Source organism: Nomascus leucogenys, chromosome 6, assembly GCF_006542625.1.
Source record: "Nomascus leucogenys isolate Asia chromosome 6, Asia_NLE_v1, whole genome shotgun sequence".
Classification (NCBI taxonomy): Eukaryota; Metazoa; Chordata; class Mammalia; order Primates; family Hylobatidae; genus Nomascus; species Nomascus leucogenys.
The window spans coordinates 23,600,248-23,744,426 of record NC_044386.1 but is presented as its reverse complement, the minus strand read 5'-3'; positions in this window follow the sequence as shown (position 1 = coordinate 23,744,426).

Here is a 144,179-nt window from a genome sequence, read left to right as displayed (position 1 = left end):
AACAAGAGTCAATTATACTGTGGCTTCCAACAAGTTTCTCATCTCCATCTGAGACCACCTCAGTTTGGAATTCATTGTCTACATCATGATCAGCATTTTAGTCAAAGCCATTCAACAAGTCTCTAGGAAGTTCCTAACTTTCCCACATTTTCCTGTCTTCTTTGAAGCCCTCCAGCCTATTCCAGCCTCTTTCTGTTAATCCGTTCCAAAGTTGCTTCCACATTTTTTGTTATCTTTACAGCAGTGCCCCACTCCCGGGACCAATTTACTGTATTTGTCCATTTTCATGCTGCTAATAAAAATATGCCCAAGTCTGGGTCATTAAAAAAGAAAAAGAGCTTTAATGGACTCACAGATCCATGTGGCTGAGGAGGCCTCACAATCATGACAGAAGGCAAGGAGAAGCAAGTCACATCTTACATGGCAGCAGGAAAGAGAGAGAATGAGAGCCAAGTGAAAGGGGTTACCCCTTATAAAAACACCAGATCTTGTGAGACTTATTCACTACCATGAGAACCATATGGAAGAAATTGCCCCCATGGTCCAATTATCCCCCACTGGGTCACTCCCACAATGCACAGGAATTATGAGGGCTACAATTCAAGATGAGATTTGGGTGGGGACACAGCCAAGCCATATGAAATACCCTTTATGAAATACATTCTGTGAAATATGGTCTAAGATTCTATATTAAAGCATTACAAAAATTAGAGAAATTCAAGGACATATAAATAAATTGAGAGATAGCCTATGTTCATGAATTGATGGACTCAGTATTGTTAAGACATCCATTTTAAATTTTATCAACAAATTGAATAAAATCCAAATCAAATTCCAACTGAGATTCTGTTTGTTGACTTTTAGAAATAAAAAGCTAATTCTAAAATTTATTTGGAAAAGCAAAGAACCCAGAATAGCCTAAACTATTTTGAAAATGACAAACTTGAAGAAATTATACCCAGTTGTAGTAATACTTACTACAAAGCTACTGTTATGAGCTCAGTGTGGCATTTATATAAATACAGACAAACGTATGGAATAAAAAAAGTCCAAAATAGAGGTATATCTGGTCAGCTGATGTATGGCAAAGATGCAATGTACTTCAATAGAAAATGACTAATTTGTTAAACAAATGGCCCTAGCCCAACTCATTATATATAATGAAAACATAGAATACCAATCCCAACTTTGACACCATATAAACAAATGAATTTTAATGGATCATAGGCCCAAAGGTAACATCTGTACAATTTCTAAAGAATAACACAAAAATTTTATTAATAGAATCTTGAGTAGAAACAGATTCCTTGAAAGAACACACAAAATCACTAATTATAACATTTAAAAATATGACATACTTGTTGGGCACAGTGTCTCATGCCTGTAATCCCAGACTTTGGGAGGCCAAGGCAAGGGGATGACTTGAGCCCAGGAGTTAGAGACCAGCCTGGGCAACATAGTAAGACCTGGTCTCTACAAAAAAGAAAAAATAAACAAAATTAGCCAGGGTTGGTGGTGAGCACCTGCCGTCCCAGCTACTCTAGTGGGAGGACCATTAGAGCCTGGAGGGTTGCAGTTGCAATGAGCAGAGATCACATCACTGCAGTCACTCTAGCCTGGGAAGCACAATGAGATCCTGCCTGAAAAAAGTGACAGTAAAAATCATATGTTAAACTTTACCAAATTAAAATTACTCTTAAAAATCTATTAACATACTCAAACCGCAAGCCACAGGCTGAAAAATAATATTTGCAATGCTTACATAGTATTACAAGTCATAGCAGTTGTTACCAGGGACAGATTTGTAGGGAACTGATTGACAAGGGGAACTAAGAATTTTCTAGGGTGATATAAATGTCCTATTTCTTAATAAATGTTTTGGTTCAAGGTAATAGTATTCATTTGTCACAATTCATTAAACTGTATCCTTAAAATGTACATTCCTTTTACCTAAATTATACTGCAAAAATCTTGTTAAATATGTGACTTGATATCTGTAGAACAAGTCATCCCATATATACTCTTTTATTCAAGATATCCTTTGCTCTTCTTAACACTTCTATTTCTATATAAGTTTTATTATGAAAAAATATCAGAAATGAACATATAACTTTGCTGGTGAGACACAGATTTTACATTTATGGTAAGTTTGTTGTCAACAAATTGATCTGGAAATTATAAACTACCTTTTGATTTCTTCCTTGTTTTAAGGAAGTTAAAATTATACTCTCCAGATGCATATTTTTCAGTCACCATTAACATTTTCCCATGACTTATTAGATCATGTCTAAATTTTAAAAATATTAGTCTCTTCCCCAGAGATTGGTGGGCTCATATATACTCATACAGAACTATAAAATTCAATTCTTAAATAGTTTGAATTTTGTGCACTAGTTGACATAACTTTGGTATCTGAAAATTTACAGTAGCAGAAGTATTTACCCAAGGAAATTGTCACATGTACAAAACAGGGGCCGGCCGGCCTGCCTGCCTGCCTGTCTTCCTTCCTTCCTTCCTTCTTTCCTTCCTTCCTTCTTTCCCTGCTCCCTCCTTCCACTCTCTCCCCCACTCCCTCTTCCCCTCTTCCTTCCTCCCTCCCTCTTTCCCTCTCTTCTTTCCTTCTTTCCTTCCTGCCTTTGCTTTCTTCCTTCTTTCCCTGCTCCCTCCCTCCACTCTCTCCACTCTCTCCTCCCCTCCCCTCTTCCTCTCTCCCCTCCTCCTTCCCTCTCTTCCGTCCTTCCTTCCTTCTTTTTTTCCTTCTCTCCTTTCTTCCTTTCTCTCTCTCTTTTTCTTTCTTTCTTGGTTTTTCTCACATGTCTGGTTGTTCAACCTTTACCACACATCACTGCCTTTAGGGTAACACAAAGATATTAGATCCATGATGCTTTGTCTCCTATTTCAATTCCTCCTCTTTCGGTCTATTTCTCAATAAATAAGAAAAGTGATTTTCTTAAAATGTATATTAGGCTATTTCATTTACTGTATAAAAAATACTCCAAATCGTTGCAAATGCTCACATAATGAAATCTAAAGCTAGTAAAATGATTTACAACTCCTCAAATAATTTTTATTACTGTCTACTTTTATTAATCTCACTATTTTTCAGGGATCAGCATTGTCTGTCTGACTTCCTATGATTTCTTTTCCCCCACACCTTTATTAAGGTATAATGGTATAAAAAATTCACATAATTAATGCATACAATTTGATGAGTTTGAACGTATGTATAAACTCATGTTACTAGCATCACAATCCAGATAGTAAATATGTCTATCACCTCCAAAAGCTTTTGTATATCCCTTTGGCTTTGTTTTTGTGGTGAGAACACCTAAAATGAGATCTGCCCTCTGAAAAAGTACTTAAGTAAAGAGTACATTATTATTTACTATAGGAATCGTGTTGCATAGTACAACTTACTCACCTTGTATAACTGTAGCTTTATATCAATTAAACAATTTCCAATAGCCCTCTCTCCCATTCCCTGGTAATCAACCCTCTACAGTCTACTTCCATACCTTTGGCTATTTGATATGCCTCCTATAAATCATGTGCTCTATGTCCTTCTGTGACTGATTTCTTTCACTGAGCACAACTTCTTTCAGGTTTATCTATGTTATTGCAAATAATGGTAGGATTTCCTTTTTTAGGACCGAATAATATTTTATTGTATGTGTATACCACAGCTTTTTATTCATTCATCTGTTGATGGAATTTGGGTTGTTTCTATATCTTGGCTATTATAAATAATTCTTCAATGAACATGGAAGTACAGATAACTCTTTGAAAACCTGATTTCAATCATTTTAGAGGTATACCCAGAAGTGAGATTGCTAGATCTTTTGGGAGAACTATTTTTTATTGTTTTGAGGACCTTCCATATTGTTTTCCATAATTTTATTTCATTGAGGTAGAATTTTATGGTAAAATTAACTACTTTAAATATATTTAATAAATCTGACAATTTTGAAACTGTGTCTGATTTTAAAAATGAATAAGAAAAATTGAACAGAAAATAACAGAAACCATGGTGGGTGGAGAAAGACATTATATTTATTTGAATGATGTACTTTGAGATTTCTGGGGAAGAATGTACATTGGTCATTTGCTTTCCTTGCAGGATACACAAAGAACAGTGGTTAACATTGAGAGAGTGCCCTCATGATTCTGAGAGCAGGACTACCTAGTAAGAAGGGATACCTTCCAGATCTTAAGCTAAGAGGCTGAGAAAGGTAGTGGGAAAACGAGGAGAAGGAGAGAAGAATAAATAATTATTTGAATGTACAAAATTTTCAAAAAGTATTCATGGACACAGTATATGATATCTCAAGCATTAAATTTACTTGAAAGCAGACCAATTTTAAGATTGCTATTTCCAGTCCTTTTGTTAATAGAAGATAGTTTTAGTTAAAACCCAATGAAAAAGTTTCAGTGAAAGCCAGATTCATAAACACTACACACTTAATTAGGTTATGAAGTATTAAAATAGCAGTTATTACATTATAACTCTATGAACCTAATAAAAGCATAAACTTTTTCAAATTTTAAAACAATTAGTTTTATGATATCTACTTGTGTTGCAGATTCATAAAATAGACTATTCAAGTTAAAAGATTATTTTTTCAAATTTACATATGTCAATTTAAGTTAAGCTCTTAATTTTGCATAATATTGTACATTTTTTAACTTAGATAATAGTTATTTTAACTTTGGCTTAACTGATATATTTTCTTTGTTAAAAAATGTAAAGAAGTTTCAAAGACATTATGATGCACAAATGGAATTTCAGATAACAATAATAATTAATTATTGTTGAATAATTTGTCTGTAACTAAAGTATAAAGCCATTAATATGGGGCACAATTTGAAGTCATTTTCTTAAATGTAATGATACAATATAAAGAAAATAGGCTGGAAGTCAAAATATTCTCTCACTTGCCCTAAAACTGGCTTGAGCTAGTTATTTAACTTTTATCTGCCTTAGGTTCATAATTTACGAAGTTCTCTTCCAGCTACAAATTCTCATGTCTATGAAATTAGACCTAACTGGCCTCATCAATTCCATACCCTAACAGTTGTTTTATAACACACAATTCATTCACAGAGTTTTTAAAATCTAAATTATTTCTCTGTATCAATGTTGAATTCTGTATTCTTTTATATTTATTCACCAAGTGTCACAACAGGAATCTGTACACATATATTAAAGTGAAGAATACTTTCAGTAACTTTTGAGCAAAAATATGACAAACTTTGCTTTCTTGTACTATCTACAAATTTTGAAAATATTTTTAAGCCTAAGCATCTACAAAGAGTATCAAAAATTTACAGTTGCTATGTAACATGAATTAATCCAGAAAGTAATATTTTCTTGGAAATAAACATCTTAGATTTTATAATATGTAGATTGCATACAATTTATTTTCAAAAGTCATGAAGTTAAGATATTCAATCATAATGTTATAGAGACAGGAATGATGTTAGAAAAAGATTGTGAAAATTTGTAGATACATGTAATAGATAACTTTTTATACCTTATTTGAACATGTAAAAATCAGGCTTTTTAAAAGTAATATACATGAGGCTATCTGGGAAAAGTTGAAAGTCAGCAACAAGCACACATCAATAAAAAATTAATAATAAAAATTAATTGGTTACATTAGACTTCTGGTATTATAATCTATTTAATTTATCTGTTACTTATTACCCATACTTTAGAATAAACTGAATGATTACAGGCCATGTAGATAGTCAAGAGTTTAAAAAATATATAGTACACATTTTTATTTGTTCTTTTCTTTTTGTTTTGCTGGAGGGATGTATCTTGGTGAACAGGGAACTATCTTAATCTGCTCGTTCACATGTGGACTGAATTTTAAACCAACTAGTTGAAAAAGCAAAAAATGTTATTTATAACTTTATAAAATATTACGAGATCTATGGTAACATTAATTCATTGCTAATTCAGCATCAAAAATATTTTCCTGAATTCGTAAAGTATGTGAATTACTGATGACTAGCAGCACAATGTTGATAACTTTGGGAAAAAAATAGCCACTGAAAATTAAGCAGCTAAAAAGACTTTAATTTGTATACTAATAACTTCTTTATATACTTGGAGAAATATAACCATTGATACTGTATTGAGTTTAATGATTGTCCCCTCAAAGACATGCACACCTACAACTAGAAATGTTATTTAGAAAATGTTATTTAGAAAAACAATCATTCCAGATATATTTAAAATAAGCAACTCAAGAGAAAATCATCCTAGTATAATTTAGGTGGACTGTAAGTTCAGTGACAAGTATCCTTACAAGAGACAAAGTGATGTATCTACAAGCCAAAGTTTGTAGTAATTTGTTATGAAATCCCTTAGGAAACGAATACTGATACTTTAGCAACAAAGAAAAATTTGAAAAGCAGGAATAATATTTTCTAAATTTATTGTTATTAATCGGTTGTCACAGCATTGATCACCATTTTATTATTCTATTCCACAATGTGGTCTCACAACTACTTAGTCTTAAAGTTGATGGATATCCTTAAATGTAGCCTACAATTATTATACTTTTTTCCTGTTAAATAAAGCACATTCAAGGATAAAATGGTTAACTCTCATGCCTGCTATATATATAAACTATATGAATAGCTAAAGAGATAAAACATAGTTTTATATTTTCTCTAATCTGTATAAGAAATGTGTGATGCTGATGATTTTTCTGGTATACACCCATATTATCTATTTCAATTATTTTAATGTAAAAATATATGATTATTATTTAAAATGTGTCACAAAGAAAAGAATAAAAATTAAAACATAAATAAGTACCCCTAGACCAACATCTCTAAGATTACATTTGATTTTTCAATATTGAGGCGGATTGTTTTCCAAAAGTTCCCACAGCAATATCTCTATTTCCATATACATTTCCAAACCTATCCATTTTTATCAAATGTTAGAATCAATTTTGTTTCCTTGGATTTGAAGGAAGGAGGATTTTGACTGTTCTGTACAATATGTATGACAGAAGTGATATTTTTCAGAGATCTGAAACATTCTGAGGCTATAAGATCATAACATTCTGAGGCTATGCCATTAAAAAGAGATTCTCTCTCTCTCTCACCCTCAACCAAGGAACCTAGCTTCCATGTACTGAAGAAGTCCTAGTCACATGGTTAGGCTCCTTGTAGGTGTTCCAGCGACCATCCTAGCTAAGGTCTTAGCCAAGGTCTAGGATCAACTCCTAGCCAAGTGAGTATGTGAGTTTTCAAATTCTCTAGTCTTCTAGGCTTTCAGGTGAGGTACTATCCCTTGCAGAAGTAAAATAAGCTGAGCACTATGTGAATTCCTGGTCGACAGACTCCATGAGCATTGTAAAGGGTTATTTTATGCCACTAAGTTTTGGAGTAATTAGTTATGTAACCACAGCTACTGGAACAATTATATTTCTGTATAATTTTCAGTGAATATCATTATATCGACTGACTCATATTCGGTATAAAGAACAAAAGCATAGTGGCCATATGTTGATTAAACACCTTTGATGAAAATAACCACAAATCAGCACAGTAAGGGAAAAGCCAGTATAATGTTTCATTCTGAAAGAAGGCTCAGTAATTCTTGTAAATATTTTTTTTAAAAAAGAAAAAGCAAAGTTTTAAGCATATGTTAGTTCAATGACATGAGAACTGTTGAAGATTTGGTTGAGAAAATTCTTATCTCCATGTCTCTGGTAGAAGTGCATATACTATACATGGAGGTTTTTTTGAAGTGAGAGAAAATGTAAGCATATATTGGCATTGTATCACTGTTTTGTTTTTTTTTTAATTAATTTTTTTTGCACACAAAAACAATAAACATTTTCTAAAAATACATACAAACAAAAAGATGCGTCTCAAACATATTAGGAAGGTTGCACATGGGAAGACAGGGAATAGAAATGGGGAGTGGGAATCAAAATAAATGAGAGAGGGACTTTATATGGATCAGTGATAATAACTCAATCCTCTATTTGACGAAGAAGGAGAAGGAAGAGGAAGAAAAAGAAAGTGGGATAAAGGATCAGAAAGGGAGGAATATAGAAAAAATTAGAGTATGACTCCAGGATAGACCTGTTTTGTTGTCACTGAGTTGGTTGGTTGGTTTGTCTGTTGTATTTTTCATATGTTTCGCCATGTTGGCCAGACTGGTCTCGAACTCCTAGCCCGAAGTGATCAACCCGCCTCATATCAGTGTTTTTAAAGCTTTTGCTTAGTATGTGTTATTCTCTCTTATTGACTATAAAGCAAACATGTGCAACAATACTTTTGAGATACTCTCTGGATGACTAAATTACGTGCATCCAGCAAATATTTAGAGATCCTAAAATATATACATTTGTTTTTCACAATAGGTATCTCTTATCTCAATTATTTTCTGTATAGTCTAAATTTAAAATAATATTTTTTATCAAGATTTATGTTTGTGTTCCAAAATTGCTAATGGGAAATTATCCCTACTTTCCTTGCTTGTGACTAAAGGCAGTGTGATTACAACAAGCTGTCATGTCCATACACACACACATATTTGGCATTAATATAATTATCTATTTCTCAGGATTTAAAATCAATGATAGACAAAGTTCACCAATTCCTAGTAATGACATTATATCCTTAAAAATGTGAGCTTGGAAACAGAACACACGAGAAGAAATAAACAGTTCAATAAATAAGTTACAGGTTTTATATAAAACTAATTAATCTTAAAATAAACCTAAGCAAAGAACAAAACAAGAACACATTGTTTATAAATTATTCTTATGCATCAGATGTTTTTAAATATATCAGATGTTTCTAAAGTTATAAAAAGCAACAATACTGAAGCATTGTCTGGAAAACAATTATATTTGGAGTGAAGTATAGAAAGTTTTACATTAGAAATATGTTACTTTGGTTTATTTTTATCTGTAGAAATATGAGGTCAGTGATTATAATCAGCATGTGGGGCATTTCTTTATGAAGTCTGAAACCACTAAACATCTTATGGAAGCTATTGATCTCTAATTTAATCTTTTAAAATATTAAAATTATTGTTTTTTTCTGGTCATAAGCATAAACTAAGGGATCGAATTATGTTTTCAAAAGCACTCCAATCATCCTAGGCTATCAAGAAAATTAATATTAATTAATTTAATTAATTTAATAATAATTTAATTAAATTAATAAATAATCTATTTTTAATTACCTCAGGCTGGTAAAACCTTCTGAATTTTGCTATTTATTTAAAATCGGAAACTATAAAGCACTATTAACTTCATTGCCTAGGTCATTAATGAACTGCTAGTTGTCACATCTAAGAGATAAGTGTCAGTCTTCATCACCCTCTTATTCTCATCTTTAATTGATACTTTTCCCCTCTCTTCTTGAGCTCCCTCTTCTCTTCCACTCTGTTCTGTGGTGTCTCTCTATCTGGCCTGTCCTCTTTAGTCTCTGTGATCTTCCCTTATTCCATCTACCATTTACATGTTGGAGCTCTTGAAATGGCTCTTTTCACTGTACACAATCTGTAAGGACGAATCATAAATTTATCTGGGTTGAATTTACAAATTGTACCATTCAGCTGGTGAGTGAGTTAGAAGAATTAACAGTGGAGAAAATATTAATACTTTCTCTCATGGGATTTTCAGACTTAGCTTTAAAGAAACATGTTTAAATAATTTTCAATAAAGTTTACTTCCTATTTATTTGCTTGTTCACACACATGCAAAAACTAAGGTTATTATAGAATACATTATGGCCAATCCTTTATTTCTGATAATAGAAGTATATCTATCTATTATCTATCATCTCTCTCTCTCTCTGTCCATATACATCTCCATATGCTTTTCCATGTGACTTTTCCAATGCCAGAAACAGATGATAGAATATATTTCCCTGCCACCTTGATGTTTGGCTTAGCTCAGTGAGTTATTTTGTCACATGATATGATGAGAGCAGATATTGTACATGTTACAGTAAGCTTTGGTTTGCTTTTTTGTGTTTTTCTCTAATCCACCATGAGAGAAACAGAGCCATTGGTTGCAGAATGAGGAAAATTGAGGAATAAATTTGAACCCAAACTTCAGCATGGAAGCAAGCTTTGGCAAGCCAGCAGAAACAGAGCTGACTCATAGATACGTGTGCAAGAATGTTTTTTAATTTAAATATTAAAAATTTGAAGGTTTGGTATTCATCACTTTGCAATAAAAAACTAATATGGTAACAATGGATACTAATCCCAAGATACCAGTAAATCATCTGTGTAAGCAAAATGCACACCATAATAGTCTTACCCAGGATGATATTTTAATTTTCTAACAGTGTTATCCTCCTTCTTTACTCCATTACCCCCAGTATTGTTTAGACAAAAGCAGTGCATTATTTTTTATTACATAGAGTAAGAAATAGTGAACTAATGTTTATTTATTGCCTAGTGAGGCAAATTTTAGTAACACATTAAAAAAATACCTCTTCGTTTATCCCTTCTTACCAGCACAATTACGACGTGAAATTATTACAAGATAAATTTAAGAAAGTCTGATTCACAACTATAAGAGAAACTTCTAAATCACGAATCCAATTGTTGCCTAAGCATTACTATCTGCCAGTACCATAGCTTTATAAAACCCTATTTTTTTCCAAACAAAAATTCTTTTAACGTTCTTCTTAAAAATCTGTCACTCTTGTGTTTATTGTGTGAAATTGTATCACACCAGTCAACAGAACTAGATACCTGAGAAACAAATTTGACTTGCAACAATTACCATCTTATACTAATTTGACATCTTTGTGTTTTGTTCTATTTTATTTTATTTTGTTTTATTTATTTATTTATTTATTTATTTATTTATTTTTGAGTTGGAGTTTTGCTCTTGTTGCCCAGGCTGGAGTGCAATGGTGCCATCTTGGTTCACCGCAACCTTCGCCTCCCAGGTTCAAGTGATTCTCCTGCCTCAGCCTCCTGAGTAGTTGGGATTACAGGCATGTGCCACCATGCCTGGCTAATTTTGTATTTTTAGTAGAGACGGGGTTTCTCTATGTTGCTCAGGCTGGTCTCCAACTCCAGACCTCAGGTGATCTGCCCGCTTCGGCCTCCCAAAGTGTTGGGATTACAGGAGTGAGCCACCATGCTCGGCCAACATCCTTATGCTTTTAAGCTCATCTTTTTTTCTCTAACCAAATGATCAATCTCAGAGATTCAACAATATGTTTCTTAAAAAAATACCATATTCTAATATATGCTCTCTGCATTCCTTATTATTACACCTTCTAGCAACAACACTGAGACTAGTTTTAACTAGTATTATTTTTCAAGCATTTCAGATGTAAAAGAAAAAAGTATTTGAAGCAGCTCTCAATCAAATTAGAGGTTTATTTTTCCAATGTTGAGGACACACCCACGTAAAGGAGACATGTGCCACAGTATGATCTGTGGCCTGAACTCTTCTCCAAAGAGGGTTTTGAGGGCTTCAGTATTTAAAAGGGAAAAAGTTGGCAGGAGGGGGAAAAAAATGAAGAAAAAGGCAGAGTAGACAAATAGGGCAAGTAGTTACATTCGAGGCCTTGGTTAGTACTCACTGAATCTACATGTTGTGGTGAAAAGATGGGGCAGACGAATAGTCAATTATGTATTCATCTCACGCTCAGTAAATCTGCACTTTACTTAACATAATGTTAACATAGAGTTGAGGAAGAAGTCAAATACGCATTCGTCTCAGGGTCAGCAGAGGGGTGATTTTTAGTCTCCTCTTGTCCCATACCTATGAAGATAAACAATTCATCTACATTGTCAGGGTGAGGGAGATCACCTAGCAAGATATATGCATAGGAACAAAAGGAAAGGCAGGTTTTCTGTGACTCTGTTTCCAAGCATAACTTTTCCTTTTGGCATATCGAGTTTGGGGTCCCAAGATTTTATTGTCCTTTCACAAACATTGTTCTAAGCACTCTATATTAACCAAATTTAATTCACATAGCAATTCTGTATTTGTTTATTTTTGTTGTTGTTGTTTATTTTATCATTCCCCTACCCAATCCTGTGTTAGAGATGAAGAAATTGAGGCACAGAGATACTTAGTTTCCCAGGTACATATAGCTCATATGTGTCAGGGCAGAGACTTGAAAATAGGCAACCCATTTCAAGAGTCTGGAAGTAGTTAATTTAGTCATTATCCATCCTATATTGCTCCTCTATACTGTGTAATAATAAATAGATTATATCGCTCTTCTTATAAACCTTCTGTGAAGCTTCTTATCACCTTTAAAATAACATGATGTAGGTCTTATAATATGACAAGATCCTCTATGATTTACTCCTTCCTCTCTCTCTCTCTCACTTCACATCCGTCCTAAAATTGTGCTTAGTAGACAAATGGAGCAAACTTCTTACACTACATCGTTACTGGCCCCATGTTCTCTCCCTTGTGAGATATGAGAAATTTGCCCCTTATCTTGTTTACTTTGAAAACTTTCATTCTTTCTTTAGGATTTATCCCTAAAGCTGAGGCACGTACTAAGAGATTCTAAATCAGGCAGCCAAACTGGAATAGAAATCTCTCCTGCAGACTCTCCTAAGTCTGTGTGTTATGAGAATTTCTTATAGATACTTGGTCTTCTCTCTGTCTCACCCATTAGGGTTGGAGCTATTTTGAGTCAGAAATTTTGACTTCATCTTTGTTTCCCTAGAGCCTAGAAAAATATTAATTTTAAATCATTTTAATAATTTTGTGGCAGTGTATAAACATAGTAAGACAATATAAAATACTGCATGTGTATGAACTATTATGATAATTAAATATCTCAATTTGTTGCATCACATTTTTTTTTCATTAAGACTTTTAGTGTCTGGTGTTCTGATACAGTCCTAGGGAGATTGGGGAATATCACAGGAGTGTGACTATCAACAACACAAAAGCCTCACTTACTCTCAAAAATCCTTTTGTTAGAATAATATGAAACAGCCAGTGGAAATTGAAAAGTTGAGTATGATTTTAAAAAGAAAAGAAGGACATAATGAACAGGATTGGAAAATATAGTAATACATGGTGAGAATTTTGATATATTGAAATGAAATCCCCACCACCTTTGGTCTCTATCTATTGCAGGGCTTTTGAAAAGGATGAAATGATACGAATTAGTGTATTCAAGCTCTTTCAAAGAGATTTCAACAATATGTCTCAGCAAGAAATAAATAACTGAGGTGTATTTTTCCCGCAGATTCCTCTCTTCTTTGAAGGGAAGATAAATTAACTGTAACACCTCTCTTTCCTTGTGGTTCCGAACTCACCAAAGCTGTAAGAGCAGTTTTTGTCCACATGCTGTTTCTGTTTCTTTTTTTTAAGCCAAGTCAACGACTGACCTTGCCACCTTTTCCATTCCTCACAGGTGATTAGAATGAGAATCTCATGACGTTTCAAGTTGACCAATTAACAAGTGACCCAGGACTATTTTGAATCATATCTATAGTTTTCCAGAAACAGTAAATCACACATGCACACGCACAGAAAATATATGGGAGTCGCTAATGTTAAGGATGATACATCTATATGTTTACTCATTGAGGAGTACTTGTTTGGAATTTTTATTTTCTACATTTCAGAGGGCAGATGTTGTATGACCTCAATGATGCAATGGATATAAAAAACAAGTGTGACGGGAGGACCCTCAGAGCCCATTGAACCCACAAATTGACACAATAGTTTTCTACCTCTCATGTGTTTACCATATCTCTTGAAACCGAAGTAGACTCAAATTTAGATGCTGGGATTCACATGTAGATAAAAATAAATTTTCATTATTTTCTGCACACAAACTCACATTTTAATTTATTTTCTCAATTTGCCTAAGCAAAAATTTTATTTTATTTCAATTCAGTATACTCAGTCAGATCTAGTGATTTGATTAATATTGTCATTATTATCCAATTTATAGTTTAATCACTTTGGGGGATGCAGGCAGCCTTTCACTGTTTCTTCCCACTTCATCTGTCCCTTCTTTTCACTCAAGGGGATATGCTGGTCACCCAAGCACTGGTGTAGTAAACAGTGTCTTCATAAATCTCCAACTGTTGAGTCATCTCTTGATTAGTTTAATTTATCTTGGCGTCCTGGCTAGCAGATGTTCTGCTTTGCTGGTCTGTGCTGGTGCTGCCTGCTTTGCCCCTCTGTTCTGCTGTGTATAATCCTGGCCTTTACTGCTGCCTACTGCTGCCAATTGTGCACAGCAAAATTCTACCTTCCCTCGAAAGGAAGCTCTTTTTCATTCCCTCATGAAACCTTTGGCTTATTAATCATTCAGTGTTCTACAAGAAAGGCTCCCAAGTGTTTCTCTCCACCACATCAGTGCATGTTTTGTTTGTAAAGCTGTCCTCAGGATAATCCCACAGGATAATCCCCCCATTTCTTGACTACTGTTCCAAAGCTTGTTCCAATCTTAGTGTGAATCTTAGTGACATCTTATACTGGATGTTAAGTTTTATGAAAGCTTTTAAAATGAACAAAAAATGTATTTTTGATTTGAATTGTGATAGAAAGAGTTCTAAAATGCTACCCTTATGTTTTCCTATCAAAATCCATGTAACACTGTTTATAGGTCAAGTCCCCAGTCCCCAAGCCACAGCCCAGTACCAGTCTGTGGCCTGTTAAGAACTAAGCAGCCCAACAGGAGATGAGTGGTAGGAGAGCCAGTGAAGCTTCATCTGTGTTTACAGCCACTCCCCATTGTTTACAGTACTACCTGAGCTCCACCTCCTGTCAGATCAGCGGCGTATTAGATTCTCATAGGAGCCCAAACCCTGTTGTGAACTCTGCACTCAAGGGATCTAGGTTATATGCTCCTTATGAGAATCTAACTAATGCCTGATGATCTGAGGTGGAACAGTTTCATCCAGAAACCATCCCCAGCCCCAGCACCACCTTCTGCGGAAAAATTTTCTTTCAGGAAACCTTCCTGGTGCCAAAAAAGTTCTGGGCCACTTGTTTATATGATGAAATATGAAACCCGTGATTGTTACATTACATGACAAAGGGATGTGGCGTATATAATTAAGGCTACCAATCAGTTGATTTTGACTTAGTCAAAAAGAGAGAATATCCAGGTGGGCCCAATCTAACCAAATGAACCATTTAAAAGGTGAGTTTTCTCTAATTCATGATAGAAAGGGACATACGATAGATTTGAAGCATTAGAAGGATTCCTAAGTACTAGTGCTGGCTTGAAGATGGAAGGGAGCCTGCAGCAGGGAATAACGGAGCCTGGAAGCTGAGAGCAAGCCCCAGCCAATAGCCAGGAAGGAAATGGTGGCTTCAGTTCTACAACTGTATGTTGCAGAATTCTAATTAACAACCTGAGTGAGCTTGGAGGCATAGTCTTTGCCAAAGTCTCTAGACAAAAGTCCCACCTGGACAGCACTTTGATTTCAGCCTTGCAATACTTTAAAACATGAGCATTCAAGCCAGGCCAGACTTCTGGCCTATGAAACTGTAAGACAACAAACCAATCATCTATCTCCAATTCTGAGTTGTGTGATTAGTGATTTTTTTTTTTTTTGAGTAGTTAACTTTGTGTTATTAGATAGCAATAATATCTATATTATTGCTAAAAATTATAACTAATATGTGTAGTTTCTATATAAGAGTTTCTTGAAATAGTAAAGCCATGTTGACGCAGACAACCAAACAGAAAGGTCATGCTAATATAGACAGTAAGATGAGCAAATATCTCAGGTTTCAGTTCTCACTGGAATTGTTTTTTATACTGCATTGCTGCAAAGAAGAAGCCCACAGATAACAATGTTTAGTTTCAAAAATGCGTGGAAAGAAGATGACATTTCATGCCACTAAAATGTCCTTAAAAAGTGAGATTATTTTAAATATTATATTTTCCCTGCTAGTAAATATATGAAACTTACTCAGGTGGGTTAAGCTTCTTTTTTTTTTTCCCAAAGAGGTAATTTACAAAAATAAGATTATCATAAAATGTTTCCTCCACAGTGTGACAATATGTTAGTTTGTACAAATCAAATTCTCTTCTATTAAATTGTCTTTCTTTCTTAATTTATATCTGAACAAAATTTAGCTATGACAGTATTGTAAATGTCATTTGTTTCACCCTTGATATAGAAGTCAGACAAGATAATGTCTATAGAAGAAAAAAACATTTTCTTTCAAATTGGTAATCTTGTCTATGTTAAATTTATATATACATGTAATTTAAAAAAGTTAAACAGTTTTTTAAAAATATACACTTTTTTAAACATTATACTGAGCACCAAAATTGAGAATTAAATAATAGTCAAAATTATAAATAAGATCTAATTTTGAGGTTGACAATTTAGGGCTTAATGATTTTATTCTTTTTATTTTAATTTTATTTTTTTGAGATGGAGCTTTGCTCTGTCACCCAGGCTGGAGTGCAATGGCACCATCTCGGCTCACTGTAACCTCCACCTCTTGGGTTCAAGAGATTCTCCTGCCTCAGCCTATCGAGTAGCTGAGACTACAGGCATGCACCACCACACCTGGCCAAATGTTTTTGTATTTTTAATAGACATGGGGTTTCCCACGTTGGCCAGGCTGCTCTTGAACTCCTGGCCTCAAGTGATCTACCTGCCTCAGCCTTCCAAGGTGCTGGGATATATGTGTGAGCCACCACCCCAGCTGCTTACTGAGTTTAATGTTGGAATTTGATTAATTATTAATATTTAATTTTTATTTTATAAACAATTCATGGTTATTATTAAAGTATGGCTAATGTTAGAAAATTATAAAGAAACAAAATATTTGTGAAACTACCATCCCAAATAATCATGATAGTTTACCAGGATACATGTTGGGGAACTTATTTATTTCAATACAATAGGCTGTTTTTTTTTAACTATGAGATATTTATGATGAATTTTCTATCTTGTTTTATTTGATGTATTTTCATATTGCTATAACTCTAAAATTTTTAATACATATTTCTGTGTATTTACATATATCAGACTATATACCTAGCCATTTCTCTTTTCAGGAAATTGGTTAAACATTTTGAATTACAGTAAATTATACAGCGATATATGCCTTTGATATATATCTGTCTTTTGTGTTTGATATTGTGCTGTTAATCGCTAGGGCTTTGAATGTGACAAACCACTACATATAAGCTAGATATTTAAAACAAGTTATATTTTGAGGATTTTCACACCGGATCCAATAGCACATCAAAATGCTTATCCACCATGATCAAGTTGGCTTCATCCTTGGGATGCAAGGCTGGTTCAACATACGCAAATCAATAAATGTAATCCATCACATAAACAGAACCAATGACAAAAGCCACATGAATTTTTTTTTTTTTTTTTTGAGACAGAGTCTCGCTCTGTCGCCCAGGCTGGAGTGCAGCGAAAAGGCCTTCAATAAAATTCAACACCCCTTCATGCTAAAACTCTCAATAAACTAGGTATTGCTGGAACATATCACAAAATAATAAGAGCTATTTATGACAAACCCACATCCAATATCATACTGAATGGGCAAAAACTGGAAGCATTCCCTTTGAAAACTGGCACAAGACAATGATGCCCTCTCACACCACTCCTGCGCAATAGAGTATTGGAAGTTCTGGCCAAGGCAATCAGACAAGAGAAAGAAATAAAGTGTATTCAAATAGGAAGAGAGGAAGTCAAATAGTCTCTGTTTACAGATGACATGATTGTGTATTTAGAAAACCCCACCATCTCAGCCCAAAACCTCCTTAAGCTGATAAGCAACTTCAGCAAAGTCTCAGGATAGAAAATCAATGTGCAAAAATCACAAGCATTCCTATACACCAATAATAGACAGAGAGCCAAATCATGAATGAACTCCCATTCACAATTTCTACAAAGAGAATAAAATGCCTAGGAATCCAACTTACAAGGGATGTGGAGGACCTCTTCAAGGAGAACTGCAAACCACTGCTCAAGGAAATAAAAGAGGACACAAACAAATGGAAAAACATTCCATGCTCATGGATAGGAAGAATCAATATCGTGAAAATGGCCATACTGTCCAAAGTAATTTATAGATTCAATGCTATCCCCATCAAACTACCATTGACATTCTTCACAGAATTAGAAAACACTATGTTAAATTTCATGTGGAACCAAAAAAGAGTCTGTATAGCCAAGGCAACCCTAAGCAAAAAGAACAAAGCTGGAGGCATCATGCTACCTAACTTCAAACTGTACTACAAGGCTACAGTAACCAAAACAGCATGTTACTGGTACCAACATGGATATACATACCAATGGAATAGAACAGAGGCCTTAGAAATAATGCCACACATCTACAACCATCTGATTTTTGATAAACCTGATAAAAACAAGCAATGGGGAAAGGATTTCTTATTTAATAAATGGTGTTGCGAAAACTGGCTAGCCATATGCAGAAAACTGAAACTGGACCCCTTCCTTACGCTTTATACAAAAATTAACTCAAGATGAATTAAAGACTTAAATGTAAGACCTAAAACCATAAAAACCCTAGAAGAAAAACCTAGGCAGTATCATTCAGGACATAGTTGTGGGCAAAGACTTCATGACTAAAACACCAAAAGGAACAGCAACAAAAGCGAAACATGACAAATGGGGTCTAATTAAACTAAAGAGCTTCTGCACAGCAAAAGAAACTATCATCAGAGTAAACAGGCAACCTACTGAATGGGAGAAAATTTCTGCAATCTATCCATCGGACAAAGGGCTAATATCTAGAATCTACAAGGAACTTAAACAAATTTACAAGAAAAAAAAAACAAGTCCAAACAACTCCATCAAAAAGTTGGTGAAGGATATGAACAGGCACTTCTAAAAAAAAGACATTTATGCGGCCAATGGACATGAAAAAAAGCTCATCATCATCACTGGTCATTAGAGAAATGCAAATCAAAACCACAGTGAGATACCATCTCACACCAGTTAGAATGGTGATCACTAAAAAGTCAGGAAACAACAGATGCTGTAGAGGATGTGGAGAAACAGGAATGCTTTTACACTGTTGGTGGGAGTGTAAATTAGTTCAATCATTGTGGAAGACAATGTGGTGATTCCTCAAGGATGTAAAACCAGAAATACCATTTGACTCAGCCATCTCATTACTGGGTATATACCCAAAGGTTATAAATCATTCTACTATAAAGACACATGAACATATTTGTTTATAAATCATTCTACTATAAAGACACATAAGCACTATTCACAATAGCAAAGACTTGGAACCAATCCAAATGCCCATCAATGAAAGACTGGATAAAGAAAATGTGGCACATATACACCATGGAATACTATGCAGCCATAAAAAAGGATGAGCTTATGTCCCTTACAGGGACACGGATGAAGCTGGAAACCATCATTTTCGGCAAACTAACACATGAACAGAAAACCAATCACCGCATGTTCTCACTCAGTGGGAAGTGGGAGTTGAACAATGAGAACATATGGACACAGGGAGGGGAACATCACACAGTGGGGCCTGTCAGGAGGTGGGGGGCGAGGGGAGGGATAGCACTGGGAGAAATACCTAATGTAGATGACGGGTTGATGGGTGCAGCAAACCACCATGGCACATGTATGCCTATGTAACAAATCTGCACATTCTGCATGTATATCACAGAACTTAAAGTATAATAATAATAAAAAAGTTATATTTTACATTTTTTTAAAATTTTTGAATGCTAATATGGTTCATTTTTTGATTTGATAATTATTACTGTATTTTATAGCCTCTTTTGCCCATTTCATGTTTAATATTTATCTAAGTTTGATTTGTATAAAATAGATTAAATTTCATTTACAATAATGATCTATCATTTCAAGTTGATTATGTAAAATTTTAAAATGTTCAAACAGAATAGCTTTTCAATCAAAATATGTTAATTGTATTTAACATTTTAAGAATAGCTGCATTATTTTAATTAGTTAATTCTCATTACTTTTTACTCTCAATAGTGTTCTGACAATTTCTAGCTATTTTTAGCATGATGAAAATTTCGAGAAATATTAAAATGTGTTTTCATATTGCTATTTGTTCTGACCCTCTCAAAAACTTTAATACATTTTTACTAACCATTATGGTGGCATTAATATTCAATCAGAATCATCCAATACATATGTATTATTGCATAAATTTATACAATACATTTATGCATAAATTATAAGTGCTTTTGAGCTGTTTCTAACATTTTCTGCACCTGACATCAAGACAACTCTTTTAATATTATTACTATTGCTACTACTTCTAGTAACTACTTAGAGTTATATTAATGATAATTCATACACTATGTTCTAAGCACCAGCTTAAATATTCACATGAATGAAACAGATTTTTTGTTTTCTGTATTATTATTGGGAGAATAGGCTTTAGCCTCCACAAAATTTTTAGGTTGTAGTTAAATTTTTCATAACTCTTCTTAGGTAGCCTAAAAACTTCTCATAGAATTGGTAGACATTTGAAGCCTATATATGTAGGCAAAAAAAGCTCCAAAAACAAAAAGGAAAGACAGCAAGAAAGATCATCTTTCTGTTAATGATTCCAATGAAACCAGTGCCTTTCATATTTTTGTTTGAAAATTTTAAAATAATAATAATTGTATATAGGAAATTCTGAGTATGACACACACAAAAGCACACAAGCAACCTTAATCTCCAACCACATGTAATGATGCCTCACAATTAGAGGCAATGGTATAGCTTGCATCTGGTGATTAATTAGCACCTCTCTTCTTTTTCTAATTCATGTGGCAATCAGAGAGCTGAGAAATCAAATTCCTGAAGATAGTCCATACCAGAAAGAAACTGTCAGGAAATTGTGCTCCCAGCTGTGCCTCTGGAAATGTCTTATTAGTGTTGAAAACTTCACTAGCCTGACTATCTAGGTGATACTTTTTAAAAAATTTTAAAATAAAAATTACATGAAACTATTCTTAGAAACTTTCATATCTATCTCATACAGACTATCTACTAATAAAAAGACAATTGTTTTTTTCAAACAGAGAAAACGAAGCCATTCTACATTTGTGATAAGCAGTATGATATTTCTGTTTTAGTGACTCCATAAGCGCCCTATATCTTACCAAATTGATCACTCCCTTGCCCTAAGCATGGCAAAAGTTCAGCCAATTTCATTTGGCATTAAAAAAAATATTTCTGCTTCATACTAATGTGCAGTTTGGTGGCATATATTTATCATTCTCTGGGTTTATTTGATTTTGGCCACCAGATACAACTTTATGTGTTTTTACTATGTTTCTTGCAAGTTTGTTAGTAATGTCTTGATCACTTGTCTGTTATTTTAGAGATCTGTATTTTTAAATAATATGTTAAATTAAAAATGCAAATTTTAGAGTGGTCTAAAATGTTTATTCTATCAGTCATTCATTCGCTTCTCCATTTATTCGTGTGTATGAGGCAATTTATTACAGACCATGTGCCAGCACCAAAAACACTGCAATCATCTTGCAAACATGATCCTGGTCCTAAGAGAGAGTTTGTTCAGGGAAAATCATGTTAATGAGACTACTATATAGTATCATGAAAGTTATGGTAAATTCAAATATAAGCTGCTGTAAGACCAAGAGGGAAAGGGTAGTTAAAATATCAAAATCATTCTGGAAACATTTATCTAAAAGAAGAAGTATCTTTGCCCAGAGTTGTTAATTCAGCTAATGTTTGAATAAAAACAAACTCTGATTAGTCATTTTATTTTTGTGGTTTTAAACAGTATGTATGTGTATTCTTTTGATAAAGAATTTCCTGATTTTCTGATAATTTTTGTTTCTAGCTGACATACTTGACTCCCAGAGGTAGATCATTTGTATTTGCTGACATATATTAAATGTTATTCAAAGGTTTTTTACCCACAAAAATACTTAGTTTTGACTTATTTCTAACCCAACATCTGCAACCCTGGCTTCCTAAGTTTCATTAATGACAGGAGTAGCTTTGCTTAGTGTTTTCTCACATTATGAATCAATTATTATTATGTTTCTTTCCATGTTCAAATATACTTATTCTATGTCTTCAAAGGTAGATTATTTTCAGTCGAATGGCAGTTTTCAGCTGGCAATTTGTCAGTCATACTAGTAATATTTTAAAAAATAACACACATATTTATAATAAGTACGTGTGAGCTCAAAAATAATTTCTACTGTCAAATGTCATTTTGTAAAGAAAATTCTATATTTTCATATACAAATAATGATACACTTAAAATATATACATCTTAATTGAGATATTGTTAAAATATCAAGAAATAGATACTTTCTTATAAGGAAAACCCTGTGCTGATTCCATTGGGTTCTTTATCATATAGCTTGATATCTATATAAATTGAAAAATAAAAGCACCACTATTTCTTTAAAATGTGTAATATTGACGTGTAGGATAAATATTGGTTTTACTGTGATTATATAAAAGTGTATATGATTATATAAAAGTGTGCATGATGTACACTTTTATATAATCACAGTAAAAATATAATATGATTACTTTCCTTAAGATAATTTTTGTAGTGTGTTGTAAAGTGTGTTTTAGTACATGAAATCTTTCCTGTAACAATCACAGCCTCCTGGGGTTCCAAAATAATCTAGAAAAGACTAATAATGAAGAAATTTTGTGGATCTTGGGGGAATATGTTATCCTGATAAAAAGAGAAAATTCTCTGGAGAGAAAAATTTGAGCTCTTAAACATTTCCCATATGAGTACAAATCACATAAAACACGTATTTCCAAGGTACCCGATTACAAAATTTTTAATACTTGTGTCTTTTGAATTCTAATAATTTATATGACATTCATAGCAAATAGAATGTATTTCTTGAAGATTACAGTTTAATCTAACATTTATATACCACGATATTCCCTTTTCTTTAGCGTCAGAGAGGCTATGTGCAAGGGGAATATTAGGAATTAGCTTGAATCTCTTAAAATAGTTATCTAGGCCATCATCGCAAAATTGAAGGCATGCAACCCATGGGATTTATAGGATAATTCATTGTGATTGTGGTACAGGAACTATACATTATAAATTTGCATATGTGTGTCTGTGTGGTGAGTATGTACAGAAACTCATATAGACTCATATTTTTTAATGTCTATCTTATCTGTACATTAAAATATAAAAAGTCTATATGGGTTTGGTATTATACCTACAGTTTTTCAACATCATAAATAAATATAGAGATAGTGGAAGTTAATGTTCCAATTTTTAATTTACTAATAGGAGTGTATGGATAAAAAAGTTTTTGAGATCATTGATCTAATCAAAAAGAAATACAAAATTAAACATTTATATGCAGTTAATTAGATGATCAATCAATCTGTCATGAAGATAACTGCTAAATTGTTAATATTGGATTAGAATATGGGGAGGCAGACATAATTTGCCAGCATAATTTACATGATTTAAAATATAAGCCTCGGACTTCCAGCTTCTGGTCTGGCATGTAAGAAGCTTGGAAGTCATTAATCCATCCTAACAACTAGTAAAGACTGAAAAAACTGAGAAATCAATAATTCTTCTTAGATCTGTCAGAGAAGAGAGGTCATAGGACAAACTGCAGCCCTCAAAACTGGAAATATAGACAGGCAGATTCAGAATATCACAACTTACTGGAGCCAAAACCTATAAGCAGAAACTTCTGCAGGAACCAGTGTGGGGAAGAAAAATCTAAACTGTAATCTATAGATTACTAGGCCTCAGTGTGGCAAGTTTTAGTTAAAATCTGTAGAGGGACCCAGACTAAGGGGATACCCACACTTTTCTGACTTTTATTTCCAGGTGCTCAACCAGACTCCCACAGTGAGCATTGGAGAAAAAATTCTCTCATTCTTTTAGTCAGGAGAGAGGGGAGTAGCCATTTTGAAATACACCAGAACATTCTGTTCTCCTAAACAAGACCTGCTCTCAAGAGAAACTGTTTTACCCAGGTTTCAGCTATGAGCTATTTTTTAATTTTCAGAGCCTAGCCTACCTGGGAGATAGGAAATAACTAATTCCAGTCTACTCTAGCCTATCACGTGAGAGATGGAAAATACCTACTATAGTTTGTCTGTGTTGCCCCCCAAATCTCATCTTGAATTCCCACCTGTTGTGGGAAGGACCTGGTGGGAGGTAATTGAATCATGGGGTCAGGTCTTTCCTTGCTGTTCTTTTGATAGTGAGTAAGTCTCACTGGATCTGATGGTTTTAAAAAGGGGAGTTTCCCTGCACAAGCTCTCTCTTTACCTGCCACAATCCATGTCAAACATGACTTGTTCCTCCTTTCCTTCTGCCATGATTGTGAGGTCTCCCCAGCTATGTGGAACTGTAAGTCCACTAAAACTCTTTCTTTTGTAAATTGCCAAGTCTCGGGTATGTCTTTATCTGCAGTGAGAAAATGGGCTAATACAACATCCAACTCCAGCACTCTCAAGCCTAATGGGCTTCCTGTCCCACCTAAAAGATGTGTGTGTGTGTGTGTGTGTGTGTGGAAGAGGAATGAGAACCTGTGAAGTTCACAGTCCAGAGACACAGGCTCACTAAGAGACTGAGACCTAGTTATAGATCTACAGAATTCCTCTACCACCACACTTTTCCACATTACAATACTAAAGACCTAATTTATCACAGTTCTTTTTACCCAATACACTATGTCCAGCTATCAATAAAAACTTATAAGAAATACTAAATGTAAAAAACAGTTTGAAGAGACATAATGAGCATCAGAAGCAGACATAGATGTGGTGGGGGTGATAGAATTATGAGATATGAATTTAAAATAACTATGATTAATACAGTAAGAACTCTAATGGATAAAGTTGACAGAATCCAAGAACAGTAAGGCAATGTAAACAGAGAGGTTTACATATGTTGTTTGCACACACACTTTAAATATGAAAATCCATGTAAAGTCAAACTAAATACCTGTAGAAAGATTTACCACACTAACTCTAGTCAACATAAAGGTGGAATAACTATATTAATTTCATACAGAGCAGACTTCAGAGTAATAAAATTATCAGAGATTAAATTGGGGAATTACATAAAGATAAAATGGTCAATTCTCCAAGAAGACATAACAATCTTTAATGTGCATATGCCTAACAACAGAATGTCAAAATACATGAGGCAAAAACTAATAGAACTGCAGGGAAAAATTGATAAATCTATTATGATGATTTGAGACTTTAATATCCCTCCGTAAGAAACGAATAGATCCAGAAGCCAAAAAAATTGTAAGAATATAGCTGAATTCAACAACAACATCAATTAACTGAACATAAGTGACATCTATCAACTACTTCATTCAAAAATGGCAGATTACACATTCTCAAAACTCACATGGAACGTTCAGTAAGACGAACCACACATTCTGGGCCATAAATTCACCTTATCAATTCACTGTTTTTTTAAAGTAGAAATTATGCAATGTTTTCCTCCGACCACAATGATATTAAACTGATATTATCAGCAACAGAATGAAAGCTGAAAAATGCACATCTGAATAACACATGAATCCAAAAAGAAATCTCAAAAGAAATTAAAAGAACATTTAAACAAAATAAAAATGTGAATGCAACCTATCAAAAGCTATGGTATAGAAAAAGCAGCACTTAGAGGAAAATGGATAGCATAAATGTCTATATTAGAAGAGAAGAAAAATATGAAATGAATAATCTTTCACATTAAAACTATAAAAAGAACAAATTAAATTCAAAGTAGAAATCATTAAAACTCAAAACAGGGAATAAATATAGAAATACAATGAAGACCAAATATGGTTCTTTGAGAAAAAAATTAGAAAATTAATAAGTCTCTAAACAGACTATGAAATAAAGGAAACATAGTCAACTGATTTTTAGCAAAGGAGCTAACTCAGTCAGTAACAATGGAGAAAATGTAGTTTCTTTTTTTTTTTTTTTTGAGATGGAGTCTCATTCTGTTGCTCAGGCTGGAGTGCAGTGGAGCGATCTTGGCTCACCACAACCTCCGTCTCCCAGGTTCAAGCGATTCTCCTGCCTTAGCTTCCCAAGTAGCTGGGACTACAGGCTGTGCACCACCATGCCCAGCTAATTTTTGTATTTTTAGTAGAGATGGGGTTTCACTATGTTGGCCAGGCTGGTCTTGAACTCCTGACGTCATGATCTGCCCGCCTCAGCCTCCCAAAGTGCTGGGATTACAGGTGTGAGCCACTGCTCCCAGACCTTTTTTTTTGAGACACAGTTTCGCTCTTGTCATCCAGGCTAGAGTGCAAGGCGCAATCTCAGCTCACTGCAACCTCCGCCGCCTGGGTTCAAGCGATTCTCCTGCCTCAGCTTCCCGAGTAGCTAAGATTACAGGTGCCTGCCACCATGTCCAGCTGATTTTTTTTGTATTTTTAGTAGAGACAGAGTTTCACCATGTTGGCCAGGATGGTCTCAAACCCCTGACCTCAGGTGATCCACCTGCCTCGGCCTCCCAAAGGGCTGGGATTATAAGCATGAGCCACCTGTGCCTGGCCCATCCAAAATATTTTTAAAAGCCACTTAAAATTTAACAATAACAAAGTAACACTGACTGAAAAGTGGGCAAAAATACCTTACTGAGTAAGATATAAATATGGCCAGTAGGCAAATGGTAAAATGCTCAACGTAATGTGTTGTTAGAGAATTACAAACTATAGCAACAATGGGATATCACTACACACCTATTAAAGAGGCCAAAATCCACCACAATGACAACACCAAACCCTGAGAAGGAAATGGAGCATCAGGAACTCTCATTTACTGCTGATGGGAATGCAAAGTAATACGGCCACTTTGGAAGACAGCTTGGGAGATGATTCTTACAAATTAAACATATAATCTAGCAACTAGTTTCTTTGCTATTTACCCAAATGAGTTGAAATTTATGTCTATTCAAAAAACTACACATAATTGTTTACAGAAGATTTATTCATAATTGCCAGAACTTGGAAGCAACCAGATGTCCTGCAGTAGGTAAATGGATAAATAAACGGTGATATTTATAGACAATGGAATTTTATTCAGCATTGCCTTAGTCTATCTTTGCTATTCTAATACAATACCACAAACTGGGTAAGGGAACAGAAATTTATTTCTCACAGTTCCAAAGGCTATAAGTCCAAGATCAAAGTGCCAGCATTTGGTATCTGGTGATGGCCTTCTTGCTGAATATTCATATGGCAGAAGGAAGAAGAGAGGTTGAATGATGTGTCTTCACATAACAAAAGATCAAAGGAACAAGCTGACAAGCCAGCCATATCCTGTGTGAAGCTTCTTTTATAAAGACCTAATCCTGCCAATGAGGAAGGAGTCCTCAGAGCTTAATCACCTCTTAAAACCCACATCTTAATACTATCATATTAACAACACCTAAATTTTGAAGGGGAGACATGCAGACTATAGCAAACATTAAAAGGAAGTTAGCTATTTAGGCATGAAAATACATGGGGGATCCTTAAATGCATACTGCTAAATTTCAAAAGTCAATCTGCAAAGGCTACAACTGTGTTAGTCTAATCATAAGCTATTTTAGAAAAGGCAAAATTGCAGAGACAGTAAAGGCTCAATTGTTGCCAGCAGTTAGAGGGGAGAGAGGGAAGAAGGTATAAACAGGTGGAACACAGAGAAATTTTAGGCAGTGAAAATAATCTGTATAATTCTATAATGGTAGATACATGTCATTATACATATGTCCCAACCCATTGAATGTACAACACCAACAGTAAACCTCAATGCAAACGGAGGACTTTTGGTGAGAATGATGTGGCAATATAGGTTCATTGACTGTAATAAATGTATCACTTTTGTGCAGGAATTGGATAGTGGAGGAAGCTGTGCATATGTGGGTCAGGGAGTACATGAGACATCTCTCTACTTTTCTACTCATATTTGTGTGGATGTAAAATTGCCGTAAAAAATAAATTCCATCCATATACATATAAATTATATACATATTAAATTCAAGAGTCACGTGTGTGTATAAGGAATGAGTCTGGTGTGGGACAATGTCTGAAGAAACCTAAGGGAAAAGACTACTGGAATAGAATTTCTAGGTGGCAGATAAAGAGGGTAGCAATGGGCACACACACACACACACACACACGTGAAGTTGAATGTTAAATGTTTAATATTGCATGTTCATACGTTGTTTCTTGTCTTCCTTGGTACAGTAAATTAATTCCATGAGGGATGAAATGTGATTTTAAAAATCTGGCTTCAGTTTGCAACCCTTAACTTAGTGCATATTTTTCCTTGAGATATTTAATTAATATGCTTGAATAAGTTGTCTTTAAAATAAAATAACAGTAATTAGTTACATATAAAAATCATGATATAAGTTAATTGAGAGAGAGATGAATGTACAATCTCTACGGTACTATACTAATTTAATCTAAGAATGTATACACACACAAGCACACACATACATCTATATGTGTGTGACCATTGCTACCCTCTTTCACAGATCTCTACAGTACTATATTAATTTAATCTAAGAATATATACACACACAAACACACACATATATATATTAATTAAAGCATATTAATTAAATATCTCAAGGAAAAATACACACTAAGTTAAGGGTTGCAAATTGAAGCCAGATTTTAAAAATTACATTTCATCCATCATGGAATTAACTTACTGTACCAAGGAGGACAGGAAACAGTGTATGAACAAGCAAAACTAAACATTTAACATTCAATTTCAGCCAATTGCTACAGAAAAAACAAACAAACAAACAACAACAACAAAAATCATCCTTTGATCCTCCACACTTAGTAGGACCAGACTATGCTCATTGCTGGTCTCTTTCTTCAGGCCTCACCTAGAAATTGTATTGCAACAGTCTTCTCCCTTAGGTTTCTCCAAACATTGTCCCCACACGTCGCATTCCTCATACACACACATAATTCCTGAAGAGCAATGACCATCAGTCATAAATGGCTAACTTCTGTTGTGCATTAATAGAAATATTTATGTTTTTGTGAGCCTCTCCTGAAAAAAACAATTAAAGAAAACTTTACAAGAAGTTTTCTTCATGTTCTGTTAATTTATCAATACCCCCAAGCAAGGAGGCAGCAAACAACCTTTTTTTGCCATCAATAAAAAGATATGCTTTTTACAGATACCCCTTCTCTGGATATTGCCATCTCTTTTATAACATGGGAAGTGAAAGAACTGATTTGATCATTGATTACTGAGATCATCTTAGATTGGATGGATGTAACAGATTAAAAGTGGCTCACTTTTTGACACTTGTCTCATAGATGTATGACACGTAGATGCTTTGACTTGTGCAATGTGGTTGAAGTAACACAATGCCAGTTCTGAGCATATTCTATAAAAGGACGAGTAGGTGCTAATGTGGTTTCCAGGAAACCTGAATCCTCCTGTAAGAAATGCAAATACATTTTTGTAGAGACATATGGAGGGGTTCTGAGACTACAGGAAGTGGAAGAGAGGCCCAGAGGAGCCTAGACTTATAGCCATCCATGCTCATATAGGTATATGAGTAAAGACATCTAAGACCCTCTAACTTTGGCAGGCAATCTGATGAATACCTTGATAAGCCACAGTCAATGCTACATTAAGGAGAGGAATCAACCTGCAAAGCCCTAGTCTTGATTCTTGACTCATAAAACTATGAGATCTAATAAAACTATTGTTTTAAGTCACTAACTCTTGGAGATCATTTTTTTATGCAGCATATATAACGAAAACCAACTTTGTACCTGGATATTTTTTCATGTTTGCTTTTTCATTAAGACCCTATGAAGTCTTTTCTATTGTAAAAGTCTATGTTCCCATGTCAATGAGCTGATGTTGCAAGGGGCCAATATAGATTCTGCCAGTTAAAAACTTATGACTATTATGGATTGAAGATCTAGGGGAATAACCACAATTGCAGAATATCTATTCACTGGTTTCTCCATGAAATAGACTAATGCAAAAAACAAAAACAAAAAACAAAAATCAAAAAAAACCACAAAAACCTACTACTCAATTTGCTGTACCATAGTAGCATATTGTAGCTATAGAGATTAGAATTATCTCAAGGATTATTAATGACATTTCTCCAAAGGTAGGGTTAATTCACTTTGCTGAAGAGCTAATTACATTGTAACACAGCCACTAAATTTAGGAATATATTTATAGTTACATTTTTGTAACCATGCTGCAGGTTATACTACAAGGCACCTACCTCCTTTTATCTCTCAAATTTACGAGTGCACTTAATTGTTAGAATTTAACTGACATCAATGATTGTAGCTCAAAGGAATAAGAGAAATGTCATTTTAGCTATATATTTTCCCATATACAAGAGGAAGTAAAATGAAAGTTGAGAAAATTAATTCAGATATTTATTATAAAAGGATATTTGCACTTTTAACACTGATATCACTAATTTTTTAAAGAAAAACTCTACCAAAGACTTTGGTCTTTAATTTGTAATTTACCTTCAATTTTTGAAAACTAGACTATGTCATTGCCTTATTTTAACATACTTTCATCTCTCAAATCTTTCTTAGTGGCTTTGATCTTTGCGATTCCTAAAGAGATTTGTTTTTTCATTATCAACAGAATACGTTCATTCACATACCTTAGAACATGCTTCAACATTCAGGAACAACTGAAATTAATCCAATCTTCTACTGTCATTTTTTCTTCTACTTCATTGGAAAAGCTCTCAGTATTAAAACATTGCCACTCTTTCAATGTAACTGTTGCCCAATTATCTAAGCAGAGATTTTCACGCCAGTGTTTCACAGTGTTTTCAATTTAATAAAATTCTACCCCTATTGATCTTTACGTTGTGCTATCATTGTCTCAAATTTCACAGATAGAAAAATGAATCTGAAACTGATCTTATTCTTATTGAGCACAAAGTTGTCTAATCACTTGTTATTCCATATTTTAAAGAAATGCATCTGTTTTTATTTGTAACATTAACTCACATACTTTTGAAACATAAAATGCTTTGTTTATCTTATTTGATTTCTCTATTTCAAACAAAGAATTCTAAAACCAAGAATTCATCACAATTTTTCAAATAGTCTTTGTCATGCAAATCAACACATTTGGCCTGTGGTAAAAAAACTTATCTGTATAAAGTTTAATGGATATATTTTATGAGAAATTATGTTGGCTTACAATCAAAAAACATTTGGTAAAATTGTCATTATCTATCTGCGTCAACTTGGGCAGGAAACTTAGCCATTATAAATGTCAGTTTTTTGGGAAGTAAAATAAAATACTTTGATTTGCATAACTAGATGAACTTTTTAGGTTTCTTCCAATTCTAAGTTTAGATGTCTATATATCATTCTTGCAATGTGGTTGTATTTTAAGCCAAAAATTCCGCAGTTATAAATGTTTATTTTAGACTTTATGCTTCATCTTGCGACAAATCTAAAGGGACACAGTAAAAGAATAATTCTTTTTTTCATGAACCCTTCATTCAGCTTTTTAAATGTTTACATGCTTAATTTCATCAATCAGACACTTAGAATGAAATGAAAGCCAACCCTTCAGAAAATTTTACTTCCCAGGTGGTGTTAGGATGAAATGTGCTGGAAGTAATATAAATTACTGATTTAAGAGCTGTTGAAAAGAACAATGTTTTATTTCAGACAACATTAAAATAAACCAATTTCTTTCAGATAAACTTTATGTGGTATATATAATTAATTTAAAAGACAAAGTATTGTAGAAAATAAAATATAAACATCAATAAACATTCAGAATTATAATCTATATGAAAATCATTAAAAGCAGGGGGAAACCATTTAATATCATGTAAGTAAAATAAACTCACATCAGTGTAGGGAGGTTGTTACATTCTTGAGAGTTGGGAGTAATCTTTTAGCAAAAATAAAAAAATAAAAAAGATGAAATCTCAATAGAATCAATAAGTTATCTAAACAGGAGTCAGATTTTATTTTGAGAATAATAGCGAAAGTAAATAGCTTTCTATTTTACTCAAGAGTAGAACACAATAAGCATTTTATTTCATTTCATTTATGAAAAAGTGAAAAAACGTTATTTATATTTTTACCATAAAACTTCACTGGATTTATTTAATTTTTATTACTTGCACATAACAACCAAAACTAGTTGAAAATGAGAATTAATTACATAAAATACATCATATCATTGAAAACATCATTGAGGACTTTTAAAAAAACTTACACTAAAGATTAATATAATACTAATCTTATACTAAATACTCATCTTATACTAAAGACTACTCAAATTGTGCCTCCTATATGAAAAAGGAAATCTTACTTTCTCATATGTTTCCTTCTTTTTCATATGACTCATTGACTAACTTTAACATATACTGTCTAGATTCCATGAATGAATATTCAAGCACATCTCTCAAAAGTGACATTCTCAATACTGGATGTATAATCATCTTTATGGAAGGGTGGATGGCTGAAATAGTAGATTAATTTCAATTCTTCAGTGCTCAGAGAATAGTTTAGTCAATTTATCTATTAGCCAGTGATTTTTAAGTGAGGCACTTAATCTGAATTTGTTTTTGCTGACAGATAATTTCATTTATGTTAAATAAGTATCTACTATAAATATTTAGAATGCATTTTATTTTACCAGTTGCAATAATATAGAATGTGTTTTCACTTTCCAATTATTATCATTATTATTATTATTATTATTATTATTGTTTAGATGGAGTCTTGCTTTGTTGCCCAAGCTGGAGTACAGGTACAGTGGTGCTATCTCAGCTCACTACAACCTCCGTCTCCTGGGTTCAAGCGATTCTCCTGCCTCAGCCTCCCTAGTAGCTGGGATTACAGCTGTGTACCACCACACCTGGCTAATTTTTGTTATTTTTTAGTAGAGACGGGATTTCACCATGTTGGGCAGGCTGGTCTCGAATTCCTGACCCCAAGTCATCTACCCGCTTGGCCTTCCAAAGTGCTGGGATTACAGGCGTGAGCCACCGTGCCCGGCCCCAATTACTTCTTTATAGCATAAAACATATTGCTCCTTAACTGCAAGTGTACATAATTATAGATATACACATACTATATGCATTTATAAAAACATACATGCAATACATATATATTTATACCTATATAGGATAAGCATGTAATTTTTCGTGTACTCAATTTATGTGTCTAAGAAATGTTTTGATCTGACAATGGAGTTTATTGAGCTGCTAAAATATGCTGTTATTGCTTTAGGTCTAATAAATGAGAGTAAAATGTTAATAGAATAGTAAAAATAATACAGTATAAGAGAAATTTAAAAAGATCATTGGTATAAGTAATACTCTCATAGAACTTAAATATCACTGTATAAAAAATTTAGATATAACAATTAGCAAAAAAATTTGTTAAAATGTCTAGTGTTAAATATATGGTCATATATTGAAATAATAAAATATTTTATTATCTCAAGTAAGAAAAGACATTTAAAGAAGTGGAAGAAGGTATTTATTTTTCTAAGTGTTGGGAAGAGGAGCAAGCATGATTAGAGCTCGTCTAGATTTTAAGTATATCAACAATGAATAGGTTCTGCATGATTCAGGTAATTATTGTGACAGTAAAAATCTATTTGTGGGACTTCATTTTTTCAAGTAGAGAAGTCAGGCTTGTATAATTACAAAAATTAAGCTGGTTAGCACGATATTTCAAAGCCTCTATATTTCCATGTATAAAAAGTCTCTGTATTTCCATATATAAGGCTGACATATTCAGTATACTTCTATGGTTTTTTATTGTAAAACATTTTAATGAACTATTTCCAAGAGCCCATTTTCTGTTTCTAATGTTAATAGTATAACACATTTATTAAAGTAACAAAGTCTCACATGCCTGAAGAATTAAGAGAATATCTTCATGGTATTTATTTGTTTGTTTGTTTAATGATGGTAGATACAATTAGCCACTTAACCTAAACAGGCCTGCCTCTAATATGGCCTGGGCTAAATACAGATGGACCTTCAAAGACCCTGTCTACACCTTTCACATCATAAATCCAGCTAATACTTTGATAAATAAAAGTTACTTTATTTCTTTTTCTTTTTCTCTCCTTTTTTTTGAGACGGAAACTTGCTCTGTCGCCCAGGCTGGAGTGCAGTGGTGCAATCTCAGCTCACCGCAACCTCTGCCTCCTGGGTTCAAGCGATTCTTCTGCCTCAGCCTCCCGAGTAGCTGGGACTACAGGCACGCGCCACCATGCCCAGCTAATATTCGTATTTTTAGTAGAGAGGGGGGGTTTCACTATATTGGCCAGGCTGGTCTCAAACTGCTGACCTCGTGATCCACCTACCTCGGCTTCCCAAAGTGCTGGGATTACAGGCTTGAGCCAAAGTTACTTTATTTCTTAAATGGACAAGCATACCTTAAAAATAACTTACAAGGTAGGCTTGAATCTAGAATTCTTTGACTCTTTTGAGTCCTGCAACACAGTATGTCAACACAGGAATGTGGATCTCTGGCTGCTGGTCTGTACAACATATGTCTTTTCCAACTTCTGGTTTTAGTTACAAACCTGGGGGTGAGGGGTCCTCAAACATCTGTGTCTGACAACTTCAGTCTCTATGTCTATACTCCATCCACAGCTACTGCCTTTTCCAGCAAAGTCATGTGGACATAGTACAGACTTGTGTGCACTTATGTGCGCACACAATGGAAACATAAACCACTCTCACTGAGACAGACTCCCAAAAATCAAGGCGGTACCAAATAGGCAGAGACTTCTGGAATTATACGTACTAAAAGCTGCTGTTCTAAGCAGGGTTGGGCCTGGTTAGTACGTGATGTTCTTCTGTGGTGTGTTTGGCCCCAGTGTTCTTTAAAGATTGAGGAGGTTTGGCCTTTAAAAATCAATCTGCCATGGAATCAGCTTTACCCAAAATTTTGGTTCACAGCCTCATTGGATTACCTATTGGGGCAAATAAGTTTAGCCACATGAACATGTTTGCAAACTATTGAGTTTGTATTGCTATCTTACGGCTAGAGTTCAGAGGTACAAGCTATTGGATCTTTGGGTGTGTCTATACATGTTTAGATCTGTTTATGTGTCTATTCATTTATTATGTTATATGTTGTGTCTACCAAATTGACCCACAAATAAAACAGCACTCATAAATTAAGTAAATCAGTCTAAGCAATTTTCAAGTTTATGTGACTTAAGTAAATCTTTACTAAACATGCTGTCTTTAAAAATATGGATGAAGCTGGAAACAATCATTCTCAGCAAACTATCACAAAGACAGAAAATCAAACACTGCCATGTTCTCACTCATAGGTGGGAATTGAACAATGAGAACACTTGGACACAGGATGGGGAACATAATACACCAGGGCCTGTCGTGGGGTGCGGGGAGCAGGGAGGGATAGCATTAGGAGAAATACCTAATGTAAATGACGAGATAATGGGTGCAGCACACCAACATGGCACATGTATACATATGTAACAAGCCTGCACGTTGTGCACATGTACCCTAGAACTTACAGTATAATAAAAAAAAAAAAGTATTGGTAAGATAAAAATAGAAATATCTTCAGAACTGTCAGCATACGTTTTTGTCTAGGTTTGTCTACATATTTGTTTCTGTTAGATATATTGAATTATCAGAGTTTGGCATAGAATATTATAAAACTATAAACCCAGCCAAAACAAAATGATCATTGTGTAACTTTTTTTAATAAGTAAAACTAATTTAATGTTGTTGATTTAATGAAAATTGCTGACTCTTCTGGGTTATTGGTGGAAACACACATGTAGTTAAATTTAAAGTTCTTACTGGGGTGGGCACCTGATATTCACAGGTTATAAAATAATTAACAAGGGAATGATTACCAGTTTTGTCTAATATCTCAGTTCTCATAAGTAGTGTAGATAAACTGCTAAAAATGAATAAAATGTTAATGGAATAAATGAAATCTAAAAATCTTAAAATAACTTTTGTTTTTCCTTGGATGTCTGAGTCATTTCCAAAATTGTGGAATTTCTCATCTATAAAATGCTAATATTTGATAGACCAGGATTTGTTGCTGGTCTATCAGCAACACGTAATGTTACTAAGAATAGGAGTTGTAGTTCATATATAATTCTGTATACAAAATATGCCAAAAATATGTATCCTTATTGAGAAAAAGAATAATTTTGTCTAATTCACAAGTTGTCTACAGATTAATTCAAATTATGGTCTTGAAATTTATAAAATTAGGTAGAAAGGAACCATTAAGTAGGGGAGAAAGATGTGAAGAAAGCTTTGATATGAAATTGTATTTTTGGTAAATAAGATTATAAAGAAAAGAGAGTAATTTTGTATGAGAAAGAATCTGGTATGGCAAATGTTTGTCCTAAAGTTAGATGACTGGTTATTTAAAATAAAGAGAAAAATTATGACAAAACAGAAAGCCCAAACATGTTATAGATAGTCTGTCCTAAGTCATATGCAGTTTTTATTTTTCCTGTTACTGTACGTGTCTATCTTTATGCACATATAGAGAAAATAAAAAGTTGAAAAACTTCAGGTAGTATTCTTTAGAACCTGATCAAAAGTTGGAGATATTTGTCTAATTAACACTACTCATAAAGTTAGATAAAACAGGAAATATTGTAAAAAATATGTTGGCAGTTCAGCAATTCTTTTTTAATATAGTTAAGCATGAAGTCAGCTTTAACATGGAGCCAAATTTCACATAAATGCTTCCAGTGCTTTTTTTCACATTATATTTGCTATTCTGCTTAGATAGTACTAGCACTAAAGTACTTACTGGTCATATGCCTGAGGTGAATCTCTTACTTGCACAAAATGTATAGCAGTGTTGGTGGACTTAAAGACATTGATTTATATACAAGGAGCAACATATCTATCATGAGCTTTATTAAGATTCTGGGTAACACTGTAGCCTCTAAGGTAAACTGGGTAGGAGAAATATTTGCGGTTGGTTTCCTGCTTACTTCTTTGTGCTTCTGATTTTTATTTATTTGTTGTTTGTCCTCCTTGGGTTTTACTTTCATATACATATATAAAACCAGTGATGTTTTTTAGTTTCCAATGGAAGGCTTATATTTGATTCTATGAATAGTAATTTTGTTTCCTATGCATTTCCAATAATTTATCATTTGCTTTATTTATTTAAATCCTAAGCTCTCTTTGTCAAGCCTTCAAAAAATAATAAGCACACCAGCCATTTAAAATTGGATTCATTTTGCTTACCCCTAATGATCTAGAGAGCTATAAGAGCTTTGAGGTTTCTGGCCAAAAAATAAAATACTTACTTTTGTAACTTCTTAACAGAAATAGTATATTATTTGTTCTGTAATTTGAAAAGTAAGCGAACATAGAAATGTTTAAATATAGTGTTCATTTCCAAAGTCAATCAATAATATGAATTGGTTTCAGATATTTTCCTTAGGTAATGAGGAAAAATTGTGATATGGGTACAAATTATTAATGATAGGAAAGATTAGCCTTGTTCTTAAGAAAATTATATTGACTGAGATTTTTCTCTATTTTAGCTATGTTTACTATTATTAAAATTAAGTGACATTTACTTGGATTAAGTAGTAGAAAAAAAACAGTGAAACTTTGTAGTTGTTTTATCACTATTGGGTTTTCACGTGTGTACTTGAAAAGAAAATATGTACAAGTGTTGCACTGGTTTGAAGAGTCTTGTGGTTAAAGTTACCTAATAAGTTGTTAGCACTGTACCTAAAAAGGAATCTCGAAAATGTGTGATGATACTCTTAAAACAGCTGAAAAGAAATTATTGTGAGCCCGTTCTTACTTTGTCCTTGTTTTGTTGCATAGTATTTAGAGTGGAAGATTATTTATCCTTAGACTGAATTTCCAGAACTAATATTTGCATTTACCATTTTTTGGTTGTTGCAAAGAAAAGTTAGTTGTTTTACTTCAATAAGTTTGGTATAGTACTGATCACATTTTGTATCCTTTTGGTCATAGTTCTATCGCTAGAATGCTAGCAATTAGACATATGCAAGGAGTAAACTAAACAAACTAAGTGGTTTGAAGTGCTGAGTAGACACCAAATCACAGTGTTTTAATTTGTGACATGCTAGAATGATAGGACTTTCTGCCATATAAATGTTCTATTAACAATCCTTGTGCTCTTTAGTTACAGGGATTTGACTCCTGGGTCTGAAAATGGCATTGACTTCTGCTAAGTTTTGAATATTGACACTAGTCAAAGCCTTGTCTTTAGACCCCAGAGGAGGTGAAAATAAAAATAAACTGCTTTTGTGAGACATGTGGCCAGAAATTAAAACCAGTAAGTCCATCTAGTCCCAGTGACTATCATGGAAGAGGTGAACATGTAAGATTTTAAGGGCTAATTCGGAGGGATATAATTAGCTCAGGGTTTTTCTATCAATTAAACATTAATGTCAATAGCACACTGATGGAAGGCCAGCGTTTGGGCCTCTGTGTTGGAATAACAGGGTTCTCTTGGAGCATTAATCTGATCTTTAATTTAAAAAACTATAAAATTTGTATAAAATTTTTACAGTATGTTCAAACTTTTTACAGTATGGTCAAAAGGCTGATGTTTTCATAGAAATTGCTAGCCCAATATGAAGCAGAGCAGGAGTTGATTGCATGGACTGAGCTAATGGAGGACTGCAATATATTTTTGGCTTTTTTGTTTGTTTGTTTAACGCATTGCTGACTTTGTTGTCTTGTTTTTCAGAATCTGGAGAACTTTTTCTTTTGAGGTATTTATAGCCTTCAACAACTGAGTACAGTATACTCTTGTCAACAGAATGTAAGACATAATTCTCTTTCTGCCTGATTTCTCCAGAACACAGAAATTATTTGTGAATATTGATAATTCATGACAATGTAGTTGTTTGCATAATTTCAATAAGAACCTTTTTTCTTTGATAAGGACACAGTTGAAGAAACTGGTTATTCTCTCAGGACTTTGACTGAAATGGCATGTTTTCATGTATGAACACATTGCTTTGAGAAATTGATATTGATTACAGAGCCAATGAAAACCCTGTTAAAGTTCTGGCCTCTTACTTTGTCTACACAGTTCCTTTGCAGGGTTCTTGGCCGGTGGTATATGGACAGTGTCACTTTCTGACAGAACCAAGGACCTCAAAATTGGTTCATGAATTATGACAAATTTACCATACTAATATAAAATACTGATAATTAAAAATACTTGGGTGTTATAGAAAAATCTCTATATTTATTATATTTATATATCACAGTTATATATTATATTATATATGTACTACATTTATTCTATAGCTATAAACTGTTCTAAAACAAAAGTGCACAATAAAATAATTACTAGACTTGAAAATAAACCAGAAAATGTGACCCAAGTTCAAGAAACAGATCTCCTAATAGCCAGATATTACTGTTAGAAGAGACAAATTTAAAGGTGTTATAAATTGGTTCAATTACAGAAAATGTGTTCAAAAATTAAAAGTCAGTAATATAAACAATAATAAATAAATCATTTAAATAAATAAAATATAGATAATTCAGCCAGTAATTTAAAAGTATGTGTAAAAGAGAAATAAAGGGTATTCAAATAGGAAGAGAGGAAGTCAAATTGTATGTTTGCAGATGATATGATTATATAGTTAGAAAACCCCATCATCTCAGCCCCAAGTCTCCTTAAGCTGATAAGCAACTTCAGCAAAGTCTCAGGATAAAATATCAATGTGCAAAAATCACAAGTATTACTATACACCATTAACAGACGAAGAGCCTAATCATGACTGAACCCCCATTCACAATTGCTACAAAGAGAATAAAATAGCTAGGAATACAACTTACAAGGGATGTGAAGGACCTCTTCAAGGAAAACTACAAACCACTAGTTCGGGAAATAAGAGAGGACACAAACAAATGGAAAAATTATCAATATTGTGAAAATGGCCATACTGCGCAAAGCAATTTATAAATTCAATGCTATCCCCATCAAACTACCATTGACTTTCTTCACAGGATTAGAAAAAACTATTTTAAATTTCATATGGAACTAAAAAAGAGCCCGTATAGCCAAGAAATTCCTAAGCAAAAAAAAAAAATCAATCTACCAAGAAATAAATCTGGAGGCATCACACTAGCTGACTTCAAACTGTACTACAAGATTACAGTAACCAAAACACATGGTACTGGTACCAAAACGGATAGACAGACCAATGGAAAAGAACACAGCCCTCAGAAATAATACCACATATCTACAACCATCTGATTTTTGACAAACCTGACAACAACAAGCAATGGGGAAACGATTCCCTATTTAATAAATGGTGTTGCGAAAACTGGCTAGCCATATGTAGAAAACTGAAACAGGACACCTTCCTTACACCTTATACAAAAATTAACTCAGGATGAATTAAAGACTTAAACAGAAGACCTAAAAATGTAGAAAACCTAGAAGAAAACCTAGGCAATACCTCAGGACATAGGCATGGGAAAGATGTCATGACTAAAACACCAAAAGCAATGGCATCAAAGCCGAAATTGACAAATGGGATTTAATTAAACTAAAGAGCTTCTGCACAACAAAAGAAACTATCATCAGAGTAAACAGGCAACCTATAGAATGGGAGAAAATTTTTGTAATCTATCCATCTGACAAAGGGCTAATACCAGAGTCTGCAAGGAACTTAAACAAAATTACAAAACAAACAAACAAACAAACAAACAAAAACATCAAAAAGTGGGTGAAGGATGCGAACAGACGCTTCTCAGAAAAAGAAATCTATGTGGCCCACATATGATAGCTATGTGGCCCACATATGATAGCTCACCATCACTGGTCATTAGAGAATTGCAAATCAAAACCACAATGAGATACCATCTAGAGCCAGTTAGAATGGCAATCATTCCAAAGTCAGGAAACTACAGATGCTGGAGAAAATGTGGAGAAATAGGAATGCTTTTACACTGTTGGTGGGAAGTTCAGCCATTGTGGAAGACAGTGTGGCCATTCCTCAAGATCTAGAACCAGAAATACCATTTGACCCAGTAATCTCATTACTGGGCATACACCCAAAAGATTATAAATCATTTTACTATAAAAACACATGCATATATATGTTTATTGCAGCACTGTTTACTATAGCAAAGAATTGGAACCAATCCAAATGCCCATCAATGATAGACTGGATAAAGAAAATGTGGCACATACACTGCATGGAGTACTATGCAGCCATCAAAAAGAATAAAATTGATTCTTTTGATATATGTGTATATATTATATATGTATATATACACATATATATAGTATATATGCATATATAATGGAAAAGACATCTCACAAAACGAGGATGGGCAATGCCAAATGAGATTGTATTGTTTTTAGTTATAAGATTTTAATATAGAAAGTAGACAAGGTGATGTGATGTGATGTGGAATCTGGAAAATATGAGGTGTGAAGTAAGTTGGCAAGTATGAAGTAGTAAGTGGAAAGTGTCAAGAATAAAGTGAATTTTATAATGTAAATTGGTAACAACATTAACTCCAAATAGTCTTTGATAAGGTAAGAATGCATACTGATAACCATAGAGCACCTATGGGCAAAATAATAAGAGGCAGCTGAGCTATGGTGCCAATAGAATAAATCAAATTGAATACTAAAAAATATTTAACTAATGTAAAGTAAGTCAGGAAAGAAGTAAGTTGTATACATTTGACTATTTTATATGCTTCATATAAGAAGAATTCAGTATTCAGGATGAAAGCAACACTGAATAATATGTTACCTAAAATGCATACTTTAAATATAAAATCACAAAAAGACTGAAAAAAAAATGGAAATTAGAAGTATAAATTATCTCAGCTTTTATTTTTCTAAAAGTGTATTTATTTTGCTCTCATGTTTAATGTTGCTCAAGTATGCCAAATAGGTCACCACTACAATATGTTTGGATCTTAGTATCTATAACAAAAATATTGTCAAGTATGCCCTTCAATCGACAAGCAGCAAATATTGTTTACATTCCGTGCCATTTTTTGCCTAAATCTGTTATTGTACTTTCTTTTTTTATTCTTTTAAATTTGAACAGTCTATAATGTTTCTTGCATAGTAACAATGGCATTGGAGTGAACTACCACTGTTTACATGTGTGCCTTAAATATATTCTCATGTATTATACCAATATTTTCCAAACCAAGATTGCATTAAACTCACCATATAGGTTAGGAAAATAAATACTTATGGTTTTTTAGTTAGTTTTTTTTTTTTTTTATTGTGTATGTGGCTGTGTATAGTGGTTAGATAAAAAACAAGAAATGTGGGTTTAAAATGTTTCTTATGTAACACTATTTCTAGAGCTATTTCTAAACCTGTATGTGAAAGTCACTATAATTGAAAAATCAAAATTTAAGTGAGATTAGTATTTTGAAGTTATTTTATAAACAAATATGCTAAAAGGATTGTGGATTTTAACAGATTGTGGATCTTATATACATAAGATCTATCTAGTAAGATACTATAGAGGGCATGTAATAAACAGAGTCTAAGGTAAAATGTTTCATATTGTATTTTTTTAGAAATCCACATATTCAGGCATTGTAGAAAGAGTATTTTTAAACTGTAACAAAATTACAACAAAACACTAAGCTTGATTTTCAGAAGAAGGCTTGAAATTCTTCAAAGCACAGTTTTTCTTTCCTTTTAAAAGTGAACCAGAGTCCTTAGTGATTAGAATGAACCAGAAAGAAATTGTTCTCCGAAATTAGAAATCTTTGTAGTTGTCGGATAGAATAAACACAATTCCTGATGGAGTGGCTAAGTGACAGCAGCCACCTTTTGTTCACTACATTGCTGGAGGATACCCAGTGAATGACAATTGTTGCAATTCTGAACCTGCATTGTTGTTAAGAAAAATGAAGAATGACTTGGGAAGCTCTTAGCAGTAATGATGCTTGTCTCAGCAGATGAGCAAGAAAGCTAAGCAGCTGCAAACTACTCTGTTTGATGAGAAGCATTATGATTAAAGAAGGAACACATCAGGGCTTTTATAAACTTGATAGGGGGATTATTTGAACTATAGAAAGTAATGGAGTGTTAATCATCATAATACCTCTAGTACTTGATACATTGAGACTTAGAGGGGTTACTAAAATTATTTTCCACACAGGCCATTTGAACTTAAATAATATTCTGAATTGAATCTTACTTTTTGAATAAAAACATCTAAAATAATAAATGTTAAAAGAGATAGGATTTGCAAAATAGGAATGGAAATGAAGATCTCTTAAAATGTGTTCATAACATAGCTGTGAATGCATTATGCTATAATTCTCAAGTTATAGTCTATTAATCAGTTAGATATCAAATGTCAAATAATAGAGATATGTATAAGAGTAATGACATTCTGATTCAGTCAGTAAAAATAATCCTGAAGCCATTTTTCAAATGTATACACAATTAATAGTAAATACATCCCCAATACAGCATTAGGCAAATTTAAGTAGTTCTTAATTTCTTGAATCCAAACATGACTGAAATAATTCTTATATTCATGGTACAATTATGCTAAAGAAAAATAACTTACATCGACTTTTAATAATATTATGGAAAGAAAGAAGATTTCACTGAACTTTTCTTTAACAAAATTCATATAGGAGTAAGGCATGATGGGAAAAGGCCAATTTTAGAAATATAGTTTCAATTTAGATTCTGCCACTTGTATGCTATGTTGTCATAAATAAGTGATTAACTCTCTCTAAGCTTTAGGTTCTTATTTCTAAACTATGATTCTTTTCTAAAATAGCTAGTACAATCCCTGGAACATAATTCCCTGTCAATAAATGAATGGTTTTATTATAAATGGATTTCTAATCAATAATTTTATTATTGTGGTTTATTGCTAATATAAAATTTGAAAAGTAATGTTTATCACTGGGTAGAATTAAAGGACTAGATAATTAAATCCACTTCCTTGAATAGAAAAGATGAGTCTGCTTAAAATTTTCCAGAAAACTTCAGAAACTGCAGGAAAAGTAGAATAGTGTGCTACCATTTAAATCAAATCTAGGTTCTGAATTTATGTAAATTATATCTCTTCATGTTTACATCCTATGTCTAACATAGGCTTCCTGAAAATAACCGTGACCTGCTTTGTTGTACTGTCACTATATATTTTTGTACGCAAAATAAATGATACATAAAACATAAATGACATTATATGTTTGAGATTATATGAATGAGAAAAATAATTATTTAAATCTTTAAAATTAACATGGTAAATGTTTTTATTGCATGCCATTTTTGAGAACTGGTCATTTCACGATTACCATGAAGATGACGAAGCCACTTATACTGAATTTCATTTAAACTTTTAATTTTGTTGGCTTATTAGGGTTGTCTTAGTATTTAACTCAATGATAAAACGTTTTCTCATTATAATACACAGATATGGTAATTATACATTTAGAAAGCAACCATAGTTTTGTTGTCTCTTTCTATATGTGGTGTGATTAAATTCACTGTAGATTCTCTTGTTTAAAAGATGCTTAAATATCACCATTACATATGTCTGCTTTTATGTTCATTCAAAATAGTTATTGAAATTTGTTTCTCTTTATTACTTTATAAAAATGATTTTTTTTCAAGAAAGACTACTAGCTGTTATGTAATAATGAACACAAAATGTGGTGATAATGATTGGTAAAAAAATATAGAAATTGTTATTAAAGTTTTTATTAATGTTACTGTTTCATCTCGGGAAATCAACTCTGTAATTTTATTTATTTTTCATATTTCAATATTGTTTTTTCACATATGTTGCAATTTGTTATTCCTATGATACTATATAGAAAAAGAAAACACCTCTTTGCTGAGTCAGAGGTACATGTTTAGTTCCCAAGGTATTATCTGAATATGTTGCTAGCACTTATGCAAAGCATTTGTCACATGGCTTAAATTAGGATATATCTGAACAAAGCCTTCCCGGCTGATATTTTACACATCACTGCTAGCCCATATTCCATCTACACCAGCATTTTTCACGCCAATGTGCAGTGGCTATGAGGATCAAAGATATCATTAATGAGCAAACCTGAACAACCATCATCATAAAGAGTATAAACCTGTTTTGTTTTCTTTCACTAAACAAGGAAGATAATGTTAATAATTACTACTGCCCAACTTTACCTGTTCATGGAGTTTCTAGGGCAGTTTTGGCCTTCCCCAGTTCTCCCTGGCGTACAGATACAGCAATAAGTGTGAGAATATATACATTGTTCTCCTGATTCCATCATTGGGTTTTAAATGAGTTTCAAAAAATCTTTTATTCAATGTGATTTTTATGCTATTGGATTGAATTTTTAAAAATTAGATTGATGGAATGTCAAGAATGTACATTGAATATCTCATGTAAAAATATATCTAGTCATAAATGTGTTCATTTTAATTTGTATATAAAATGCCTTTATTAATGTAAACATTAATTTTAAACAATTTGAAAATGGAAGCTATAATTAAGGAAGACTTCTAACAAAGTCTTTATAACTAAAATGGAGTTCAAGGGAAAAAAAGGACATGGAGCAAGAACCTCTTTATATTGTGATATATAAATTGTGATCAATGCTATCTTAATCTTTTTATCCCGTTGCTAGATGCAGTTCATGTTTTATTCATTTTTTTCTCTGAAACTTTAAGAACATCATGGGAGACTGATTATCTTTTTTATTTTCTAATTTGGAGACAACCAGCAATGGGCATCTTCATATAAATGATTCTAATATAATCACTCTGCCTTCAATAAACACTGCACTGAAATTGACTTCGCCATTAGCTCCAACAGTTAAGAACCTTCATACTACATTGGTTTTATGACTTGTCTAAAAATTCTAAATCATTACAATTAAGCTAACGTAAGTGAAAGCATGAATTTTTCATTAAGACGGTATGAATGAATTTACTTTCATTTGCTTCTTAGGAAATATGACAAGAAATTCTATATCATAGTTTCTAAAACTTACTAAAAAGATTCAGATTTCTGAATAAATATGCATACACAACTTATATATGTGAGATTAAAATTACTTGGAATGTGAACACTCCATATGATGATGTTACCAAGATTTGTGGGAAAACAAATGTTTAAGTTAATTTATAGTATATTTTATCTTCATCTGTTACAGTTATGTTAAATTTTACTAAGGGTTGTAGTATTGTAGCCAATTATCTTTAACTGCTAATTCTCTTTTCATGTTCTAGCTAATTTTCTTTTAATGGGGCAAGATAAACAAAGGTAATTTGAAAAATATTTTTCCAGTTACCTTATTTCTAAAGGCTTTTCTCTGTTTCTTGTCAATCTGATATTCCTTATGGCTGTTGATAATTTTTTTCTTTAAGAATCTAATGTGTCAAATCCAATTTACAGCAACACTTGCCAACCTAAGTCCTTACACAGTTTCAAAGATAATGAAGTGTTCATCAGACACAGTGATAACAAGGGATGTGGTGGCCGTTTATAATCCCCTTCAGGTGTATTTGTTGAACTTAGTGACTTAAAGCAGGTCCAAATCTCAATTCCTGACAGCTGGGGCTTTTGAGAAGCTTTTCTGAAATATCAAATGCAAGAAGGCTATAGTTTTGAGATTCATTTGTATTTTCTCCCAGGAACAAGATTGCATTCTAAATCAGGTAAAAACCTTGGCGTTTCAATGAATTTCTCCAATAGAAATGTTAAAAATTTTTGAATAGAATTGTATTCCCAAACATGAAGCTGCCGATTGCTGAAAAACAGTCCAGACGCATTGTAGAAAATAATGATGAAAAAGATGAAAAACACATTTAAAATATTTGTAATTTTGCTCAAATTTTCAAAATGCATCAAGGGTTCACTTAAATAGTATCAATGCGGATGGGCTTATTTGATTTTGAAGAAAGAATTTCTAAATATACTTGAGGCAGTTGACATGGTGGATCAGGATTGGCAAGAATCTGACTCTTACCAATATGATAAATCACACCTTAATCTCTCCAAACAGAAGCCCCATTTTCATGCAGCTAGTTCCAATTAAATGACATTTCTTATTTATGCAGAATGTCTAAGAAGGTTTAGATACCTTTCTCTGAACAAGGCCACTTATCATTTTGAAACAGAATTGGGATGCTTTGATACACCAAGGCAGGATTAGTCTTTGTACTATTTACATGTATATAGACATGATCATTTATTCTATGATAAAGGACTGACAGCACAAAGCTTCCTTTGCTAAGCAACCTGCACAGTCTTTAAGAGATGAATGCATGTTAAGATTTACAATGAAAGTAAAACAGTAGCTTCAATGTCTCTCAAAATGAAAAAAGGGGTTAATAAAATCATTAACTGATATTATTAAAATATGTAGTTATGTAATAATTTAATATTTTACATATGTGCCTAACAAAATGTTTAAATAAATTTTGACATGATGAATTTCTTCCAAAAATACAGGAAATCATTTGTATATGTTTCATTTATAATTGGCTCTACACAATGCCAAAATAGCTGCTCAAAGGAATCTAACCAAAAATGATACAAAACGCACACATACATTAAATTAATTATTTTGGTTATAATTAGTGATTCAATCAACAGTATACTTTATTATTATTATTATACTTTAAGCTCTAAGGTACATGTGTACAACGTGCAGGTTTGTTACATATGTATACATGTGCCATGTTGGTGTGCTGCACCCATTAACTCGTCATTTACATTAGGTATTTCTCCTAATGCTATCCCTCCCTCCTCCCCCTACCCCACAGCAGACCCTAATGTGTGATGTTCTCTACCCTGTCTCCAAGTGTTCTCATTGTTCAATTCCCACCTATGAGTGAGAACATACGGTGCTTGGTTTTCTGTCCCTGTGATAGTTTGCTCAGAATGATGGCTTCCAGCTTCATCCGCGTCCCTGCAAAGGACATGAACTCATCTTTTTTGTGGCTGCATAGTATTCCATGGTGTATATGTGCAACATTTTCTTAATCCAGCCTATCATTGATGGACATTTGGGTTGGTTCCAAGTCTTTGCTATTGTGAATAGTACTGCAATAAACATATGTGTGCATGTGTCATTATAGTAGCATGATTTATAATCCTTTGGGTATACACCCAGTAATGAGATGGCTGGGCCAAATGGTATTTCTAGTTCTAGATCCTTGAGGAATCACCACACTGTCTTCCACAATGGTTGAACTAGTTTACAGTCTCACCAACAGTGTAAAAGCTTTCCTATTTCTCCACATTCTCTCCAGCACCTGTTGTTTCCTGCTTTTTAATGATCGCCATTCTAACTGGTGTGAGATGGTACCTCATTGTGGTTTTGATTTGCATTTCCCTGATGGCCAGTGATGATGAGCATTTCTTCATGTGTCTGTTGGATGCATTAATGTCTCTTTTGAGAAGTGTCTGTCCATATCCTTTGCCCACTTTTTGATGGGGTTGTTTGACTTTTTCTTGTAAATTTGTTTAAGTTCTTTGTAGATTCTGGATATTAGCCCTTTGTCAGATGGGTAGATTGAAAAACTTTTCTCCCATTCTGTACATTCCCTGTTCATTCTGATGATAGTTTCTTTTGCTGTACAGAAGCTCTTTAGTTTAATTAGATCCTATTTGTCTATTTTGGCTTTTGTTGCCATTGCTTTTGGTGTTTTAGTCATGAAGTCCTTGCCCGTGCCTATGTACTAAATGGTATTGCCTATGTTTTCTTCTAGAGTTTTTATGGTTTTAGGTCTAACATTTAAGTCTTTAATCCATCTTGAATTAATTTTTGTACAAGGTGTAAGGAAGGGATCCAGTTTCAGCTTTCTACATATGGCTAGCCAGTTTTCCCAGCACCATTTATTAAATAGCGAATCCTTTCCCCATTTCTTGTTTTTGTCAGGTTTGTCAAAGATCAGATGGTTGTGGATGTGTGGTATTATTTCTGAGGGCTCTGTTCTGTTCCATTGGTCTATATCTCTGTTTTGGTACCAGTACCATGCTGTTTTGGTTACTGTAGACTTGTAGTATAGTTTGAATTCAGGTAGTGTGATGCCTCCAGCTCTGTTCTTTTGGCTTAGGATTGTCTTGGCAATGCGAGCTCTTTTTGGTTCCATATGAACTTTAAAGTAGTTTTTTCCAATTCTGTGAAGAAAGTCATTGGTAGCTTGATGGGGACGACATTGAATCTATAAATTACCTTGGGCAGTATTGCCATTTTCATGATATTGGTTCTTCCTATCCATAAGCATGGAATGTTCTTCCATTTGTTTGTGTCCTCTTTTATTTCATTAAGCAGTGGTTTGTAGTTCTCCTTGAAGAGGTCCTTCACAGCCCTTGTAATTTGGATTCCTAGGCATTTTATTCTCTTTGTAGCAATTGTGAATGGGAGTTCACTCATGATTTGGCTCTCTGTTTGTCTGTTATTGGTGTATAGGAATGCTTGTGATTTTTGCACATTGATTTCTATCCTGACGCTTTGCTGAAGTTGCTGATCAGCTTAAGGAGATTTTGGGCTGAGACGATGGGGTTTTCTAAATATACAATCATGTCATCTGCAAACAGGGACAATTTGACTTCCTCTTTTATTAATTGAATACCCTTTATTTTTTCTCTTGTCTGATTGCCCTGGCCAGAACTTCCAATACTATGTTGAATAGGAGTGGTGAGAGAGAGCATCCCTGTCTTGTGCCAGTTTTAAAAGGGAATGCTTCCAGTTTTTGCCCATTTAGTATGATATTGGCTGTGGGTTTGTCATATATAGCTCTTATTATTTTGAGATATGTCCCATCAATACCTAATTTATTGACAGTTTTTAGCATGAAGGGCTGTTGAATTTTGTCAAAGGCCTTTTCTGCATCTGTTGAGATAATCATGTGGTTTTTGTCTTTGGTTCTGCTTATGTGATGGATTATGTTTATTGATTTGCATATGTTGAACCAGCCTTGCATCCCAGGGGTGAAGCCAAATTCATCCTGGTGGATAAGCTTTTTGATGTGCTGCTGGATTCATTTGCCAGTATTTTATTGAGGATTTTTGCATCAATGTTCATCAGGGATATTGGTCTAAAATTCTCTTTTTTTGTTGTGCCTCTGCCAGGCTTTGGTATCAGGATGATGCTGGCCTCATAAAATGAGTTAGGGAGGACTTCCTCTTTTTCTATTGTCTCAGAAGGAATGGTACCAGCTCCTCTTTGTACCTCTGGTAGAATTCGTCTGTGAATCCGTCTGGCCCTGGACTTTTTTTGGTTGGTAGGCTGTTAATTATTGCCTCAATTTCAGAGCCTGTTATTGGTGTATTCAGGGATTCAACTTCTTCCTGGTTTAGTCTTGGGAGGTTGTATGTGTCCAGGAATTTATCCATTTCTTCTAAATTTTTTAGTTTATTTGCGTAGAGGTGTTTATAGTATTCTCTGATGGCAGTTTGCATTTCTGTGGGATCTGTGGTGATATCCCCTTTATCATTTTTTATTGCATCTATTTGATTCTTCTCTCTTTTCTTCTTTATTAGTCTTGCTAGTGGTTTATCTATTTTTTTGAACTTTTCAAAAAACCAGCTCCTAGATCCATTGATATTTTGAAGGGTTTTTTGTGTCTCTATCTCCTTCAGTTCTGCTCTAATCTTAGTTATTTCTTGCCGTCTGCTAGCTTTTGAATGTGTTTGCTCTTGCTTCTCTAGTTCTTTTAATTGTGATGTTAGGGTGTCGATTTTAGATCTTTCCTGCCTTCTTTTGTGGGCATTTAGTGCTATAAATTTCCCTCTACACACTGCTTTAAATGTGTCCCAGAGACTGTGATATGTCATGTCTTTGTTCTCATTGGTTTCAAAGAACATCTTTATTTCTGCCTTCATTTCGTTATTTACCCAGTAGTCATTCAGGAGCAGGTTGTTCAGTTTCCATGTAGTTGTGTGGTTTTGTGTGAGTTTCTTCATCCTGATTTCTAATTTGATTGCATTGTGGTCTGAGAGACAGTTTGTTATAATTTCTGTTCTTTTACATTTGCTGAGGGGTGCTTTACTTTCAACTATGTGGTCAATTTTGGAATAAGTGAGATGTTGTACTGAGAAGAATGTATATTCTGTTTATTTGGGGTAGACAGTTCTGTAGATGTCTATTAGATCTCCTTGGTGCAGAGCTGAGTTCAAGTCCTGGATATCCTTGTTAACTTTCTTTCTCGTTGATCTGTCTAATGTTGACAGTGGGGTGTTAAAGTCTCCCATTATTATTGTCCGGGAGTCTAAGTCTCTTTATAGGTCTCTAAGGACTTGCTTTATGAATCTGGGTGCTCTGTTGTTCCATCTTGGTCAGAAGTGGAAGTTTTGCATTTGTTAAACTGTGAAAAGTGTGTCCTGAGCAGAAACAATTGAGTCGTACAACATGGCAATAGATGAGGATTATTGTAACTCTATAACTAGTAATGCTGGCAGAAGTGCTGCCGCCTGGAAAGGAAAATGTATATCCTGAATATGTTTCCATTCCTATGAGAAAAATAACACCATTCTTTTCAAAATAGAAAAGATGTAATCAAGCTACCACTATACAGAAAGTTGGTCACTGCGTGGTAATGATACCATTTCAGGATAATAGCATTGGCCTGTCATGCTTGCAGGTTTTACACTCATCCAAATTATGCAGATAACTCCTGGAGAGTAGTCTATGTATTGGAGCTCATGATCTTTCACCATAGTTGCCTCTTGGCAGACATATACATTGGCCATAAATCGCTCTACATGTGCCCACTCAAAGAGTAACACCAACATACTTATTTCCTCAGAGATGTCTTTGTTACATTAATTTTTTAATTTTTTTTTTCCAAATTCTACTCAAGCTGGCCAACTTAATAGTTACTATCTAGAATTCTACCTGTATATAGTCACATTTCAGGTCATCTATACTTCCACACAAAGTAGACAAGAAACTTTACCAAAGAATCTGCTTATTGGAAGGATTTCCTGTCACTAAAGTCATTCAGGGCACTGTAAGTCACGTCGTAGTGCAGCAGCCACACATGTTCAGCTGTATGTGGAAAATAAATCACATCCAACTATAAACAAGCACAGGCCATAGGCAATTCGCCATGACACCCTAGGTATGAATTGAGAGAAAGGTAGCAAAGTAGTAATAACAGGTAGGTATAACAGGTGTCTGAACCACCTTCTTATGCAGTTGACATGTACTCTCAGGACCTACGTTTTCAAAGTCATGTTTAGAGTAGAATGTGGACTATAGATATTCGATCTTAAATTTGAGTGCAACTACACACATGTAATTTTACAGGTTAATTTAGTTTTTACACTATGCTTATAAGGACTGATTAGAGATTCATAGTCACTTGGAGTCCCCTAGTCAGGAGTTTAGCTTTTACCAGTGCTCATTTTCAGGCGAAAACTTGGCATTCTCCCAAAACACTACAATCCATGCTGTGATTCTCTAAATGGGACTCACCCAAGACTCTATACAGAATCTATCAGTGCCACTGATACTTCTCATACTCTTTTATTTGATGGATCACAAAGCAGGACAGCTTGCACCACAGCTTGAACTTGATGCAGAAAGGTCTTTTGCTCCAAGACCCACTCAACATTGGCAGCCTTACGGGTTACCTGATAAATGGGTTAAGGAGCATAGCCAATTGTAATATATGTTTCCTCCAAAATCCAAGGAGACAAATCAAGACTTTTGCATTTTTCAAAATTGTGGATGGTGCAGGAAGTCTCTTACTTAAAAAGGACACCCATTGACCCTTTGAATTCAGATGTCTTAGATAATCAACTCACTTGTCAACTTTACTATGACAAAGAGAAGGGAAATTGATGTAGCTCTGTGGCAGGACACCAAGCATGATCTTAGCCTAACTTAAATTATAATTCTTTTCTAACTTACAGAAATAAGTTGCATAATAGATGCCAAGATTTTCATTATTTCAATAAAGACACCACATCTGAAGCACAAGCCATGATTAGCATCACCACCTATGAATGGTATCATGGTAATTCTCTATAATTCATCTGGGTTTAGCAATGATTAAAAGATTTAAATGGAGATAAGATAGCGAATATCAGCTCTGAATCTCTCAAGTCTTTTATGGTAACAGTAATCTCTACAGTTCACTCTAGGATGCAATACTGGTATGTTTCACCCTCTTTGTAAGGTGTGGACATTTCCAGAAGCTTCTAACTAGTCCTATCTGTGTACTATGATTCCTGTCTGTGATATCATTCCATAGGTTAGGCACCAGTGTGCAGATTCTTTCAATTGCTAAGTGTATCTATCCTGGCTACCTCTTTTGAGTTCAAAGAAATAATTATAGAATGGTTCAATAGTCACATTGGACCCACCGTTAGAAGACACCTGGGCTAAGACTTCATTTACAACTACTATGACTGGTGGACCATTATGGCATTTTGAATTTCTGAAGATCAGCAAATCTCAAAGTAAGTATATAATATCCTCAATTTTTGTTACTTATAATCTAAATCAGCAGTCCTCAATATTTTTGGCACAAATTACCGGTTTCATGGAAGACAACTTTTTCCATGGGGGCAGATAATTAGGCATTAGGTTCTTATAAGGAGTATGCACGACCTAGATCCCGTGCACATGCAGTTAACAAGAGGGTTTGTGCTTTTATGAGAATCTGATGCCACTGCTGACCTGATGAGGCAGAGCTCAGATGGTAATGCTCTCTCGTAGCATACCTCCTGCTGTGCAACCCGTTTCATAATATGCCATAGATTGTACTAGACTGTGTCCTGAAGGCTGGGGACCCTTGATATAAATCATTATTGTTATATTAATTATATTATTCCACAGTAAACAGTCACCTTGTAAATGACTGCAAGTCTCTCAATAGCCTTTGGACAAGTCTCAGGATATTATATGACCTCGATGCTGGGCTCTTCCTGAAAGATAACATGATACCTTGCCTCTTTCTCAGTGGAAGTAATCCAAGGACTACTTCCAAAGGTTGCTTGCTGTGTTCGTTTCCCAGGACCACCATAAAAATTTACCACCACTGGATAGTATACAAGAATAGGAATTTATTGTCTCACAGTTCTGGAGGCTTGATGGCAAAATCAAGACATTGGTAGAGTTGGTTCTTTATTAATACCCTGTTGGAGAATCAATCTATGACTCCCTCCTGGCAAGTAATGGTTATCAAAATCCATAATGTTCATTGACTTATAGTTCCATTATTCCTATCTCTGTCTCCATTCTAACTTAGCATTTGCCCCTGTCTGTGTCTCCTCTGTATCTCTGTGTGTCTCCAAATTTCTTTCTCCTTATAGGGACACCAGTCATTTGATTAAGAGCCCACCTTAGTCTGATTATGATCTCATCTTAACTTTATTATATTGACAAAGAAACTATTTCAAAAATAACACCACATGTATAGGTACTGGGGATTAGGACTCACAGCATAGGTTTTTGAGGGATAACAATTCAACCTGCAAGAGGTATATTGGCACTGCAAGAGATAATGTAGTAACCTTGAACTTAGTACAGCAGAAAGCAGAGTGACAAATGTGGAATGGATCAGGAGGCACAAATGGGAGATGTGAAATACATATGCCAATTGGATACAAAGATTGAAAGAGAGTTTCTGAGAACAAAACTCTGAGCAGTCAAATAGTCTCACCAATGAAATCAATTTGCTACAACATCAAGTTGTGCTTGCAGTGTTTGTCCATTATGATATGGTATATAATTTGAAATAAAATCTCATATAACTGCTTAACTTGCAATTTTTAAAATACGAAATTCTATTATAGTATCCCATTTTTTTTTGTCCTAACACTGCATAGCCATCATTTTGGTAGTTGGTGTAATCGTCTTTTATTCATTGGTTGCCGAAATTAACCAAGGCAGAAAGACACACCCTGATAACACTCTGTTTGTTTTCAGCAAGCAAAGGATTGTTTGAGATTTATTTGTCTAGTGGTATTTAGTCAATATGCCTTACGACAAAATATTGTTTCTAGATGGGATCCTTTCTGATTGGTCAGTACCAATGCAATATTGCTTTTCAGTTACTTTTCCTGGTTGTATGTAGCAGTTTCCTTTTAAAATTATATGTCTAGGAAAATGGCAGATGTGTATGCTTCATAGCCAAGGAGTACATACAGATAAGACATTTAATGTTTTTGTTGACTTGCATTAGCTTGAATTTTCTGGTGGTATAAAAACCTTTCTTTGCCTGACATTTGGGAAATTACGTATGTCCCAATCCATGTCTTGAGAGGAGGTATTCATCAGGTGTATTCACACATCCCAATGCCTATAGTAATCAGCATGGGACCCAGTGGGACAATACATATAATTACAAAATTATTGGTTGAGGGATGGCCATGCATCACAAAACAAGTGCATTGGTGTTTTCCATAATTTGGCATAACACTGGGGGCATCTTCTGAAATCTCAAGTCATGAGAATGTGGAAAGTTTGGGATATCTGAAACCATGTTCCCCGGCTCACTCAAGACTGAAAATAAATAAGCAGGCAAACAAACACACCCAGAAAAACAAATTAATTACTTTTCATTCTCAGAGAAAAAATTACCCCGAAATAAAGTTTTAGAAATTCACAACTTTGTTAGAGTCATTATGTCTCAGTCATGCCGACTACTAACTCCTGCCTTTAAAGGATACACAGGATAATAAATTTCCCTTTGGGTTAAGGTTGTCTGAGGAATTTCCCTAACTTAAACATAACAATTTCTTGACTAAACAGTAGAAATAAATGAAAATAATAAGTAGATGGGCCAGGCGCGGTGGCTCACGCCTGTAATCCCAGCACTTTGGGAGGCCGAGGCGGGTGGATCACGAGGTCAGGAGATCGAGACCATCCTGGCTAACACGGTGAAACCCTGTCTCTACTAAAAATACAAAAAATAGCTGGGCGTGGTGGCGGGCACCTGTAGTCCCAGCTACTTGGGAGGCTGAGGCAGGAGAATGGCGTGAACCCGGGAAGTGGAGCTTGCAGTGAGCCGAGATTGCGCCACTGCACTCCAGCCTGGGTGACAGAGCGAGACTCCATCTCAAAAAAAAAAAAAAAAGAAAAAAAAGAAAAAAGAAAATACTAAGTAGATGCATCCAACTGTATTATGCATAGTATAAGATTTTACCTCAATATTTCTTTTTTCTTAAACCCTTAGCTCATTAAATTCAGGGCATATATGTAGCAAGAATTCTGGAATAAGGAGCAGAGGGAGAGATGGTAGCTTCATGCACAAGGAGCTATCTCCCTTTTTAACTGAATACATAACACCAGAACAAAAATTAAATACATGAGTATGCATGTGTCCTTATGTGTGTGTGTTTGTGTAAGTCGAATTTCTGAAATTAATTTGTTCATTTTCTGATTGACAAAATTAGTTATTGTCCAACTAAACATTTGATGTTTACTATAAGGTTGAGTTATTGCATGTTCACCTGGTTATCTGGTCTAAATTGGACTTAAATTGCAAAGGTATCTCATTTTTATCTCCTAGTATATTTATATAGCTAATATTTTATCCATGTTATACAAAAGAAAGCTGGCTCAGTAAATTTAGCTAACTTCCCCAAGGTCATTTTAATAAATCACATGGAATTCTTATGTTCATGAACATTTGATCAAATGAAACCACAAACTTGTTTCTAAAGAACATCTGCTCTGACAATATCCATTTACCCAAATTCAAATACTTGAATTTCAATGTAATTTTTTTTGATGCCCCAGGCTTCCAGGGAAATCAACCTAGTGTCTTCTCAGTGTCTAGGAAATAAGGAGATTCAGTAGGTACTCCTTTTGAAGTTTCTATTTTCAAGGACACCAACCTCGAGGACCTCTCTGTATTGCAAGAAGTTATTGCTTGCTTCTGTAATAATATGAAATTAGTTTGGCCTTTTGTGTTGTCTTCCCTGTGAGTATGTTATCTAATGAGCTAAGTTCATGCATTTTGTTTTGAGAAATCACAATTTTTTTTTTTTTGAGACGGAATCTCGCTCTATCGCCCAGGCTGGAGTGCAGTGGCGTGATCTAGGCTCACTGCAAGATCCGCCTCCCGGGTTCATGCCATTCTCCTACCTCAGCCTCCCAAGCAGCTGGGACTACAGGCGCCCACCACCACATCTGGCTAATTTTTTGTATTTTTAGTAGAGACAGGGTTTCACCGTGTTAGCCAGGATGGTCTCGACCTCCTGACCTCGTGATTCACATGCCTCGGCCTCCCAAAGTGCTGGGATTACAGGTGTGAGCCACCGCGCCCAGCCACAGAATTTTTTCTAACTGTACCACAATCTACACTCCTAACCAACAATGGCCATTTGTTTATTTATTTATTTTTTTGGTATGGGGCTCACTCTGTCACCTAGGCTGGAGTGCAGTAGTGTGATATTGGCCCACTGCAGCCTTGACCCCCTCTACTCAAGCAATTCTCCTGCCTTAACCTCCCAAAGTGCTGGGATTACAGATATGAGACAGTTTGCCCAGCCAACAGTAGCCTTCTGACTGGTTGAAAAATAATTAGCAATAGTTTAGGTAAAACTTTCTGTTTTTCATTTCATTCACTCAGTGTTACATGATAAGAAATACAATTATCATTATACTACTGAGAAATGGCCCCTAATAAGTAAAATTTAAAGCTGACTTTTAGTTAAAATTACCTTGAGAGAGTGAAAATATATGGAATGAAACACTGCATCAAATCTTACACGTAAATTGTGAGGCACGCCAAGAAATGCACTTTTCCATGATCTCTCATTTTTTCTCTCACCACTTTTAAGAAATTCGTAGTTGAGTTAAACTCTGGAATTTATTTATATTTGGACAACTTCTAATGATTGCATGACATTTGTGAATACTTTTTAAAAAATCTTTGCATTTAAAGAGTAACTGCATTTTGTCCATTAGAAATCCACTTACTGTTTATGTGCAATTATTTATCATTTTGCGAATCAGCTGGGAAAGATAAACTTTAAATGTCCTGATAGTGTTGACATGCTTATATTTTCTCATACATATAGCATTAAATAGGCAGATCTTGTATGTGTATATTCAGTCAATGAAGTAAAAATGCTATATTTTAAAAATATTTCACATGGAAAGCTACATTATACTAATCTACCTGTTAATGAACTCATATTATTCAAATGAAATAGTATTTATATTAAAATATAATTTTAAAGTGTTCAATATTTATTGACAAATATATAAATTTATTGCTAATTGGTTACAGTGTCATGTTATGCAGAAGAATAAAAGTAATGAATTCTAGATATCTTAATAGTTTTCTGGAAAATAAAGATACCTAAGTTCTTCCAAAACTCTGGCACATGACTTACATAAGCCTGTTATTTTAAATCTATTTTTACCTTGCAGGGAAGAGTATAAAGCTATGTTTTATTAATATTATGAGATATTACAATTGCCAACATTACAGTGATATTGTGGGAGTTAATATTTTAAAAATACAAATTATTTAAATAAGAAGTATATTTTAATACATAAAAGAGACAAATGTATTCTTAAGTGTTGTTATCAAAATACTCAGTAATTATTCATCTGTAGAAAAAATAGAAAATATTAGTTAAGATTATTTAAAATCTAATCTGAGACAAGGCAAGTCCCTTCCACCTGTGAGCTTGTAAAATCAAAAACAAGCTAGTTACTTCCAAGATACAATGGGAGTACGGGCATTGGGTAAATGTTCCCATTCTGAGGAGAGATTGGCCAAATCAAAGAGGTCTGGGGCCCCATGAAATTCTGAAACCCAGTTGGGCAGTTATTAAATCTTAAAGCTCCAAAATAATCTCCTTTGACTCCATGTCTCACATCTAGGGCACACTGATGCAAGAGTGGGCTCCCATGGCCTTGGGCAGCTACCATGGCCTTGGGCAACTTCACCGCTGTGGCTCTTCTAGTTAAAGCACGTGAGACGGAGTGCCTGTGGTTTTTCCAGGAGCACAGTGCAAGCTGTCAGCTACCATTCTGGGGTCTGGAGGATGGTGGTCCTTTTCTCACAGCTCCACTAGGCAGTGCCTCAGTGGGGAATCTGTGTGGGGGATCCAATGCCACATTCCCCCTCTGCATTGCCCTAGCAGAGGTTCTCCATGAGGGCTATGCCCCCTTCAACAGACTTCTTGCTGGACATTCAGGCATTTCTATATATCCTCTGAAATTAAGATGGAGGCTCCCAAGGCTCAACTCTTCTGTACACCTGCAGGCCCAACACCATGTAGAAGCCACCAAGACTTGAGTTTTGTCACCTCTGAATCCATGGCCCGAGCTTTAAGTTGGCCCCTTTTAGCCGTGGCTGGAGCTGGAGTGGCTGGGATGTAGGGCACCATGTCCTGAGGCTGCACAGAGCAGTGGGGCCCTGGGCCAGGCCCAGGAAACCACCTTTCCCTCCTTGGCCTCCAGGCCTGTGATGGCAGGGGCTGCTGCAAAGATATCTCAGATGCCCTGGAGACATTTTCCCCATTGTCTTGGATATTAAAATTTGATTCCTCATTATTTATGCAAATTTTTGCAAGAGGCTTGAATTCCTCCCCAGAAAATGAGTTTTTCTTTTCTACCACATGGTCAGGCTGCAAATTCTCCAAATTTTTATGCTCTGCTTCCCTTTTAAACATAAGTTTCAATTTCAAATCATCTCTTTGTGAATGTGTATATGACTGTAGGCTTTCAGAAAAAGCCAGGCCACCTTTTGCATGCTTTGCTGCTTAAAAATTTCTTCTGTCAGATACCCTAAATAATCTCTCTCAAGGTCAAAGTTCCACAGATCTCTATGTCAGGGACAAAATGCCTCCAGTCTCTTCATTAAAGCATAGCAAGGGTGATCTTTGCTCCAGTTCCCAAGAAGTTCCTCATCTCCATCTGAGACCACCTCAGCCTGGACTTGATTGCCCACATTACTATCAGCATTATGGTCAAAATCATTCAACAAGTGTCTAGGAAGTCTCAAATTTTCCCAGATATTTCTATCTTCTTCTGACCTTTCCAAACTGTTCTGACCTCTGCCCATTACCCAGTTCCAAAGTTGCTTCCACATATTTAGGTATCTTTATAGTAGTACTCCACTCTGCTGGTACCAATTTTCTGTATTTCTCTGTTTTCACATTGCTATAAGGAAATACTCAAGACTGGGTAATTTATATAAAGGAAAGAGGTTTTATTGACCTATAGTTCAACATAGCTATCCATATTATCATCCTAAACCATTCCCCAGATAATAACTACTCATCCTGGCCTGCCTTTGGCCAGATTCCTGTTAGGTCATTTTAACTAGAAATTCCCCTTACCCCTGATGTTTTCTCTTAGTGTTTTTTCACCCACTGACCCTGACCCTACTTTTGGCTATAAACTCCCACTTTGTTTTATTTTAAGTCCAGCCCAGTTACTGTTCTCTAGTTCAAAACCTCATTGCCAGTGCAATAGTCCCTATATCTATCACAATAATTCCCCTACAAAAAGTGTGATTTCCTATTATTTAATACGTGTCATGAATATTTTTTAACACTCCCAATTCTTTTACCATGCCTTCTAAAGCTTGTTAGTGGTATTGTGACTTGTAATAATGGTAGACCAGTTTATTCTAGACCACATTTCCTACTGAAAACCTATACCTAATTACGCAGTCTATTCAAAAGCAAAAACCAAAACCCAAAACTGTTTGAAGGCATCATAGATTTACCAAGGCAGGAAGAATGTGTGGGACAAGATCAGGAGGAAAAGGGAGGCACAAGGAAGTAAACACAGCCATTGGCCCCACTTTTCCTCAGGAGGCATCTAGTAATTCTAAAATTCATGGATAAGAAACTGAGAAGCCAAAGGGAACGTTAGATAAATTTACATGCTGTACCAGACAAAATGGTGGTTCAAGGATCAAAAAGGAAGAGAGGCTCCAAATAAGACAGAAAGGTTTCACTTAAAATACCAGAATTAAATACCTTTGATAGTGAAAGAACCAGAAACAACAGCCAAGTAACCCAATTACAGCTTCCAATCATTCTATTGCTGTCAGCAGAACCACCCTCCTGAACAAAGGTGGACTCTCTCCAGAGGAAGAGAACAACCTATACCCTTATGTGATCTCTATGATTTTTTCATATACTACATTTGTCACTCAACCAAAACAATAAAAATTATTTTAAAAATTATTAAAATATTCAATACTCAGGCATGACAATAGAAATCACTCACAATTATAGATACTAGAGCTAACACACATAAACATAAAAAGAGCTACAATTAATATATAAAATAAATTAAAAGTCTAAGAATTTTTTTCAAAACTCAAGAGAAAGTGAACCTACAAAAAATGTATCAATGGAGCAATTAAAGAGAAAAGTAGATCTGAAAAAAAATAAACACTTAGCACTAAAGGAGATAGACATAAAATACATAAAATAACATAAAAATCATACTAGAATCAGTATATCAGTCTGTTTTCACACTGCCACTAAAGACATACCCAAAACTGGGAACAACAAGAGGTTTAATTGACTTCCAGTTCCACATGGCTGGGGAGGCCTCAGAATCATGGTGGGAGGTGAAAGAAGCAAAAGCAGAAACCCCTGATAAACCCATTAGGTCTCGTGAGATGTATTCACTATCACGAGTATAGCACAGGAAAGACTGGGCCCCATGATTCATTTACCTCCCCCTGTGTCCCTCCCACAACATGTGGGAATTCTGGGAGATACAATTCAAGTTGAGATTTGGGTGGGAAAACAGCCAAACCATATTATTCTGCCCCTGGCCCCTCCTAATCTCATGTCTCACATTTCAAAACCAATCATGCTTTTCCAACAGTCCCCCAAAGTCTTAATTCATTTCTGCATTAACTCAAAAGTCCACAGTCCGAAGTCTCATCTGAGACAAGGCAAGTCCCTTCCACCTATGAGCCTGTAAAATCAAAAACAAGCTAGTTACTTCCCAGATACAATGGAGGTATGGGTATTGGGTAAATACGGCCATTCCAAATAGGATAAATTGACCAAAACAAAGGGGTGACAGGGCCCATATAAGTCTGAAATCCAGCGGGGCTGTCAAATTTTAAAGCTCCAAAATCATCTCCTTTGACTCCAGGTCTCACATCCAGGTCACATTGATGAAAGAGTTTGGTTTCCATGGTCTTGGGCAGCTCCACCACCCCTATGGCATTGCAGGCTACAGCCTCTTTCCTGGCTGCCTTCATGGGCTGGCATTGATTGTCTGTGGCTTTTCCAGGCTCACGGTGCAAGCTGTTGGAGGATCTACCATTCTGGGGTTTGGAGGAAGGTGACCCTCTTCTCACAGCTCCACTAGGCAGTGCCCCATTAGGGGCTCTGTGTGTGGGCTCTGACCCCACATTTTGCTTCTACACTGCCCTGGCAGAAGTTTTCCATAAGGGCCGTGACCCTGATGCAAACTTTTGCCTGGGCATCCAGGCGTTTCCATACATCTTCTGAAATATAGGTGAAGGCTCCCAAACCTCAATTCTTGATTTCTGTGCACCTGCAGGCTCAGCACTATGTGGAAGCTGCCAAGGCTTGGGGCTTCCACCCTCTAAAGCCATAGCCTGAGCTCTATGTTGGCTCTTTTCAGCCATAGCTGCAGCAAATGGGACACAGGGCACCAAGTCCCCAGGCTGCCCACAATATGGGGACCCTGGGCCCAGCTCATGAAACCCCTTTTTCTTCCTGGGCCTCTGGGCCTGTGATGGGAGGGACTGCCATGAAGTTCTCTGACGTGGCCTGGTGACATTTTCCTCATGGTGTTGGGGATTCACATTAGGCTTCTTGCTACTTATGCAAATTTCTGCAGCTGGCCTGAATTTCTCCTCAGAAAATAGGTTTTTCTTTTCTACTGCATTGTCAGGCTGCAAATTTTCTGAACTGTTATGCTCTGTTTCCTTTTTTAAATGCAATCCTTTCAACAACACCCAAAGTCACATTTTCAATGCTTTGCTGCTTAGAAATTTCTTGTGTGAGATACCCTAAATCATCTCTCTCAAGTTCAAAGTTCCACAAATCTCTAGGGTAGGGGCAAAATGCCACCAGTCTCTTTGCTAAAACATAACAAGAGTCACCTTTGCTCTACTTTGCAACAAGTTCCTCATCTCCATCTGAGACCACCTCAGTCTGGACCTTATTGCTCATATCACCATCAGCATTTTTGTCAAATCCATTCAAAGGTCTCTAGGAGGTTCCCAACTTTCCCACACTTTCCTGTCTTCTTCTGGGCACTCCAAACTGTTCCAACCTCTGCCTGTCACCCAGTTTCAAAATTGCTTCCACATTTTCAGGTATCTTTTCAGCAACACCCCACTCTACTGGTACTAATTTACTGTATTAGTCCGTTTTCACACTGCAGATAGAGACATACCTGAAACTGGGAACAAGAGGTTTAATTGGACTTCCAGTTCCACATGGCTGAAGAGGCCTCAGAATCATGGTGGGAGGTGACAGGCACTTCTTACATGGCAGCAGCAAGAGAAAAATGAGAAGAAGCAAAAGTGGAAACCCCTTATAAACCCATCAAATCTCATGAGAGGTACTCACTATCAAGAGAACAGCATGGGAAAGACCAGCCCCCATGATTCAATTACCTCCCCCTGGGTCTCCCCCACAACACATGGGAATTCTGGGAGATATAATTCAAGTTGAGATTTGGGTGGGGACACAGCGAAATCCTATCAACCAGGTAAAAATCTAACACATATGTAAGTGAATTTCTATAGAGAAAAGCTAAGAAATAATGTGAAATAAATGATATCTAAAAGACAATAGCTTACTATTAAAGAAAATGCTGGAAACTATCACAATACAAATTTGTACAATTTGTACATATCCTACGGAGGATGTGTAATAATTAAAACATAACTATACCTAGGCATATTGTAGTAGAACTCACTTGAAAATTATAAATTCAAAATTGTAACAGAAATCTGAAGAAAAAACATATTATGATTGAAGGAACAAAATTTATAACTACCCTCAACGAGCCAAGGAATGAGCTGTATAAAAAAAATGTAATATCCCTGCCCTTTATCATAGTAAAAATGTTTAAATTTTTAATAATTTGTTTGTATTCTAAAATGTTTTAATAAATTCCTATTGCCTTTAATTTAAAACCAAGGTAGCTAAACTGTGTACGATTCTTGTTATTCAAACAAATAGATAATTATCTTTCATTTGTTTAAGCCATAGTCAAGTATTCTATAACTTCAAGGTTAAATTATTCTTTACACACTATCTTTCAAATTTACCTATGAATAAATTATAGAAAATGCCATTACAGCTTCAAATAAATGTAAATTTATGTACCTTAAAAAGATAACGGCTGAAATAGTTTGGAAAGTAGAAGAGTGAAGGAAACTTTTGAGAAGTTAATAAGGTTCCTCCTATTTATTTATTTATTGAGACAGAGTCTGGCTCTGTCACCCAGGCTGGAGTGCAATGGTATGATCTTGGCTCACTGTAACCTCCACTCCTGGGTTCAAGCGATTATCCTGCCTCTGCTTCTCAAGTAGCTGGGATTACAGGTGCGCACCACTACACCTGGCTAATTTTTGTATTTTTAGTAGAGACGGGGTTTTGCCATGTTGGTCATGGCTGGTCTCAAACTCCTGATCTCAAATGATCCACCTGCCTTGGCCTCCCAAAGTGCTAGGATTACAAGCATGAGCCACTGCACCCAGCCTAATTTTTATTTTATAAAGTGGAGACTCAAGAGATGTGGTCTATGTTCATATAATATATATTATATATAATTTAATATAATATATTATATTATATATAAAATATTATATTTATATATTATCTTATATATATTATATTATATGAATATAATATCTTATATAAAATATATAAGATATTATATAATACAAACACCAGAAAAGTGTTTATATTATGTGTCATAATAATAAAACCTTAACAAAGTTATCTACATTTCTTGCGTGTGTGTGTGTAGAGTGGTAAATTATCTAATAGTATTCAATATATTAATATTTTTGTTTGTATTCTTATTTATTGACTGAAAATTGTATTAAATCACTGTAAATTTACATGCAGTTGAGAGAAGTAAAACAGAGATTCAATGTACATTTATCTAGTTTCCTCTGATGGTACAATTTTTGCAATACTATTGTATAATATCACAACCAAAATATTGTTTTGTATTTATCCACAGTTTGTTTTCTAGGATTTCAGTTACCTATGCTAAACTGTGGTCTGAAAATATTAAATGGAAAATTGCAGAAATAAACAATTTGTAAGTTAAATTGAAGGTCATTCTGTGTAGTGTGGTGAAATCTTAGGCCGGGTGCAGTGGCTTACGCCTGTAATCCCAGCACTTTGGGAGGCCGAGGCAGGTGGATCACGAGGTCAGGAGATCGAGACCATCCTAGCTAACATGGTGAAACCCCGTCTGTACTACAAAAAAAAGCAGGGTGTGGTGGCGGGCGCCTGTAGTCCCAGCTACTCAGGAGGCTGAGGCAGGAGAATGGCGTGAACCCAGGAGGCCGAGCTTGCAGTGAGCCAAGATTGTGCCACTGCACTCCAGCCTGGGCAACAGGGCGAGACTCCGTCCAAAAAAAAAAAAAAAAATCTTATGCAGTCCCCCTCTAACTTGCCAGGGACAAGAACCCTCCCTTGGTGTCCAGTGCATCCAAGCTGTCTACATTGCCCGCTAATTAGTCACTTAGGAGTGACTCAGTTATCAGATGCACTGTTTGATATGGTATCTCAGTGCTTGATTTCAAGTCACCCTTATTTTACTTCATAATGGCCCCAAAATAGAAGAGTGGTGTCACTGGCAATGCGGATATACCAAAAAGAAGCCATAAAGTGCTCCCTTGAAGTGAAAAGGAAAAAGTTCTCAACTTAATATGGAAATTAAAAAAATCATATGCTGAGGTTACTAAGATCTCCAGTGAGAACTAGTCTTTTATGCATGAAATTGTGAAGAAGGACAAAAGAAATTTATGCTAGTTTTGTTGTTGCACCTCAGACTGCAATATTTAAGGCCACAGTGTGTGATATGTGCTTAGTTAAGATGGAAAATGAATTAAATGTTTGGGTGGAAGACATGAACAAAAATGTGTTTTAATTAACAGAAATCAGGTTTGGTACTATCTGTGGTTTCAGGTATCCACTGGAGGTTTTGGAACACAACCTCCCAAAATAAGAGGGGACCACTATGTTGACATTAACACAAATCACCATCATATGGAGATTTCCCCAGTTTTACTTTTACTCGTGTGTGTGTGTGTTGTGTGTCTGTGTGCATACTTGTGTATTTTGTTCCATACAATGTTATCAAATGTGTAAGTTCGTGTATCCATCACCAAAATCAAGATGCTGAACAGCTCCATGAGCACAAGAGTCCTCATGTTCCCATTGTATGATGACATACATCCCTTCGGCACCCAGCCCCAATTATTAACCCCTGTCAAACATTAATTGGTCCTCCACTTCTAATATTTGTCAACTCAAATATTACATACAAGTGGAATCATATAGTGTGTAACCTTGACGCATTGTCTTTTTTACTCAGTTAATTCCCTGGGGAGTCATTCAAGCTATTGCATGCATTAATAGTTCCTTCCTTCTTAATGCTAAAGGACAATAGAACTGACTCTAGTTTTTGATGATTTCAAATAAAGTAGCTATGAACACTTGTGTAGAGGTTTTTGTGTGAAGAGAAATTTATATTTCTTTATGATAAATGTTAAAATGCATAATTTCTGAGTAATATAGTAATTCAGTGTTTAGGTGTTTTTTTTTTTAATAAGAAACTGCGGAACTATTTTCCAAAGTATCTGCCTTATTTCATATTTTCTGTCATATTCTCTCTAGTTTTTGGTGGGGTTACTATTTTTTATTTTAGCCTTTTAACGAGTATGTAGTGATAACACATTTTGACTTATTTGCATATTTTCCATCTGTATATGCTCTCCAGTGCTATTTCTGTCATGTTTTTGCTCATTTTATAATTTGTTTCATTTTTCATTTTATTTTTTTCTATTGAGTTCTGATTTTTTTTTAATATTTTTGATTCTAGTACTTTGTCAGGTAGATCTTTTCCAAACATCTCAGTCTTTTGATTGTCTTTCAATCTTCTTAACAGAGACTTTTTGAAAGTTTTTAATATTAATGAAGTTTACTTTATCAGTTTTTCATATTAATATCCACACTGTTGGCGTCAAATCTAAGACTTTTTTTGCCTAGCCTTGCATCTTGAAAAAGTTTCATGTTTTTTTGCTAAGACATTTAGAGTTTATGTTTTATTTTAGTTCATGATCTATTTAAATTAATTTTAATAAAAATTATGAGGTTGTTTTTGTATAGAGTTTTTGTCTTGGATTTGGTTTTTTGTCATATGCATTTCTAATTGCTCTATCACTTCTTGAAAAGCTAGCCTTTCTTTATTGAATTGCTTTTGTACTTTTGTCACAATAAATTAAGCATATGTTTTCAGGTGTCTTTCTGTGTTGTCAGCTCTGTTACTTTAACGTGTGTATCTATCCCTGCTTTAATAACTCACAATCTTGAATATTGATGCTACATACTGTCTTAATGTTTGACAGAGTGATTCCTCAAACTTTTCTTTTCAAAATCATTGTAACTATTCTAGTTCCTTTGCCTTTCCTTATAAACTTTAGATGGATCTTGTATATCTTGTATGTCCCACTGAGATGTTGATAGGAATTGCATTTAACCTACAGGTCAGTTTAAAAAGAATCCACATCTTTACCATGTTAAGTCTTTCAATCTATGAAAAGAGTGTGTCTCTTCAATAATTTAGGTCTTTGATTTCTTTCATTGGTATTTGGCAATTTTCAGCATATAGAAGCTGTTCATGTCCTATTAAGTGTCTACTTAAGCATTTCTTTTTTTTCTTCACTTTTTTTAGAGATTGTAAATTTTTTTTTTCAGTTTTTGGTTTTTGCTTTTTGTGTGTTCGTGTTAGCTTATAGAAATGAGATTGATTTTTGTGTTTGATCTTGTATCCTTTTTTGGTTTTCACATTCCTTGGAATTTTCTATGTAGTTGTATCATCTGCAAATAGACAGTTTTATTTCTTCCTTTCCAATCTGCATGCCTTTCTTACTTTTCTTGTAAAATAGCAACATCTAGAACTTCAATTATTGTTGAGTAACCGTGATAAGTGGATATTCCTTACTTTGGAAAAATTCATTGTCTTTCACCATTAAATACGATGCAATTTGTTCAGCTTTCAACACAGTATCTTTCACGGCATGAATATCTTTGGGTTTATCTCAATTAGTATTCTCTCAGTTTCTTGGTTATTTCTGTCTTTCACCAAGTTTGGGAAGTTTTCCGACATTATTTCTGTAAATACTCTTTCAGCCCAACTCTTTTTTTCCCTCTTTTCTCATTTTGGGCTCTAATGCAAACGTTGGATATTTGGTATTATTTCACAGATTCCTGGGGCTCTGTTCAATTGTTTTCAGCCTATTTCCTCACTCTGTTGGTCAGACTGGGTGAATGGTATTGATCTGTCCTCAAGTTCACTGTTTCTATCCTCTGCCCTCTCCGCTCCACTATTGAGCACATCCAGTGAGTTGCTATATTTCTCTTAATGTATTTTTCAGTTCTATAACTTTCAATTTGTTCTTTTCTATAACTCGTATTTCTTTGCTGGGCTTATCTATTCCTTATTTGTTTCAAGAGATTTTTTTTTTTTACTGTTTCTTTAATCATCGTTTGATGGCTGCTTTAAAATCCTTGTCAGATAATTTCAACATCTGATTAATCTCAGTGGTAGCATCAGTTATATTGTCTATTGTTCATTCCAGTTGTGATTCTCTTGGTTCTTTTTATAATGAGTGATTGTAGATTGTATCCTCGATATTTTGTCTGTTATACATGACAAGTCTAGTTCCTATTTAAATCTTTAATTTTAACAGTTAGTCACCTTGTTGAGATTCATGAAGGCCTTGTCCTACTTTCACGAGCTGTGGTTCAAATGGCAGTTTAATTCTCAGAGCCTTTCCTGTGCAGTGCTGCTGGACCACCCTCTGACCTCTGTTGGCCTCCTCTAAGGGGCAGAAGCTATTTCTCCAGGCCTGGCTTCTAGGTTGCTCTCTGTGGGGGCACGTTAGCTCAGTATTCCCCATAGGTGCTCCTTCTGAGTCCTATTTCTCAGGACAGGAATTTTCAATCCAAAGGCTCAAAGTGGCTTTCTGGGCCAGACTTTTTATTGTAGCTGCTTTTCTCTTTTCATTTCTGTTCACCAATTGCAGTGCTTCTGGACAGAAGATGGGTTTCTGCACCTGCTGACTTACCTTGACTCAGTCCCTCCTGTTGATTTCTTTGCCTGCCTACTCTGGTTTTTTCCAATGAGAGAAAGGAATTTAAGGATTTTTCAGGCTTTGGGTAAAAGAGGTTTCAGGCCTGGGTCACTCATGTAAATTCTGAATTTTCAGCTTTATGTTTAACTTCAAGGATGCCCATATTAAAATCTCTATTTTTCACCTATCTCTTCTTTTTTTAAGATATGGGCATATGTGTGTTTTCTGACCAATGATCTGTAAGTACAAATATTGTATCACAGCTTCAGGGAGCTTCCTTAAGAGAGAACAAAACTGTGTCTTTTGCTGTCTTTCTACAAAATAGTTTCCTTTGCATGCCTCCTTGAAAAGGAAAGATGACATCTTAAACTACGAGGCTGAGGCTACAGAAAGAAGAACACAGATGAAAGGACCTAGCATCTAACAACAGGAACTCACCACTAGCCCTCTACTGCCTCCACCAAATTCACCTGTGGGAGGAAAGGGACCAAATGTATACATTGTCCACATTGTCTACATGTATAAATGCCATTTTTACACTTGTCTATCATTTTTATATAACCCTGATATTTATTAATACAACATTTCTTTCCTGGAAGTAGAGTCCTGCCAATGCTAATGCTTAAACAGTGGCATTGACTTAGGAGGTGGTAAGAAGATGGATTTTGCAGTTGGAAAGCTATGATGTATTTATCCTTTTAATGCAGTGATAACATACCCAGTGAGACTGTCATCTGTAATACCACACAAATCAGCCTATATTGCAACTGAGGCCTAAGCATTAGGAAAACCTCTAGAGACAAGTAGAGGATGGTTGTGTATTAACAATTTCTTCTTAGAAAGCATATATGAAAGAGAGGAGTTGAAAGTAGAGCTTCCATCTGTGAACAGAGACATAATATTCACTCACTGGGTTCACTCCACTTTGGAGCTTTGGAGAATAGAAAAGCAAATTGTTTGTTTCCCTCAAATTTAACCAATTATAACACTGTCCTTGTACAAGTTATAAATCTGTTTTCAGATATAAGGAGCAGCACCAGCTGACATCCAGCAAAGAATAAAGAATCTTATTTCCATGACCCCAAGGGAATAGACTCCTCCAACAACCTTAATGAGCTTAGGCGCTGATTCATCCCAGCGTCTCATGAAAAGATTCTAGCCAACCAACTCCTCAATGTCTAATATGTGAAACTTGAAATAGAACATTCAGCAGAGACAACCTGTATTTATGACTTCCAGAACTGTGAGATAATAAATATGTGTTGTTTTAAGCCAATAAGTTTGTGGTGATTTGTTACAACAGCGATAGAAAACTAATACAGATTACTCCAAGGTGGCTAGTTTTATATGATGTCAAGAGCTCAAAATGAGAGAAGCACAGAAATGAGTCAGTAAAAGATCAGAAATTCAGACTAAACCACTATATCTATAAATATCTATTTTCAAGGTAGCATAACCAGACCAGTCCAGTTCTGACCAAGGAACTTAAGTTCTAGGGTAGAGGTTTCATAACTGTTATTAGTAACTGTTTCTGCATTAATTCCCCACTCCACTTCCAAGTGTGACTTTTACAGTATTGATCATGTTTCTACTGCAGTATACACAATGAATTTTGGATGTTTGGTCCAGGATTATATGATTTTTTTTATAAAAGTTTCTTTTGTTTCAAAGTACTTGAAATAAACATTTGATATTTTTAGGCACCAAATTTAATAATTAGTTTCTTTAGTAAACATCAATTCAGCAACTACTATATTTCAGGTATTTTGTCGGGTAAGAGATATTCAATTTAATAAGATACTGCTCTCTGACAATGTATAGTTTAGTAGAAGATCTTCTAGATATCTTATGTGTAGGAGAAATTCAGGCGTTTTGACCAATGGGGTGATGGCTACTCATGGAGTGAATAAGTGTGACACCCAGAGAAGAGTAGAATTTTAAAACTTCATTCTAAATGATAATTCTGCATTAGCTAGATGTGAGTTCCTAAGAAAATTATTTCATTTCTCTATGCCTCAGTTTTTAGTCTTTAAAATGAGAATATGACGTCTGAGTTAATGAAATATTTGCTTTAATAAAGATAAAGAACACACTGTTGATGGCATTGTTATGAATTTGTAAAGAATATCTCTCTCACACCAGTTAGAATGGCCATCATTAAAAAGTCAGGAAAAAACAGGTGCTGGAGAGGATGTGGAGAAATAGGAACACTTTTACCCTGTTGGTGGGACTGTAAACTAGTTCACCAATTGTGGAAGTCAGTGTGGCGATTCCTCAGGGATCTAGAACTAGAAATACCATTTGACCCAGCCATCCCATTACTGGGTATATACCCAAAGGATTACAAAACATGCTGCTATAAAGACACACGCACACGTATGTTTATTGCGGCACTATTCACAATAGCAAGGACTTGGAACCAACCCAAATGTCCAACAGTGATAGACTGGATCAAGAAAATGTGGCACATATACACCATGGAATACTGTGCAGCCATAAAAAATGATGAGTTCCTGTCCTTTGTAGGGACATGGATGAAGCTGGAAACCATCATTCTCAGCAAACTATCACAAGGACAGAAAACCAAACACTGCATGTTCTCATTCATAGGTGGGAATTGAACAATGAGAACACATGGCCACAGGAAGGGGAACATCACACACCAGGGCCTGTTGTGGGGTGGGGGGAGGGGGGAGGGATAGCATTAGGAGAAATACCTAATGTTAAATGACGAGTTAATGAGTGCAGCACACCAACATGGCACATGTATACATATGTAACAAACCTGCACGCTGTGCACATGTACCCTAGAACTTAAAGTATAATAATAAAAAAAAGCCAAAGGAAAAAAAAAGAATATCTTTATCAGAATGATTTAGTAATAGTAATAACAGATATTTTGCATCTTTAGTTTTTAGATTACATGACCATGAGATGCCACATTCAGAACTTTGAACCATATTGGAAATCACTCAGAGGTCCTGGATTTGGGGTGGATTCATGAGCTGAATGAACTTTTCCAGTTTTCTCCCTTGGAGGATGGTGAAAAGAGTACTGTGCTTGTGAATGGAAAGGTAAACACATTAGATGGCTAAAGAGAAAGACTTTTGCAGACCACTGGCTATATCCTAATTATAAGGGTTTAGTTAGGCATATGACTGCCCAAAATAAAGTCTACCTCTCCATCTTAATACCTAGAAAATAGGTGATAGTACCTATCTTCTGTGTGTATATTGAGGTCATACTTATCAAGGACACTAGATTAAAGACTGCATCCCTAATACATGGAACATCTTATCACATACTGCACTTCCCCAGCTAGATTTTAATTTTAAAGAACAACAAAGTTTTATTTTGTTGAAACCATTATCATTCTAGGATAACTGTCATAGGATAACATATCTTTATATATGTTATTTAGGGATTTTTTTCAGATTGTTTAGATTAGAATCAAAAAGAGCAGCAGTAATAAGTGATTCCCTCCATGAAACAAAACCAGGTAAGAAGAAAATTGCCACAAGAGGCTTGTTTTTCATTTAAATATCTTCAGTAAAAATATGATGACTAATTTTTTTTTGTGTGTATATAATTAGCTATGTGTTTATATATATACGATTTAGTATTAAAATTAACAAAATAAAGAATATGCTAGAAAAAAAGAAGTAGGAATAATTAGGGCTTACACATACTGGAGATCATATCTTAATAGATGTTATTTAGGGATTTTTTCAGTTTCTTTACATTAGAATAAAAAAGAGAAACAGTTATAAGTGATTCCCTCCGTGAAACAAAACCAAGTCACAGAAAAATTGCAACAAGAGGCTTGGTTTTCATTTTAAGCTCTTCAGTAAAAATGTGATGCCTAAAAATTTATGTATATATGTGTGTGTGTATGTGTATAATTAGCTACATGTTTGTATATATCTACAATTTAGTATTAAAATTAACAAAATTAAGAATATGCTAGAAAAAAGAAATAGGAATAATTACGGCTTACACATACTGGAGATCACTGATATCTGGAGAACAATAGAAGGAAAAAATGGCTACAGTAGTTAAGTAGAAGCATTTTTTTTCCTACAGTTTAATGTAGAGGTGTAGATGTGGATGTAGAGCAGCCAAAAAAAGGGTCATGTAATGGACATTTTATATTTTGGCTCACCCAGCATCATGAATGCCTTCCCACTTGGGTTGATATTCTCATGGTGCATTGATTGCTGTACAACAGGTCCCCGCCTGTGTCTATGGAAAACTGTAGGGGAGACAGAGACATTTGCTTTCCTTTTCTTCCTGGCAACTATAGTATGACAGGATCAAGTTGAGCATTCAGACTTGTTTCTTTGAGCTTTGAAAGAGTGATGTGAGAAGGCAGAGTCCAGGTAGTGGTGACGCAGATGTAGAGACAATGAAGCCAGTTGTGACCTCCTTCTCAGGCTGATGAAGTAGCACATTAATGGCTGTGTTGGAAGCTGTAGCCTGCATTCTTCTTGTCAATTCTCTGAAATTCCAGTATCTTTCCATTACATTCACTGTCTGCATAATTTAGTCAGAGACAATTTCTGCTTTTGTATCATAAATTTTGTGTGGTACTCTACCTCTCTAATTAAATTTCATAGTGCTCCCTCCTCCTTCACTATCATTCAGCATCACAGGCCTATTTTCTGATTCTTGAACACAGCACGCTTCTTTCAGTCACAGAATCCTGGAGAATGCTTTTATTCTGCCAGAGTACCTCTTCCCACAGAGCTTTGCATGATCACTTATATCCATATCTCCTGTCAAAGGCAAAAACTCCCCGCCCTCTTTCATAGTACTTGAAATCATATGAAAATTAGTTTAGTATATATTTAGGCAAGTATTTGTATTTGAAATTATTTATTAGTTGTCTTTTTAAATTTGTTTCTTCTCCCTCCCATTAAAATACACTCTGAGAGCTGGGACCTAGCATGTCTTAACTACAGCTCTATTCCATCAAACCTAGAATCACTCTTAATGTGATTTTTTTTAAATATTAAAATTGTAAGTTAAACAAAGAAGTTGTTGGATAAAAAATTATACCAGAAAAATCTGTATAACTGCTGAAAATTAATAACATATTCAACTCTGAGTTTTTTGCATATTGCTTATCTTAACAGATTGCTTTGTTATGTATTTTTTTGCCCTATTTCTGTATATGTATTGCCATTTTATAAACTGGTTTAATGAATAGCTTGATTCTATAAAGATTTATTTGAGGCAATATGGAAAGAGATGCTGGGATGAGACTAGATTAGATCAAAGGAACTTAAGAGTGAGAGCTAAGAGGGAGTCAAAAAGATCTAGTTAAAAGACAAGGTTCATAAAAACCCAAAACCATGAATCTGTTCTGAGAGTAGCTGAAAAAAATTAGAGTGCTCTAAGCATGGAAAGAAAGGCTGATTGAGGCTTGAATTGAAACTATAAGTGGGAAAATTGGTTCCCTTGTAACATGCTGTTAAAATATTTTCCTTCTCTTCAGATACCAGGCTAAACTTTTAACACTCGTAGTCAACCAGAGGAGGTGTTGAGCAATTTACTAGGACAGTATTGACCCCAACTTTATGAAGTCATTTCTTCAATTCAAACTATGACACTGACACCTTTAAGTACACTGTCCAATTTCTGTTCAGAAGGTTTACCTGGAAAGATCCTGTGTGGATCAGAATAATTCATTTGGAAATCAAACTCAAGGACAGTCTGTATCCAAGGTTGAATTGTCACAGCTTATCCTACTCCCTTTTCTAAATTATGCTTAACCACTATGTTGAAAATAATGCATGGGCTTTTTCTATGAGAATAAATAATAGCATTAAAATAAAATTTGGAGGTGCTCCAAAATCTCAAAAATACGCCCTCTTGAAATTTAAAGTTCAAAGATATTAAAGTTTAGATAAGTTCAATTTTTTAAAGTTTTTTTCTTTTGAATACTAGAAGTTTAATTAGTAAAATTCTGAAGTTGAATGAAAGCACAAATAACAAACATCAAAATGCCATTCTGTGAGTTTGTGGACAAGGGTAGATCAAAGCATAGCCCTTCCAGGCCTCCTTCCCCAGTCTTGAGTATAGAATAGAACGTAGAACAGTGGGTTAGTGCTGCCTATTTAATGTGGCAGTGATCACGTAAAGGTAGAAACTCTCCAATATTTTGTAGCTCATGGGAATTTAGTGTCTTCCAGATTAAAGGCATCACATGCTTTTTTTGGCAAACTATGCAATGCTTAAAAGCCTTATAAAGATTATTTCCCCCATATCCAAGTTTGCCTCTGAACCTACTAGTCCTGCAGTTTGTAGCTGTGAGACTTCCTGTGGTACCTGCTACCCTCTCTGTTTAATTCTTGCCTTAGCTGAAAATGCTCATTAGGCCTCTAGCCCCTGAATTCTCAGATATTTGTGCTCTTTCTCTGATACCACTATACTTCCACCCTGCGCTACCTGTATAGAAACTGCCACATGTCTGGAGTCTCCACCATATGTTTGATATACAATAAAATGTTCGCCTCTTCCTCACCAGGATTCTGAAGAATTTAAGAAATAAAATAAGGGCATGTCTATTGATGAACCAAAATCCCCCCTTTTTTTGTTTTGAGACGGGGTCTCCTTCTGTCACCCAGGCTGGAGTGCAGTGGCTCTATATCTGCTCACTGCAACCTCCGCTTCTCAGGTTCAAGCAATTCTCCTGCCTCAGCCTCCTGAGTAGCTCGGAGTACAGGCACACGCCACCACGCCCGGCTAATTGTTTTTGTTTTCAGTACAGACGGGGTTTCAGCATGTTGGTCAGGCTGGTCTTGAACTCCTGACCCGTGATCCGCCTGCCTCGGCCTCCCAAAGTGCAGGGATTACAGGCATGAGCCACCGCGCCTGGCCCCAAAATCACTCTTATTGCTGAGAAAGAGAAGTAGGAGTTGCTGGTAGCAAGCCCTAACGCTGTCATAAGCCTTAAAGAAACTGTCCATAAACAGGATTTCTGCAGCAATGTGACATGCTTGTGATGGCTATCACGCACACTGCTAGAAGTTGTTGGTTTACTGGAGCAGGGCTAGGAAAACCTGGCCTGCCTGGAGCGGAAAACTACTCAAACCACAAACAGTAGCCGGAGCAGCCTGTGCCTTAACAACATGCTTTTGCTGCAGAGAATCAGCCAGGGCCTGTTTCTCTGCTCCTTGCTAAGAATGCTTTGTTTCCCATAAGGAATGCTTTTAGCTAATCCACCATCTATAGAAACTATGCTTATCACTGGCTTTCTGTCAATAAATGTGTGGGTCAGACTGTTCGTGGCTCTCAGCTCTTGAAGGCTGTCAGCCACCTGATTCCCACTTTATACTCTATTCCTGTGTCTTTGTCTTAATTCCTCTAGGGCTGCTGGGTTAGGGTCTCCATGACCGAGCTAGGCTCGGCAGGAGTATTATCCCAGAAGTAGAAATGCTATCCTTGCACACTTCATTTTCAAACAGCGCTGATTCAAATAGGCCTCCTTGCGTAGGAAAAAGCCTAGAGTTGAAAGCAGTTAAGGTTTAAGAAGAGCAAAAGCAAAACAGAGTTGAACAAGCCCAGTGACTCAATCCCAAATTTGCAAAACAACTGTCACTTTACTTCTCCATGCATATTTAAAGTAAGGAAACAGAGAGGAACTGAAGCATGCCTAGGGGAACAGTTTTAGCATGCAAACTGGGAAATGGGAAGAGTTTTCCTTTTTAAAAATACATGCTGTTCTGGCCGGGCGCGGTGGCTCAAGCCTGTAATCCCAGCACTTTGGGAGGCCGAGGAGGGCGGATCACGAGGTCAGGAGATCGAGACCATCCTGGCTAACACGGTGAAACCCCATCTCTACTAAAAATTCAAAAAAAAAAAAAAATACATGCTGTTCCAATTAAGTGCTGAGTGCTGAGGAACCCTCTCTAATACCCCTAGATGGCTTTGCCACAAGCAGGTGGCATTCATCTGGAGTTCAATGAAGAATGGCATATAAACATACATATGATTTATTTATCACATTAACATTAGCTATGCCAAGTGTTTCCAAAAACATACATAAATCTCAGGAATGAATTTAAATATGCAAAATGTAAATATGTTGAGTAGTACAGTATATATTCAAAATGTTATTAAATATATATACACAGATATACACAAATATGTACACATAAGTACATAAATATATATGTATAATATCTTAATATGTACTGTGTACTAATATACATCTTTATTGTGTTTCATTCCCTTCCTGTGAATTATCTATTACATCCACCTTAAAAGAAGTTTCACAAAAAAGCTCTAACTGCAAACTGATCAATAGAATCGGATCATTTCTATTTTATTTGTTCCATTTTATTGTTTTTAATTATGATGTTAAATTTATGAGCCTTGATAGCTTGCATGCATTGCTGAAAATCTCTAGTAAGAATATATACATAGAAAAGCTCAATACGAATATAGACAAGTGCTATCTTAAAATTAACATGTAAATTTTAAGTGGAAATTCTTTTTTTGATACTTCAGCTTCTTTGCCTTTTTTAATTTTTAAAAAACCTAAATATGTATACTATTCAAGCAATAATGGTTTCATATTAAAATTTTACTTCCTCCACTCAGTAATTACTGATATTCTTCATAATGTTGATACCAATTAAATATCTATGTTTTAATGTGTAATTTAGATTTAAATTGAAACGTAAGTGGCTTACCACAACATCAATACGTATGTAGTAATGAGAGGTGACAGCATGCTGGCAGTCCTCACAGTCCTCCCTCGCTCTCGGCGCCTCCTCTGCCGGAACTCCTACTTTGGCGGCACTTGAGCCCTTCAGCCCACCGCTGCACTGTGGGAACCCGTTTCTGGGCTGGCCAAGGCCAGAGCCGGCTCCCTCAGCTCGCAGGGAGGTGTGGAGGGAGAGGCACGAGCAGGAACCTGGGCTGCGTACGTGCTTGCGGCCCAGCTGGAGTTCCGGGTGGGCGTGGGCTTGGCGGGCCCCGCACCCGGAGCAGCCGGCAGGCCCTGCCAGCCCCGGGCAATGAGGCGCTTAGCACCCGGGCCAGCGGCTGCGGAGGGTGTGCTGGGTCCCCCAGCAGTGCCAGCCCCCCGGCACTGCGCTCCATTTCTCACCGGGCCTTAGGTGCCTTCCCGCGGGGCAGGGCTGGGGACCTGCAGCCCGCCATGCCTGAGCCTCCCACCCCCTCCACGGGCTCCTGTGCGGCCCGAGCCTCCCCGACAAGCGCCACCCCCTGCTCCACGGCGCCCAGTCCCATCGACCACCCAAGGGCTGAGGAGGGCGAGCGCACAGTGCGGGACTGGCAGGCAGCTCCACCTGCAGCCCAGGTGCGGGATCCACTGGGTGAAGCCAGCTGGGCTCCTGAGTCTGGTGGGGACGTGGAGAGCCTTTATGTCTAGCTCAGGGATTGTAAATACACCAATCAGCACCCTGTGTCTAGCTCAGGGTTTGTGAATGCACCAATCAACACTCTATATCTAGCTACTCTGGTGGGGCCTTGGAGAACCTTTGTGTCCACACTCTGTATCTAGTTAATCTAGTGGGGACGTGGAGAACCTGTGTATAGATCAGGGATTGTAAACGCACCAATCAGCGCCCTGTCAAAACAGACCACTGGGCTCTACCAATCAGCAGGACGTGGGTGGGGCCAGATAAGAGAATAAAAGCAGGCTGCGGCCGCAGTGGCAACTGCTGGGGTCCCTTTCCACACTGTGGAAGCTTTGTTCTTTTGCTCTTCGCGATAAATCTTGCTGCTGCTCACTCTTTGGGTACACACTGCTTTTATGAGCTGTAACACTCACCGCGAAGGTCTGCAGCTTCACTCCTGAAGCCAGCGAGACCACGAACCCACCGGGAGGAACCAACAACTCCAGACCCGCAGCCTTAAGAGCAGTTAAGACTCAAAGCGAAGGTCTGCAGCTTCCCTGCTGAGTCAGCGAGACCACGAACCCACCGGAAGGAAGAAACTCCAGACGCCCCACCTTAAGAGCTGTAACACTCACCGCGAGAGTCCGTGGCTTCATTCTTGAAGTTAGTGAGACCAAGAACCCACCCATTCCGGACACAGTAAGAGCTTCATCACTTATTCTTATTGTATTCCTTTTAATGTGCACCAAAAATGCAAGTCTTACTTTCTAGAGAAAAAACCTTGTGTTGATGATAGTGGCTAAACAAAATATTATAGAAGAACATTAGTTGCTATTTTATTTACACAAATGAAGTTTTAAAATTAGGGTTAATTATATTTTGCTTATCGTTAAAATAATTTCTTAATTTTGCCTGATACTTCTTTTATTTCATAAATAGCTAGAAATATAAAGTTAAAACAAAATAAGGAATAAAATAGCATATGAGTCTAATTCTCAACAGGTGTCCCTTAATAAAATTGGATGTTATCTATAGATAACAAATAACTGTAAAACAAACTCTATTAAAATTATTTGATAGAGAGCATAACATTCTCTCTTGAGAATTGAGAGATGTAAAAGTGAAAACAAAATTTAGATTAAAAAATAAATAACCAAAAAATGTGATTTGGTTATTACCATGAATATAATTTTTAACAGTTTGACAAGTGCAATTGTGATAAATACATAGAGAAGGACTGAAAATATTTGGCATAGATGCTCTACAGAAATCGCACTAGTGAGCACATATTTTTTGTCTGAGATATCTTAATTTAAGAAGACAGGCTTGTTTCTTTGGATTTAAAAGTTAACCTTTTACAAATGGACTGATGGTTCAAGTTAATTTATAATCTTTTTTTAAATGATGCTATCCCAGTGATATCTAAACTACAAAGTAAGTTCTCTGAAATTGAATCTGTACTGAAAGGATTGATAGAAATGATTTAAGTTTTCAATTTCTGCATTTAAGTGAATGTGGTTGCACAGAAAATCTATATATGATCTTCAGCCTTTCATTATTTCTCTAAACCTGTTTCATCATTTGTCAAAAGGGTTTATAATTGATTGAACTAATGTCTTTTAATGTAATAATTGCCAAGTTATTTTGAAATATACTTAAAAATACACAAAAGTTAATTGTGGTTTACAAAAATAACTGAGAAAGGTAATGTCAGGCCTCTGAGCCCAAGCTAAGCCATCATATCCCCTGTGACCTGCACGTACACGTCCAGATGGCCTGGACGTTCCTGCCTTAACTGATGACATTCCACCACAAAAGAAGTGAAAATGGCCTGTTCCTGCCTTAACTGATGACACTGTCTTGTGAAATTCCTTCTCCTGGCTCATCCTGGCTCAGAAGCTCCCCCACTGAGTACCTTGTGACCCCCACTCCTGCCTGCCAGAGAACAACCCCTGTTTTTCCTTTACCTACCCAAATTCTATAAAACAGCCCCACCCCCATCTCCCTTCGCTGACTCTCTTTTCGGACTCCGCCGCCTGCACTCAGCTGATTAAAAGCTTTTATTGCTCACACAAAGCCTATTTGGTGGTCTCTTCGCACGGACGCACATGAAAGGTAATGTTTTTCATATATTTTAAAAACTACACAAAAGTTAATTGTGGTTTACGAAAATAACTAAGGTAACTTTTTTCATTCTACATATTCTAAAGTGTTTATACTGTATTGCATGTATTGGCCCTGGGATCTACTCATGGTCTCCTTTGAAAAAACTGAAACATGCCTTTACAGTGAGGTATGGCAGTGTTCAGGGGAATGAAGGAATGGAGGGTCAAAAGGAAGTAAAGCGAGTCCTGCATGCAATTTTCCATGATCTCAAAAAGAGCAGAAAACTCTTGCCAGGGTGGGTGGAAGATGATTAAACAGCTGGATATAAGAATAATTGGCTTTAGAGAGAAGCTACAGAATAAGTGATTCAGGATAATATTCAAGTAAATATTTCTGTCTACAAAAATAGTAAATTCTGGGAGATGATCTTAGAATGGTAGGTAGCTCCTTGCTTTAGTTACCCAAAAATGACTAAAGCAGAAAACGGAGGAAATCTTTTTCTTGAGTGAAGCCATTCGTATATACGTTTTTTGAACAACAAAAATGTTTTTATGATGGGTTACACTGCATATACTATCAAATTGGACTTAGATTGTATACCAGTTTTAGAAGTGTACATTGTTTTGATAGAATTTAAAAAAATAGTTTAACAAATATATTTTGTTTGACCAAGGTACTGGATTGTTTTAATTGTTCTAAGTTTATCTTTAGATTCGTGTTAGATACACATGTTTCCTTTTTTCTTATGATAGCACGTTTCAAATATATGGCCAATTACAACACTAAAATATTTTCTAAAATTCCACTTGCTCACAACAAACCACCACTGAAGGAAAGGAGTAAATTCTAGAATGGAGAGATTTAGTCAGGGAGAATCTAAATTTTGCTATGAATTCTGCTTACGTCTCCAGCTGATTCTGGCATGTATTCTAAGAGGCCAAATTTCAACTACAAGAACTAAATTCATATTTCAGTGCTACACACTATAAGGGAGGCAGAATTTCATTTCTGAAATGTTAGCTACCTATTAAAAAACCATTACTCTTTGGATGAACGTAGCAGAATCTGGAGTGCTTCTAACACATCACTCACAATATGTAGAATGTAATAAAATTTACTCAACGTTAGAGGAAAAGAAAATTACCTATTCTCAAGAGCAACCAATATGATCTTTACAATCAGTGGACAATGATTTTAAAATGTCCATTATGACTATGCTTAAAGAAGTAAAATAAATTATGGAGGTAGTAAAGAAAAATACAGGAAATCTCAGCATAAAAGTAGAATCATAAAAAAATAACTAAAAAGGAAATTTTAGAAATAGAAAAATAAAATAGGTGAAATGGAAAGGTAAATACTCTGAGATTAACTACAGAAAGGAAATGAAATAAAAATCAGTAAGCTATAGAAAATCAAAAGAAGTTATGCATTTCGAAGAGAGTAAAAAACAGATACAAAACAAAATTAAACAGAGCCATGGGATAATCTTAGATTGTCCAACATGCTTGAAATTCAAGTTGCAGAAGAAGAGAGAAAAATGATATAAAAGTATTGAAAAAATAATACTTGACATTTTATTCAATTTGTTTAAATTCATTAATTCATGGGTTTAAAAGCTAGAACACCCTGGATAAACACATACACACACACACACACACACACACACACACACACCAACCCAATATAATTTTCATATTTCAATTACATATTTAAAATCTAAAAATAACATCCAAAATATATAGGGAGAGGTAAAAACCATTATGTATAGAGTGACAATAATTTCTAGAACACCACTATTGACTTCTTGTCAGAAATTATGCATCCAGACACGACATCTTAAAGTGCTAAATGTAAAGAAAGGCAAAATGTCAATCGAGTTCTACATGAGTGAACATATTTTTCAAAACTGAAGGGGAAATGGAAACATTTTCAATTAAAATACATATTTTTTATCAGAAGACCTTCACTATAAGAACAGTTACAGCATGTTTTTCAATCTGAAGGAAAATGAAACCAGACTGAAACTCAGCTACATAAGATGGTTTTACACACGTACAAACACAACTTTTCTGAATTTCATAATCTTGTATATAACTGTTTATATCAAAAAATTTTATGAAATTTCATTGAATTTATACACATACACACATTTTAGTAAAATTAAATTAATGAATATATGTTTTGTGTTGTGTTACAACCTTGACAATAATAAAAGTTTTATAAATAAGAATATACATTTAATGCCTGAAATTACCATTAAACTTAAATTGGTTGTAACTTGAACACCCATCCCCCCAAAACATACACATACACGCATACATACAGATTTCATTAAAACTATTTTAAAAATAAATTAATACCAAAGAAGGCAGAAAAGGAGGATCATAGAAAGAGAAATAGAAAACAAATAATAAAACTCTAGGCCTGCTATATATTATATGTTAATATTACTAAGTTGAGGAAACTTTCTCTATTCCTGTCTTCATAATACTTAATCATAAATGGGTACTGAATTTTGTCAAATTCTTATTTTGGTATAATTTGATGTAAGTATGTGATTTTTCTATTTTAGCATGTTTGGTCTCAAAGCCTTTAGCTTTCTGTTTTGTTCTTTCTATTCTTCGCAGAATTTTGTTTTGTTTGTTTACACGTAATGTCCAAAGGTTTTATCTAATCTTGGTGGGAAAAATAGGAAAAATGAATCTACTCCAACTTCTTAGAAGTATTGTGCTTTTCAAAACATGGATCTTTCCCAATTGTGGAGTATTAGATCAACTTTGTTAATTGCGTTATTGAAATCATACATATTTGATAATTTCCTGTCTGTTTTATTTATAGTTACTCAGAGGTATGGTAAGATTTAAGATGTAAATTTTTTCCTAGCAATGCTGTGATTTGTGACTTTTTTGCTTTTTACATATTTTAGACTAAGTTATTAAGTGTATACATTAGTAGTCATATAATTTTCTAGTGAATTGTACCATACCTTATTTATAAAATAGTAACCTCATACCAGGATCATCTTTATTCCCTAATAAAACATTTTTATTTATAGTGTGTTATTGTAATAAAATGATAGCCTAAAATAGTCTTCTTCTTTTAGTATTTCTTTGGTATATTTCTTGTCTTTAGAGTTATATTCCTTTGCAATTATGAAATATGTCACATAAGATCATGTTGCTAAATTATAAATTTACATTGTAATGCAATCTAGCTCTCCCTATTGTTTAATCTACGAGTTAGGCACATTTGCATTTTTGCCATTTTGTTAATTGTTTTCTGTGTGATTTCTACTTTTTTCCTGTCTTGCTGTCTTCCTTTGTGATTAGTTGATTGTTTTTGTAGGGGTATTTGATTTATTCCTCATTATATTTTATATATTAACTACAGTTTTTTTTAGGGTTACCATAAAAACATAATTGTAACAGTCCATTTTAAGCTTAAGCTTATAACAACTTCAATTGTATCCAAAATATCTGCCCTTTTACTTAGTCTCAAACCCCCATTTTATATTATTGATGTCACACTTTACATCTTTTGTCTTAAACAAAAGACATTTCTTTTTCACACTACTGGAGCTTCCTAGCAAAGGCCCTTTTCCTAGTGTGAAGATGGCTGCCTTCTCACTGTGTCCTCACATAGCCTTTCCTTGGTGCAGGAGCATGGACAGAGAAAGAGAGGGAGAGAAATCCCTTTTCCTTTTTTTCTTGTAAAGCCACTAATGCCATCATGAGGGCTCCATCCTCATTATCTAATTTCACCTTAACTACTTCCCGGAGGCCCCTTCTCCAAATACCTACCAACACATTGAGGGTGAGGGCTTCAGCATGAGACTTTTGATGGAACACAAACGTGCAGTCCATAACAGCTTGTCTTTTCCATGCTTCTTTATTTTCTCTGTGTGTCTTCTATTTAAATGAAGATAAAATATATTCACTATCTATATACTCCTTTTTCTAAATAAGAGCCATAAAAGTAGATATGGATTAGCTGGAATATCAACTTTTATCACAAATGAAAAATCTTTAATCCTCCACTTGGGAGATACCACTTCTCCAATTCCTCTCCCACCTTCAAACTCAGAGTCAACTATTTAAAAATCTTAAGACTTTTAAACAGAATTTTACCATCTTATTCTATATTAATATATAAGACATGACAAAAGTTAACATCTGAAATTTATTATTTGCAAGATGTCTTGCATCTCTGAGTCTTTGATGATCTCATATAGAGTAGGACCAATTGAAAAATGAAACCCCTGGATGACAGAAAAACCTTCTACCACTGAGTAAAGGACTGAAGACATAGAATGTTAAGGTTGCATAAATCTGACAGATTTCACAGTTGTATGCCTACTTGGACCCCGGTCCCTAATGAGACCAAGGAAAGGGCTGGTGAAACTCACCACCTCATTCTTAATGATGAGGGGATGGACAGACTATGGACAATTTCTTTCCATGAAGCAGAGGTAATTTAAAACTCTCACCTACAAAAATTCTAAGTATCATAGTCCTAAATCTCTTATCAAAATGATGAGGTTCAATTTTGCTAAGTCCCTGTTCACAACCCAATGTTATGATGAGAAAGAAACGAGATCACTTCTTTCTTTCTATAGACATTTTATCCATAAATGCTGTTCCATGGCTCTTACATGTGCTGTTGAGTCTTTTATGTTTATTTACTCAACAATGCAAAATTAAAGCACATTGTGAATAGTCATAAGAAAAAGGGTATTTTATTCTGCCATATATCAAGTTCTATTGAAAGCTGTAAAAATAACTTCGTAGCATAAAAGCAGATCAAACACAACAGTTGAAATTATGCAGAATTAGACACACAAATAAATACACTTCATAAGAAAAAGGGTATTTTATTCTGGCATATAGCAAGTTCTACTGAAAGCTGTAAAAATAACTTTGAAGCATAAAAGCAGATCAAACACAACAGATGAAATGATGCAGAATTAAGCACACGGATAGTGATAAAGCATCTGAGAAAGGAAGCTTTCTAAATCAATGGCAAAATACAGACTTCTCGGTAAATTAGGCTGAGATAATTGGAGCAATTTAGAAAAAAATATTAACTAAGATAATTACTATATTGCACTACAACAAATCATAAAATACATATTTAATATTGAAAATGCATAAAATATGTTTATTATCTTGAGATAAGAAACGGCAAATCATTATTTTTTAAAAGCAACAAGAAAATATTGACAATCTTACAGGCACTCAAAATCAGTGTTCCATGATATCCTACAGATACTTTAAAAAATTATGTAGTTTTCAGTGTCCTAACATGGAAATATTTTGAGAACACATTTTAATAAGCAAATTAATAATTTAATATAACATTTAATAAAATTCTCAAGTAACATTTCTTATTTTATATATAAATATTTATATATGCAAACACCTCCAACATGATCTGCAAATAGATATATGAATATGAAAATAATTATCTTTAGAGAACAAACTGGTTTGGCTGTAGTATAACTTAAATATGTTAAATTTGTATATAATAATTAAAACTTTAAATATCAACAATATATGTTTGTATTATTGTTGTGAATAAAATTAACACACATTTAAATTTATAAGTATAGCAATTTCTAAACTACTCAAAGCCTGATGTAAATAGCATATGATATAGTATTCTGCTGGAAAATGGAGGCTTGCCCTTTTCTCAGCAACAAAAGAAAACTTATCATGACATTCAAAAAAAAATTTTTATAAATATAGTAAATAGCTGTTATAGATATATTTGAAATTTAATTTAAGGAGATGGCAAACAATTAGAATAAACTACTAAATAAATCTTTCTACAATATTATAAAATAATTATTGCATTTAATCAATAACATAAAATTTTACTTTTTAAAAAATAAAAATGTAAAATATATGTGCATGTGAATATGCAATTATTTTATATGTATAGATATGTATTTTATTCCTTTCTTTGCTGTTGCTTTCTTATATTTGTTGTAGCCATATCTTTCATGCTAGAATCCATTGAATTACAATTGAACTTGCTATGCTCTTCCTCTGGTCAACATGAAACCTGAAGGAACTTCCAGTAAAAAAAATGTCTAGAAAACCATGGCCTGGCCTATTACGTGGCATGTCAAGATAATGCCAAGTAAAATAGCTACACTGACTATTTAATATGGCTATAGTCATTTAATGAATCTCTGTCAATGGGTGTTTAATATCCAAGTTAAATAATGCAATGTATTTGTTAACATATATTATTGCATCTGTTTCTGGGCGAGGAAGGAGATAACCACTTCTCAGGCAGAGCGAATAAAGACATGCCCAATTGCTTTGTGGGGAAACATTTCCAGTATTCATGGGATCTCTGGAAAATCAAGAAATACATTTATAGACTATAGAGAATTGAGATGTTTTAAATTGTTCATTCACAACCAGGGTGGGTTTCCAATGTCTCCAAAAACAGTCAGTCATTGCAGCTGGGTGTAGGGTGTAACCAGCATCTATCTGGTAGATGACAACAGTGAGGCCAATCATCCTCCCACGCACAGGACAGCTTCCCACAACAAAGAAAGATTGGACCTGCAATGTTAAAAGAGCTGAGGTTGAAGAACCCTTATTATTTTCAACAAATAATGCTTTTTTCATAAACATTCTAACAATATAAGAATGCTTCAGATGTACATTGTGTTGATAAATTTCTTAACAATAGAAAAAAATAAGGCAAGCTTATATTTCAAATTAAAAATCTCTTGTATAACTCTGTTAGCCTTCTTAATATTCCCACAGAAATATAGGAGAGGATGAAAAATGTCCAACATCATTAAAACCAGGAGGAATGAAGCTATCATAGGCATCTAAGTGGAACGTGTGTTTTACAAAGCTGAGAGAAATGGCCTAAAAGAATAAGAACTCCGAAATAGCATTATGTAGAGAATGACATATATAGCCTTTTCAATAAAATGTAGGTGGAAAAACAATTTAGCACTTTTTCACTGTTTGCCATTTTTCATACATGCAAGTCATGAGTTGGAGCAATATTTGCATATTTAAAGTTGAATAATGCTAAAAGAATATTTCTTATATTATCTCCCATGAAGTTTTATCATTTTAGAACTAATGAGAGGCTGGGCATGGTGGCTCACGCCTGTAATCCTAGTACTTTGATAGGCAGAGGTGGGTGGATCACCCGAGGTCAGGAGTTCGATACCAGCCTCATCAACATGGTGAAACCTTATCTCTACTAAAGATACAAAAATTAGCCAGGCGTGGTTGTGCACACGTGTAATCCCAGCTACTCGGGAGGCTGAGGCAGGAGAGTCGCTTGAACCTGGGAGGCGGAGGTTCCAGTGAGCCGAGACCGCACCATTGCACTCCAGTGTAGGCAACAAGCAACAAGAGTGAAACTCTGTGTCTCAAAAAAAAAAAAACATAAACAAAGAAACAAAAACCTATTAAGAGCATCTCTCTTGAATACATGAACACAGTAAGATTGAAAGTTGTGGACAGAGTTAAGAGCAGAGTGTTCAACTAGACTAACAATATTCCCTTGTGGCTTTGAAAGAATGTGGTCCCGAATCATTAACCTCTGTTGACAGGAACACAGGTTAGAGGAGTTCAAAGTCATGAATATCCAAAACTGTTACAGTAGGGCTGGGAAAATACATAATCTCTACCCTAAAATTATACTAGATGATATTCTGCAAGAGAGTTAGTCTGCAGACATCAACAGTTGGCCATTATAGATCATTATAGATAGCTGATGAGTGCTTATGTGGAAGAGATTGCCAACTCACGAGTTCTAAGGTTGGGATAAAGTGAGATACAGAGATGGAGAGAGAGAGTAAGTGTTTAAAAATCTAAATTTTAAAATATCCATTTGAGTCATAAATGTTAAACTGGGCATAGTATAAATATCTATATGTCTATGGGAAATTTATAGAGTAAGTTGAAAATCCTAGTATTATGTAATATGTTCCTTTATCTTGAGGTTTACAAAATGTTCTATGAATTAGTCCAGTAGCCAATAACTTCAGATACAGATTAATAATTCACAAAAATTGAATGGTTAATACACTGACACATCCTACCACATACTAGAATAAAACTATTTCTGCCTGGTTAATGAGGTTTAATGTATTTATAAAGGTTAAGAGTAGTATTTGGCATTATAGTATGTCATTCGCCCTACTGTGGAGGAAAGAGATTCCAATTTTACACTTTCATCAAATGCGAGGTCACTATACTACATATCTAAGGTAAATCACATATATGGTTGTTCAGAAAAGATATACAAAAATAGGCTCCCAACATGATTTAGAAAGAGGTAACAGAAAGCTGAATACTCCTCGGAATCTGCTCTAAAATTTATTAAAATATAGTGAGAGGGAAACTCACATTATTGCTAATTATAAAATGATGTGAAATTCTATCATTTTGGATAAAAGCAACATAATTCAGCACAGTTACCATTCTTTACTCATCTTTCTGTTTTTTTATTGTATTATACATTTATATCTACTGAGTTTTACATTTTAAAATGGTATTCATCAAGCAATAGATTATGATAAGAGTCCTGGTAAAATCAAGAGAGTTCTAAACCGGAGACTGCCAAGAACAGAGGAAAAATGAGAATTTTGATTACTTGCTAGAAATTTCAATCAATATATTTTTAAAGGTTCATATTTATGCCAGGAAAGAGCTAAAAAAAACCCTAAAGTTACCACTTCAAGTGTCCTAGCAAATAATATTTTTTATCTGAGAGAAAAAATGAAAGGATAACTGTGCATTGTAGTTAATAACTAGGGTATTATAATACTATATACGACATTGTTTTTATTACGTTTGTGCACTATATTGGCTAATAAGTTATTTTCAACTTGACCATATTTTAAAATTTATTTTGATGATGTTTTTTGAGAGCAGTTTTAGGTTTACAGCAAAATTAACAGAAGACACAGAGATTTCCCATATACCTCCTGCCCTCACACACACACACAACCTCCCTTATTATCAACATTCCCCACCAGAGTGGTACATTTTTTACAACTGATGAACCTACATTGACCCACCATAATCACCCAAAGGCCATAGTTTGCATAAGGGTACAGTCTTGCTGTTGTACATTCTATGGTTTCGAAAAAAATGTATAATGACATAGGTGGTAAATACAGTATCAGACAATGTGTTCTCACTGCCTTAAAATTCCTGTGTGCTCTGCCTATAAATATCCTCATCCCAACTTCTGGCAGCCATTATTATTATTATTATTATTTTTACAGTCTCTATAGTTTGGCTCCTTCCAGAATTTTATATGGGTGAAATCATACATATACATAGGCTATCACTGGGTTCTTTCACTTCATAATATGCATTTAAGTTTCCCCCATGCCTTTTGATGATTTGATTAATCATTTCTTTTTAGTGCTGAATAATTTTCCCTTATTTGAATGTACCAAAGTGTATTTACCCACTCACCTACTGCTTCCAAGTTTTGAAAATTATCAACAAAGCTGCTGTTGACATTTGTGTACAGGTTTGTATGTGGACATAAATTTTCAACTTCTTTAGGTAAAGACCAAGTAATGTGATTACTGGACTGTATGGTAAGAGTACGTTTAGTTTCATAAGGACTGCCAAGCTGTTAAACAAAGTGCACTCCCCCCACCAGCTATGAATGAGAGTTTCTGTGTTTTCCCATCCTCACCAGCAGTTATTGTCAGTGATCTGAATTTTGGCCATTCTAATTGGTGTATTGTGGCATTTCGTTGTTTTTGTTTTTTCTTAATTTGCATTTCCCCTCATTATATACATTGTGGAGCATCTTATCACATGCTTTCCATCATTTGTATGTCTTGGTGCAGTGTCTGTTAAGATCTTTGACCCATTTTCTAATCTGGCTGTTTGTTTTCTTGTTGTTGAGTTTTAAGAGTTATTTGTTTTCTCATTGTTGAGTGTTAAGAATTATTTGTATATTTTAATGACAGTCCTTTCAGATATGTTTGAAAATTTTTTTTTCCGAGTTTGTAGTTTGTTTTCTCATTCTTTCGACATTATATTTTGCAAAGAAGTTTAAAATTTAAATGAAATCTGGCTTATCAATTCTTTCTTTTATAAATCATGCCTTTGGTGTTATGTTTAAAAACACATGGCCATATCCATAAGTTTTTTCCTGTTATCTTCTATGAGTTATATAATTTTGCATTTTATATTTAGGTTTACGATACATTTTGAGTTAATTTTTGGGAAGGGTATAAGGTCTGCATGTAGATTCATTTTTTTTTTTTTGCCTGTGAATATCCAGTTATTTCAATACCACTTTGGGGAAAGATTATCTTTTCTGCACTGATTACCTTTGCTTTTTAAAAAAAATATTGGTTGATTATATTCATGTGGGTCTACTTCTTATTTTTTAATGTTGTTTCATTAACCTATTCGCCTATTCTTTTACCAAGGTTACATGGTCTTGATTACCATAGCTTTATGGTAAGTCTTAAAGTCTGATAGTGGGTCAGTCTGCTGGCTTTTTTCTTTAGTATTGCGTTGGCTATTCTGGGTCTTTTGCCTCTCCTTATAAACTTTAGCATTGGTTTGTTGATATTGACAAAATAACTTGCTGAGATTTTGGGGACGATTAAATTGAATCTGTAGATCAAGTTGGGAAGAACTGACATCTTGATACTATCAACTCTTCCTGTTCATGAATTTAAAATATCTTTCCATTATTTAGTTTGATTTCCTTCATCAGAGTTTTGTATAATAGTTTTCCTCATATAGATCTTCTATGTATTTTGTTATATTTATACCAAACCATTTCATCTTGGGGGTTGCTAATGTAAATGGTATTGGGTTTTTAATTTCAAATTCTACTTGTTCATTGCTGGTATATAAGAGATGTATTGACGTTTGTATATTAACCTTGTATCCTATAACCTTGCTATAATCACTTATTAATTCTAGCTTTTTAAAATTATTATTCCTTCAGTTTTACTACATAGATGATTATGTCATCTACAAACCAGGAAAATTTTGTTTCTTCCTTTCCAAAATATATACCTTTTATTTCCTTTTTTGTCTTATCCCCATTAGCTAGAACTTACTTTTTTTTAGTTACGTGGTCTCTAATTATGTTATCTATATTTTTATAAGTCTGCTTTGAAAATATCAATTTTATTAGGTTTAATCATATAAAATTACCATGTTTATAAAAGATATTGAGAATTTTTACAGATTAATTTAATAATTAACTTTTATGAATCTTATATGACGGTTATAGGTGCTACTGTTTTTAACTATGGCTTGTCCAAGTTTTCTTCTCTAAGTATTTATTTGGGTAAAAGTCAATCATAAATTATCTAATTAATAAGATTATAACATTCTAAAAGTCTTACATTTTACTAGTTAAAATACTATGTATTCACTAATTAATTAAATACATTTTTTAGTGTCGAATCTCTTAATGTTTTCATTTTAACCAATAGAATTATGGTGATAGAGTGTGCATTCTCCTCCACCACCAAATAGTTTTAAAGAAAACTGAAATGGGAAGGAAAATCAGCCAAACATAAACAAAAAAGAAGACAAGAGAAGAGTGGAACAAATCAGAGTTAAAAAAAGAAGTACAGGCCCGGCGCGCTGGCTTACACCTGTAATCCCAGCACTTTGGGAGGCCGAGGCGGGCAGATTACGAGGTCAGGAGATTGAGACCATCCTGGCTAACACGGTGAAACCCCGTCTCTACTAAAAATACAAAAAATTAGCCAGGCGTGGTGGCGGGCGCCTGTAGTCCCAGCTACTCAGGAGGCTGAGGCAGGAGAATGGCGTGAACCTGGGAGGCGGAGGTTGCAGTGAGCCGAGATCGCTCCACTGCACTCCAGCATGGATGACAGGGCGAAACTCCCTCTCAAAAAAAAGAAAAGAAAAAAAAATTATAGAAATGACTCCAAGTATATAAGTATTCACAATACATTAAAATAAACTAAATTCTACAAATAATCAGATTGGATATGAAGTAACACTTAGAAGAGTTTTCCTGAAGCTTAAGATTAAAGTGAAAGTTTTAAAAACAATGCATAACAAACAGAAACCAGAAGAAAATATGTGCAGTTATATTAAAAACATGTAAGTAAATTTTACTATTACTAAATTAACACAGACATATAAGTAGGTCACTATGCATTATAATTGTTCTAAATAGCTAATGTAACAATCCTTGGCCCCTAGGAATTAATAATATATTTTTAAAAACATATTATTAAAATAAAATTTGAGATGAAATGGACAAGTCCTTATAATAGTAGATTTATAAGAAAATTTTCTCAGTGGCAAGAAACTAATAAATATATTTGTGAGCATAGAAACTGTAAAGAGGTTATACCGTTTAAGATTATTAGGTATGAATTAAGCAGTCCTTTGATAGTGCAAATATGTCTTTAATTTATAGAAACATTTTTTCATCAGTACATTACCTAAAATCAATTCATGTGGTGGGATATCTATTAAAATTAACTGCTACTAAGTAAAAATAGTTATTTTATTAATATTTATATGCATTGATTAAATTAATGTGTTAGATTATTATCTTGAAAAGGGAATTTAATTAAAATTAAATTTACTATTTTATTAAAATATGCATATACTATTAGACTTAAAATTGTATATTTACCTCTCTACCTATCTATATTGCATCTTCTTCTCTGTGTTATGGAATTAGATAATTATTTTAAAAATCTGCTTGAAGACACTGGAGAGTTAATAAAACCTGGAAGAACCACCAGGTTAGGGTCTGGCGGAGGTTGGAAGGACCAGGGAATTGAGCCAGTATTTATATGCCCTAGAATTTCTGGATTGAGAAACCATGGGTCTTAGTAATGCTTTTGGCGGTCTTTTTAACCCAGAGAAACGAGAAGATTAAAGTCTGAGGCCTGCTAAAAATGCTATTAATAATGATAAATTTATTTCAGAAATTCAGTTTTGATTTAACATTGAATAAAACATTTAAAATAATTCACCACTTTCATAGAATAAGGAGAAAAATCATGACCACTTCAATAGATGCAGAAGAAGCTTTGGATGAGTTCACAATTCATCTATGATTTAAAAGTAAAAGAAAATCATATTCAGTCAAGGAATAGAAGCCAAATTGCTTAATCCAATAGAGAAAACTACTAAAATATATAATGATTAAAAAGCAGCAAACATTTAGAAAAAAATAATGTTTCATAAAATAAACCACTTAGGATATAACTGAAAAATCAGAAAAGTAGAAATAAAAACAGGGAGTGATATATGAGACCTTCTCAGAGAAAATAAAACAAAAGTGAGATAAATTAAAGCTCTATATAAATTAATGAGCATATAGATTAGAAGACAATATTTCAAAGACTTCAGTCGTTTCCAGATCTATCACTAGGGAACTCTTTTAAAAATGGAAAATAACAAGATGATTCTGTTGTATATAGGAATTCAACTTGGAAGTTAAAATATTACTATATTAACTTAAAAATTGGGTCAAATCACAATGATTAATCAGTGTTAAAATTTGGCATGGATGAGAAAGCTCTGGCATTACTATTTCAGTTGATTAACAATTTATAAAACAATAAATTCACCAACTTGCATTTCATCTCCAAAAATTAGTATTAAATATGAATGAATGGACCTGGCATGGTGTCTCACACCTGTAATCCCAGCACTTTGGGAGGCCCAGGCAGGCAGATCACCTGAAGTCAGGAGTTCGAGACCAGTCTGGCCAACTTGGTGAAACCCCATCTCTACTAAAAATACAAAAATTAGCCGGGCATGGTGGTGGGCACCTGTAATCCCAGCTACTTGGAGAAGCAGGAGAATCGCTAGAACCTGGAAAGTGGAGGTTGCAGTGAGCTGAGATTGCGCCACTGTACCCCAGCCTGGGCAACAGAGCAAAACTGTGTCTCAAAGAAAAAAGAAAAGGTGAATGCTCAGTGGCCTCCTTGATCTGCAGAAGTGAGGCCACTGCCTCAGGATTTTAGGATTTGAGGGCTGCCATGCTGGTCATTTTTAATTTCTGGGTGACAATACTCTGAAATGCCGAACTTTGTTTTGTGATGACAGTTTGCCCTCCATATTCATGGGTTCCATATTCATGGATTCAAATAAGCCCAAAACAATAATTCTTTAAAAAAGTTTTAAAAAGAAGGTTGCATCTGTACTGAACATATACAGATGTTTTTACTTCCTTGTCATTATTCCCTAAACAATATAGTATAACAATTATTTATAAATCATTTGCATCATATTAGGTATTATTAGTAATGTAGAGGCCATTTAAAGTATACGGGAAGATATGTGTAGGCTATATGCCAATACTACACCATTTACATAAAGGACTTGAGCATCTATGGATTTTCGTATCTGTAGATGGTGGTGACCTTGAACTAATCTCAGGAATAGAGAGGGATGATTGTATTTTTCCTCCATGCCGATTTTATTTCACAATAAAAAGCTTATAAGGCTCTGTCAGGTGACAACTTTTTAAAGGAGAATTTTTAGTAAAATTCTAAATCTGAAATTCTCATTTCTTGATGTATATTTTTAAAGAATGTCTTGTGATTTGAACATTACTTGAAAATATAAGTAAACTCTTAGCCATTTTAGAAGAGATGATTAGAGAGATTACTTATACATTATAAGACTGCTTATCTTTTTTTTTTTTTTTGAGACAGAGTCTTGCTCTGTCAGCCAGGCTGGAGTGCAGTGGCACGATCTCCGCTCACTGCAACCTCTGTCTCCCGGGCTCAAGCAATTCTCCTGCCTCAGCCTCCTGAGTAGCTGGGTTTACAGGCATGTGCCACCACACCCAGCTAATTTTTATATATTTATTGGTGGAGACAGGGTTTCACCATGTTGGCCAGGCTGGTCTTGAACTCCTGACCTCAGGTAATCCACCAGCCTCGGCCTCCCAAAGTGCTGGGATTACAGGCATGCGCCACCACGCCCAGCCAGGATTGCTTATCTTAAAACAGTAAATATATCTTAGAAATTTATGTTAGGTAATTTGTTTTTATCCTATTAAATGACAATAGATCCAATATATACTCAAGAAAATATAAAATGAGCATTTATTTTAGTTTGCTATTTATCATTTTACTCATATCTTTAATATTACTAATTTTCTGAATTTCTGAAAAAATTCTTCTGTATACTTTTATATTTAATGGTTAATAATAGTACATTTTATTTTATAACTATTTTATGAACCTAAATCTAGAATTGTATTGTTTTGACTCGCAAATTTGATGAATTTTTAATATTAAGATAGCTTTAAGAGTAATTTTGAGTCACAGTTGAGAGAAGTCTGCACTTAAAATGTGCACAGGCATGTATTTAGAGTGCAAATTCTGTGATTTCTCCCACTTTCCTGCTTAATTAGTATATACAGTTTAAAGGATTTTTATTTCCAATTTTTACTACATCATCATCATAAAGAAAAACATTAATATTTCTACTGTCATAACAAACGGGAATTAGGCATTTGTGATACGTAGTTTAAGCAGCCCAAGACCTGAAATTACAAAAAATTTAAAATGCCTCAACCAAAAGCAATGATGGTGAATTTTTACATAGCATCTCAATCTCAATTACATTTTTTTGTTTTCTTTCTATTTTTATAGAGAAAATATATTTCCTGTGAGGAAAATGATTTCAAAATTATCATCCAAATGACTTATGGTCAATAACTATAAAGACACCTGTCATTTCTTCTTTTATGTGTGTAAGCTACATTTTTATTTTAAACCATTTTCAAATTTGAAAAGTTTAATAAACTGGACAATTTTCTTATCCTTACATTATTTCAAGAAGAAGATACAAAGAATACTGCATCATTTTGGTTAAGTTAGAATACTATCAAATATGATGATTTAAAATGTGAGGGTATGAGAAGTAATTAAAGTATCATAGCTTCTCTGTGTGTGTGTGTGTGTGTGTGTGTGTGTGTGCGCGCGCATACAGTGTGCTTTCATTCAATACACTCTAAATGTTACTCTTTTTTGGACTCTGAATAAGTTAATACCCTTGCTTTATATAAGTCCCATATTCAATCTGTATAGCTTATTACAAAAGATAGGCAATAATCACATTTCCTGAGTTCGAAGAGTGCATGGGCATTATGATACATGGGCAGAGCTCAAGCTTCATCTGCATTACTGAAAAACCAGAGAACTATGCCTAATAACCATGAGGTATTCTCTTTTATTTCCTCAGACCTGGATTTCAGGATTAAGGCTGATGCCTCTATATAATGGTAAGGCACAGCCACAAATTCTCTTTGATATGTATCTGCTAGAAACTCAATACCTATGATTTTAGTATTCTAGGAGGAATTTAGACTTTTCAAGCATCTATGGCCTAAATTCCTGTGAGGTACTTCTTTTTTCAACTTATAAAATAGAATATATAAACTTTAAAAATTTCAGCTGATTGCAGGGATTTGATTGTAAAGCCAGAAGAGACAATATCAAATTTTCTCAAGGAGCTAACAGCTCTATTTTTGTCACATATTCATCATAAAAGGATTTGGGAAATCTACCTCATTATCTTTTATTTTATTTAACTTCTTAGAGACTCAGAGTATAGGAGGAATATATATTTTATCACAGATTTTTGAACTGTCAGGAAAATTGTAAGATTCAATACAAGTGTTCCTTTTAAGTAATGTTTTATGATAATTACAGAATGAATCATAATGAAATATTTGAAATGATATTTATATTTATTAAGTATCCATCTTTAAAAATATTGTTCATTATTTTAATAAGAAAATGTATTTTTTATGATATGGCCCCTTCCTGAGAAAAATAAGAAAGGCACAAAATGAATAATTTTATCAAGTCTGTTTTCTGTGAGAAGATGAATATATGTAGTTTTTGTTCAAGGAACTCAATTGCTTAAAGATTTATGAGTCACAAAGTAATCATAAGAGGGTCTCTGAAGACCCACTAATAATAATACATACATAAATCTAGATTTTGACATCCTAGTGGATTTTTTCTATTTAAAAATTTCAGGTAAGAAGTCAGAAAATGTAATAGCACTAACCCCATCTTTAAACAATTTGAAATCCGCAATAATTCTTCATTCTTATGGATTGTTTTATCACAACAATAGTATAAACATAAATCTGGACAATATACACTGTGGGAAATATATAAGGCATTTTTAAAGCTCACTTCTATCTTTCTCAGAAATCTCCTTTTAAATCACCACACTGACTATCCTGAAATCATTTGTTTTAAAAAAAGAAAATTCTCAGAGACTTGAATTTTCAATAAACCAATGGCCTCTTTTAAGACCTCAAAGGCAATTAATGAGTTTAATGAACTTCCTGAGCAATCTGTAGTGAAAAGATTCTTGAACTCTTGAGTCAAATGAAGATTTTACTTCTCTACTTATATGCTCAGAGATAGGTGACAAAATTTGAAAGAAAATATGATTGTTTAAGGTATCTGTATTTTCTATATTCATAAATTTTCACATTAATTATGATGTGTTCCATAACAAAACTTCAAAACCTATCTTCTAAAAAGTAATAAATTAGGACAATACAACCAGTTTTACGCCTACTTTATTTTTCCTGGTGACAGCTACCTGTTCTTCCCACTACTACTGCTACCAGTATATCAACTACTCTTCCAATAGTAGCTCAACAACATGTATCTTCATATGACACTTTAGAATACTTAAAACAATATTTTCACAGAATTCTATTTGGTGTGCACAACTTCTATGTCAGATGGTTGTAATTTCCATCTTTTTTTTTCAGTTCGTATAGGAAACAAACTGAAAATTTAATGACTCCCTCAAAACTATGTATTTCATTGTTTATCTGAAACTTCTATGCAAAATTTCACATCTCATATCCTGTGTGTGTGTGCCTGGACACAGAAGTACTTGTCTAGAGTCTTAGGAGTTAAACCATTGTCTAACTTCATGGTAGAATGTAGCATATTGGAAATGTGATCTGCCCTGTAGCTTAGAAATATAAGACAGGCTGCTTTGTTTAATTATCAAAGATCGTTCCCATTTCCTCATCTGTCATGATATTCAACAACAGATGAGATTAAAGTCACTTCAGTGAAGTAAGTGTATTAAGTTTAGATATTGAATATTTCAGAATTGCGTGCAGTCAATGGAAGCATTTAGAACAAGCCATTAATTTAATAGTACACTACCCTGTTGCTAAAATAAGAGTTAATGTATTTTGAATAAATTGTATAAAAGCTGCCTGTCATATCTGATAGAATCCATTTAGAAAATTTATTTGAATGTCTGATAACGTGTCTCCATTTATGTTATTTTATGTCTTCAGTTTCTTTCAGAAAATATTAAAATAACTTGAAAACCACTGAGGTAAACTCATTTTATTTTTTCAGAGAGAAAAAAATGATTTCTTGCATAGTATATATTTTCTCTATATTTAGATATAAACATATTGTTTCATGCTGGCATATAAACATCAAAAAACTAATAATCAGATTCTTCAAGTACTTATGATTCATCCTGGGAAAACATTGAAAAATACCTTTCCATATTCATTGCTAGGTCACTACATACCATTTAGAAAATTGCTGCTATAGTGTGCTAAAATAGTCATGTAAAGGAACTCTAAAAGTTAGAGATTGAATCATTTTAAATTACTTTTGTCAATTTTCCTCTGTGTTAATCTCATGGTGGAAAATGTCTATATCCTAATATGTTAATATGGTATTTTGTATCCTTCATTGTCATTTAACGTATTTCGTCGATTCTGATACTTATTTTTCATATGAAACACGTCTGAATTTGAAATATACAATCATTAATAAGGCATATTAAGCCTTGATTTTTAGCCTTTTCTTATCCTTAATGGTGCATAAAATAATGTTATGTGTTTCAAATTATCCTATACAAGGTATAATGATAAATGTTTTAGAAAGTATACATAATTCTGTGCTTGGAAATCAAATAGAATTCATCTATAAATGCTGCTTTAGGATTTATTGGTGTAGTAGAGGATATTGGCAAGCAAGAAAATACAATGTGCTATCATATCTATGCCTATAGAATAAAGGAATAGAATTGTATAGAAAATAACTGGGCGTGGGTGGTGCATACCTGTAATCCCAGCTACGTGGGAGGCTGAGGCAGGAGAATCACTTGAACCTGGGAGACAGAGGTTGCGGTGAGCCGAGATCGCCCCATTGCACTCTAGCCTGGTCAACAAGAGCGAAACTCCATCACACACACACAAAAAAAAATTGTATCGAAGAATAGGAGATTATCTCTCAGATATTCACATTGATACATAAAATACAAATGAGCAGATGTGTACGAAAACAATGTATATTTATTATTAGCCCTTAAAAGCTTCAAAGATATGCTAGATATTTTCTCACTAATTTAAAATTTAGTTACATGAGGTAATTCAAACCAATGAAAATATAAAATGTAATAATATAATGATTTAATTAAGATCCTTTAGATAAGGCATATACTTTTTTTTTGGAGTTTTTGAGATGTTTTTAATTCTTTGACACAGTATTCTAATGCACTTCAACTCTTGCCAACATTATGGGGGGAATTTAGTCTCTTTCTGAACTACTTTTTATATTATTTAATTTGTCTCCCAAATTCTATACTCTTGTCATATGATTTCATTTATTAAATCATTATAGCAAAATTTAAGTTATGTTAGCATAAGATCTACTTTGATATTATTTTCATCATACTTATCCTAGTTGTTGATTTTTACCATCTCATTAAAGAAATATCTATCAATCTTACTGCATATTAGAATTACATGGGTGGAGATTTAAAAACCCTGATATTCAAACTCCACTTAAATGATTGTAATATATTTTAGGTGTGACTATCAGTAATTTTGATTTTTTTTGCTGTGCAAGCAAGACTGAGATTCCTTGCTTTAACCACTTTTGGCATCTTTTATGATTAAATTAAACCATAAACCATCACTTTTTGATGAAATTAAAACAAATTTTTACCATTTAATTTTATTTTTATTGCTTTAAAATTATAGATTATTTGAGGATGAATAAACATCTTAAACATATCTTTGAGTTTAATAAAATATTTTACATCAGTAATATTTTTACTGTTTTTTGGCATAATTGTTATAAAAAGCCAAAATGGACAGATACACTGGAATCTCAATTATGTTCTAGCCACTTAATTGAAATAGCCATTATCTCCAAATTGCCAAATACAATAAACCTAGGATTGACAAACTGTTTCTTAAAGGGGCAGTATAGCAAATACCTTAAGGTCATTTGCTGTGTAGTCTCTGCTAGAGCTATTCAACTGTTTTGTTGTAGCTTAAAAACAACCATAGACCATACAGAAACAAATACATGTGTATGTGTTCCAATAAAATTTTATTCACAAAAATGCATGTTAATTCTATGTGCCATGAGATCCCAACTTCTGAAAAAGCCATTATTGCTGACTTATTTGACCAGATGATTTACTAAAAATCGAACAATGCTTTGACTATCCCTTTCTTTGTAAAACCCATCTATTTTATCATCATTACAATTTACCTTCTCTTTTAGTAAAATATTCTTGATTGTTTTTAAATGATAAGCTTTCTCTATTTTTTGAAAGATAATTATGAAGTCTAAAATTATAGCTACATAATTCTGGTTGTATTTTTTAAACTTGTGAATATAAAATCTATTACTCTTGCTAAAGTTTGATTCCTGAATTCTAACATCAAATATTATTTAACTAACATATATAATCCTATAGCAACCTTACATTTCACAGTATCCAAACTTAACTCACCAATCATTTTACTCTAGCCTTCTCCAAATTATAACTTAAGGCATGACATCTCCATTTATCTTTTGCTCAAATTAGAAACACAGAACTCTTGTTAGATCCTCTCCTGTATTTGATCTATTGCACTAAAACAAAAAGACTTTCTAATTCTATTTCCTAAATACACAGCCCCTCCTTTCTGTATTCAAATTTTCCTTCTGGTTAGTCAACTTATCATCTCTTGACTGAATTCTTACAATCATTCTTCACTCTAGCATTCTCTCCCTCAGAATTATTCATTGTACTGCTATCCATACACACTTGGTCAGATCACTCATTTTAATATTCTCCATTTACTTCCATAGCTTCCATGAAGAACAAATTGCTCAGCTTTGTACACAATGCCCTTAATAGCCTAAGAGGGCTTGTTTAACTCTTGTTTTTTTCTTTCCATCTCTTTGCATTTCACATTCTCTTCCATTTTCCTTCTAGCAATACTGAAAATAATGGTCATTTAATGAATATGTCATGCTTTCTCATTATTCTGAGAAATATGCTAATTTGCATACGCTAATTTGCTAATTCTACCTCAAATATCTTTCTCTGGATATCCACATAAACAACTTTCTTCATTCCATGACTTGATTGAAGTTTTAAATCTTCTAAGAAGTCTCTCCTACCATTTCTTTTTATCCATTTATACACTCATATGTTTTAATCATTGCATTATTCTATAATATTCTATTAACATATTGAAAATGAGACACAGTCTTGCATTAACAAATTATTGGTATGTAATAAAATTTTAGAAATGTAATTGACAAATAGGAAGTATTTTGGTAGTTAAATTAATTGAAAGGTAAATTAAAGGTAATATTGAGAAAATAAGTGAATAAAGTACAAATTAAAATCCTTTATCATATTAAAATGAGAAGATTCTACATATTTTCTTGAATTTATTTTTATTCAAAATCAAACTTTTACCTATTTAAGAGTCTGCCCCTTATTCTGCATTTCTTATTTTAGGAAAGATGGTTGTACTAACTTCTTAGTAGAGTACATGCAATGAAACTTTATTTCTAATTTTCCATGGAAGGAAAAGCAACTTTATTAAACAAACTTTTATTTGTCTAACAAATATGATTCAAATATCCTTATGTGTAAAAAAAATTAGCTTAAGTTTCAAGGTGGTAATTGCTATTCCACATTTATTAGATACCTTCATAGTAATTTTGAATATTTTCTGAGTGGAAATATTCATATTAATATTTAATGTATGAAATATACATAAGCTAAAGTCTAACGCTTGTGTAAACACAAGTATTTAAATAAAATTTTGGTCCTTTTTTATGCACTTGATTATATATTTTAGAATATCCTGAAACAAATTATATACGTACAAACTATGTATATGATATGATATATATTATATACATATGAATGATGCAGTTACTATAACTAGACAATCTTGCAGACAAGAAAATTAACCTTCAAACTGGTTTTGGATGTATGTTTATAGTCGTGAACATTTTTGTTCAAATAGAATCTTACTTGAGAGACTAATATAGAACTATCCAATAAAAAAAAATTGATATGCTCTGTTTGAAATAAAGGTCACAGGCTTAGAGCTACATCCACTGAGAACACAGTTCACAATTCACTGGTTAACAAATAGGGAAAAATACAAGCACTGTTAATATATCTACATTTTTAATACATTTGGAGACCCACACTCAAGTCGAGTGTCCAGGGCATACCCTGTTTTTGTTTCATGTTGTTTGAGGTTTATTACCCATGAGTAGAGTAAATTGTTTGAAAAATATATTTCTGAGTGCTTTAGGATGCTGAGAGTTGCTTTAGTGGTATTGAAAGAATTATATCAGTAATAACTACAGCCTAACAATTACTTTAAATATTGTACTCAATAAAAAAATTACATTACATATCACTGTTTGAGAACTATATTAATTATCCTATGATAAATAATTGGTTTTTCTATATTTGTGATAATTATGGAAGACATCTTTCATTACAAATCATCATATAAAATAAAACAACTGCAGCCTTCACTGCTATAAAATATGTAATATTTTGGTTAAAAGATAAATATAATACACACATAAATACTGTAAACTTTTCAGTATCTTTCTTTTTCTAAGAAATGGATTTTTGATGGTTTCAAGAAAGATGACATCCAACTAATTCTCCTAAAAACAATTCAGAATTCATTTTATATCTGTTCCTTAAGGGCTTAATCTCTTTAAAAATATTGTAGAAGGTAGATAATTCCAACATTTATGTTTTTAAGAAATTACTTTTTGCAACAATGAGTTCATGTCCTTTGCAGGGACATGGATGAAGCTGGAAGGCGCACCATTCTCAGCAAACCAACACAGGAACAGAAATCCAAACACCGCATGTTTTCACTCATAAATGTGAGTTGAACAATGAGAACACATGGTCACAGGGAGGGAACGTGACACACTGGGGCCTGTTGGCGGGTAGGGGGAATAAAGGAGGGAGAGCATTAGGACAAATACCTAATGCATGTGGGACTTAAAACCTAGATGACAGGTAGATAGGGGCAGCAAACCACCATAACACCTGTATACCTATGGAAAAACCTTCATGTTCTGCACAAGTATCCCAGAACTTAAAGTAAAATTTAAAAAAAAAAAAAGCTCTCAAAAAAAGAAATTACTTTTTTCATAACAAAAAACTTTAATTTTATATTTTAAAAGGAATTTTGATAGTTTGTAATTTAGAAAACTATTTTTAGGAAAAAATTTCCTGATTTAATTGCTTCCACATTTAATTGCAAATTATGAATTGGTCTGTAGTTTAAAATTATATATTATGGTATATATTATATTTGTATTTGTACATACACATGTAACTACTGAGTGTTTTAATTCACACTCTTCAATATAAAGTGATTCAAATAGCATATGTCATATCTAGCTTTACCTATAAATAGCTTAAGCAATAAATGTATATGTGAAATATACATAAAATTAATTTAAAATGTGGCAGATAAACCATTATAAAAAATAGAACTCAAGTAGCACAGACGCAGCCAGTTATTACTGTTAATTGTACTGGAAGGAGGTAACAATATCTCAAATTTTTATTATTTTTCTTGATTTTTCTGCTATATGCAGTCATGCTTATATGATGAGAATAGATTCTGTTAGTTGTATCATTAGTCAATCTAATAACTGTGTTAACATCATAGAAAGTATACACACAAGCCTAGATGGTAATAGCCTATTACATACCTAGCCTATACAGCATAGCCCAGTGCCCCTAGGTTACAAATGTGTACAGAATGTTACTGTACTGAATACTGTAGATAATTGTAACACAATGGTAATTATTTGTGTATCTAAACAGAAAAGGTAGAGTAAAAAACATGGTATAACAGATAAGAAATGATGCATTTGCATAGAGTACTTACCATGAATGGAGCTTGCAGAACTGGAAGGTGCTCTGGGTGAGTGAGTGAGGAAGAGGTGAGTGATTGTAAAGGCCTTGGACATTACTGTACACAACTGTAGGCTTTATAAACGGGGTACACTTAGGGGACACTGAATTTATTTTTAAAAATTATTCAATCATAAATTAACCTTACTTTACTGTAACTCTTATACTTTATAAACTTTTATATTTTTTTTTACTTTTTGACTCTTGGGTAATAACATTAGCTTAAAACATGAACACATTTTACAGCTATACAAAAATACTTTCTTTTTCATATATCCTTATTTCATGAGCTTTTTCTTTTTTCAATTTTTCAATTTTATTTTATTTTTACTTTTTAAGCTTTCTGGTTAAAACTAAGACACGAAAGCATTCCTTAGACTAGGCCTACACAGGGTCAGTATCATCAATATCACTGTCTTCCACCTCCACATCTTGTCCCACTGAAAATTCTTTAGGAGCAATAACACAATGGTGCTGTCATCTCCAATGATAGCAATGCCTTTTTTGAGGAATACCTCCTGAAGGACCTGCCTGAGGCTGCTTTACAGTTAACTTTAAGAAAAATAAGTAGAAGAAATACACTCCAAAAGAACCATAAAAAGTATAGTATTGTAAATACATAAACCTGTGCAATAGTCGTTTGTTACCATTATGTACACATAATTATATGTGCTAGACTTTTATACAACTCACAGTGCAGTATGTCTGTTTACACCAGTATTACCACAAACATATGGGTAATGTGTTTTGCTATGATGTTATGATAGCTATGATGTGACAAGGTGATAGAAATGTTTTAGCTTCATTATAATCTTATGTGACCACTGTCATATATGCAGTCCATTGCACTGTAGGCAATGCATGTTATGTGGCACATGATGGTATATATAAATATATATTTTACAACTTTTACATAACCTGTACATGTGCTTCATAAGGTATAATGTTTGATTTTACTCATTTTCACAGTTTATAAGAGTCCATATTCATATATTATTCTCTATTTTTTATTTTTCTGTTTTTATGCATTACAACATTTAGAAGATGAATGTGGATCCTTTTAATTCAAGATAATTTAACCTCGCTTCTATAAAGTATTCAAATTTAGTTTTATTCAAATTCATTTATTACAGAATAAATCAATTCTATAAATGTGTTTTCCGTACCCTATATTTAGCCTTTTTTGAAACAAGAAAGTGTTTTTCTTCATTGTTTATTTAGTGATTCCACTTCATAATCATATTGTTAGAATTAATTGAAAAAATACATAGAAAGCTGAATAATCCAGAATAGTTTAGGCTTTGTTGCTGTAACAAACAACCTGACCCTCTCAGTGGTCACATGTCTACTTACTGTGGGTTAGCATAGCACTCTGCTCCAAATTTCTGATACTGATGAAGATTCCCATATTGACATGTGCTTTCAATATTGCAGAGGCAAGGGAAGCCATGGACTATGAAACTTCCTGACAAATGAGGAAGGTCACTTCCAATGACATTGTTGTCTAGGAATTTATAAGCTACATTTGATTGTGGAGACCATATAATAAGATTTGGTATTATTTATGCTGTATATTGTTAGTATACAATGCTACATATTGAAGGGTACTGTGTTTAGAAAATTTTGGAAGATTAAGTAAATACATGAAATATACATAAAATAATATGAAGCTTTGAGCAAAGGGCATAGACTTACTTCATCTTATGACCGCATTAATCCTATTAATCTGTCTCTTTACCAAGAGAGAAATCATGCATATCTACTCTTTGTATATTGTTAAAATGTGCTTATTTCTAATGCATACTGAATGCATTTGTCTCCTCTCTCATTAAGGATTCAAAACTAAAAGGTAGCTTATGTTACAAGTGAGTTAGCATGAGAAATGATTTTTAATTCATGAATTTATGAATACTGATAATAAGTATAACACAGTAATTACTTTGAAAATTCCAAATAAAGACTTTTAACACTGTATTGCTGTGGAGAAAATGGTCTACTCCTAAAAAAAAATGTAAAAGACTGAGGTTTATTGATAAGATAATATAAATGGGATATGAACCTTGAAAATACATTTTCTGTGGTACCGTCTTTACATGCACTGTGTTAAACAGGAAGCAATTCTAACTCATGTCAATTTTTAACATCTGCACTGCTGTAGTAACATAGTGATAGCATAAGACATGGCAGAACAGAAGTAGGAGTAGGGCAAGAGGAAAATGCTAGTTAAAATATGAAGATTTCCACTAGAATAACTACAACTACACCACTACTTTCCAACCTAGCTTATTATTGGGTCTTAATTTCTATAAAAGTATCTAAATCCATTTTCCTACTATAAACTGGTGATTTATAAGCAGCAGAAATTTATTTATTTTGCATTTCTGGAGGCTGTGAAGTTGAAGATCAAGGTAGGGTCCACTTTCTAACAGATAACACCTTCTCACTGTGTTGTCAGAGAGCTGAAGAAGTAACAAGCTCCCTCTGGCCTCTTTTATAAGGACACCAATCCCATTCATAAAAGTAGAACTTAATCACCTCCAAAGACCCCCACCTACTAATACCATCACGTTGGGGGTTAGCAACTTAATTTATAAAATTTGGGGGAACATAAACATCCACACTATACCAAGAGCATCACATGGCATTTGATGGGGTTTGGATCTGCACCCAAATCTCATGTCGAATTGTAATCCCCAATGTTGGAGACTGGGGCCTGGTGGGAGGTGACTGGATCATGGGGGCAGATTTCCCCAATGTGGCTATTCTCATGTTAGTGAGTTTTCATGAGATCTGGTTGCGCAAAAGTGGGTAGCACCTCCTCCCTCCCCTTCCTCCTGCTCCAGCCATGTGAAGATGTCTGCTCTGGCTTTGCCTGCCATCATGAGTAAAAGCTCCCTGAGGCCTCCCCAGCATGCTTCCTGTGTAATCTGGAGAACCATGAGTCAATTAAAACTCTTTTCTTAATAATTACCCAGTCCTAAGCATTTCTTTAGAGCAATATGAGAATAGACTAATACACCCTTCTTTGTAATTAAATAAAATAAGTAAAACAATAAACCAGTAAGGCAATGTACAGTAATTATATATGCAATCCTTGGAACAGTAAATCACTTGAAAACGTACCTACAATAAACTTAGAAGACACCTTTGAAGCAGCTCCATGCTACTATTGCACTACTTATCTTATAGATGGATAGTTGGCTAGACTGGATCCTTGAAATTATAATACACACTTACCTAAAGTCTCAGTCAAATGCAAGCATCATAAAAAATATTTTCAATATAGAATCCTCCAATATAGAACTTATGAAGTGAGATTGCTTATGTTTCAGCTCCCTTAATTTTGGCCTCTCTGCAGCTTCGAGTCAGCAGCTCATCTGTACTTACTTAATGCTTTCATTTTCAAAGTAACTTAGTAAATATGCCATACAGTAAATGTGAAAACACAACAACTCAAATGAATCCAGTGGTCTAGTATTATAAGATCAAAACCAAAAAGCAGTCATCTAGGTTCTTTACAAAAAGGTAGCTTCCAGGCTTTATTTTGGGGGTTTATGTGTCCAACGTAAGTCCACAGTTGTAATCAGTCTATTGTAATTACTATAAAGAAAATCAGGTAATATTACCAAAATTTACAACAAATATTATGAAGGAATTTGTTTTAGACAAACAGTTGGTCTTTAGGAATTGTCATTCATGTGAGGAAAGGGCTATACCCATCTTGAGAAAGTAATTAAAGAGCCCAAACTCCTCTGTTGAAGATATTATTCTAATCTGTGGAATTAAAATTCTTACTTTAAATATTGATAATTTGCCTTTAAGTTGCTTATTAAAATGTGCTTAGGTCTGTAGAAAAAATATTTACTAACAACAGTAAATATGAAAGAAAAAATTATTTAATTAGGATTCTCCAGAGTAACAGAACACTAGAATGTGTGTGCGTGTGTGTGTGTGCATGTGTATGTGTGTGCGAGAGAGAGAGAGAGAGAGAGAGAGATTTATTGTAAGGAATTTGCTCACACAAACCAGTCAAGTTCTGAGATCTGTAGTTGACAAGCTAGAGACCCCGGAAACCAATGGTGTAGTTCTAGTCTGAATCGAAAAGCCTGAGATTCAGGAAAACTAATGCCTAGTTCCAGTTTGAATGTCAGCATAATTGAGACCCAGGAATAGCCAATATTTTAGTTTGAAACAGAAAGCAGGAAAAAATGGGTGTTTCATTTCAAGGTAGTCAAGAAGAAGAAGTTCCCTTTTACTCATGGTGGGGACAGTGATTTTGTTCTATTCAGATCTTCTGCTGATTGCATGAGCCCCATCCCCTTTAGAGGGTGATCTAATTTACTCAGTCTACAGATTCAAAGTTAATCTCATGTAGAAACACTCTCAGACACATCTAGAGTGGTTTGTCTAAATATCATGACACCCTATGGCCCAGTCAAATTGACACATAAAAATAACCATCACAATTATGCAGTAATAAAGTTAAAGTGTATATATTAGCATAAGTGTTTAATTTCTTTCTTATTACAGATTAATCAATGAACCTCTTAAAATATGGAAAATGTGGGTGGGGCACAGTGGCTCATGCCTGTAATCCCAGCACTTTGGAGGCTGAGGCGGGCAGATCACGAGGTCAAGAGATGGAGACAATCCTAGCCAACATGGTGAAACCCCGTCTCTACTAAAAATAAAAAAAAATTAGCTAGGCATGGTGATGCACACCTGTAGTCCCAGCTACTCAGGAGGCTGAGGCAGGAGAATCAATTGAACTTGGAAGGCAGAGGTTGCAGTGAGCCGAGATCGCGCCATTGAAACTCTGTCTCAGTCAATCAATCAATAAGGGAAATGTGGAAATAGCAAAGAATAAACACTACATAAAAAAGTTAAGGACCTCGAATACATGTAAAATATATATATATATATGTATATATATATATATATATATATATATGTATATATATGTATATATATATGTATATATATATATATATATATATATATATATATATATGTATATATATATATATATATATGTATATATATATATATATATACTATGACTAACTTCAGGAGTCATAGAAATGTCTTGAAAGGATACCTGGGTTTGATGAGAATTTAAGGCAAAATTGAACAAGCATTCCTAAGGAAAGGCAGGCACTGAGACAAACCCAATATCGATACCAAAAAGCAGTGGCCACGGATGTAGCTTCTGGTTTATATTGTGTTAGGGCCACAGTATGGAGACTAGACTACCCCCAAATTTAGCTCAGATATTGAGATAGATGACACCACAAGCAAACCGAGAGGATACGAGAAGTTCTGTAACTCACCAGTGAGACTTCTGAGTCTCATTATAGCAAAATAAACCTAAGCTGGTCTGAAAATGGCATGAGAATGCACTGATAGAAGACTGGCGTAGGTTTTTATGATGTTAAGGGGATGGAACTGGGTAGCAGCTTCCTATGCCATGACAGCAGCATGTGTGGTTTGAAATTATAACTTGTGTCAAAGAAGCACTCAGACTTTCTTACCAGCTTGCCTAGAATGAGTGATAAAAGGGTAGTGTGAGAGTTGAAGCTTAAAAGCTATCAGCAGCCAAATATCAAAAATTGAGTTCCTATATGATACACTGGATCTGATTAAAATGCACGTGCCCGCATTTGGTACAATGTTCTTCAAAGAGGATGAGGTTACCGGGATTGTCACTGATGTGTTTACATGACTGCACCAGCCTCCAGAGAATATGATCTGTATTCGTTGATTCATTTAACCAATATTCAGGTGACTACCACATGCAATACTACATTCTTATGTAGGCAACTTGAGTCACTGAGCTCAGTCCAGAATCTTGATGACTGAATGGAAACACCAAGGAGGTGGGTGGCTCAAGAGCACGAGAGCTCTTGTTCAGTTTCCTTGCAGTTTCTTTGTAAGCATCTTTTAATGCGTCCTGTGATGTTTAAATTGCTCATAAACCCTAACATTAGAGTTAATTCTTGTTCAGTTTTGGTAGATTTTAGTTCCATTGGAGACTAATGAGAACACTGAAAACAAAGCAAACATAGAAAGATTGTTGTTCTATTGGCAGAAATGGCAAACCTAGTTATAAGTTATTAAAATTAGAATGTAATTAAAGAAAAAGTTATTCTGATAGTGATACTGAAGCTATTTATTCTCATAGTACTGTTTTATTTGTGAATTTGAGCTATTGCTATTATGCAAAGCTAATATTTACACGTTTTTGTTTTGTTTTATTTTACTTTTTCCATTATTTTTCTAGGCAAGGAATATCAAGTAATAATCATCTAGGCAATGGCATCTATTTTTTTTTCCATAGGTCTCATAGCGTTAAGATTTCCTTTATGGTCTTACTCTTATCTCTCTGTTGTGTGTGTGTGCACACGCACGGGTGTATGTGTGTGTCTGTGTGTGTGTGTGAGAGAGAGAGAGAGAACTGTCTTTAAATTAGCCACACTATGACTCAATATAACATGTTTCTCCTATAACCCAGTAAAAATAACAATAAACATGGACTTATCAGACAGAGGTATGACTTTTGCTCTGCACTTGCTAGCTGTTTATAGTAAGATAAATCAGTTAATAAAAAATCTAAAAAGTAATATCTTTTTTTTATCTGACACCACTTGCCTTTCTTTTTTGAGCTACAGCATCTTCACGTGTATGAAGGATTTAGCTTAGTTGGCCTTTCAGGCAACATCCAGAAGTATAGCTTAAAATACTATAAATCACTTAGACAACAGGTTGGTGGGACATAAGATTTATTTAAGATAGGAAATCATTGATTTCTTCTTTCTCGTTTGCTTTTTGCTATGTGGGTCAGGCAATCACTAACCAGAATTAGAGTTTAGAAATAGTATATAACACAAATTTATTATTTGGACAATAATTTATTGTTCCTGAATAAACAGTATTGATTTCAAATGTATTAGATATATCAATTGTAATTAAAAACTAAAGTATTGGGTAGCTATTGATATTGAGAGAAACAGTCTGGCATAGTAAAATGTGCTTTACAAATTAGACTAAAGAAAAACAACATATTTTCATACAGATATAAACTTGATTTTCAATCCTTGAAAGTACAAAAAACTATAACAGTGTTAATAAACTGTATTTGACTGCTTTTTAGTTGTAAAATATGCTGTATTAGAAAAAGCCTATTAAAATTATAATCTAGCAAAAGTAACTATTTTTTCTAATTAATCTTTTTTAATGAATTATCTTCACTGCATATTGCACTATAATTTGTAGAGTACTATTTTGTATGTATGTATATCATATTATTGTGTATATATCTCTTTTGTGAGGGCTGATCCTACAACTTAACACAGGTTTCTGAAGTGAATTGTATTAGTAAATTATATATATATATATATATGTAGACTATAAAGCATGAAATCAAAGTGAACTTCAGCTACTCAGTTACGTAGAAAGACAAGAAACATTATATTAGGATATGTTATTCATATATCTTAGCATCAACAAAAATCCAAACTTGGGGGTGGTATCACATAAAAATAAATTTAAATTTATTTTTCAAAGTTTGCAAACTTATTTAAATAATTATTATTTTATCCTTCAAGAGTACATGAAGCTGGGAGGATCACCTGAGGTCAGGAGTTCAAGACCAGTCTGGGCAACATGGAGAAACCCGTCTCTACTGAAAATACAAAAATTAGCTGGGCATGATGGCACGAGAGCCTGTAATCCCAGCTTACTTAACTTACTTCCTTATTTTTCTTTTTACTGGAAGTTTAAATTTAAATGTCAATGTAACACATGCAATTACAATACGTGAAATATTAAAAAGTGTATGGGAGGCTGGGAGGCTGAGGCATGAAAATCTCTTGAACATGGGAGGGGAGATCGCGCCACTGCCCTCTAACCTGGGTGACAGAGAGAGGCTCCATCTCAAAAAAAAAAAAAAAAAAAAAGAGTACATGAAAAGTTCCCAAATCATAAATCAAAAAAAAATTTTTGAAAGTTTGTTTACAACTAACATCTCATTTGCCCATAAGTCTCCATTTCTCCTGATATGCACCACAGATAACAAAACCATTGTAAGCTCTATTTTTCTCCCCTTCTCACTGTGATGTTTCATAAGTAAAACCTAGATTTTCCCAATGCAGACCTCCATTTTACTCTTGAAGACACAGGTGTGGTAACTTGAGGCTAGGAAAATGAGGAATAGAAAAATAAACAGTTTGATGCCTGATTGTTTGGTATTTTAAACAATTGATTTTGAGAGTATTCATATTTTTAAAAAGATAGTAAAAAAATGGAATTTATGTGTGCCAAATCATTTTTGTAATCAGACCTTCTTACACACACAGTAATGTACACACATGCACTTATATACACCGTTCTAGTTTTTGTTACTGTGTTGTTTACTATGGCATTAAAATATAATCAAAATAAATGATTTGAATGTCCATGAAGAGAGATGATTGACTAAGTCACTAGTCACGGGATGCATTTTCATTACCTATTAAAAGATTTATTTTATATAAAAATAATTTATTAAACCAGTAGGGACTCATTGGGGGGAAAAGTATTATCTGTATGCATAATTTGTAGATATTTGTGAGAAACTGTACCAAATTTTTACTTGAGATTTATAATTAAGTTCATACACTTTTTAATATTTCACGTATTGTAATTGCATGTGTTACATTGACATTTAAATTTAAACTTCCAGTAAAAAGAAAAATAAGGAAGTAAGTTAATAAATGAGTTATGTGTTGGAAGGGAAAGGAATTTTGAGAGTAGTCTGAGCTCTCTGTTGATCTCTTGGTCTAACACAATGGATTGGGATATGCACCCATGGAGTAAATCTGTGGACCTACCTCACCTAGCACATATAACACATTAGGAATTAATCACAACAGTTCTGGTCCAGATAATATATCATGATCCAAATTTGAATACAAAATCATTCTTCCCATATTAGTAGGGTGTAAATATGAGAATTGCACCAATGCCCTGAGGTTTTAGCAAATATTAATAACAAGAGGTCTGGGATTTTGGTACTTAGCACCCTAGGCTGACCTTAGCATTATCAAGGTGAGTATTTGTGCCAGTGACTCAAGTGGTTTTGAGAGCAGCAGATAAAAAACTTAATGGATATGTACTAGCTAACAAGACTTTTGTGTGAACACATGAGGGATCTTCAAGAGATACCACAAAATAATTGTGTGTGTGTGTGTGTGTGTATTGTGTGTGCCTGTTGGTGTGTGCATCAGTGTGTTGCAGTGGAAATGAAAATTTCACAATACTATGTGAGGAGAATTGTCAGTGAAATTAAGAACTATGATGTTAATCAACACAAACCAATTTTGAACTCTCAGTGGGTGGGCCTAGGAAACATTGTTCACAAAAGTAAAATTGATTTGATTGAATTTTTACTTGAAAAAGAAATGTTGCTTTTATTATAAAATGATTCTGTTCAATAGAAAAGAGAAAGGAAGTGAATTCCTTTACACATTGAAAAATTTTAGTTATTACTATTTACCTGGCACTTTATTCTTTAATCTCTAAGTTATTACTATATTGATTTAAAAATTATTATACAATTGTGTAGATTTTAGAAATTCTTCAACTTTGAAATATAGGAAATTAACCAATGGAAAAGCCCAGAGCTGATAGAAATTTTCATTAGAATCAACCTTATCTAATTTATATTTGAGTTTCTACTATTTGCTTTGCACTGAGTTGGGAGTTCATTATCCAGTAGAATGCACCAGACAGGGTAGGCTGTTATACAAACTGGAAAACAGCACCATCAGCGTTCAGCGTTCACGGGGAGATCCCAGCAAAGTGTGTGAGGTCAGGAAAGACTAGTTTCAGGAATGGCCTTTGAGAAGAGGCATGAGTGATGGGCATTTGTGGAGGAAGAGTGCTCCAGGTAAATGAACTAGCATTTGAGAAAAACAAAGGAATAAAAAATGTGTGAGGCAGAGGGAGGGGCAAGGATAATAAAAGAGAACAAGGAAGAAGAACCTTGGGTCATGGAGGCCGTACTGAAGTCACTGTTCTCCTTCATAAAAGCAAAATACAGACCCTGAAGAAAGAGAGAGAGAGAGAGAGAGAGAAACTGTGTGTGTGTGTGTGTGTGTGTGTGTGTGACAGAGAGAGAGAGAAAGAGTGTGTGTGACATAGAGAGAGACAGAGAAATTAAAATATAATACATAGTGTATTATAGGTTCTCAACTGTAATTTTCCCAAGCATATCTTCTAGCTGCTGGGGAAATATGTATAAAAGTTTGTCCCGAGAGAGAGAAAAAAAGTTTCTGTGTGAGGAAAAAGAATTTAAAAACCACACAAACACCATACACAGGGTAAGCGATACAAGAATGATGATTCTTTTAATGACCAATGTATGTAAAGATAAAGAGATTATGCAAAATACAGGAAAGTATCTAGTATTGTAGTCAGAGAGAAAACTGCATGAAATATGTATTTCATAGTTCTATTGTTGAAATACGTCTTAGCTATGTGATTTAGAAATAAGCATTTAAACTACAGTGTAACAACTTGCGAGTTATTTTGGTCTTGAGGGTGCATGTGTCTTAAGTTGCCAATGTTATGCATTCCACTTTACTGCTTGTGAGGCTTAGAGCAAATTATCACATTTGCTTAGAGCAAATTGATTTTTTCATTCATATTAATAGTATCTATTTAATAAATTTGATTTAATGATTAGACATATTTTAAGAAAAATGCACATTACATAGGAGGCACTTGGTGTATGTCAGGTGCTACTATTGCTTTATTAATTAAAAAAATATTTTTCCTAGTACTGTCTTGATCTGAGTGGTATAATTACTTCTTATGCATAACCATACAGAATGAAAATTTTGCAGAGATGTTATCATTTTATCCCACTACTTTTCGTTACATGTTTTATAAAACTGTATAAAATATTTATTTTATCACTCTACTGTTTAAATACATCTTATCTATGTGAATTATGAATATGCATTTAAACTACACACTGTGACAACTTGTAAGTCATTTTGGTCTTCAGGGCACATATGTCTTAAGAAGTTGCCAAAAAAATGCATAAGGCTTTTCTAGCATCTCAGGTGAAATTAAGAATATTTAATTACATGTCATTGAACATTAACAAAATAAAGATACACCATGCAAAATGCACTTAAATTGTGTTCTTGCTTTATATAGAACACAATAACCAAATAGGGAAAACTGCTTAAATTAACCAAGTAACCAGCATTCATGTATCATAACATTTATTTTTCCTATTTATTGTTTGGAATTAGAAATTTTCTCATAGTATAAAACTGTTAAATCATAGTGATTTTGCTTTTGCATGTGGAAACATAATCAGAATCTCTAACTACCAACAAAGATCAAAAGTGTTATTTTCTCTCAAAAGTCTACATATATTTGTAAGGAGAGAATTTTCATGAAGGCATGAATTTTACTTTTATGATTATCACTTGCTGTATAAGAAACTACTTTATTCATATATTTGTTGTCTGCATAAATGTCTTCTTTTGAGAAGTGTCTGTTCATATCTTTTGCCCACTTTTTGATGGGGTTGTTTGTTTTTTTCTTGTAAATTTGCTTAAGTTCTTTATAGATTCTGGATATTAGCCCTTTGTCAGATGGATAGATTGCAAAAATTTTCTCCCATTCTGTAGATTACCTGTTCACTTTGATGACAGATTTTTTTTTTTTTTGCTGTGCAGAAGCTCTTTAGTTTAATTAGATCCCATTTGTCCATTTTGCTTTTGTTGTCACTGCTTTTGGTGTTTTAGTCATGAAGTCTTTGCCCATGCCTATGTCCTGAATGGTATTGCCTAGGTTTTCTTCTAGGATTTTTATGGTTTCAGGTCTTAGGTTTAAGTTTTGAATCCCTCTTGAGTTAATTTTTGTATAAGGTGTAAGGAAGGGATCAAGTTTAAGCTTTCTGCATATGACTAGCCAGTTCCCAACACCATTTATTAAATAGTGAATCCTTTCCCCATTGCTTATTTTTGTCAGTTTTGTCAAAGATTAGATGGTTATAGATGTATGGTGTTATTTCTGAGGTCTCTGTTCTGTTCCATTGGTCTGTATATCTGTTTTGTTACTAGTACTATGCTGTTTTGATTACTGTAGCCCCGTAGTATAGTTTGAAGTCAGGTAGCGTAATGCCTCCAGCTTTGTTCTTTTTGCTTAGGATTGTCTTGGCTGTGTGGGCTCTTTTCTAGTTCCATATGAAATTTAAAGTAGTTTTTTCCAATTCTGTGAAGAATGTTAATTGTAGTTTGATGGGGATAGCAATGAATTTTCACATTTATTCTTCCTATCCATGAGCATGGAATGTTTTTTTCATTTGTTTGTGTCCTCTCTTATTTTCTTGAGCAGTGGTTTGTAATTCTCCTTGAAGAGGTCCTTCAGATCCCTTGTAAGTTGTATTTCTAGCTATTTTATTCTCTTTGTAGAAATTTTAAATGGGAGTTCACTCACGATTTGGCTGGTCATTAGAGAAATGCAAATCAAAACAATAATGAGATACCATCTCATGCCAGTTAGAATGGCGATCTTAAAAAGTCAGGGAACAACAGATGCCGGAGAAAATGTGGAGAAATAGGAATGCTTTTACCCTGTCGGTGGGAGAGTAAATTAGTTCAACCATTGTGGAAGACAATGTGGCGATTCCTCAGGGATCTAGAACCAGAAATACCATTTGACCCAGCAATCTCATTACTGGGTATATACCCAAAGAATTATAAATCATTCTACTATAAAGACACATGCACACATATGTTTATTGCACCACTGTTCACAATAGCAAAGACTTAGAACCAACCCAAATGTCCATCACTGATAGACTGGATTAAGAAAATGTGGCACATATACACCATGGAATACTATGCAGCCATAAGAAAGGATGAGTTCATGTCCTTTGCAGGGTCATGGATGAAGCTGGAAACCATCATTCCCAGCAAACTAATACAAGAATAGAAAACCAAACACCCCATGTTCTCACTCATTGGTGGGAATTGAACAGTGAGAACACATGGACTCAGGGAGGGGATCATCACACTCCAGGGCCTGTGGGGGGTGGGGGGTTAAGGGAGGGATAACATTAGGAAAAATACCTAATGTAGGTGATGGGTTGATGGTGGCAGCAAACCACCATGGCACATATATACCTCTGTGACAAACCTGCACGTCCTGCACATGTAACCCATAACTTAAAGTATAATAAAAAAAAGTCAAAAAATGAAAGATGCTGGAGAGGTTGTGGAGAAAAGGGAACACTTATACAGTCTTGGTGGGTGTGTAAATAAGTTCAACCATTGTGGGAAGAAATGTGGCGCTTCTTCAAGGAGCTAAAAACAGAAATTTGACCCAGCAATCCTATTATTGGGTCTATACTCAAAACAATATAAATCATTCTACTGTAAAGATATACACATGAATATTCATGGCAGCACTCTTTACAATAGCAATGACAAGGAATCAACCTAAATGCTCATCAATGACAGATTGGATAAAGAAAATGCGTACATATACACCATGGAATAATGTACACTTTGTAGCCATAAAAAGGAATAAGAGGCCAGGGGCGATGGCTCACACCTGTAATCCCAGCACTTTGGGAGGCTGAGGCAGGTTCGAGACCAGCCTGACCAACATGATGAAACCCCATCTCTACTAAAAATAGAAAAATTAGCTGGGTGTGTTGGCGGGCACCTGTAATCCCAGCTACTCAGGAGGCTGAGACAGAAGAATCCCTTGAACCCAGGAGGCGGAGGTTGTAGTGAGCCAAGATCGTGCCATTGCACTCCAGCCTGGGCCATAGAGCAAGACTCCATCTCAAAAAAAAAAAAAAAAAAAAAAGGAATAAGAACAAGAGTATGTCTTTTATTGGAACATGGATGGAACTGGAGGCTATTATCCTTAGCAAGCTAACACAGGAACAGAAAAACAAATACCGCATATCTTCACTTAGAAGTGGGAGCTAAATGATGAGAACACATGGACACAAAGAAGGGAATGACAGACACTGGCGCCTACTGAAGGGTGGAGGGTGACAAGAGGGAGAGGAACAGAAAAGAATAACTATTGGGTACTAGATTTAGTGCCTGGATGACAAAATAATCTGGGCAAAAAACCCCCAAGGCATGAGTTTGCCTATATAGCAAAACTGCATTTGTTTAAAGATAAAAAAAATACTGTTTTTTTTTCTGTAATTTGTAGCATGTGTTAGCTTTTATAATGGATAATTTTCAAAAAAATTCGCTACCAAAAAAAAGAAGCTACTTTATTACTTAGTTGCCTCAAATAGATATTTCATTGTACTCTTTCTTTTGTGGGCCATTGATTAAGCTCTGCTGGGCAGCTTATACTGTTCCGTGGATTATCAACAGGGAAGCTCTACTGGTCCCTGAGGATCTACATTCAAGTTGACTATGGCTGGCAACTGTTTGCTGGGTTGACTCTTCCAGTAGGCGGGGCGGGGGTTCCTCTCCATAGGGATTTCTCTATAGGCTGCTTGTGCTTTCTCACGACATGGTGGCTGGACTCCAGGAGACAGAACTGGGCCTGGAAACTAGCACAGAGTCACTTCTGCCATAAAATTCTCACAGCAGTCCAAAACTCTGATCAGATTCAAGAGGAGGTGAGTAGACCTCACCTCAATAGGTTAACAGTGCCAAAAAGATAAGTGCCTATCTTTAATCCACCACAAGTAATAAATATCCTCACTGTGAAAATACCTTCACATGAAAGTTCGTGGCAATTCACAGTTATTTGAAATAACTTGCTTGATAAATATAGATCTAAAAATAAATTACTTTGAGGAAAGCAAAATAGATTTTTCTTACTGACAATGTAATGATAAAACTGAACTCAAGTATAGTTAATGTTTGTTTGGATTCAAACAGTCAAGATATTTACCTGTCTAACTAATGCCATACTCTTTGCATTTTGAGATTCAGGCTTGGGAAGTAATTATATCCTCACCATTGGAATTGCCCTGAAAGGTCTAGACTTTGTCTTAGATAACAGTAATATTGTAAGTCAGAATACTGGTAGAGGGTGTGTCTATGATTGAATTTCCCAGAAGCAAAGATTTGTGTGAAATGTGTCTGTTACGAAGGTGGGATATATAATTCTTTGGAAGTGAAGGTGATGTGAGAAGAGACAGAAAAATAATGGCTAATATAAGTGACTTTGTGAAAACAGCTACCACTGTGGGTGATTGAAGCTTAACTTTGTTGAGAAAATTCTTTAAGTCAGTTTAGAATATACATCTCAGAATTACTCCCTGCCACAAGGGAGAGCTACTGGGGTATGTATACAACTATTATCATCAGTCATTAGTTGAAAGTTGTTTCCTGGTTTCCCCAGAAACCAAGGAGTATTGCCCTGCTAGGAAGCATTGCCCTGCAACTTCCAGTCTAATTTGAATGACCAAGCGTGCTACTGAAACCAGATAAATCTTAAGTCAAAGAGACCACATGTTTGCTGCCATAAGTTAGTGCAGTATGCACTGAAGTACTACATTAAAGAAATACCTGCTACAAAGCAATGTATAAAGAGAGAAAGGTACATCTATGTTTAAAAGATGTATCATTACAATCCTTATTTCATGTTACAGCTGTGATTATAAAGAATTAGTATGTGACAGTTTTAAGCTATATATGAAAAAATTTAATGGTCTACAATTGTTTAAAGTAAAAAGCAATCTTTAGTATTAGATATTCATTTACTTATAATTTAATTTTACATTTTATATGAATTCTCTGAACTTTGTATAGATTTTGGGTAGCTTAATTGGAAATAATTAAATATTTTACAGAAACGTGGCAATCTTCAAAAACACTTACAATACGTTTTTTGCCTTTTCTCTCTCTGTATGGTTAAGTAATAAAAGCTGCTTGATTGATATCTTGGATATAAGCAGTATAATTAGCTTTGATGCTCTATACACATATATCCTCAAAAACTAAGGGCATACTCTAAAGCAAAATTTTAATATGATGCTTTAATATATTCCTAAAAGTAATCAAACATTTGTGGGTTCACATCATGCTGTGTTCATATTTTTAGGGTTTGCCTTCAAAGTTTTTAATCTAAAACACAGAAATTTTTACAGTTTAAAGTATGTTGGTTATTTTAGTATTAAAAAATGGCTGGGAAAAAAATGGACCCTGTAATTTGGAATGGAGATGTGTGGGAGGACCCCAATGAATGGAGGACCCCCAAAGTATGTTGGTTATTTTAATATTAAACTCAGCTTTAATTTTATTTTAAATAAAATATACAGATCAGCATCTGATTCCAAATTATTTAAAATGTTTTATCTGTTACTGTTTGACTTAATAAATTTATTTTATAGGTTAGAAAAAACATCCTGAATGCTATTGTGAACACTCTTATTGACTTCTCTCAGATTTTCTCATTCTTACGTAAAGGGATGTATTGTTACATGAAGTTCTTCCAGCCTTCATTAAAATTCTCTAGGAGCATTCTGTATTAGGACTAAAATCAGCAGTCATGGTTTGTATGCTTAATAATCATTTCACTGGGTTTACTTTTCAATATCCCTAGGGTATTAATCTTTTGAAAATTCACTTGCAATGGAGATGATTCCATTGTAAAATGTTTCTTCATTCCCAATAGCACAATATAATAAGTAGTAGGTCTATTTTCATGCTGTATCAACTAATTTGCAATCATAGCAGATCTTAAGATTTCTTCTTCCTAGATGTCTTAACTTGCCAGGGGTTATATTCATTCAATTAATGTTTGCTGTGTGAATTAATTCCATTGTGGTTTTGCTAACCCCTATTTTACTAAAAGTCTCCTTGAACCAGAGTGTCATGTTGTTTGTTTCTTGACATCTAATGAGTGGTCAGAGGAAATGATTTCTGAGATATCTTCTTAACCTTTCCAAGTCCAACATATTTTATGCTACTGTCTCAAACTAATTTTTTTAACCAAGGCATTAAATTGAAAATACCACAGAGGGTTATTATGAAAATATTTACTTTTCTCAAAACGTGAAAATATGATGTTTTAAACTTTGTGGGAAAGGTAATGTTTACAGCAGGATTGAGAGGAAAGCAATTAGATTTTTAATCCTGCTCTCTCACTCCTTTTATGAAACTGGAAAATTTTATTTAAAAATTTTGTGCCTCAGTTTCTTCATCGGCAAAACTGTTAACACATACAACTCTGTGTATGTGTATGTATGTTTATAATCAGTCACACTAAAGAATGCACTTTTGAATGCAGGGTGTATTTATTAATTATTTCATAGTTTACAAGAATGCGTAGTTCATTCAAAATTATTATAAATGAAAAATAATTCATGTAGACACAGGATCATATAGTCTGACATAAATTGACAACAGGTGTGAAGATATTGTTGATGCTTGGTTCTGACAATGGACAAAGCAAAGCTAAAGTTAAATCTAATCTTAGATTATTTCATGTTGCTGTGCTTTCAAAGGCAAAGCAGGGAAAGTCATGCCACACGGTGAGAGCTAAAGCAAGACAGAGAAGGGGAAGGTCCAGACTCCTTAAACCACCAGATCTCACATGAGACTCCTTAAACCACCAGATCTCACTCACTCCTTATTTTGGGGATAGGACTAAGGCATTCATGAGGGACCAGTTGTCATGACCCAAACACCTCCCACTAAGCCCACTGCCAAATTGGAGGTCATGTTTCAATGTAAAATTTGAAGGGGACAAAACATCCAAACCCAGCTCATTAATATCCATACCCATTCTGTTCTTCAGACATCTGCTGATATAAATTAGAAAATTCAAGCATAGCAGAACTGCTCGTGGGTAGCACTCTTAGCCACACGTCTAGGGGCCTGCTGGGACTTGAGTCTAGTTACAGGTCTAGAAGCAAAGATGGGGGTGGGCCCTGAGGACAATGAGCATTGACTTGTCTGGAACTGTCTCAGGGGAAGCTATTACTATTTCCTCAGGCAATGAAGCATTAACATCCTCAGAAAAAGGTGGAAAAGCTGACACCATTCTGGGTCAGGGAGGGGATGTTGCCATCATGGAGTGTAGAGAGGTCTCTTCCTCTGGCAAAATTAGCTCATCAGAATTTAGGAGGTCTGTGTCCCCAGCTTCATGAGGGTCCTCCCACACATCTCCATTCCAAATTACAGGGTCCATTTTTTTCCCAGCCAATGCTCTCACTTTAACAGTAAACACTCAGCAAGGCTGAGAGTTCACCATTTGTTGTTGGCCAGCCACTCACAGATAAGAGCTTGTGTTTGATTTTTCAGAAATTTAAACCCTTTGTCTACAGAAGAGAAGATTCTCACTGGGCATCCTTAGAAACTTTTAGGCTAGGTATGTGCCTTTGCAGCAAGGAGTTAGAATCCCTTAGCTCATCTATTTCTTTCTTCACTTTGTCCAGTGAACTTAGGACCAACCAACTTCATTATATTTCCTGCTTTTCCACAAATGTTCAAAAGTGTCATGTAGAGAGTCACTAAATTCCTTTCCTTTCAGCAGTGGTGAACCAAAAGTATCACATGCATTTATTTTGCATAACTCTAAAAACAGTTCAAGCTAGGGACTGTCAATGCTCTCTGTACTATTGGAAGCAGAGTCCTTAGAGTTTTTAGGTTTAGTCAAATTAGAGAGCCAACTTCTAAAACCCAAAACCAACTAAGGAAATTCATCCTTAAACTTCTATTTCCCTAGAACCTCTATAAGGCAGTTCCTAGTATCAAAATCTGTATTAGTCACAGTTCTCCAGAGAGGCAGACACAATAGGATGTATACACACACACATACACACATATACATATATATATGTTTATATATGTGTGTTATCTATATATAAACATTTACTTATATAATAGATTTATTATATAAGTTACAGGTGTAGAGGCAAAGAGGGGTGGTGAGGTTGAATCCTGAGGAGAAGAAGCATTATCTTGCCTGGCAACTGCTTCAGGAGAGGCTATTGCTATTTTCTCAGGCAAACATTTATATATGTATAAAAGTTTAGTAGGGAGAATTGGCTCACAAAATTACAAGATAATTTTCCAAAATAGGCAATCTATAAGCTGGGGAAAGAGAGAAGCCAGTAGCCTGGCTCAGTCCCAGTCTCAAGTCTGAAAGCCTCAAAACCAGGGAAATTGAGTGTGCAGCCATCAGTCTGAGGTGGAATGCCCAAGAGTCATGCACCCGAGATGGGTGCACTTCTCAGCATCTGAAGGTCAAACAACCTGGAGTCTGATGCCCAAGGGCAGGAGGAGAGGAAGCAAACCATCTGGCACAGTGGGGAAAGAGACAGAGCAAGCAGACCCAGCAAGCAAGCTACTTATCACCTTCTTCTACCTGCTTTATTCTAGGTGCACTGGGAGCCAATTCAATGGTGCCCACCCATATTGAGGGCTGGTCTTCCTTTCCTGGTCCACTAACTCAAATATCAGTCTCTTCCAGCAAACACCCTCATATACACACCCAGGAACAGTGCTTCATCAGCCATCTAGGCTCCCTCAGTTCAGTCAAGTTGATGCGTGTTATTAACAACTACAGTCTTATTTGTCCAAAATGGCTCACAATTGTTTTATAATAAAAATTGAGTCAACTTTCAACAAGATTTTTGTAATTGAGTTCCATTCACTAAATCATCTACAGAAACAGTGGAAATGTAAATAATTAGGCAATGCTTAGATAAATAATTGCTCCTCTGAACAATTGTCTATTATAAATCCATCAAAAGCAATTTTTATAAAGTATATAATGCCATAAATTACATGAAATGATAACTTACGAAAAAGCAAGAAATGTGTCATCTGAGAAGGTTTTAAATGTATACAGAGCCAGGTACAGTAATAGAAATTTCACATCTTCTCACTTGTGGGGGTCTGACTCGCAGACCCTGACCCAACGAAGGATGAGTAAAGTACACTGACACACAGATATTCTGCTTTGCCAGTCCAACTGAGCATCCGGGGCCGCTTATAGATTCCAAGCAGAGTGCTGTAAACAATTGCGACCACAGCCCCAACCAGCCAGCGAGACCCACATTTATTTAGTAAAGATTAATTGACAAAGCTTGAGTCAACACCACTAAAGGGTAATTGATATTGCAGACTTGTGGAGTAGAAAGGAATTAAGCAACCGGGGTAGATCAAAGGTTAGTCTTAGGATGACATGCGTAAACAAGCTAGTTAGATAAACTCCCCACATTCCTTGTTTCTACTCTAATTTATTTAATTAAAGGGACAAGGCTGCCTTCAGCCAAGTACTATATGTAAAAACCCCCAGGCCTTTCTAAGGGGTTTGTGTATATTCTCTGTAGCTAAAATTTTTCCCACCATCATGACTGAACCCCCACAATCACTTATTTGTGGGAGCTAAAACTTAAAACAACGGAAACCCTGGTGATAGAGAGTAGAATGATGGTTACCAGAGGCTCGGAGTAGTGGGGTCAGGGTTGGGGTGATGGGGGAGAAGTGGGGATGGTCAATGGGTACACACATATAATTAGGAAGAATGAATAAGATCTAATATTTGATAACACAACAGAGTGACTTCAGTCAACAATAACTTACCGTACATTTAAAAATAACTAAAAGAGTATAATAGGATTGCATGTAACACAAAGAATGGACAAATGCTTGAGGTAATGGATACTCTGTTTATCCAGATGTGATTATTGTGCATTGTATCCTGTATAAAAATATCTCATGTACCCCATAAATATGTACACCTACTATACCCACCAAAATTAAAAATAAACATATAAAATAAAATATATGCTGCAAGATAACTGCAGTATTTATTTTATGTGACTTTAACTTATTCTCTTTGCTTATCCATGTGTTAAACAATATTGATTTTTAATAAGCAAATGAAATGATTTATTATAAAAAGAAATTATTTCATGAAATAATTTTTGATATCCAAATTATCAACATCAAAATAACAAAAATATTTCATGTCAATAATTTGTATGATTGTCAACATCCTGAAAATTAAAACAAACATCCATTAAGCATTTGTAGTGGACTGAAATGTATCTCCCCCAAATTCATATGTTGAAGCCTTAACCCTCAATGTGATGGAATTTAGAGGTGGGGCCTTTGGTAAGTAATTAGGTTTAGATGAGGTCATAGAAGTGAGGCTTGCGCGGTGGGATTAGTGTTCTTATAATCAAAGGAAGGCATCAGAGCTCTCTCTGTCTTTCTACCATGTGAGGACAAAGCAAAAAGGCAGCCATCAGCAAGGCAGGAAGTGAGACTTCACCAGGAACCAAACCTGTTGACACTTTGATTTTGGACTTACCAACATCCAAAACTGTGAGAAATAAATGTCTGTTGTTTAAGCCACCCACTGTATGGTATTTTATTATAGTAACTTAGCTGATTAAGAGCATTCATTGAAAATCTATGTTATTTCTTTGAATGTGAAAATGTGCTTAAAGGAGCCCTTATGCATTAATGTCCTTTCAAAGCTTTTCCAAGTATTTTTTTTTTGCTTTTATATAAATGATTTTCAGAGCATGCAAGTTATAAGGCACAGTTGCTTTCCTTTGCAAAAAGAAATCAATGCTGGTGGAGTGCATAGGCCAGTGGATAGGAGTAATTTTCCTGTATGACTTTTGATTTTGAAAAGAAATTATATAAAATAACATTCAGGAGAGTGTAAAATCATTCACAAAGCTTCACCTGTTTTGACCCCTAGAGCAGATATTTTGCAAAATTGTTCTAGGGTACAACTTTCTTTTTATATGGAAAAAGAAACCATATTATTATATTTTTGAGTGAAAACATAATTAAGTAAAAAGAAAATGTGAATAAGAAATGCAAACATTGTGCTTCACTTTTCATAAGTAGGTAGTAATACTTTTTGTGATGCCTAAGCAAGAGAAGGTCATTTGAAGGCTATGATTTTAAGGCAATTATTTGTCTGTGAGAGCATACTGGTTTTATAAAGATAAATGCTTTATATAAATGGCCCTTGAGAAGACTAATGGTACATTGTATCATCTGCTATTACTTATATGATATTCAACTAATTTAATACACAATCACATATTGTCTTTTAAAAATATTATAGATATTTATAAAGTTTTTTAGACTCCCTTCTGATACCTGCTCAAGGCATATTATGATTATATTAGAAAATCAAGTTGGACATTTTTGGATTTGAAATGTGTCATAAGAGAATTCTTTTCCATTTAGCATTTGTAGTGGACTGAAATGTATCTCCCCCAGATTCATACAGTGAAGCCTTAACCACCAATGTGATGGAATTTAGAAGTGGGGCCTTTGGTAAGTAATTAGGTTTAGATGAAGTCATAGAGGTGAGAATTGTATTTTAAATACAATTCACATAAATGTTGAATTGTATTTAAAAAATAAAACTAAAGAGCATGTTCTCCATTTAATTATCTTATGGAATAGATTTATGTTTATTCCATTATGTACTTTATAAAATACCCATTTGCCCTGTGATGTGAAAAAAACAATATTTAATAGATAATAAAATCCCTTTTTAGAAATATTTCTGAAGAATGAAATAAAAAATATATAGCATTTGAAGCAAGAGCGTTCAATTAGATGGAAAGACAAAGCTTAATTAAAAATAGTGCCTTCCTTGTATATATACTAGAAACCATCAGTTAAAAAAGAAAAATAATTCACATTAGTAAAGATGACTACAATACTACCAAGTGACTAAATGAATGCAACAAAATGTTCAAGATATTTAGCTGCACACATCAAAATGTAAAAGAATGCTTAAGAAAATTTGAATAAATGAGAGAGAATTTGTATTTCTTGGTTCAGAAGACAATATTGTATAATATCAATATTCAATATTTATCTGTAAATTCAACCTAGCCTAATCAAAATAGCAACAAGATAATTTAAAGACCTTGGAAAGCCAGTTCAAAAGTTAACATGGAAAAGTAAATGTTCAAAATAATATCTCAGAAAAAATTGTTAATAAATTTTACTCTTCTGTAAGTAGAAAAAAAATGGATACTTTAATTTTTGGTACATCATCCAATGCATGAATTATTTACTTGGAAAAAGATTTACTTGGAAAAAATAATGTCAGGAGAAATATTTATTTTTTCTCACATCTTTTACACTATTTTATATTCTCAGTAACTATGCATCATATGTAAATGATGTTGACATTAGTGGTAATAAATTATACATATATAATTTGTTATAATTTATATTAACTGATCATATAAGAAATTATGCATATAAAATATATATTACACACGGAGAGCACACACACATATATAATTACAGTTTGGACATAGTCATTAAAATAAAATATTAACATAGAAATTAAGTGTATGCATGTGTCTGTATCTAAGTCAAATTAAAATGAGCTGCTATATATAAATGATTAATTTTTTTACATCAGCCTTTACATTTTAAGAAGCGTTGAATTATAGTCTAATTTTAGTTACTTGAAATTGACTTCACAAAGCTTTATTTTGAATCTCACAAATATGTCAATATTTTGTAGATACTATTTTATAAAATTTAATCTACTATTTTACTTATAACTATAGCTTTTATGTTTTCATTTTCTAGACAGTGATTACCTAGATCCCTTTAACAATTCAAAACTAGTTGACTCAATATCTTGTTTCAGTATACATTATGGACAGATTTTAATTGAACAAATGACTTGCTTTTCTGTCTACCGTGGTTTTACTCAGTCCCTGACTATTTCTACTAATTTAAATGATCATATTGACATAAAGTCAATTATCTTGAAGTGCTTCTGTATCTCTCATATGGCTTGGCTGTGTCCCTACCCAAATCTCACCTTGAATTGTAATAATCCCTATGTGTCAAGGGTGGAGCCAGGTGGAGATAAAAGAATCATGGAGATGGTTTCTCCCATAATGTTCTCATGGTAGTGAGTAAGTCTCAGGCGATCTGATGGTTTCATAAATAGGAGTTTCCCTGAACAAGCTTTTTTTGCCTGCTGCCATGTAAGATGTGACTTTGCTTCTCCTTTGCCTTCTGCCATGATTGTGAGGCCTCCCCAGCCATGTGGAACTGTGAGTCCATTAAACCTCTTTTACTTTATAAATTACCCAGTCTCAGGTATGTCTTTATTAGCAGCATGAGAATGAACTAATACAATCTAAAATATCCTATTGAAATTAGTAAATAGTTGCATTTCTCCTTTTTAATATATACACAGATTTGCACCTATTCTATAAAATAGTCACCTATGTATAGTATTAAACCTCTTTGAAAATATAAAGTAGAAACTCATGTTGGTCAAATTCCACCAAAAGATTAGAACAAAGCCACCATGGTGACCCCGCCATGTGATCCTGTCTCTGGCTCTGAATTTCTCTTTCACTTGAGGTTTCTCACTATTTACTACTGCCATTATCAGGCTGTTTCATAGACATAATCCATTCTAATAATGAAACACAATCTTCCCTTCTACTCTGAAGAGGGGTGCACAAAGTTATGTTCAAACATATGTAATAATGCCACTGTGGGGTACTTGACTTCAAAGTCTCTTGAACCTTCAGTGAAGAAAGCCTGGAAAGGAAGTGGCAGAGTGCTCACCCTGTGTAGACTGCTTTTGTCTAATACATATGAGAGAACTTCAAAATGTTTGTGAAAAAACTGAATTATAAAAAAATTAACAATATAAACTTTCCTTCTCAACATAGGTTCCAGAAAGTTCAACACATCTTTGTATATGACGATACCAGTCATTAAGTCCAGGCCTAAAGAACTGAGGGTTCTAGGAATTTAGCCATGCGAATGCAGTATTTTTTTCATTATTAACTGAGAAAGGGGTGTGTTTTACAAATGTTTTAAGATTAGGAAACAAATGAGTCAGAAAGAGGCAAGTCAGTACTGTAGAGGGGCTGCTTAACGATTTCCCATTGAAATTCTCAGAAAATTATCCTTGTTCAATGAGAGGAATGAGCAGGACCATTATAATGGCAGAGAAGGACACTTTGGTGAATGTTTCACAGGAATTTTTCTGTGAAAGCTTTGGCTGTCTCAAAACTCTTTTATAATAAACAAAGTTATCATTATTTGGCCCTCTGGAAAGTCAACAAGCAAAATGCCTTGAGTATCCATCCCAAAACACTGTTGTCATGTGACCTTTGCTCTTGACTGGCCTGTTTTTGTCTTGACCAGACCATTTCCATGTCTTAGTAGCCATTGCTTTGATTGTGCCACTACATCTTCAAGATCATATTTGTAAAGCTATGTTACATCTCCTGTTAAATTATTCAAAGAAATGCTTCACAATTTTGATCCCACTTGTTTAAAATTTTCATTGAAAACTCTATTCTTGTCTGTAGCTGATCTGGGCATAACAGTTTTAGCAACCATTGAGTGGAGAGTTTGCTCAACTTTAATTTTTCAGTAAGAATTTATGTGAGCTAAATCAATTGAGATGTTTATAGTGTTGGCTGTTGTTCGTGCAGTTATTCAGTGCTTCTTCAATTAGGGCAAGAACAAGATATTTTTCTTGCACGTCAATGTGGATGGTCTGCCACTGTGGACATCATGTTCAAGGTCTCATCCTTTCTTAAAACTAATTATTCATTTTAAACTGCTGATTTCCTTGGGTCATTGTCCCCATAAACTTTTTGTAAAACATTCATAACTTCACTATTCTTCCACACAAGCTTTATCATAAATTTGATATTTGTTGTTTCTTCAATTTTAGCAGAACTCATGTTGCTCTGATGGGGGTCGTTTTCAAACTGATGTCTTGTCCTTCTTAGTGACTAAAACTGGATAACATTCAGACATGTTATTACAAGTTAATATGGTTTATTTTGGTGCCATTTTTAAATTCATGCAGAACTTTTTTCATAATACGCAGTTTCCATGAGCTTTTTGAACACCCCTTATAGTGTCATTTACGGTAAACCAGATTTCATGAAAAGGTCAACAAGATGATAATGTATTTTCATATCAATTTTTAAAAATTTCAACATTTTAAGTGTCATGAAAACTAGCCACTTTCCTAGAAATTACATAATATCTTAAATTATGAAAAAGCGATAATTTGTTCAGTGAGCCTCCTGTAGAATTAACAACGTTAAGCTGTTAAACTGGATGTACTTTACTGCTATCTTGGTGCAAGATATGATAGAAAGGCTGGATGCGGTGGCTTACACCTGTAATCCCAGCACTTTGGGAGGCCGAGGCGGGTGGATCACGAGATCAGGAGATCGAGACCATCTTAGCTAACATGGTGAAACCCCGTCTTTACTAAAAATACAAAAAATTAGCTGGGTGTGGCGGCAGGCACCTGTAGTCCCAGCTACTCAGGAGGCTGAAGCGGGAGAACGGTGTGAATTCAAGAGGCGGAGCTTGCAGTGAGCCAAGATCAAGCCACTGCACTCCAGACTGGGGGACAGCGTGAGACTCCATCTCAAAAAAAAAAAAAAAAAAAAGATAGAAGATGCCTAATTAATTTCAAATTTTATATAAGCAACAAATAACTTCTTAGCATAATTAGTATAATAATGACAAGTATGTGTCACTGCTGTTATAACCAATCATCAATATTTGAGATAGAATAGAAAAATACCCCTCGCTAATCTGAAATTAAATATGTGAGGTGACAGGTTACTTAATTCGATTGAAGAAACCATTTTGCAAAGTAAATGTATAAATATCACATTATATTCTTTAACTATAAATAATGTTTGTCAATCATACCACAATAAAAAATAATAAAACAAACATTTAATTGGATGTCCTTTTTTATTTGCGAAATCTGACAGCTCTACTGCAAATGTAGCTACTACATCTAGTACTCCTACTGGCTAACTTGTATTGCTGCTTAATATATGCCATGTACTTCTTAAGTATTTTATGTGAATTATCACAATATTTACTGAAATCCTATAGAGTGAATACTATTATTATGTCTTTACCAGTGATAAAACTAAAGCACAGAGAAGGCAGGTAACTTGCAGAAGCCCACACACCAAGTAAATAGTATGGCTAGTTTCAGAACTAGTTATTTTAAGTTCCAAGCCCACATTATTACAATCTAAGGCTTACTGCTTATAATAATGTTTTCCACTTCAAATTATAGTAGAAAATTCCATCGTATAAAAGGTGCTTCATTCCATTGTGCTTAAATTTAGAATTATGAGTTAGACTCTGGGGGCCAGGCTATTTTAGCTGGCTGCCAGTATGGAGAAGACAGTTTGATAGAGGAAGGAAAGAGGATTCAGTATCTTGGGTGATTTACAGCACAAAGAGAGTATTGTCTCATTTCCATTAGGAGAGGAAAGCCTATTTTCAAAAAGTTTTTGATCACATATTTTTTGTTGACCTATGCACATTTCTGACTCACAAAAGCAAGTATATATCACCTCTGTTAGAATCAAGCAGACTTTGCAATCAAGACCACTGCCAGCTTATTTCAAGGGAGGAAGGTACTAACCTGACACATGGATTTCAAAATAGTCTTGTTGTGTATTTATACTATAATTTGCTGGATTTCCCATTTACTTTCCTATGAGAAATCTGATGATATTAATCTACAAGGTCAATTCTATTGAGATTCTGAACAAATTCTGACAAATGTGAACTGTAAATCAGGTCATTTCTACCAGGAATTACTATAGGTATGGTGACACATTGGCCTGGGCCGTAACTCTAAGGAAGTAATTAACACAACCATATTGAATGAAAAGACATAAATACAGCAGTATATAATGTCTTCCCGAGTATTTTATGGAACATATGTGGGTGCTTCCTAATGCTACTCCCACAGATCCTTAGTTACAACCTCATTACATTTTCTGCCTCCTTTTTCCCTACCTGCATTTACTATAGTGACAGCTGTTCCTTGTTGATCTTGTTTTGGCTTCTGCTTCTGGATTCACTCCTGGTACAGGGTCACACATCCTTGGTTTTCAGGAGGCTTAATTCCTACTTTCTGGCATCAGCGACTGCATTCATTCATATCCTGCCGTAGGTTCCCAGCAGGGCTTCATTCTCCATCATTTCAAATCAGCTTACATCTATTCAGACAAGCCATTCCAGTCAATTACCCAGCTATAGCCATGGACTGTACCCCTGGTTGGCCCCATGGATTATAGCACATGCAAATCCTCTTCTAGTCAAAATCTATATTCACAGTTCTGTTTTCACACCAAAACTGGATATTTGCCCTAGCAACAATCTGTATGACTGGAACCTTAACATTCTCACTAGTGCCTGGCAGTTCTGTAGAAGACAGTTAACATATTACAACGTCTCAAATCAACAGACTGGAACATCTGAACTATTTCTATCATAGCCAATGACATGGACTGAAATTATTTGGATATCAACAGAAACTCAAAAGAATTCTGTAACAATCTTGTAAAATAAAAACGTGACCCCCTACTATCTCTTTTACCTCTCATTCTCATATCTTAAAAAGAAGAATGCAGTCAGATCAAGACCTTTAGTCTAAACTTACTTCCCAACTAATTAGTCTTCCATTCTATTAAAGCTTCAAGTAGCCCTATTAACATTTTCCTTCATCAGTTCTTCCACTTTGCTTTTTCTCTTCTTTCTCCTTTTTCTGTTTTCTTATAGTTTTTAAACTCTCGTGTAAATATTTAAGTAACAGTATCACCAAAACCAAAACATTTAGTCAAAATATACTTGTTTTTGCAGGGTTTTACAATATCTTTTAGAGTAAGGAGACCACTATTTAAAGTAAAATGTCATTTTGTAAAACTTGCACTTTTTTTCTGAGGAGCAGGATATATCATTTTTATTTTTATTTTAGTTTTATTGCTTTTGGGATTTTACTTTCACTTGTAACTTTACTGATGATGTCTATACTACATGTGGAATAACCCAACAACTTTGCTTCCTCAGTTGCTCCATTTTTTGCTATGTAGACTACAAGATATTCCATATTTTTGGCCATCATTTTATTAACTGCCTTTTTAAAAATACTGACAGTTGCTGCTTTAGGCCTTAATTGTTTAAAGTGTTTCCACTCTTGTTCAAATAAGCATTTTTTTTAACACTTCCAATCAAATACATTGTGAGGTTTATCTTCTAGAATCCCCAAAATGAGACATTTTCTGAAATATTGAGAATGACCTCTTCTTTGTATGGAGGTCCTGAATCACATAAACAAGATATTGCTGAAATCTGAGAGACGTGTAATTTCATTCTGCTCCCTTTGCTGTGAAATATAGAATCACTGGTGTCATGAAATCGAAGAAGGATAAAAATGAAGGTCTTTACTGATAGAAGCATGTGCAGTTTATATTAGATTAAGAGGGATGGAAACAGATCTGTAGTTTTTGAAGTACATGAAAAACTACAGTAGCACAGACGATACTGGCAGGTCAGGGCTGTAAATGGAAATAACTACTTTAGGGACAGACTGTTCAAGACCCATATTGAGAACCTGTGTGTCGCATATTTCCAGAAAATCAATTTATTTTCAGTAACTTGGGAGTGCTATGGTTTATGAAATATAGTTATAGTTCAACTGTCAGCGCAAAGCAAAATTTTAAAGTGAGTTCACCAGTGTTGTTTTGCTCCTCTAGGAGAAAAACACACCAGACACTTTATTTCACTTTGCACTTTTCAGTTTTTCTGCCTAAATGCACCCACTTGATTTCTTAGTAAATTTGTTCATTGCTTTCAAATTAAAATAATTTGAGCCTTTGTGTGAACTTGTTCATATGACAGATATGAGATGTAAGTAAATTTGTCAAGCTGAATAAAATATTTTAACAAACTGTGATAAAAACAATTTGTTATTGGTCACAGACTAATAAGTTTAAGTAAGGCTCTGTCTACTGAAAAAAGGTACCTGTGGGTATCTTTGGATTGTACTAAATAAATCATTAAATTTCCACTTATGAGTTGATATCCCCTTTAAATACATTATAGTCAACATACAGATATCCTGAAATACCTATTTTAATATTTTATGGTGCATAGTAGTAATGGGAAACATTTGGCAAGCCCTATTGGTTGTGATATTTAAAAAAACAGCTCCAAGAATTGTATACTGTATCCTTTCTAATTAATGACTAAACAAATGTCAGTGTGGTATTAAATTCAATTACCATTTACTAGTCACTTTCAATCTGGGAAAACACATTTTTATACAGTCTCTTGAATGTGCATAGAATGTTATTATAACTTATGAAGTCTGTTTTAAGTAAAATCCTCTTTGTATTAATAATAGAGCCAGAGTTTAGTTTACCTGTTGGTATCCAAATAGTTTTTACTTTCCTCCTCCAATAGCACAAACAATATGGTCTTTTATTGACATCTCAAGATCTAAACACAGATCTAATGGTCTTTGTTTTCTTTCAAGATGAATATGTAACATACTCATTTAGTTTATGAAAATATTAATAGTTTCGGGTTTCATATGTTTTGAATAATTAAAAATTAAATAAAAATATTTTATCACAATTTTGTTAAAAAATGTGTAATGTCATCTAGAATTTGAAGTTGCAGTGATAACATCAAATGGTTTGATAATGGAATTTATGTAGCACTTTCAAACAACTCATCAGGAAGAATTAAAACTTTCATTGATCAAAAATATAAATAAAATTGGTTATTTATGAAACAAAACTATTCCTAGATTAAAGATGGGAAAATTAGATTAGGTATTTTTACTATAATGATATCTAATAAAGTGAATAAAAAAGACAATTTATATGCATAATCTATGTAGAAAGTTTTATATTTCTGGACTTTTTTTCCTAGAAAAATAAAAGAATAAAAAAGAAGGAACAATATAATTCTATACCTGTCATAAATTGTCAGCCAAGGAAGAAAACATGCACATTTAGTGCAGCATGGTGCTAAATTTACTCCATTCTCTATAAGCCATATAGTTGACTTGTTAAAATATTAAGAATTTTTAATAATAATAGTGAGTCTAGATCAAAGTTAAATGAGTAGATATTATTTATTTTCCCTCCCCTGTATGGAGAGTAGAGCAAAAGGTATTAAAACAATCACTACTGACTCTCACAGATGGCAAGGTTTCAGGACTCCACAATAAATTGGTGGAATTCACAAAAGTCTAACTTCATTCGCACTTGGGGATGTGTAGCAACTGTCACAACAATGCAGAATAAATTTACAGGATGCATAACAAAATTTCAGACAGGTAAGCAGATAATTGTTATTCTGATACAGATTAAACCAAGTTTTATTTAAGCCTTCCCACTCACTTCCAACTTCCTAAAAGTCTAGCTTAGAGAACAAAGCCACACAGTCTCAACTAAGCTGAGATGGGAGTCAAGAAAAAGTCACTAAACCTGTGTCAGATGAAATACTCATATGGTGAAACTGATTCATTTTAACATAAACTAAAATAAAAAGAAATTAACTCACAATCAATTTGAAATTTAAAAAATGAACTCAGCCTGCAAAAGATTATCAAAGGAACTATTTTGGGACAGATTGAAACATTGTATAAATGTTTCAGGTGTAAGAACTGCTGAGGTGGAAGTCAATTTTCAAAAAAGAAACCTCAATAATGTAATGTCATAATAATATAGTTAGCCAAAAGTAGATATTGGCGAGCCAAGGAGGGGAAATGAGTATTCAAACAATGCTTTTAGGCATTTACAAATGCATTAAAAATAGGAACAAATAGAAGAGACATCTGGAAAAAAACTTGAGAAAAGTACAGTAAACATGAAAGGGAAAGAAATTAAAGCAATAAAAAGAAGACATTGGACATAAGGGATAGAAGCAGAAAATGTAAAAATTATATCCAGCAAATCAAACAGAAGATAATAAAAGAAATTACTTTGAAATTAAGGAAGATCTGAAACTGCATATCAAAAACTGTTATCATAATCCAGGCAAACATCGAAACAATTTTACTAACACTCAAATATCTGTTGATTCAAATGTTCAATTCAGAGTCAAATAAAGAATTACTGGTTTCATAGATATCAGTTAAGAATGAAAATCATAGATCACTTGACAGTACTCGCTTAACTAACTTATTTTCTTCCCCTATATATCAATAATTCAATACTAATGCATCAATTTAGGAAAGTCACTAGTATCATACACAGGCTTCCTCTATCCTTTTCTTCTGCCATGTGACTGTCATCTAATGAAGTGGTCCCCAAATGCCCAGTCCGCATAGCAGGAGGTGAGCAACAGGTGAGCAAGCAAAGCTGAGCTGAGTCTCCTATCAGATCAGTGGCAGTGTTAGATTCTCATAGGCGTGCAAATCCTGTTGTGAACTGTGCGTGTAGGGGATGTAGGTTGCATGCTCCTTTTGAGGATCTAATGCCTGATTATTTGTCACTGACTTGCATCACCTTTAGATGGGACCATCTAGTTGCAGGAAAACAAACTCAGGGCTCCCACTGATTCTGCATTATGGTGAGTATGTAATATAATAGAAATAAAGTGCACAATACATGTAATGTGCTTGAATCATCCTGAAACCACATCCCCCACCTCATCCATGGAAAAATTAGCTTCCATGAAACTGATCTCTGGTGCCAAAAAGACCACTGGATGCAAGATATTCTTCTACCAATCCAGGTGTTGCTTCTTATGTTCAGGTATGAGGAGTAGGGTTGGATGAATTTTGGGCAAATATGGAGGAGGACAAAATCTTTTCTCTAGCGAGAATTTGTCTATTTTTAGAGAAGAGGAGACTATGGTTATGTAATGTGTCACTTTAGTAAAATATAACCAGATTTTTTTCTTCAATATTTTCAATTTAGGATTAGCTATAAATAAAATGTGCAATTGAACTGCAGCAAGTTAAAAGGAAAATGATCACATAGCTAAAACTGTCTTCTTTAAGCCCTAATTTAAAATTTTTGTGTCATTCAATACAGCATCATTCTTACTAAATTACCTTATAATTAAATAATTGTTACAAATTTGAACTTAAAAAATGAATAAATAAAAAATAAAATCTGCAAAAGATTTGATAGGAAAATATCTAGCAGTAACTGTCACATTAAGAAGGTCATAATTGGTTAGAGGGATAAAGGAAGGTAGGTGTCAGATTGTGCATTCTGTTCACCATTGAACATCTTATTCACCTTCCCATGTCTATAACTTCTGATCAGTTGCCATCCATGAAGATCAGTTGTGACCCCAAGCCCACCACTAGGAATATGCTTTGAATTCACACAGCCAGCAAGCTCCCATGGGCATTACCAGCAGCCCCCTCTACAATTGCATTGTGGCTGCTGGAATAGCCTGGCTTTCTGTAAACTCCAGCTTGTTCATCTGCACCGAAGTTGGCTAGTGACATTCCGCTGATGGTTTCTGAACTTTTACACATAGACAGTCTAGTTTCTGTAGAAAATTCTTTGTTGCTGAATATTCATTGAGTATTTGCTTTCCTGATTGAGAGGTAGGTCATTGGAAGGGCTATGTCATTTGAACATTCCTAAGTAGAAGAGAGTAGGCAATGTGAATAGTTTTAGCTAGGTACATTGCTTCCTCTAACAGAGTTAGACTGATTTTATTAGAGAATTAGTAGGATTGGTTATTAGGTAGGCAAATAACAGTGTATACAACACACCGCCTCTTTGGCTAACTACCATACATTCACACACACCTCTACGGTGATGACATTCAGCTACTCTCCAAGGGAGAAGCCCCAAATCACATGCAATTACTGCATTGATCTTGTGGACCTAACTCTTTGGGTTTGTGTTTAATTCTTCATTGGTCCCAAGGTAACTCCTCATGGCCTTGCCATTTAAAATCACTAAAACATATGTTATATGCTTCTAACAAAACCAACATACACTGACAGAGAAAGAATGAATAACTGTGATTAAAGCCCCATTCTGACAAGGAGAGAATATGAAACCTATAGCAGTCACTGGTTGAGGACACATAACAAATTCTGCTGGTTGTTAGTTGGAAAGACTATGCACTCCTGTAAATAGAGGATGTTACCTAGTTAGTCAATTATTCTGTCCCTAGTTCATTTTTCTAGGGGAATTTTCAAGGCCCATTTTACTTCATGTTTCATCGATCGGTCTTCTGGGAAAATTCATTCTCATTATCCACACTTTAAACCAACCTTGGGTGATTACCTTTCCGGGGACTCTGTAATGTTTGTGTTAGAGGATGTTATTGATGACCTATCCTCCTAATTTATTCCTGTGTAGCCATCCATATCATGGTTTCTGTTTTGTTTTGTTTCAGTTTGTTTGTTTTTGTTGTTCTTGTTGTACCACATCCAAAGATTAAGACTGTGTTTCAAGTAGAAAGAAGAAAAAGGCTAAATGAGTCAAAGCGGATGTTTCTTTCTAATATTTTGCCTTTTCATTTGTGAAGGGTTGCCTTACACAGAGATTTTCATCAAAATTTTATTGGCCAGAATTCTGTTGCATGGACACCACTATCCGTGTGGGAATGTAGACAAATTTATATTTATCACTGCACATGTCCTAAAGAAAATTGGGGCCCTCTGTATGAGAAGTGGAGGGGGATTTATATCAGATAGATATCTACCAGAATCAGCTACTCCTGTCACTATATTGAATAGAACTTTTTTTTTTTAAATCTGTCTCTGAGAAAAAGATAGTGTGTGGGGGAGAGAGAGAGAGAGAGAGAGAGAGATCCTACACAAATTTTAAAAAGCAATCTCCACTTGACCAGAATTCACAATTATAAATGGTAGCTGATAATGTGTAGCACTTGAACTCACAGGTCCAGATGTAAACTATTCAATGTAACCAATAACAAGCTGTTTGTTAAAGACTGGAGAAAAGGCAAAATTACTCACACAAACATGATTCAAATGTATAGTGTTCATGAATTTTAAGCCCCAGTTGGGTATTTGTTAGGGTAAAATCGTTAAACTGAACAATAAGCAGAGGAATTGATGAGAAAACTTATATTGCTTTATAGCAATTGGAAACAAACACAAAACATGTCCCCAGAAAATAGGCAGAAGTAAAAAAGGCAATCATAGGAGACACAATTTAACTTAGAATTAGGAGGTTTCAAAGCCAAATTGCATCAAAATTAAATAGGCAAAGAAGACTTTAGTTGAGACTGTGCAATAGGGGAGAGGCCAGAACTCGGTCTGACCTGAAATCCTTTGAAACAAAAGACTGGAAATGTTTCAGGTGCTGGGGTAAGGAGATTAGAGGCCGCTTGTGTATGCTAATTGCTTTTAACCAAAGGGAAGTAAACTTCCTCATATCTTCACTAGAGAAGTTAATTTTACAAGAAGGCAAGTTTACAATGAACTCCAATGAAATTAGACTCATATCCTTCTACAGAGAGACTGGCAAATAGAGGCATTGACTTTCTTGATGATTACATTTCAAAGGCATGAATTTCAGGTCCTAGAGAAAGGCATTCCTAGGTTGTAATGCCAGCAAGAGACTTTGAAAAGGATTACATCTCTAAGAAGCAAAGAAATAATTTACCAACAGAATAAATAGACGACCTACAGAAATGGGAAAAAATTGTGCTAATTATGTATCTAGACAGAGGTCTAATATTGAGCATCTATAAGTTGAACAAATGTAAAAGAGAAAAATAAACACCCTTATTAGAAAGTGGGCAAATGACATGAACAGACAATTTTCTAAAGAAGGCACGCATGTGAGCAAAAAGCCTTTAGAAAAAAGCTCAATATCACTTATTAGAGAAATGGAAATCAAAACCACAGTGAGATACCATCTCACACCAGTCAGAATGGCTATTACTAAAAAGTCAAAAACTAGCAGATGCTGGCAAGGTTGCAGACAAAAGAGAACACTTATACACTGTTAGTGGTAGGTGTAAATTAGTTTAACCATTGTGGAAAGCAGTATGGTGATTCCTCCAAGAGTTAAAAGCAGAACTACCGTTTGATTCAACAATCCCATTACTGGGTATATATCCAGAGGAATATAGATATATGCTGTATTCTACCATATGACACATGCATGTGAATGTTCATTGCAGCATTATTCACAAAAGCAAAGACATAGAATCAATTTAAATGCCCATAACTGGTAGACTGCATAAAGAAAATGTGGTACATATACACCGGGGAATATTATGCAGCCATTAAAAAGAAAGATATGCATTCTATGATAAAGACACGTGCATGTGAATGTTCATTGCAGCACTGTTCACAATAGCAAAGACATAGGATCAACCTAAATGTCCATCATTGGTAGACTGGATAAAGAAAATGTGATACATATACACTGTGGAATATTATGCAGCCATAAAAAAGAACAAGATCATGTCTTTTGAGGGAACATGGATGGAACTGGAGGCTATTATCCCTAGCAAACTAATGCAGAAACAGAAAACCAAATACTACATGTTTTTTTCTTATAAGTGGGAGCTAAATGGTGAGAACATATAACACAAAGAAGGAAATAACAGACACTGGGATCTACTTGAGAATAGAGGGTGGGAGGAGGAGAGGAGGAGAACGTGGAATAGCAATGTGTGAAGGGAAAAATGTTCCTGAGAAAAAAAAAAGCATTTATTATCCAAAACAGGAAAGAAATGAGTCTATAGACTGAAAACTCCACTTATGCAACACATAGTAGGAGAAAAAATAACACCTAAACATATAGCATGACTGCAAAATATCATAGCTAGAGAAAAATCTTCTAAAACTAACAGAACAGGCAAATAACTTGTGAGGAGACAATTATATCAACAACGTTGTCAAAAGAAGCAATACACAACAGAAGAAAATGGAATAAAACAGCTGGAAGATTCAGGTAAAATATCACTTGAGAATCTGGCATATAGTAACTGTTGCCTTCACAAAAAGCATTACCTATTTTTAGTAGGTAACAGTATCCTTTGAATGGTGTTATCGTTCCTGAGATGTTGGGAAGGCAATCCCTCAAATCCAAGCGATGGATATCCTACAACCTAAGGCAATTGTATAAGAGTCATTCCCTTTGTCAAATGATTGTATTAAGAATGAGCATATGGGCTGGGCGCGGTGGCTCACGCCTGTAATCCCAGCACTTTTGGAGGCCGAGCGGGTGGATCATCTGAGGTCACGAGTTCAAGACCAGCCTGACCAACAAGGTGAAACCCCGTCTCTACTAAAAAATAAAAATAAAAAATTAGCCAGGCACGCTAGCATGCGCCTGTAATCTCAGCTACTTGGGAGGCTGAGACAGGAGAATCGCTTGAAACCGGGAGGCGGAGGTTGCAGTGAGGTGAGATCGTACCACTGCACTCCAGCCTGGGCGACGGAGTGAGACTCCGAGGATGAGCATATGACATGATTCTGAGCTGCCTGTCCTAAAGGGAGGCCTTCTGTGGGTGTCCTAGGAATATTAACAAGATAGTCTCAATTCCTGTTTCATACTCATGGTGGTGTGTGTGAGAACAGGAACCTTAAAGCTCCTAGTTACTTCTTGGTAGTAAAGGAAGGCTCAATACTAAACTCAGCTTCATGGCACTGTGGATGGCGTAGAAGATGGAAAAATGCTGGGCCCTTATTAACAGCATTGACTGACTAAATTAAGCAAACCTGAATATAACTTGCCTTTGGGCTTCTTATAATTTGAGAAAATAAATGTTGGAATTGTTAAAGCCACCTTCTGTTGACTTTCCTATTGTATGCTACTTAAAGAACCCTAAGTATTCCAAAGTGGTGTAAGAATTTAAGTACTCATAGATCATACCTGCCAAGGATTACTAAAGTAATTCCTTCAACAAGAAAAATAAAAATAAAAGAGGCAGTGGGAACATATGTGAAAGGGAAACTAAAATCTGTGTAAAAAATTATCTGGAATAATGAACAGCTCATTACAACAATAATTATCTTTTGTTGACTAAATTTGGGTAATTTTAAATTTCAGTCTCTGACAATCCTTTTTTGCATTTTGTAAAATAAATATATGGCATTTTTGAGATAAAAATCTTGTAATTTTAAAATAAACATCAACAGAACTTTGTTAAACACCATTTTAACAGTTAATGATGGAAAATACCGTAAATTATGATAGCAACTCACTGGTGTTATAATGTTCCACATATATTTTTATTACCAAATTTACCTCAATCTTATTACCACCTTTGATTAGTGTTATCTTGTAATTTAAAAACTGCTGTAAAACTTTTCTTCCCTTTTCTAACTTTGTATTATGGTGCCATATAATTATTTCTATTTTTAATACCACTTGTAGAATAAAAATATTTACTCAGCAAAATTATCTCAGCAACTCTCAGTGGCATTTTGAAAAACAATACATTTTCCAAAATAAAGATGAAAATATGCTTGTGATAGGTGCTGCCAATGCTACCATAAAAGGAATAGTTTTCTTCTCAATTTTATCTTTCCTTTGGTTGCCTTCTGTTTAGTTATAATTTTAAAAATATCCTTCAAAATACCATTCCTAACAAGCTTATATAAATTTAGCATTCATTTAATTAACCTTTCTTCAATAAGGATTTTCATTCGAAGTTCTGTGTTTCTATTTGTTCTGCATTTTCTTTGTATTAAATGAAAAAGCTTTCAGGAAGTTAATTTTGGAATATAGGAACCTAAACTTGAGCTGATGCAGAGGTAGTTGAAAATATAGACAATATCATTTGCAGTTAAGGTCATATGAATGTTTATTTTGCTATAGGAGCTGGGCCTTGCTGGTGAGAACTACAGAAATTTGACATAGAAAATAAGGATATATGAACAACCGTTCACTGGTCCCATCACCGACTGAAGCCACATATTTTTGTATATGGATGAGCCCACACAGACTGTGTAAATGTAGCTGGGGGGAAGCCACCATAATCAGATGCAGTAGGTAGAAACAAATAGGCTTGAAAAGTGTGAATTTATTTAAAATGACAGCTCAAGAAGTTATACTTTTTAGAAAAGTGCATATTTAAAAAAATAATTTCAAGACAAGCCAATTACCATATGTTGTGAGATTTATAATTCATCATAAAATGAAATGTGTTAAAAACTTTCAATTATTTTCTTTTAGTGGTAATGCTTTTGAGTGTTTCCTTTTGGATTCTATCAATTAATTGTTGGCTTTTAAAAAGTTTATGAATCAAGATAACTTACAGTATTCAAAAGACGCAGACAACATGAAATGGAGAAATTAAACATCACATATACAAACATTTCAGATTCTTTTGCTGACATTTAATGCTTTTTAAGTAAAGAGGTTGTTTTAAAAACCTATATC